Raw genomic sequence first — 143,648 nt, 5'->3', positions numbered from 1 at the left:
ACAGTCGCGGGAGAGAGAACAAGGCTCTTCCAGGAGAACAGCTGGGGCTGCAGATCCACTGAACTGATCTCCTGAGAAGATGCTGAAAGAGTGATGTCCCTTCCTCCAGTCAGTCTGCTCCCTCCAGCTAGCTCTTGTACTCCCTGAGCTTTCCCACCAGCAGATCAGCTTTCCAACACAGAAGAAAACGATGCCATGCATTTCTGCGGGATTAGCCTGCTGCCAGGCTGGTGGCTGAACGGGCTCATGGGGTGATCTGGCCTTCTCTAGGTAGAGATTCCCCTCACAGGGTGATAAGCCATACTTGGAACCACTGAGCATCTTCACAGAACTTTGTGCCTTATAGGGCATCACCATTAGTCAGCGTTACATGTATATATATGTGTACACACACACACACACACACACATATATACATACACAGGTATCTATCGACATGTATGTATGCCTGTTTAAATACTAACTATAGAGACCTACATACCCCTACATTTGCCCAAGAAGGGGTTACATAAATTTATAAAAACTATGTTGAGCAGCAGTTTGTTTAAAAAAGGGTTGCTATAGCTGCAGTGGCTTTTGTGTATGGTTATTTAAAAGTGGGCTTGTGCAGAATGAAGTGACAGATAGATGTGTATCTTTGTTTGGTCAGATTGCCACTGGCTGTTGGTTTGGCTCTGCTTGCTAGTTATGACAAAGGACAGCATCTCTCTGGTGTCCTGGGTGAACAAGTCTGGAGCTCACTACTCAGCCATCTTCAGGCAGCTGTGACTCCACCAGCCAGCCTGAAACTGTTTGCTTGCCTGAGAAAGGAGGTGGATGTGTGTCATTTCCTTGCATAGACACATAAACAATTTTCCTTTCTAGTTTTCTTTTTTTTTCCTGTTTTGTTTTCTTTGTTTGTTTTATGAGATGGCAAATCACTTGGGATCTACAATGCAGTGCAAGCTGCACAGAAAGGCCAAGGCTTCTGAGCATGAAAAGACTGAAGGATCTGAATTTTTTTAATGGGTCTTCATCTGAACTCCTAAAAAATCCAAGAGGCACCTGAAATGACAAGGCACTTAAAAATGTGCTTGGATTACACAGCAGGAAAGCAGTCAGTGAGCCCATCAAACGAGTCATGAAACTTAACTTGAGAGGCATGAAAAGGCGATGTGGCATGGAGTCTGGGGCTGAAGGGGCCACAGGAGAAGTGTTTTTAAGGAAGAGCAAATGAGCAGACATGAAAGGAATACTTGTTCATCCCTATGGAATAGTCCAGCTTCCCAGAAAGAAATATTTTGATGGTCTGATACTGGGGATTATTTTTGTCCTTCTTGTTTGTTGTCTTCCAGGGAATTAAATCAGTTAGTGGCATAATCATAGATTTGAACAGTATGATCCATATCCAATTTGCCATAAGAGTATTTCCATTGCTTTGTTGCTTTCCATTTTAATTTACCTTCTTAAAAAAGCACATGCAAGTAAAAAACAAAAATACAATGAGAAAAAAGACGGAGAGCAGCCATTCAGACTTCAAAGATCTTAACATAACTGATAAAGCCCCAAGTGTAAATACCAAAATGAGTATCATTCCTTTCTTCCCCCAGTCTTGAAAATGGTTATGAGAAATATGACGTTTTTCACTTGCTTGGAAAGCCCAAGTCCAAGGGCTGTGCCATTAGTGAGATGCGCGCAGTGCAGATCCCCTTACCATGTTAGCAGACATTAAAGGTGAAGTTTTGAGGCTCATGCCCTACATAGAATGCCAAAAGTTTTAATCTGTTTGGAGAATGAAGACTAAATAACAGGTCAGTCCCAAGCCACCCATCTTTGTGGGTCAGTAGTGATCTGATGCTCTGTACAGACCCTTGGCTTCCCCAGGAGTCAATGGGCAAACATTATGTGCAGCCAAAAGATCCTGTGAGATCCTCTCTGCTATTTCAAAGAAACTGCCAAAAGTTTGCAATTGTTTCCATAGTTGTGTCTTTATAATGGGGTTGTTAATCATCCTCCATGTTATTTATGAAACAATTCTAGTGATTTTCAGACTTGTCCTTTCTGTGCTGACATCTGTGCTCCAGATTGACCAGGGCCCTGATGCCTCATGAGCTCCACCTGGTCAGACTCCTGCTCAGGTGACCTCTCTGGAGATGCAGACCCTCCACTGAGCAATCACAATGGATCAGGGTCCAAGGGTTTTGCTTCCAGGAATTTCAGAGGTGAAACAGGCTAGAGCTGAACGGAGAGAATGCGAGGAGAGCTGCTCTTTGCTTGTGAAGTTAGGAGAAAATGAGTGGTCTTGATTTTATGGATGAAATCCTTGGAAGTAACTTGTATGGTGCATCCCTAGTGTGTATTATGTAAATACATATGCCACCATATGCATGGAATATATCATGCTATGATATGTTTAAGTGCTGACATTGAAATACTTGCACTAGCTTGAGGTGTTACATGTTTTTTTAGAGTTGCTTATCTTTATAATTACAACCAATAGTTGTATTTCCCATTCAAAACTTTGGAATAATGTTGATTCTTTTCACTTCCAGCCATGACATTATCTGTTGGACTCACCTGGGTTTTCCTCTCTGAGATGTGCCTCATCAGGATTTCAAGGAGCAAGGACTAGATGGAAGCACAAGTATGAATACATTGCTTAGCAACTCCTAACTTCAGAGGCAAGGACGGAGACATCAGAAAGATAGTACTTAGTTGGTGAGGGCTCAGACTGGTTTGGCTAGAAGGTACCTTTTTATCTGCAAGAACAATGCTGTCTGTCATCAAAGACTTTATAACCTGATATACCAATTATATTTGTGTGGGTGATACGCTGTGCTCATAGCTGTGCCAGCATTGGTATACCTGTTATTCACCATCAGATCTAAATACTAAAAAAATAATAATAAAAAACCCCTGTCAATCCTTATTTGGGAGGAAGTGCAGCAACAGAATATCTCCCACGGGATGCTGTTACACTGCGAAGTAAGCCCAGCACTTCTGTAAATAGATGTATGGGCCTCTGTAGTATAAGTTAAATGTTCATTTTCTGTGAGTAAATACGGCAGGACCTGGGTCTGAGCACTGCACATGATCATCCTCATCGCTGAGCTGCTGGTGGGTGCCATGGCATGGTTGTCTCCCTGTGTTCAGAGTTAGCGGGGTCAACGCTGCTCCTGCAGGCCTTTTGGTTAGTAGCCACCACAGCCAGGGCAATAAGAGAGGTGAGACGTATCAACACCAACTGTGGCATGCCACGACCAGGGAACAGCCTGTGCACCATTTCATCTTCTAGCCTGGATGCAGCCAAAAAAATCTAGTGCTCGAGCTGAGTAGTGTGGCCAGTGTTGGGTACCACCTGTATGACTGTGAAGGTAATCTCTGGAGGGTGAGGAATCCTGTAGTATAAACTTTATTACTGGATCTACTCATGCAGCCTATTTTCACATGAAGTACATGGATAGTACCAGGAACAGAGGTTGAAAGTCAGGCTGAAAGTCTGTGTGATTGTCCCAGCTACTAGTTGGAGACTGATACCAGGTGCCCCATGTCTGAAATGCTCTGAATGCTCCTCATGGAAGAGTATGCATACAACACCTTCCTCGGAATGATACTGTCTCCCACATTCTGAAGGAAAAGAGTGGATTTTATTCCTATGACAGAAAGTGCTGAGGTCCCTCTTTCGGTGGGGTGCAGAACATGGATCTCAAGTGGATGGGGGTCTAGGAAGGATCCTCATCACTGCATGTGGGTAGGGTTTATATAATCCTTTCTGCTATTTCCCCAGCAAACTGATGATCCTGGATTACACACTGAGGCCCTACTCCTTTTGTCCTGGCTTTCACCTAATCCAACTCCTCACTCAAAGCAGGGCCAACTACAGGCATCGCTCTGGGCCTCACCTAGGTTTTTACTGTCTTCTGGGATAGACATTGCCCATAGTCTGGGCAGCCTGCTGGTCCAGTGCTTGCCTGTCCTCACAGTGAATTTTCTTTTCTTTAGCAGGAGAGTTTCTCAGTCTTCTACTTGTGCCCATTGTTTTTTTGTCCTATTGCTGTGCATCTCCAGGAAGGGTCTGGCTGTATCTTCCAATACCCTCCCATAAAGTAGTTGAAGAGAGCAGTAAAATTTCCCTCAGCCTTCTCTTTTTAAGGCTGGACAAGCCCAGTTCTCAGTCCCTCCTTGTACACCATGTGCTCCAGACCCCCACCTATCCTATCTGTTAAATCCTCTCTTCTCTCAGACCTTTTTGAATCAAGGCTGGATCGGTGCGACTGAGAGGGACAGTGACCCACTGTCCGAGCTGTGCCCTAGTAGAGTGAGGAGCAACTGCATTGAGGTTACTGGGGCATTGCTGGAGCTATCTGGGCTCCAAAACATTCCCAAACCAGCAAGTTTTAAAATGCAGCAGTCTCTGGATCAAAAGTGCTCAGGAGGATTGCTGCCAAGGTAGTTCTAAATTTCTGTTCATTGCAGTTATTGCGACGAGAACATTGCTGGCTTAACATTTTCTCCTGGAGTCTTTTCTAGAGCACCTGCTTCGTTCACCATGTGTCAGGAGCCAGGACAGATGCTCAGGGAAAGAGCTGAAATCCCAAAGCTCACAGGGCTGACGCCTTTTATCAGAAAAGAGGCCACCCAAGTTCTTGATTTAAGGAGGGAGGCAGGAAAAAGTCTTTGGAAAAGTAGCAGCTTCCTCAAAGTGTTTAAGGAAACCCTTTCCAGAGACAATATTAAAAATGCATGGGTGGGGTGAGAGAGAAAGAATTCTTATTTATGTATAAAGTTACACATGGAGAAAATGTCCAAAAGCACTGAAAAAAAGAGTCTATGTGTCTCTGTTTTTCTGTGTTATGATAGCATGTGTTTAGTATTACGGCTAATCTGGTTTAGGAGCCAAAGTTAACATCTTCCAAAGCATAAGGGTGATTATTTTTTTTATTTTTTTTTAAAGCTCAGTGAGATTCTAGTTCTTCAAACCCACTTAAACATAGCAAAAAAATCTTTGGCAACTTTTTATTTAGTTTTCTGTCTTGAAACAATTATGTAATTGGATAAGCAATCAGGCCAGTTCAAATTGGTGCAATTTTGCATTACGGAGCAGAACAAATTATATTTGAACCTGGATAAAAAAGTCATATAAGAAATGTGTTGGATTTTTTTCCATTACAAAAGGACAGCTACATAGATCTAGTCTAAAAGGGTCTTATTGTAGCTTAAGGAATCAAATCTAAAGATTTCATGGGATGACATATCGTGCACATCCCACCGTGCAGAGCTGTCACAGGACAGTTGGATGCAATGAAAGGCAGCCAGACAGGGCATCTTTGGAGGCTTTGCACAGTTCTCACATCCCACCGTATGACATTGCAGTCGCTGAGGTAGTTGTCTGTGGTTTTTACGTGCTCAGCACGTTGAAATGAGCAGGCTCTGGGTGCAGTGAACTGCAAGGGGGAGGCAGCAGCAGTTTGTGCCTCTGTTTTCCGTCTTTTCAAGTGAGGCAGCCAACAGACTGACAAGATGGTAAGGCATGTGTGTGTTTCCCAAATGGCTTAAAGTCATTCGTCTTTAACTCAAACCTCTTTTTGTTTGTGGAATAAGGGATTTCACTTTGAACAATATCATTTCAAACAAAACTGCTGGGAGCTGGGAACGTGTATGTTTTGTTAGGGGCTTTCTGTGGAGTTGCGGGTAGCAACAGCATGAAAAGGACGGTTGTAGAACTGGTATGTCAGGAGGATTTCTTATGTAGGAGAGATCATAAAGCTCAAAGGCATGTTACTTTCCCCCAAAATCAGTTCTCCCACATCCTCTCCCCTCCAATGGCCTTCAGCTCTGAGCTGGCTGCAGTGACAGTGTCCTTGCTGTGGTGCCATGTCACCAAGAGCTGTGTGTGAAACACTGGGAGCAGCAGCACATGGGCAGGACAGGCTCGGTCTTCCTGGTGGATTCAGCCAGCACCAGGTCTTCTGCCATGGTCTTCAGCTCAGGACTAACAGAGCAGGATTCTTTTTTTCAGATATGAATTGCATAAGAAAATATAGTACTTGTATTTAGTGTTGACACTGGTGTTTTCTTTAATGATTTTCTTGTCTTAGGGACTTGAAGATGAGGGCTCAATGCAGCACTTCATAATGCATGGAGAAGGGGACCGCTGACAGCAAGAGCCACGGGCCCTTTCAGAAGTCAGCTCTGGCAGGACAAGGAAAACACAAAGCTGGTGGAGTTTCTGCACCTCACCCCTAGCTTGTCCAAGGACAGTTAATTCCATATGGTTTAAAGCAGGGAAATTAAACAAGGAGCAAATTATTTATTTTTTCAAAAATTTAATTTAATTATTTTAAGAAATTAATTGAAACCCGAGGGATTTGTATGGACTCAGTGCCACCCAGTGTCAGCCAGAGTTCCCATCCATCCAAGCTCAATTTCCTGCAATTTGTTTCATCTCACCAAAATAGTGTGTAACAAATCACCTTCTCAAGTAGCACGGGGAGATAAGCCATAATTCCACAACACAACACTTGCAAACAAAACATTATTGAGGTCTCCTTGGGCAAAAAGCAACCCAGGCAGTGAGACAATGACTTCTGGTGGTTTTCCTCATGAGCAGAGCAATTAGTTTATTTTCATTAATCTAGCGGAATGAGCAAAACACCGAACTGTGAACTTGATTGAGACTAGCACTGTCCAGGCTGCCAAACCTTTAGCAGCTGATAGCTGATTTGTACAGCTGCTTTCATCTGACTGATTCAGTAACTTTTCCAGAGTTTTAGGAGGGAACATGACCAGATCCAGTTTCTCTAATATCTTCAGAGAACTGACAGGAGAAACAAGCCAGATCAAACACGGGCATATCCTTTTTCTACACATAAGGTCAGGAGAGAGTGAAACACAGCAAACCCCATGAATTTCCAGTGTTTTTAGAACCGGATGGTTCATCTAATCTTCATCCAATGTGCCAAGGCAAAGAGAGGGGAGAAAATGTTTTGCTACAGATCACCACTACAACGGTGAAGACTTAATTCTGTGGGAGAAGAGCCACATTGCTGTGGTATTTTCTTGTCAAGCTTGGCCCCTGGGTTTTACCTGTTTACACCTTTCTTGCCATTCAGGTCTCTCAACCTCATTCTCTATCTGAAAATCAGAATTAAAAATTTTTCCACAGCTGAAGACTCATCTGCTCTGCAGGATTGTTTGTGTTCTGTACAATGTTAGAGGCTTGCTTGCTTCTGTGGTGATAATATTATTTACCCTGCACTTACCTGGCCACCATTCCCTGCTGTTATGTACTCATACTTTGCACTGGGGACTTGGATACACTTAGATGAAATTGCTTTAGGAAAATAAAAGCAGTGTTTTGTAATTCTTGCTGTTTCTCAAGCCCAGTTGTGAATCTCACCATTCCTCCCATGCAGGCAGAGATATTTTCAGACATAAAAGCTTTACAAGGAGTTATGGATTTGATTAGGTAGATTGAATAGATGCAAAGATGAAATTTGCAGTGATCTTCCTGAGAGGCTGGGTAGCGGACCCAAACAAGGACCTCCTTGCCAATTTGAGATTCAATCACCTTAACCCCTCTGTGGTTTAGAGGCCCAGCCAGCAGAGAGAGATGAGAGAAAACCTAAACTGTTCAAAACTGTTACAAGGGTTAGTGAGCACTCTGTCCAGTCTTCAGACGTTTCTGAGATCAATGGTGGGACATAGACTGCTAAAAGTCACAGCAAGGATTAGCCATGGTGTGAGGGACCCATATGAACTGCTAACAAGCTGGAGAGCAGAAACTTTGAAGGTCTTATCCAGGCTGCTTGTTGCCCTGCAAGGGACCAGTGCAGGCGTGGGAGCTGTTTACACCATCTACTGCTGGGTCTGTCAGACCATGGCTCTCCACCACCGAGATATCAACCCTGTATTTAGGTAGCCTATTATGAATAACTTCAGTGCCAAAATAGCATTTCTTTCCTTTACTCACCTCTTAGAAGAACACCAAACAGCAAAAATAGCTGGACCTACCTGGACGCTGGTCCTTGGCTGAGCGCTACCCTTCACCTTACAGTAAAACCACGAGTATGTGAAAAAAGGCAGTACCTGTGATTTTGCTCACAACCACCTATCACACAGCCTGCAAGCAAAGAAAATGAGTAATAGCATTCCCACACTCAGATGTGTAATTGGCCATCGATTTATTTCATCCAAGAGGCATGCACACACATCCTACACATGCAGCAGAACCCCTCAATGCAATCTTCCCCATAAGCATGTCATCAATACAACCACCGTTTGTTTCACAAATAAGTGTGTGTGGCAAAATATAAATGCCTGCTAAGTCAGAAACTCCATCTAGCGTGGTCTTCTCTCTGACAGTGACATGCAGCAGATTCCTGATGGAAGAGGTAGGAAGCACGGCAAGCATCAAGCTACTTATTCCCTGTTTATGCCATCCCAGCCTAGCTCCTTGCAACCAGGGCTTTAGGAACTGTGAGCTATAGGTGGCATCTGAACTATGTTATTTAATAGCTCTCAATGGACTTCTTTTCCCTGAGTCTAAACCTGTGTAGACTTTTGGCCCCCGCTACATCCTGCAGCAATGAGTCACCGTTCAGTTATGCATTGTGTGAACAAGTACTTCCCCTTGTTTATTTTGAAATAAATCTGGTACTTGCTTTTTTCGCTGGGCACCCTTCAGTTCTCATGTATAACAGATAGTGGCCTGTTGTTCCTCAGCCACCTTCTCCACACCATTTGTGACTGTAAACCCCTCTTTATTACCCTCCTTTAATCATTCCTCACATCCTTCCCATTTGCTGCTCTTCAGTCCCCCCAGTAGCAGGAATCCAACAAGATGAGTGTCCTCAAATGCAATCCATTATTTTCTGCAGTACCACAGGTCTGGTGTCACCTATAAATGCCAATGAGCTTGGACCTGGACAGTGGCAGATCAGGCAGTTACACCATGAGATACAAGCTTGCTTTCAGCGCTCATTGGGTATGGGCAGAACCGAGTTGAACGGAGGATTTGTTTGGCTCTTGACAGTGCCCTTGTTTGAACACAGCACCTCACATTTTTCTGCCCAGAAGGCTAAGACCTTGCCTGCTTTGTGAGCTTTCTGAGTGGACCCCAAGTGAGACCTGTAAGCTGTTCTTCCAGTTTTGTGCTTTCCAAGGAGCAGGTACAGATGCTTGAAACCAATAATGACCCTTATGATGCGATCGATTACTTTATGACCCAAAAGTAAAATTATTGTGAAAAGATGAAAAAAAAAGTCCCAAGCATGTCACCTCAGGATGGTGAAACACGCAGGAAGACATGCCTCATCTAGTACTAGATGCACCAGCTCTTGCACTCCGTTTTGCTACAGTAAGTTTAACCACAGCAAAACCGAGCCCAACAGGGCTAATCATCTGAACACCGTGGACAGAACTGTGTCCCCTGGCTAAAACAACCCACCTTGACTTTGTTTTGTTCAGTAATGAATCCTTGGACAAATCAGTCCAAAGCACAGCTCACAAAATCCAAAGGAGATGATTGATGCTCAGTTATCACCAACATGGTTCTGCTTTTCTTTGAGTCACATCAATGTAAGATTTTGGAAGTTTAAGGTGTGGAAATGCTATTGAAACTACTCATCCCTTTGGGTTGTAACTGGACCATCCTTTGGCTCAAGGGTTTGCTAAAAGAACAGAATGAACCTCAAACAACACCAGAAATTGTTTAGTTATAGAAAATTAGCTCATTATCCAACATGGGGCAAGATTTTGTTCATTAGAACAAGCAAATTCTTGTCATGTTTGTTGGCATCTTGTGACCAGCTAACAAGCTGTAAGGCTCCTCTTTCAAAACAGTTGGACAATGCAATTTGAGATGAGTATGAGTCATGGGGCTGACCCCATCAGACTGGTGTAAGAAAAGGTTATACCAAAGGAATCTGACAGAAGAGCAGAAAAACTGTCTGCCCACTGTGCCCACCGTGTGTGTGACCCTGTGAGGCAGCCACTTGAACACAGCTGGCATTTTTTTCTCACTTCCTGGGATCATATCTAGGCAGAGGAACGCACAAGTACAAAAATATGAAAATATTAAAAAGTTATAAATGCTGGTAGCTGTGGACAAGCCCTTAAAAGAGTGTCAGAGGTCAGACAGCATAAAGTAATCTCTTAACCCCAATGGCCATGAACTGACAGACTCCAGGCCTGAAGTTTGGTAAAGGAATTTATTCTCCAGAAGTGATGGATTGAGGTTACATTTCAGCAGCAAGGTCACAGCAGTGAGATAAGGAAATTCAAGAGAATCTGTTACTTATCATAGGTTTATCTCACTGGACCACAGTGTTGCTACTCCTAATTTGCACCAGTGCAAAGTTGAGCTGAAGGGGTTCACCACTGCGTGAGTTGTTGTGTCAGTACGATGTGGTGTGTTTCACCAGCCATGCTGACACTGGGCTCCTCTTCTGTCAGCCTGGGGAATCCCCATGGGGGAAGGTTGGGCACAAGGTTGGAAGGGATCTGTGGTGCCCAGACAGGTCTCCTGCTCCAAACAACGTGGTCTCTACGGTGACAATCTATGGCACAGCCCCTGTCCCAGAGTTCTGTCCTGGTCTCTGAGGAACCATCATCAAACCACCACTACAACCTGCTGGTGGTTTTTACCCGGGCTGGCAAGCCACTGATGAAATCTTCACTGGAGAGCTGTTCCTGGCTCCTGCAGCCAGTGGCATCTAATGACCCCATTCATGCCAGACTGGGTGCTTGGGCAAAGGTGGGATTTCCCCTGTGGCTTCCTGGAAGGGACTAAGTGAGTTCAGATGCTGTAGTGATGGGACAGCTAGAGATTCTCGGCAAAAAACACATGAAAACATCTCGCCTGGCTTCACTCAGAGGGAAGCAGAGTGACTTGGGGCAGAAAGGGGACCTAGAAGCAGAGTTCAGATGGTTTCTTCTGTAAGATGGTGAGACTGTCCCCAGAAGTGCATTGATTTCTGGACTTCTTCCTCTCCAGCCTTCTCAGTTTTTCTGAGCCTCTCTACACCTGTGGCTCTGCATGGGGGCAGGGAACTTTGATTTTCCAGAAAGCAAGCAGACCCTGCCCAGTGCTGAGAACTGAGGATACTGACCAGGATCCTGTTCCTGGTGAAGCTGGAGCGGAGTTAAGGCCCACAAGGTAAGGCATATCCAACAAAAGCAGGATAACTGAAATAGTCTCTGCTCTGGAACAAACTAGAAGTGGCAGAGACAAAAATTGTGGCTCCACAGCTTGAGCTGTGAAGCTGCCCGTGAGAAATCTGTGATGGACTTACAACTCCTGCTCTTCAGCAGTGGAGGAAGATGCCATGTTAACACTGTGCTTGCCAGAGAGAGATCCCTTATTTCCCTGCTTTGGCAAGCTGCTGCCAAACCACAAAACTACTGGGTTTTGTTGGGTTTGTGTGTTGCTTTCCCCCCCCCCTCTACTTTCTTTGGTGGAGAAAATAATTTTTCTCCTGGGTTTGGAAGTTTCTGGCCTTTGACCCCCATCTGCGCAGGGAACAGTTCAGGGCCAGCTCCTGGGTGAAGAAGGGGTCCAAAGCAGGGGATATCAGAAGGATGGCTCTGGAGAGCATCATTGCAAGCATTTTTGAAGGACACTGAAAAACTGTTCCCGCTGTGTCAGGTGTGGAGTCATTGCAGCCACTGAAGATAAGCTCTCCTGCTAGAGCAGAGGGCATGGCAGATAACTGCTCTATGGCTGTGAGCCCTTGGACTCTCAGGGAAGAAAAAAGAGCCTTTCCTTTTATTCCTGCTTTCTGCTCTCCTTGGCTGTCTCTCCTCATTTGCCAAGAGTACGTGCTAGAGAGAGGAGAGGGAGGGTGTAATGGGTTCGGCTGAGGTAGAGTTAATTTTCTTCATAGTAGCTTGTGTGCTTGCTGCCTGCCAGGTTGAACCACGACAGAGGGGAAAGCAGCAGTTCCTCTCGCCTCCCCCTGCGCTCCCACACCCCTTCCAGCTCCTCCGGGAGGTTCCGACATCTCTGTCTCACCTCCCCCTGGCAGCCCTGTGAGGTGGGATGAAGCACCCCATGCCTGCAGCCTGCTGGGGCTGAGGGCAGTCATGCGTGGGGAAGGCTTGGAGAGGCTTATTTTTAAGTCTCCTCTGGGACCCTCACTGCTCTCACCCAAATAAAGCAAACGCTGGCTGAAAGCCCTGTTCCACCTGGGAGTTGACACCCCGTGCTAGATGGGATGGAAAAGCCTCCATCAGCCTATACTAAGAGCATTTTCTTTGTGAAAAGTCAATGACCTGCGCAATCGTGATGATGGTGCTAGGGGAAGAAAAGCTCTCCAGGATGGGGGGAGAAACATTTGACAAACTGTCCCTGAGCAGTCAGCACAGGCTGCTGCTCAGCTGAAGAGTAGCCCAATAGGGGTTTTGGACACAGACACTCCCCACCCCACCCCTCACCCACCCCCAAGTACACAGACCCATCTGTAGTGTGGACAGTGGCATGGAGGGTGGTGACCAAGCAGCAGCAGTCCAGGAGGGATGTTTGGCTTTGTGGTCAGGCTTGGGTAGCATCTCCCAGGGGAGCATGGTTCTCCTTGTTCTCCCTCCCAGCGGCAGCTATACCCAAACCACCACGGGGCTGCACTGGCCAGGACTTAGATGCATCCTGGCTGCTCCGGGTATTACCAATAGTGCTGCCTGAATATTTTCTGCAGTTGCCAGGTGTGACTGAGAGCTTCACAGGGGGCTTCCTCAGACCACATGTGGTGAGGAGCTCTCTAGATGCATCAGCAGCAGAAGGACCAAGCATTAGGATTTTGCACACCTCTGTAACTGGCAATGTCAGGGGGATGGAGGGTTGCAGAGCTCGCCGCTGGGGCTGAGGTCTGTGGGGGACACCAGGGCGTGTATGCCCAGAGGACTTGGTACACATCCCCAGAGAGCACCTGCATCCAGGCTAGGCCAGGGAGAAGTAGGATCTGCCACACCTCCAGCCAGGTCTGTGCAGACAAGCTGGCCCCAGCAAGGAGCCCCACCACTACCCACACAAGTTGTGGTGCCTTCCCACAAGATCAGAATCAATCCCTTCAACCTTACTCTGTCATCTTGTTTGCTTGCTTAGCCTTTCCCGACAGGTCCCATAAACAGTGCAGGGAAACATGTTTTTTTTCTGGTATGGCCCTGCCCATGTGCATCTGAGTAAGCTGACATTCCCCCAGCCTGAGCTTTCGCCATTCTAATGGCTTCGGGTTTAATCATAAAGCTCTGTTATAAATAATGAATTGTGAGAGACGACGTCTTCCCGTAACTCCCGCTGTGTCTGCTTATGCCTGGATCACTGCATTATGCTAAAGTCAGCTGCTCAGAAGCTATTAATGTGGGGAGGCACAGAGTGGGTGAGGAGGGAGAAAGGGAGAGAGGCATTAATCCGCTTTGTTGGTGGATGATTAAGGGGCAGTGCTGGGGTGACTAGTTTGATGCTCACTGGCCTGACTCTGATCCATGACAAACCATGGGCAAAACCAAGGCTAAGTTCGGTAGGAGCTGGATCAGACAGTTGTGTGCTTGATTCACAGTGTAAGGGGGATTTAAATCATTCATGGACTCACTTGGGAACTCTGGCAAAGGGATCATTTGACTACCAGGTGAGGGACAGAATAACAACCAGGGAAGCAGGGAAATGGCAAGGAACTTCAGGGATAAAAGGATATCCCCTTCCACTTTTGCAATGAATCCACAGGGATTTCAGGTGGCATCTCCTAACCCCACAGTCAAAATGTTCATATTTTTTGTACAGCTGGAACACATCAGTCTTCAGGACTGGGGTACACAGGATCAGCAGTAGGAGCTTGTTCTTGCTAGGAGCTGTCTTATATTACAGTGACTTTTCTCTGAAAACTATGTCAAGGTTAGACAAGACCTGGATCAAATTAAACACCATTCAGAAAATATAGATGGGACTTAACATGGCCTCCTTTGAGCAGTAGCCTGAGTTTTGATGGATTTAACCTCAAAACTCCCCTGCAAAGTACATGCCCTACAGTTCCCAGTTTATTACTGAAGAGCTGAAACACAAGGAGCTCAGGCACTGCCCAGCTCAGCTTTGCATGACCTGCATGCTGCTGGTGACCAAGAGCAGACCCACCTGTGTGCCAGACCCTGTGCAGACACGCTGAATGAGCACAGGCTTTGCAGGCTATAGGATCAGAAGCCCTATAACCGGGCTGTAGCACTGCTGCACCCGAGGGGAGCACCTCTCAGCGTGGGTGGGCTGTGCAGCCCCGGCCAAACGCAGCGCGTGGCTCGGGGCTCCCTGCTCTGCTCTGCCCAGTGTGCGCTGTGCCGGATCATCCTACCAGCCCACCAGGCTCATTCGCATCTCACTGCACACAAATGCCCTTAATATCCTCTTCAAAAGTGGCTTGATGCAGATCCCCACCTCCAAAGGTTTGCTTTTATCACACCCCCGCACAGCTGGCCATGGATAATTAATGTCGATGCAAATAAAGGACTTCACAAGCCTACCCAGAAATGGACTGATTGGAAACTCCTGCTGCTCACCAACCTGCTTTAATGCAAGTAAACCACTCTCATGAAATATCGTGCTGTGAACAATCACACGCTGGCTCTGGACTGATCCAGCACAATTCCCAGGGTGCTCTCTGCCCTGTGTGGCCAAAGGCAGTAGCATCCCCGCCAGCCACACAGCCTTGCCTCTGGCTTGAGGTCCAGTTCATAGATGTTTTGTTTCTGGTGTGTGTACCCTTGGCCAGGGCATCCTGCCGCTCGGCCACTGCCACCAAGGGTCACTGTCCAGACTGGGGCTGGAGCCATGGGTAATGCTCCAGCCGTGCAAAGCAAGGAGCATCTTGTGTTTCCAGATATCCCATATCCCTTCTCCCTGACTTAGCCCACCCTCAACGATCTTACGTGTTACAGGAATCTGGATGGCAAATTTTGGCAAGAACCTGAAACATTGTCAGTGAACAGTGCTTTTGGAATAAGAGATGACTTTTTAAATAGCATGAGAGCTCTGGCTATTTATTTACTTGTTCAGCACTCTCAATTTTTAAGCAAACCTTTATTTAGTTTTGATGCAGAATGAAACATTTCCTGATGTTTCAAGATCATTCACATTTTTCATTCAGTTAGGGTTTGTGTGGCTGGTTCTCCTTCTCTGTTTTTCCACCCTGAATCCTTCCATCTGGCAATCATGGAACTTGGAGAAAAGGAGGAACAAACTGAAGAAAACCATTCCCTTTTTTGTGTTTTAAATCACATTAAGCTGAAATGAGAAACACGGGTTTTATTGCAGATTGAAAAAATTCCATTGGGGGGTGGGAAGAGAAACAAATTGTTCTTATCATCTTCTGACTAGGACTGCTCCCATTTCCACCAGCTCCCAGTTCCCAAAGCCCTCGCCAAGCAGGCAGTCCTGGTGCCTGCCCAGGGCTGCTGCAGAGGGCTTGGGTGCTTGTCTTACACTCCTGCCTGCATTTCAGCCTCCAGCCAAGACAGAGGGTACTGCAGACCCCAGCGTTTAACCTTTCAAAGGGCTCCTCTGTCTCGGAGACACACTGTGCAAATCTGCTCTGCTTAATGTGAGTGCCTGGCCCTGAAATATTGAGTGGTTATGGCAGAGAAAGAGTCTGTGATGGGTGATCAATTTAAGATGGTAAACAGGCTGTCAAGGACTGTTCCAGGAAATACTTTTTTTTTTTTTTTTTGAGTCATTCTTATGTGAGAACATGAGGAGGATAAGTAAAGAAGGCTAACAAGTGTATTCGCTTGGAATTAATAACATCTGAGTGAGATACACAGGCTTCCCATTAGCTAGCAGTAGCACAGAGAGATCCTGGAACCTAGATTTTAGGAATGGAGGAAGAATAACAAATGCAAATGACGTAACTACTGCAGAAAGTCAGATTTTTCAAGGCAGTGTTCACCTGTTAGGTGGGTCATCTCCTTCCCGTTCACCAAGGCACACTCCTGCTTGAGATGGCATTTTACTCCCGGGTCAAACCATGGTGGGCTCAGAGAAGCTGGAGCCTCAGCTGGTTCAAATCAGAAATATCCCTGTCAGCACCCAAAGCCAGGGGAGTTATGTCATTTACCCCTGTGGGGTCTTCCTCAGGAGATTTGCTGAATGGTCTTAGGGCAGGCAGAGAGCTGAGAAGGGGCTGGGCAACAGCAAAGAGTTTCTGACCTCCTGTCCTGACTCGGAAAGTTGCACCTAATTTAGGGAAAAACTGTGTTAATTTTGTTTTTATTTTTCTTTCTTTTTTCCAGACCTATGCAAACAGGGGCCCACAATGGGCCTCTGAGCCTCCCCCCACATCCCAGGGATATCTGTAGCTTTCCTCATCCAGTTTAATGGGACTAGCCCTTTCCTTAAGGCGCAGCCCATCTCCTTGGGTGCACCTCCTGTCCAGCCAGGGTCTCTCCGTTGCTTTTAAAAGTGCTTTCTGGTTTATCCTGGATGAAGGTTTAGTTCTTTAACTTCCATGGGAGTTGTGTGGCCCCTGGGTTATGTCTTAGAGCTCCTGGGCCTCTCTGGTCTTGCTGTGGATTTGCTCAGTGTGGGCAAGCTGGCAACACTACTCCTGTCACAGGCTTTAGCAAAATCCTGAAGAAGACCTAAACCAGATCCTAATGCCCCTCCCAGACTTGTTATCTTTGTTTCCCATGTTACTGCTCTTTCTTTTTGCTGTGGCTCAGTCTGGTGAGCCTGGGGTGAGAGCAGCATCTAACAGCAGTGATGAGTGGGACGGCACTGCTACCACTTCACCTGGTCCCAGGGGTGACGATAAAATTTTGCTTGGACCAAAGGCTGCCCAGAGCCCACTAACCCAGGGATGACTGCAAGTGAGAGTTGCCCCAGGTCTGCAAGCTGACATGGTCTTTATGGGCTACTTGTGTATCTGCCTGTGTTTAATAAGTTGAGGAGTTTGTTCAGTAATTGCTACCGTGAACGCAAGCCAGCAATAATGCAATGCAATGTTCAGACTTATTTAATTGTTTAATACTATCACAGGGAGATTTTCCCTTCTGTTTACCCCTGAACACTCTTGTTCTTATCCTGTCATGGTTCTTTGGTACCTGTCCCTGGATTCTTCTCTTGTCTTTAGATGATGTTCTCCCTTTAGTCCCACAATCCCTCGTATGTGCCCAAGCATACTGCTTATCTCCTTCACCCTCACCTTGTTTTGTGCCATCTTCCACACCCTTCCCTCTGCCAGGAACATCATCTCTGAGGTGTGCTGGTAGCTCTTCCATGCAACATCATCACAACAGACCCGCATACCATTCCTCGCTCCTCTTGCTGGTTTGTGCTGTGTTTCTCCTGTACCTTTCCCTCTCCGTTTCCTTTCCTGTACCCTTGGATGAGGTGAGTGCATAAGATGTCTTTGAACATTTCCCCACAATTAAGCAGTGACAGAGCTCCAGGGAGAAGGAAGCTCTGGACCTCTTTGGTGAGAACCAGGGTGCCCAAGGGTAGGAGCACAGGAAAAGCTGAGGGAGGTGCAGAGCAGTTCCTGGTTGGAGTGGGGCAGTGAGTGTGTAACGGGGAGCTTACTGCATAGGGTCTTGACTGCATAGTGTGCTTTACTCATCCTCCCACTTCCAGGCACTGGTCTTTGGCTGTAAAGTAGTTGTAATAATAGTCTGTTCTATTGCTATTCTGTGCTGTGCTATCCCTATCCTATCCTATCCCATCCTATCCACATCATGCTGCCACAGTTATAATGTAAAAGTACTCCTCTTGGATCAAAGCTTGCTGTCTGCTGGACATGACCCACCCATTGTACATACTCAGAAGTGCTAAAGAAAGGTAGTAAGAACATACATGTCTTTGTCCTCAGTGGATCTTGGAGTGGTCCATGAAGGATGCCTGGACAGTCTCCTCTGCATAAGGAGGAAGCTGAGGCTGTTAAGGGTCTTGTCCAAAGTCACCCAGCAAGCCAGGATTCAAATCTAGGGATCCTACACTTCAGTCCAATGCTCTGTGCCATAGGTCTTCAAACAAAATGTCAAAAAACACCTCTTCCCTCAATTCTCACCTTCCTGGAATAATGAAAATTACTTTGAAGTCCCAGGTCCTGCTTCGTACTTTGCTGGCTATGTCTGTATGCACCCTCCCCTCTGGACTGGGGCCAGGGGGATCGTTCCTGCAGCAGAAGGGGCTATTGCATGGACAAAAGCCCCTGGCATGGGCACACGATGGTTACTGCAGTTTCAAAAGCCACATGTGAGTTCTACTGGCACAATCTGGGCAGAAAATTTTACATACATGCCAAATTCCCTGTGTGACATCACCTCGCTCAGCAGTATATGCATGATTCATTCAGACATCTCTTTACACCATACTTTCCCAATTCCTTTTCAATCTATTTGAACTGTCCTCTTCTCTCTTCCAGAGCATGCACTGTCATTTCACCAGTGCAGAGAAAAAAAAGTGCATTTTTTAAAAAGTAAAGAAAGAAAAATCATGTTTCAATCTCTTTTGTGAGTATTTTGATGACAGAAATCATCACCAGCAACCCACAAGTCAGGAACATCAGTTACTGCCACAGTCAAACCCTTCACCTCTTATTTTTCTGTTTCTTTTTATATTGTCATTTATTCTTATAAATCCTTCTTTTTATAGCCTTCTTTTCTTTAGAAACACACCTTTTTTTATACCTTTTGGATCACATGGTGATTTAGGTACATATTTCTGCCTTCTTAAGGTCTGAAACTGTGTACAGTCTAACACTTGGTACGGAGTTCTGTCAGAGCTAGGGGGTTATTAGCAGCAAATTAAGCAAGGATTAATTCTTCACCCACACATTTCTTGCAGCAACCCAGATCTGCTTATCTGTTTGATATGATGATTTGGCAAAAAATCCTGTGAGCTCTTGGTGTGTCTGTCTGTATGGCTGAGCAGCAGCTGCAGCAAAACAGTGAGGAAAGATCACGGGAGGTGGTGGCTCAACAGCAAAAGGCTGGCAAGTGGGATGTTGGTTTGGACAAGTGAAGCCTCAAGAGGTCTAAAGAGGGTTAGTCACCTCAAAAGTGTTTTTTTAACAGCTAGAGAGGTGACTACAGGTGTATAAGCCTTCCATGACAACATCTTGTTTGACTGATTACTAACGATAGAAAGTTTTGGCACAATAATAATTAGCATGTACTGCCTAATGTGGTTTTTTTTGGAGGTGGGTAATGTCTAGGACATTGCAGGGGAGAAGCAGGGAGAAAAGGGTTTGGAATAAAATACAGCTCCCAAATACACAGCTTAGTTTATGCTGTCAGAGAGATGCCAGAGCATCCAGCCAGCGCTGGGGCCTGTGCGTGGAGCTGCATTCAGAGGGCTGAGGTGCAGTACCCGGTGCCAACCTTTGGCTGCCCTCTGTCCAGGCCAGCTCCTGACTCAGTTTCCCCATTTTCAAAACAGTGCTAATTATATATTTACTCCCTTTGTGAAATGCTTTGAAGCCTACTCATAGCAAATGTTACCTCCACGGCTGGTAATGGCTATTATAATTAAATTATAATCAAACTGTATACATACAATTTTGTATATAAATCCTAATTAAATTATAATTAACATTTGCTATTAAAATTTAATTTTTTAATGACCTGAGACAACATACACAACAGTTCCAGATCACAAGCTCTTTCAGTATGGGCCAAAACTGCCATTAATTTCAAGCTGGAGCTTTAGAGTAAGCAAACCAGCAAAGGGAAGTCCAAATTTAAGAAAAATATCAAGGGATGCCAGGATTGTTAGTATCAGTATTCTACTGAGCATTTAAGTTATTTAAGCAGAGGATTTTTTCAGCTTTGATTTGAAAAACACATAGTAGGAATAACAGAGTTCAGTCCTCTGCATCGAAAGTGAAGATCCCAGATCTGGTTTTGTCTGTATTTTTGGTCTAAGCTCAGAATCCCTGATTCATAATTCAGACAGATGTGTTGACCTTTTTGAAACTGGCAAAAGTTTTGATTGTTCCTTAATTTAAGTGGCTGTTGGCTGCCAGTCAGAAGGAACTTTACTCCTTCCCACTGGTTTGCAATGTAACAATAATTCAAGCTTTGCATTAATTTGAAAGCTCTCCTCTAAAACTCTTAACTTCCAGTAGTTGTTCAATTTAATAAAAAAAATTGAAATGTAAGCCACGTTGATTTATATATGACTCAAACTCCCTGGGAGCATGATCTCCAAAAAAGAAAGAGGAAAATATTGATATAATGCAACCAATGTCAGATGCAGGACAGAGTTCTCTAACCGAAGATGGAGTGACTTGCATTTCCAGTTTACCGACACATCAGTCACCATTGTTTCAGAAACTTTGTGACATTTAATGAGTTTTTCTTCTTAATGAGGCACTGGACACAGTACAGAGTTAGGGTTAAGCCAGAAATGCATTTAGCTGCCTAATGCCTAATTCCCATTAATTTCAGTAAGAGTGAGGTGCAAAAATACCGCTGTGGGGTCTCTTTGCATTTAGCTGTGATGCCATTCTGTGTTAGAGGAACAAGGAACAAAGTACAAGATTTTGCTTAAAGTGTTCAATTCCCCTTCTGTTGCATTGCTCTGGCAAATTCACCACACGCCAGCCCAAGCAGCCTCCTCGAGTGAGCGGCTTCCTTCCAGACCCCCTGTTACCCAGCTTCCCACCAAGCCTGTGAAGGGCAGGGATGAGGACCGTGGTCAGTACATAACAGATCATGGGACTCCCTTTCCAAGATCACTATCTAAACACCCCCCAGCAGTGGGCCTTGTTTACCCTCCCTAGCCAGACCGTACCAAGATGTTCCTCCAGCTTGCAAGCCTGGGATTCGTGCAGAAACTGGGCACAATGGGCAGGAGGAGGATGACCATTCTTTGGTCTCACCTTGATGTGAGAAGTCTGTAGTTTGTACCATGCACCACCCAGACCCCAGGGCTGAGCCCTTGCCCTCTGTTGGGTGTTACCTAAAGAATCTGGGCAGCAGGCACAGTGAACATGAAGCCTTCTCCAACAGCAGGCAGCTGAGAGAGCTCAGCTGGACTTGGCTGCAGCTCTCAGGAGCTATTTGCAACACACTTGGCATGTTTAGAAAGATGTCCTTGGCTTTCCTGCTTTCAAAAGCCTCTCGTTTCATGTACAAGTGGTGCTGTGAAATCACGCCAGTTCTCCTGGATTCTCAGTGATGTCAACATGGTTCCTACCATTGCAGCCCAAATGTTGCTCCTACTTCAGGAGAAACTCTTGACACGTTTATCTCTTTGTGCCGAGACATCTATCAACATGGCTGTGCTCTATGGCTACGTGATTAGATAAATTACTGCTTTGTGGAAACTACACCTGGCGCACACTTCTGGCTCAGTATCTAGAGGAAAACTAAGGCTTCATTTAGGTTATCTGCTGCAAGGAGATAAAGTGCTCCATGCACTTCTTGCTCAGACATGAAAGCTTTGCCACCATCTGTAGTTTATGGCTACTGTGTTGTGGTTGAAGATGTGTTAGAGCCCCAAACCCAAACTGGAACTCTCCTTTGGTGGATGCTGCAGAGGAGACAGGCTCTGCCATCCAGTCCCAACATACTGAAATCAGCAAGAAAGTCATCAGGAGACAGGGAGGGCTGTACAGGCTGGGCTCTGAGGCAGAGCTTGCCTGCTGCAGAGGTCCTCAGTGCATATGGACCTAACCTGTGGGGACTAGGGACCTGGGTGTTCGAGAGAAAGTTTAGTCTAAGGGACTTGTTGAAGGTCACACGGGGAACATGGGATACAGTTAAGAACTCAGTGAAAATGCCAAATTGTTGGTCAGTGCCTGGGCCACAAGGAAATTATCTGATAATGTTCTTTATTGTGCTTTTACTATAATTGCACAGCTGCCCAAGACAGGCAGAGGGCTCGGTCTGGCATAACTCAGCTCCTGCCAGTGAGAATTTACCCTTTTCTTTTTTTTTTTTTTTCCTCTGTGAGAATTTACCCTATAGGACCTATAGGCCTCCTTCTTTCTCTTATCTCTGTGGGTATCTTGGCAGCCACTAAGCCTGAGTAAGTGCTTCGAAGCTGTAATTTCTAGAAATACAGGTAATTATTTTTGCCTTGAGTTGCTTTCCTCAGCAACAGGTGCTGTTGGAGAGCTTTATAATGGCTCAGGTGGGAGAGGTTTCAATGGGGCAGAAGGCAAGGGGAGTCCTGGGAGATCCGAAGGGCCTCTGAGTTGAGCTAGGAGTTTTTGAAGAAGCAGACAAGACTTTTCCATAGGAAAAGAAGGAATAGTGTGAGCAGGGAGGCACCGTACTGCAGCAAGAGGTTGTGGGTAACAGCTGATAAATGTGCTCCCTTCTCTTGAAACCTGGTTTACTTTGCTGAAATCCAGCCAGTAGGAAACATCAGTTTGATTCTGAGTTTCTTGTCCTCCTGTACAACTCCAAGTGAGCCCTCCACAGTGCCACCAGCTCATTCAAGATGAATGCTTTCAAGGCTCTTGAATAGATCAGGTGTACCTTTAAAATGGAGAGAGGTTTTGTAAGAACTACATGAAATCAAGATTTCGCATGTGAGATAGAGGTGGAAGCTGCTTTAATTATAGATTCAGTGCACATTGCATTAAGGATTACTCAAGAATGAGATGACCACTCAGTCCCCATATAACCTCATTAAAGACTGATAAGCTTGTCTTTTAAACATTTGCTATTCACTGTGCCAGATCTTAAATGGTTCTCTCCCGGTAATGCAGCTGTACCTATTCAGCAGACAAAGCTTTTTTTAGGTTATTGAAGATGCATAAAAAAATGAATCTGCAATGCTTCAAATCTGGGATCTTAAATGCTGACTGCTTAGCCTCTCAGAGGGCCTGTGGAGCAGCTGCTGGACTTTTAAAGGTTAAATTCTGCAACCAAATTCCATTATGATTTTAGCAACATCATCTGAGTCTGGCTGGCTGAGTTGCTGGCCTGATGAGTGCTGCATTGGCAGCCCTGCATGGGCAAAGATTTGGATCACACCTCATGTCTATGTTCCCGTTTGCTCCCCTGCATCCACAAAGATCTACAGAATCTTTCTTGGTTGTTGTGAAAGGACCATGGGGGACGCAAATCCACCAGGACACTCCATGTCCACCAGGACACTCCACATAAAAACTCCAAGGGGTTGGAGGAAAAGTGTTGGAGACTCACCACCAAATAATACCGGAGTGTTTCTGGCTAACTCATCTTTAAATGAGCTTAGCTGGTTTCTTACAGGAGGAAAAAAGGCTTATGCATCTAAGACACTGTATCTGGAATCAATGCCAACTTTTGCTTAGATTATTCCTGTGACTTCAGAAAAGTAACTTACCTTTTCCTTGCACCATTGTCAGATAAAATAAAAATAACAGATTTTTGCCTTGATTTGTCCCCATTCAAAGCTGAGGTAAGTCAAGTGCATCTCAGCTGGAGTCAATGGATTTGCAAGGGTGTAAAACCAGGTGAAATAAACAGTGATTGGTTTCAAGTCTATTTAAAGTTAAGGTGTCCCTGGCTGTGTTTACACCTCACTGCGTGATGTGTATATAATACTTGGCACACTATGTCATGATCTCAGCTAGAGCCATTCGATGATGCTATCCTATAATTAATAAACATGGCTGCATTCACTGTTGTCTAAATATGACATGCAAAACTTCTAACAGCAAAGGAGTTTTCACTTGATAGTCTCAAAACACTCTCGGGACAATACTCCAATTTCTACTTCAAAAATCTGTGCTTTTCACTGGTTTTGTGGAAAGAAAACAGCCCTCCCCCTTGTGTCTCAGTCTAGAGAACAAAAGGGGGGAAAGCATTTATATGTCTTTGCATTCCTGCCAAAGTGATTATCAAAATCTTTAACATTTACAGCATTTTGAAGTGAATCAACAGCCTACGTTTCATCTGAGCATCTATTTTTTTCCCCATAATCTGCTTTTAGAGGGGCTTTTAACTGCACTACACTTTTCTTTCCCATTAAAATGCTGTCTGGATGATTGGAAAATAGAATAGCCAGTCCTCATTGCTTAGTTTCCATAGTGAATGTCTGGAGCAAAGGTCTGTGGGATTATTCAATTACTGCAATAATGGCCTTTGACCTGGTAAAAACAATCCAAAAGACAGAATTCATCTATTGGATTATTTTTAACATTAATCATATTCTATTTAGAAATCAGAGGAGAACAGCTAGGGTCCAAGACAGACTGCAAACTATTTGTATGTACTTTATTGAAGTGGCTTAAATTTTTATGTATGTAGCTACACAAATGACATCTTCAGGGATTTTTTCTCCCTCTCACATTTATATACTTTGCTAAATGTGCTTCAAACTGCAAAGCCTCCTCTCTCAGCAGCATATTACCAGCACCAAATACAATGAGCGGTGTGATCTGAGCACCCTGTGTCGATATTAAATTGCAGATAAACAAATGTTCTTGATCCTGAAACTGCAGAAGTGAGGGAAAGCAACAACACCTTGTGCTTGAGGCTGAACTGTTTGTTTCCACGGATTAAATGAAGAATGAACAGACTCACATAACTGTCCCCCGTTAACTTTGCCCCATGTCTACATGTCATAACCTTCTCCATGACTCCACTTTTGCAAGACATGACTTCAGAAAACAGTGAATCTCTGCTCAGAAAGGACTTGTCCCTGGACAGACTCCAGAGAAAGATTCCTGGGATCACCAACACATGCATCATCTAGACGTGCTGCCCTGGTGTTCTCTGAGCCACTGACTGCTGCTGCAGCAGAGCCACTCCCAACACACAGCGCTTGCCAACTTAGAGCCCAGGTCCTCCCAAGAAAGGAGGAAAGATCCAGGGCTAGCAAAGGAGGTCTGTGGGGCTGTAAATCATGATTAGATTTTAAGTTCAAGTAACAGTTGAAAAACACTTGCTGGTCTTGCAAATTAATATAGGACCAGATGCCTTTGCTGCAGTTTCTGGAGGGTTTTGCTGGCAATATGCTACACCCATAGCAAGGATGCATTAAGGACACTGGCAAAACAAATAAACGCTGAAAAAGGAATCCACACAGCAGTAATGCTGGCAACAAGCAGCTTCCCACCCAGCTGTTTTAGAAATTGCAAAACCCATCTGCTTGGAAACCTGGTGACTGTAAAGAAGATGCACCCCTGATCAGTGGCCCGCTTTAAACACCTTGATCCTATTGTGGAAAGAAGTAGATTTATGTTTTGGCATTGGAAGCAGTGGTACCATGGGCACCAAACTCTCTGTAAAGGCTCCCGTGGGGGGAAACCACCACCCGGCAGCCCACAGCAGGTTTGCTGGATGCCTGGTGGACTTGCTTGGTACCTCTCGCTGGTGGTATAACCATGCGGCAGCTGAAAAGACAGTGGTCCCACCGGGCTGACTGAGACGAAGGGATGAGAGCATCCATCCCTCTGGTGAGACCTCCCGCTTGCCCACCCACTCATCCAGCAACCTCCACTGGCCAAACGCTGCTGCGCCTGCTGCTCCCGCACCCCTGTGACCATCAGGAATCTGCATGTGCAGATGTGGGTGTTTCTGTTGTGTTGTCTTATGCCATTGTACTCATTTCCAGAGAAAACCTTCCCATCAGGAGGGAGACATGTTTACTGTCAGACAGACAGTAAAATGAACCTTTTTCTGGTACAAAGGGATAGAGGTCTGCCCTGGAGCTCCCGAAATACTCTGCGAGACAGATCCTGCAAATTACTTACTACAGTGCAGTTGTTACACTGTGATGTTGCGACTGCATGGCTGTGCTCTTACACAGGAGCCAGGTAGAGTCTAAATGGATTTAGATGCTTAGTCTGTCCCGGATCTGCTCCAGGGTTGGATGACTTTCAGAAGTCCCTTTCAGCCCTTATTGTCAATGATACTGTGATAAAATTTGACAGAATGAGGAAAAAAGTGTAACTTTTTCCCCCCGAATGAAAATGAGTGATTTCTTAACAGAGGCATACCCAATAAATCATTGGTGCTCACTCCAGCAGCAGGATATATGGCACCCTGTGACAGGTCAGTTATAAATGGCCTAGCAGAAGAATTTGTCTTATGCTGGATGAAATCAGAAATAATTCCGTCAGAGCAGTTGACATGGCTTTGCTGAGGGGAAAATCTGATGCTAGAAACATGCTACCTGGAGGAAGAGGCTAAACACAAAGGGGTTCCTAAAAGCCCAGTTCTTCTCTGAGAGCCCTCCTGGCCCCTTCCAGCTTGCTGGCAGCTTCACTGCTGCTTCTTGCTTAGTAGGAATGTGTGTGTGTGCCCACACACGTGTTTCTGTGTGTGTGGCCAGGATGCACATAACACAGCCCCCAGCAGCTTTGCCCTGGTTTATCAGTTAGCCTCACCGCTGAGGCAGGGAGTGAGCAGGGGCTCACAACACAGATGGCCAGCATTGCCAGGAGTACCACAGGCATACCTGCCGCCCCAAGAGCCCACAGTGCACAGGAGGTGCCCAGTGAGTGGCAGTCTCAAGGAGGCAGCGGATTTGTGTTGTCTAAGGGGATGCATGCATATAGCACAGCTTTGCAAAAGGTGTCTGTGTTTTACCCCCTTAAAACATAACAGGATGGAAAAAGCAAAGCAAATAAATCTGAAGCACACTGCCAAGCGCTGCAGGGACAAACTCCAGGGCAGAAAGGGTGAAAGTGAGCCTGCAACATCATGTCCCTACCTGAGGAAATGCCTAAGTGGTGTAAAAAGTGAGAAAAACAGCTGATACACAGCACCAGCAGAGTTGATACAAATGGAGTGCTGCTAGATCCTAGGCTGAGCATCCCCAGGATGAGCCCCTTGCTCATCTGGGGATGATCTTCAAATCCTGCCCCTGTACATGGGTTGTGTTGGTTGGTGCAAACCAGGGCTGTTCCCCAGCCCATGAGGTGCAGGCAACTCTCGCAAACTGGAGTCTTCCCGTCCCCCTAAAAAACTCTGGTCCCACTACAGCAGCCACATGCCCTCACTCCAGCCATAGGCTGCTTTCCAAACCCAGCACTGACAATGAAACTTCTGTCGCCGGATTGACACAAGCAGGGTCTGAGCTGCTGAGCACTGTCGGTTTCTGTTGGGTTCGGGGCTAACTGGATCTTTCCATTTAAAGTGATGGTAAGCCCAGTGGTCATGGGTAAAAACTCTTTATCTTGGGACTGGGAATTTCCAATGCCCTGTCTTGGAGCAATGACTGTGCAGCACCTCTGCCCAGTTACTCAGCATCACACCCAGCGCTTTTGGCCATCCAACTGTTCGAAGCAGTGTACAGGTAGCTGGAAAGAAGTCAACAGCTTCAAGACAGGGTATGTACAGACAGATTATAAAAAAACCAAGCAAGCACGCACTAGCACAGCCTCCTATAAAAGTGGTGAGAGCTAATACACCTCACTGTGTAAGCACTGCTTTTGATAGGGCTCTAATTGGGACTTTTTATTCAGTGTTGACTCTTTTTTATCAAGTCTGTGTCTGCACAAGGTTATTCTAGGCATGGTAAAATGAGATTCATATTACCACATTTCTGCTCCTCCAGGCATTTTCCCACTGCTTTCCCCCTCTGCAGATGAAAAGCAACATAGTAATAAGCGGCATTTCTGTAGAATATACTGCCTCCAGACACAAACTGCATTCACAATTACTTCTCCCTATGGGGAAAATAAGGCAACTGAAGATGCAATGATAACAGTGCCTTACCTTTGCTAGGCTGCTTTGACCCTGGAGGGTCTCACAGAGTTCCAGAAAATATGATCCTGAAGCAATAAGTCCTGTGAACTGGGCCCAGCATTTCCAGAATCATTTTTTTAAAATACAAACAACGGTCATACATGGACAAAGCCCAAGAGGTTCTTACTGCCACATGTCTCCAATGTCAGCTTTGCATAAAAAAGGGTGATAGGGGATGAAAAATACCCATGGGTTACCATACACCCAAACATTCTGCATGTTCCTTAAAAACTGACTCCATTACTTGCATTTCCTAAATCATGGCGATGTGCTGTTGCCTAGCGAGAGATGTGCAGGTGGGGAGTATGGCCATTGTAGGGTGCAGCTGTGATTCAAGCAGAGTAAGTGGGGTTAGGTTTAGCCCAGAGACCTGGAATATAACCAGTGGTTTCCTCTGTGGCTGCAAGGGGCTGGAGTTACACCCATCTAGCTGTGGGAGGACCTGAGTGCCCATCTCTGCTCCTGGAAAACCTTTATCCCAAGTATCCTATAGCCTGGAGGTTAGAGAACTACCCTGCTAGATAGAGATGTTTGCCTTGTATCATTTGGAGAAGGTCTTTGGGCATGTGTTTTCTATATCCATAAGTACAAGCTCTCTGGGAGCAACTGGAGCTCCGTCCCTCGAAGTTCTTGTTTTCAGCGCATGTGCAGTCCTGCACGAACTCAGGAAGAGAAACGCATGTGACAGCAGGGATCAGATTAGGCAAGAGCTGAATGTCAGTCACATTCAGAGTCTCCATTTCCTTTATTAACCTAGCTTAAAGACAGGTGATGTCAAACAGGTACTGTTGCATAACGTAACCTTTGTACCTGGGATACTCCCATCATAGTAGTTCTAGATGTAGTAATTCAGAAAACATCTTACCCTGAACGGCCCACCTGAGACACTGACCATGTCTAGCATTTTAAAGACTGAGCTGTAAAGCACAGTAGGGCGATTTAGGAAAAGCATTAGGGAGTCTGGCTTTCCTTACATACTAAAACAATCCCAGAAAGTCTGGTGTGAGCAATGTACTTCACACCCAATAGGAGCTTCTGGCCACTGATTGACTCATGAGAGGACACGCCAGCAGAGATGCTGCATGCAGGGCCATAAGTCCTAGAGCTTTCTTTGCTCTCACACTGTGTTGGTGACAAATTTTACTTACAGTGCCTAGCTCTCAGCCAGTTTTCTTTTCGACTTGGTTTTAAACAGCCTCACTAGACCATTACTTAGGTGGCTTCAGTTGGTGCAGCTTGGGTCCCTGAGCCAAACTGAAATGACAAGGGAAAAAAACCCAAAAAAGTAAGGCAGGATGTTTTTTCTTATCAGCTGCAAGTAGATGGTTTCACAGGCCTGACTAGGAAAGTCTTCCCAAAGTCTGCTTTCATAAGCTGTCCAATCTGCCCTCCACTGGCTGGCTCACAGATACTTTGCTGGCTCGGTAATGAGCTGTTATAAGTGAGACTCCTGTAAATCAGATGACTCTGTAGTCATTTGATGCTTATATTTGGCGTGCTGAGTCATAAGGACGGGGTTACATCATGTCAAGTTAACCATACAAACCGAATTACAGACGGAACAGCCGGCACCGGGGGTGCGCACTGGGAAGGTGCATTCGTGCTGCATGGGTGGCCCTGAGGTGCAGGACCATGGTAAGGGCCACGGTCCTGCCCTTAACCCATCCACACCTCACCATCAATGGGGTTTTGTCCCTCACCTTTACTGCTGGCACAACTCTTTTTCCACTGGTAAGAGTATCTCCTGCAAACAGTATCTACGACAGACTCCTACAAGTTCCGAGATAATGGCTGGTCACACACCCAGGTTCAGAGCAGGGTCAGACAGGGCGTCCCGGCACGCACTTACACAGAAGACACTGTATTTTTCTTTAAAACAAAAAAGACAAATTATGTTATTTTCCAGTGCAGTGTTCGCTCTTAACAGCCTGTCCCTGACCCCGCCTGTTGGCTGTACATTTCTCTCCTCGAGCTATGGCTTCATCCCTGTAATCCCTCCTCTTCTGCACCTTCTTGCTCCCTGCATCAGCCCCACCCTGGTGCCCTCCGTCTCCTTGTCTTCATACCCATGTGCTGACTCTAACTCTGTGATAAATGCTAGGCAACATTTAGACTTCCTAAAGACAACAACATTGAAGGGCTTAATGCAGTAGAGAAGCCATGGCAGCCTCTTTCAGCAACCCCTTCGGATAATTACAGTTGCTGTTAAATACTGCCCTGTGCTGCAGTTGGATGTACCCCCTTCTCGCACTGAGCTATGGGATCTCCTGGTGCCTTTGGTGGCTCAGAGTTCACAACAAAACCACATAGACAAGCAGAGTGGAAAACAGCCATATTATCACCTTTGCTGTTCATAGAGGTGGGGCAGCTTAGAAGAAAGAGCATTTTGCTCCGTTTTTCTTAGAATAGTCTAGCATCATAAAATAACTCAAAAGCCTGCAAGCTGAAACCAGGACAAAAATCCTATGAGCTCACTAAAAAGCAGTGTTTGGATAATGTTATTCTGCTATTCCCCTGTGAAACATTTTGCAGGTTGCCTCTGACAGGACGCTCTTAATTTTCAGTTTTTCCTTTGGATTGCAGAAGGCCAAGAAACCTCAGTGCATCTGCAGCAGCGGGAAAATGATGACTTTGATGGTTAAGTCAAGCCAGTCACCTAGGAGAAGGGGCACTTTCCTCCAGAAAACCATTTCCTTATTCTATCTGCTAAGTATTTAATGCAAAATGCACAACAAGGTTTGGCAGCCATCTGCATACTCTGACCACCAAGTCACAGTCATGTTTGCAGCGGAGCCCTCTCTATCTGGTCAGAGTTGAAGTTCTCTGGGGGACAGCAGACCTGTTTTCAGCAAGAGTGATGGGAAGTCCCACCAGCCCCCACTGGACTAACTGGTTAGCAAGCATGGATTTGAATGCCTTCACTCACCAAACCTGGCTCCCCCATTTCTTGGACCAAAGCTCCAGCATCTGTGTCATCACTGAAAAGAAGGAATGGGAATACACTTGGAAAGAAAAGCAGCAGCTCTGGTGAGGTCTGTGAAAGATGTTGTGTCTACACCGGCCTTTAGGAAAGGGTCCTGGGTGGTGGATCCCAGCAGGGTGTAGGTGTCTCTGTGCAGTCCTGAAAAGGATGCTGGTTCCACAGAGCGACAAGTTTTCAGGTATACCCTGTGCTGGATGGTTATACCCCTGTGGCAATGTCAGCCACTGACAGTGTGAACTAATGCTTTTAATGGGCTACTGAAGGTGGAAACCGGAAACTAATGCTTTTAATGGGCTACTGCAGGTGGAAACTGGGAGAAGGGCAGAGGCCAGGTGGCCAGCAGACACTTGCCGACTGCTGGAGAGGGCTTTGTTCAAGTACACAGTTACAGTGTCTGCTTGAATGCTCAGAATCTCTTCAAGGCACAACACTGTGCTGAGATGTCCTCACTTTCTGTAGTGCAGGAGGGGGTTACATTTTAGTGAGTGCCATTACCTCCGCTGGTACAGGAGCTACCTTCCCTCTCAGTGACTGCTTATGCATCCTCCAGCCATATACATATTTCAGTTATGTGACCACTTTTGTGTTTGGGATCTTCTACTGTTCACAAGCAAAGTATTTTCCTAGGGAGATTGGTACAAGAGCATCACGTGGTTGATTTTTGTCCCTATTCTCTGGAAAAGAGCACAGCCTGCCCAGCATGTCAGGCCCACCAAGGAGGAGAAAAGCCATCTCTGCGAGCCCTCAGCTGGCCTGTGGCCAGAGACAGTGCTGTGCACAACCGCGGCTCCTGTTACCAGCAGTGTGGGAACCGGTCCCAAACTGGTACAGCAGGCGATGAGCAGTGGCTGCAGCTGACGGTGTGTCCGTGTGTGCTGGTGGCGTGGCTGTCCCTCCCTGTGCTGCTGGCTGAAGCTGTAAATCCCTGCGGCACCAGCTGAGTCACTCTCATGCTTTCCCTTTGCAGAGGTATGGCACGTATGGATTAAATAAATAGCAGCAGCCCTGCTGAAAGGCTCCTGCCTTACTGGGGGCTGAGTTGAAACCCCAGCAGGCAGCAGGATCACCTTTTCTGTGCCTCTCCCACCTCTGAGCTTGCTCTCCCTGCTCTCTTCTGTGAGCAAAGAGGGGCAAAAATCTCACGGCCATGACTACTCCCCATCCTGGTGGGAAAGGGGATGCCTGGGCTTGGAGGGGCCAGCTCTCACTGCCAGGGAGCCATGCAAAGAGCAGAGTAAGGGCTGCATGAAACCTCCTTCAGGGCTTCAGGATTTGGCCTCTGTGCTTTTAAGCAGGAAGAAAAGCGCTCTTCCCTCATCCTGGGAGAGCCCCTGGGGTGGGAAGGGTTTTGCAAACACGCAAGATGTGGCAGCCCTACCCAGAGCCATCAGCAGCCCCAGCACCCACCTGACGTTGGTCTACAACACGAGCAAACAGAAAAGTGAAATCCCTTGCATGCAGAGAGCAGCCACAGCATTTGCTACAGACCGGACCCCGGCCTTCAGCAAGCTGAGAGCATGCCGTGCTCTGAATACCCCATCCCACGTGAGTCACGGCTCTCCCTGCTGCGATGCTGCCTGGTGAGCTCAACAGCAAACAGCTCAGTCAGATGCTACAGGGGGTGCAACACCGACATGACCCCGTGGCGCACCTCTGTATTGAGGTCTAATATCAGCCCCAAGCACGGACCCCCCCTCCCTCCCCCAGCAGAGCTACTGTGCAATATGAAAGCGCTCAGGTTTTTGGAGAAGAACACCATGCGCAACTTGATCTCCTGAGGATAAGTAATTATAACGTTGTCTGCTGGTGCCTGTGGGGACCGCAGTGCATTTCTTGGCAGCACTCGCATGTTGTTCAAGGCAGATTTCCTGCATAGATTCAGGCACTGGCTGTCAGCCACAAGTAGGACGGAGACGAATGCGCCCACTCAGGAAATGATAAAAGAACAGAGCGAATGCTTTTGTTTATGGAGCAGCACCATTTAGAGCACTGGGAGACCCCCTTCCAGAGGCAAAGGCAAAACATGGCAATCACCAGCAGCTCCTAACCACATGCCACATGTCGGGTCTCTCTGGGGAGCAGTGTGCATGAGCTGGTGGCTGCCACAGTGGTAGCATCCCAGAGCTGGCCATGGGGCAGAGCAGCCCCCTGCCCCTCTGCCCCTCCCACCCCTGCAAGGCGTCCCATCCTGGTCTGGCCACTGGTGGGGATTTGGTACCAGCACCATGAGCCACCCCCATGGAGTCCCAGAGGGACACCACTGCTGTGATGCTGGGTTCAGTGGGAAGGACTGTCTCCAGATGTGTATCGGTTGAGGTCCCCATACTGAGAGCTCTTGTCTCCTCAGCAGGGGAGCCCTGAGCACATTTCCTTCCCAGTACCTTAACTATTAGTTTTATCCTACCTTAGCACTCACCCTGGAAGCCATTGGCTTAAGCTGTAACGAATGCTGGAGGTGTTGGAGACATTTCTGTAATCCTCAGGTCACTAAGGATGGCTTCTGCTTGACTCAGATGTTAACTTTCATCAGTTTTTTGTTCATTAGTGCACTTTTATTCTAGCTTGTTGGGTGCTTCATGCCACCTGATAGGCACAGGCTGGGCATAAAGTGCGTGCACAGCAAAACAAACCTGTCAGCCTTCCCTGCCTGGCCACTGAGGAATTACCATGGTGCACAAACTGAGCATGCAGGGAGCCAGCACAAGAGCGTGGCAGTCAGCTAACACTCAAAGGACCTTAATGCATTGTCATCTCTTGAGTGGTCCTTTTGGGAATCCCACTGGTGGAGAAGGGAGATGGCCAGAAGGATCTACTTGTTATGAACTCCTCTCTGTAAAAGTAGATTTTTCTTTATAGAGCCAGCCTTGGGAAATCAGGGGAATGATCTTGGCATGGATGAAGCTGAGAGAAAGAGAGAGCAGGTACAACGAAGGCTAATGGAGTGGCAAGCATTACACAAGTGTCCCCTAAGTCTACAGCAGACAGAGAAGACCTACTAGCAAAGATGGACTGGACAGATTTCAGCACTGGAGGAACACATGAAACCCTGTGGTTAAAAGACGTTTTTCATGCGGGAGATTACTTTGCAGAGATTAGTCATTGATGAGCTTTACAAGTCAGGCATCCCCTAATCCAGCAAGCTCTGCAGCAGGGCCTCTGGTAGCACAGAAAGAAGAAGAGGTATCCACCAGCGTGTTCTCCCAGACATGCAAAATCCCAGTTCAAACACTTTCCCTGCTGGATAGAGGGATGTTTTCATGTAGGCCACAGTGCCTCTTTTCTACTGCAGCCATTCTTCATGGTGTAGCCAATGCTCACAAAAGATTCTTGTACAGTGAGGGGTCGCATTCAGGCACTCTTCTCCAGGAGATGGAGGGAAGTGCCCTTCAGCTTCTCATCTACCAGAAAAGTCCTCCAAACACTGACTTATTGCATGCAAAGGGAGATGGGCATCTCCCCAGCTATGTTCCGTGACAAAAGGGTAGCTTGGACGTGATTTCCAGAAACGAGTCCATGGTTAGAAATCTAAAGTGTGAGCAAGTACCTATACAGCTCAGAGCTAAGTGTTTATAGCTCTTTGCAGGTCCCTGCTACTCTCCTTGCCATCTTCTGCAAGCTAACTTAGGTGATTGCTTCTTGTTGGCTTTGGTGACCACCACTCGTATGTGTCCAGCTTTCCCAGGATCTGCACCACAGGACTCAAATCAGAGCTGGATAGGGAAACACATGAGGTAAAGCTCTGAAATACTCAGCACTGTAACACCTGAATCCTCTATTCCTATCCTCTATCCTAATCCACCTTCCCACCTCTATACTTACCTGGGTACTGCATGTCACTCAGGTGGCTAATAGATCATTACTCTTTGGTTGGTTAATGGGAGCACTGGGCTGACCACTCTGGAAGGAGAGGTCTTTCTGCACTTGTATTTTCTCTTCAGCTGGGAAAAGGAATTTGGGAAACAGCTGGAGAAAACTAGCAGGGTTTAGATAACCAGTGGGCATTTTTCCAAGCGCACAGGACCTCTTCATAGCCTGGAAAATAAAAATGACAAATGTCTCCTTGTGAAAGGGTATAAATTTCTGTAATTGATTTTCTGGGACCCAAATGGCTGAGACAGAGGAGAAAAATGAACTTTTCTCATAACTGGACAAGTCAGAATATGCAGATAGTTTCTTATAAAAATGAAAGCTTTGATATAGTTGAGGTTGATCTATTTCACTCAGAAACATCCAGATACATTTTAATGAAACTTGCAAAGATTTTTAATAGAACACTAACTGAAAGAGTCTTTCTGGGTGAAAAATTGAGATGTTACACCTGATTGTCTCAAAAAAGAATCCTGAAAGTGAATATATTTTACTAGGAATATCTATACTGCACTTTTGCATTACTATAGTTTAATGACAATGCAGGAGACTAAACCTGGAACAAGTCTTTTCCATGGTTTAAAGCAATGAAATCTCTTATGCCCAACCCTTGATCTCTGCCTAAAGGCATATCAGGAGGAAGCCAAAACAGAGAGTAGAGAGGCATCTCTTGTGAAAGGCACGAAGAGTAATTGTAGAAATTCTCAAAAAAAAAAAAAAAAAAAAAAGTTGAGGCACAGAGGACCCAATTATATCAGCAGCAAAAGCCAATGTCTTTACAAATAATAACCATGAAGGGGTCAGTATCTACAGGTCCTGCTGAGTCCTCTTTCAACCTGAGTCAGATGCTGAACTATATTGAGAAGTCCAGTATCCAGATGGTTTTGGACAGCTGCCCAGTGGAGCTTGGCCTAAGGAATGGCTGAGTCAGGAGATCAAAACATGACCCTACGGAGACTCAATGGACACTGCATATTTTCCTCTTCCCTTGCCCCATGGATATGCCAGTACATCGATACACTTGGCAGTCTTGGGTTAATGGTTGGATTTGATGATCTTAGAGGTCTTTTCCAATCTAAATGATTCTACGATTCTATGTTCAGCTGCATGCACCAAATACATACACAGAAAAACCCCAAGATCCTTGAAAATCAGGACCCATATTCTGGAGTCTCACTCAGTCCAGCAAAAGGGTGTGACCCCAAGTAACTAAGGAAAAGGTCTCAGGCTAGAGAGAAAACAGCAGTAAACACCTGCCCCAAATTTTCTTAGAAAAGGTCCATTTTTTTCCATGCATCTGGACTGTGCAGGCTAAAGGCCAGCACACCTGGGATTCTTCGGCATCAGAGAGCTGCAGCAGAAACCATGCAGTGTCTCACATGTTCACTTTGGATACTGCATGTGCACAGCTCCAGCAGCTAAGAAAATCACAGGCATATTTAAAAAGGAGAGATGGTGCAGGAAGAGAGAAGTTGAGAAGGTCTTTTATTGTTTCAGGCACAATATTTTAATGTTTCATACCTATTTTTTCCATGCACAATTTTTACCTTTGCTTGCCTGTAGGAACAGTTTCAGGCAACTCCTAAACTTGCTTCTAAGTTCTCTGTTCTGTTCTTGCAGTAGTGCTTGAAGCAGCAAGACATGACAGAAATGAATGACACACATTTGGCTCCAGTGAACTTTGTTGCCTTACTTTCACATTGCATTTGTGCCAGAAAAGGTGTGTGCATCTGAGAAAAGAGCAGCTCCCTAAGCAGATTTTTACCTTGGGGAAGTGACTAGCTAGATGTCGCCAGCAGAGAAGATTGTATAATTCAGCAGATACCAAATCACAGAAGTCAGGTGGGAAAAGTCACTGGAACTTTTCCATGCCACGTAGAATAAAACACCTGATCATACAGAAAGTTAAGTAAAACATAAAAAAAAGCACAGGGTCAGATACAACTAATAAGACAACAGGTAATTCAGGAGAAGCTGCAGGATCTTGCAGGATCTCAGATAGCTGAACTGGCCAGAGCACAAATCTAAGCAGAAGACATCTAGCAAATAAGGATGGGCACACTTCAGGAGGCCATCGAAGTGGGGTGGGGAGACTGAGGAGGGACTAGCTGGACCTTCTCTTGGACATGGCAGTGTGAACACGTTTCCGAGGGCAAAGCAGCTCCCCGCTGGCCCAAATACACCTCAGTGGAAAAACCTCCTGCAACCCATTTTCCATATTTGCCCATGCAGAGGCAGCACCATCTGACCAGTAATCAGCAACTGAGGATCAATGGTGAAGAATAGAGGGACACCAGCTATGAGAGTGAGGAAGAAGGGAAGGAGGAGAGAGGGATCAGGGCCTTTACAAGAGGAAGGATATTGATTTGGCTGCTAGAGTGCAAATGCAGAGACAAATGTAGGAATTGAGGCTGGAAGAAAGCTGTGCAACACGGGAAGTTAAAATGCAGAGTGACAGTGACATCCCAGCCCATGGAAACGAAGGAGCTTCTCGCACTTCAGAAATGTACCATTGCAGAGCAGCTGGGGAGCTACAGAAGACACTGCAAGTCTCATGCAGCCAGCCCTGCTGAGAACAGATGCCAGTGGCTGATCAGCCTTCCTCCAGCTCTAAGTTTCAAAGGCACTTGTGATGTTCCCCTTGTTTTGCCCATGTATTTGAGGATCAGGGAGGCATTCGGCCCCATTAACCTTTCAGTGGTATGAAAGCTGCAAAGCAAGAGGACAGCTGGAGTTCTTCCTCCCATACATACCGTTGCTGACCTATGGCAAAGTCATCTTAATGCACTGGTGTGTGGAGACATGGTGAGGGCTGACCCAGATGATGCCTGGAGAAATTGCTCAGGATACCTCCAGGAAGAGATTTCTAGCCCCTGCTCTCTGGCAGGATTTATATTTTTTGCAAGACTATGGTGGTGGTGGTCAAATAGAGCAGCTGGGGGAGGAGATCAGGTGTACCACAGCCAACACCAGGCAGTGGCCCATTTGTGCCCTGCTCTGGCCCTGCCATCATGCTCCTCCGCAGGCTGCCCTGCTCCAGCAATGTGGTGTGCTGGGCCAGAGCCATAAATCCTACTGGACTACTTACCCATGAAACAAACTAGATTACACATCCAGAGAAGGAAAGTTCTAACAAGAAGCCCAATTACCGTTGCTATCCAGTAAGCACGTACAGGGAGAACAGGAACAAAAACTCCCTTGTGGAGCCTTTTGCAGGTGCTTCAGTGTTTGGAAAACACTGTTGAACTGCAAGGGAAAGAGGAAATCAAACAAAAGAGGTAGGAATGAAGGTAGAAAAATAAATATGTGGCTCAGAACAATTATGGTCTACCCATTATTTGAATTGTCAAGATCCAGAACAGATGTGTTGACCCAGCTTTAACAACGTAAAATTGAAACCTGCTTGGTGAGGTTCAGTTGTCCAAACATCGGCAAGTGGCGCTCTCTGAGACGACCAGGGTGTCCTGCCTTTCCCTGGCTGTCCTCTCTGGAAGTCCAGAGACAGGTGTATCCTGGGTTCTGTGTCAGAACTGCCAGGTCCATGAAGATGTCTAGGGGCCTGAAGGTGTCTGTGATGTGCGCTATGTACCCGTGCACACACAAGGAAATGGAGAAGCTGGACTGAAACCATCCCCCAGGCTCCCTGCGCAGTGATGGAGGGGTGTGTGTCTTCAACAGCTGGTGATGGAGATGGGGGAGGAATCTCCCCTCAGAGGTGCATTTCTGTTTCCAGCTGCTGTAAAAAGATCCTTGAAAATCAACTTACACTGTACATGTCCCTTTTAGAAAACTAAAGACACTTCAGTTATTCCCTTCCTTAGTGATCCAAACATAGTCCCTCCCAATACCTCACTTTTGGGTCTTTGTAGACTCATGGGAAACAAAGGGTCCAGAAACACCACCCCACCAACCTTCTTCTGACAGGTAATGACTTTGCCTTGCTCTGGGACATTGCTCAGCCGGTAGCCTGGTCAGGCCTTGCAGCTCTGCCATACCATGGCCACCTCAGTCTGCTCTAGGAGACTAAAGTCATGACAAGCAGCAAAGGGACACAGAGCAGTGTGGTGGCACAGCAGGGGGAAAAAGCCCCCTGGCCAAGCAGTTTTCCCAAACCACAACCCACTGGGGCACTTGTACCAGGGGCTGCTTTTCCCCCGCCACAACCCTTCTGCGGTACAAAATGTCACGAGAAAGGTCTGGTATTGTCTTTTTTATCATATTCTTGTTCACGGCCCCTGAGGGAACGTAGCACATTGTGGTTGCTTTTCTCTTTTTTTGTCATCTGTTGATGTTTCCGTGACACACTTGCCCTGAGGCCATCAGACCCAGCTGCCAGCCCTGAGGACATATGCACCTGGCTAAACCTAAAGAGCAATGGAGAGAGGACATCTTCAGAGGATGCGGCATTTGGGTTTTACAGAGAAAGGGCATGCTCAGAAAACTGTAGTATTAGCTCTATTCACAGGTTGAAAACACTTACAGAGAGCAGCAGGAAGGCTGGGAAGAGCCTAGGGAGGCCAGGCTGAGCATTGGCCCTGCGGAGCTTGGCCAGCAATCTCTCTCTGTGGTTGTGCAGCTACAACAAACCAGCAGCCTGGCTCCGCGTAGCTGGCATGTGCAAACGAAACATGCTGGAGTCAACTAATTGCAGCTGTGGGCATGCTGTGCCATTTCCAAGTCTTGGTCCCTCAGACAACCCCAGGTTTCAGCAGCAACTGCTGCTGTGGTGTCATCTGGTCCAAGGGCAAGGAGCTGCTGATTTCTCATCATTTCCTTTATGAAGGGGCTGTCACTTGCCCTTCATCTGCAATTGGGAAGACTGTCGGATGGATTGGTTCAGCAAGCAGGAGGCACAGAGCTTTCATAATGGCCTTAAGCAAAAATGCTTTCCAGACCCTGTGCTTCTCTTTATTCATGTCTCTGGTTCTTCTGAGATAAGGAAGATGTGAATCCAAACCCTCACCCTTGCAAAACAGACTGAGAACTGAACCCGGACCATCAGCATGCCAGGAGAGAGCTCCATGGACTGGAGTGTTATGAGAGAAGTAGGTACTATCCTAAACCACTGCAGGTGGAGAAACCCAGACCTGCTAGTGTGGATAAAGTATGCTCCAAGGGCACCTAAGAAAACATCTCTGGAGATCCAGTGGCTCAGCAGGGTCAAGAGTCCAGGTAGACTGAGCTTCTCCCACAGGACAGCTGTGGGCACATGCAGGAGCAGATCCAATCTCTTGGGCAACAGATATGAGGTACCTCCGGAGCATATTTGTGTTTGGCATTGGCCATCAGCCCAAGCAGAGAGCTGGGGTGCTTGGCAGCACAGTGCTGGATTAATTTCTGCACACATCATGCTTCAAGCTCCAAAACCACATTTGAATCTAGTCCCCAACTATGGATCTCTTCCAGGTCCTGTCCTGCTGCTTCCTGGGCCAGATGGTGACATATTGGTGCATTCCTTATCCTGCACACTTTTTACAGGAATTCACTAGTGATATCAGAAGCAAAAATGAAGCTAAGAAAAGAAAGATCTGCTACAAGAAGTATTCTGGCTTTCTAGGTGCAAACACATGGATGAAATGAGTAAATAAGGGAAATCTTCCAGCTGAGCTGTTCTCCTGCGTGTGTGTCTGCATGTGCTTACATCTGCATTTTTACTCAAACTGTTGTCATCTTCACTAAATATTTTACTATGTTCAAAAGCATAATTTTTAAAGGGCTCTCAACAATAAGAAACAACACGTGGGGTTTTATTCCTCTGCTGTACTAACAATAATTCACTTGTCAGATGCCACATCGCTTTCCTGATCAGCTGGTTCCGCAAATACAGAGAAACCACATCCTATGCGCACAGAAAATCCCTGAGTCACCTCTCTGTCTTCTGATTCATCCACTCCATGTTTGAGCAGCGACACGCTGCGGGCCTTGGACTGGCTCTGCTCTTCAAGGATTTATGCCACCAGGCACAGGTAGTAGAATATAAAGCTTAGGAATATGACACTCTAGCAAAATGTTTATCAACTGCCACTACTGCTCCTGCCCAAGTGGTGCCTCAATAGATCATGCTGAGACGGTGAATGTCTTCTTCTCAAGTGCTGTGGAGGTCCAGGTGGGTGTAAGGGACTCACACAAGCAGAGCAGTTGCCAGCTTATGCTGCCATCCTGCAGTGAAGGCTATGTCTTTCCCAGGCACTGGCCCAGTGCTATGGCAGCTGGTTAATGTGAGCTCATTGATCATCTCTTGTATCTGCAGTACCTCATCACAGCGTCTGCAGTCCCACAGACACCTGCGGTGGCATTCCTCTCACCTGTCTGTAGGTAACAGAAATATAGGTCTTTACACCTCAGCTTGGTATCTGGGCTCCCAGGGCAGTTCAAGGGGTCAAGGGTCTACAGCTGTGGAGTCAAGACTGTAGGTTGCACGGTCCATGCAGACAGTGAAATCAAGAGCACAGTCTCTTAACAGCCACATATGGCTGGATGACTGTCGTCTTTTGACTACGATGGGGCACAGTGTAAGCTTTTATTCTATAGACATCGGAAGCCATGGGAGTGGGACCCTAGCCTCACAAGTCCACAGACCCTGTTTCTGGTGGGAGCTGGCTCTCCTATGCTCTTTGAGGCACCAGATCCCCAGCAGTCCTGGCTGGGCCCAGCTAACTAGTGTCATGGGGGTTATGCTCATTAAGATGAAATTAGGGCTAAGTATGATCTCAGCTCGATGCCAAAAGCAGTACAGCCACATGTGTTGCCTTCCTTGCCATAAATGCCAAGGAAACCAACTCTAGCATGAAGCCTTGAAGTCACTTCCTACCCTGTGCTCCTTACTGATACCACTGCAATACTTGCAATCAGAAAACTGGTGAATTCCCTGTCATTAGCAGCACTCATCTCCTGGCTCACCCTGGTTGGTGGCTCTCGTTTTCTCCTCAGCTCCCAGCAGAATCGGGGAAACTCATCCCATTGATCTCAGTGAGCACTGGATCAGACCTAATATGCATTCTTGCACAGCAGCGGGGTTTGGCCCCAGGCTGGTTGCACACAGAACAGGCAGCACGATTTCCATGTTTTATAAAAATTACTAATGAAAGGCATAGAGGGGCTTTGGGATTTCTTTGTCTGGTGCATTGCATAAGTGTCTGAGCTTTATCATAAGTACAACGTGGAAAATCTAGACATAATTTATATCTGGCTCTTTTTCATCCTTGATGGTGGGAAGTAGCTGGCCATGAATTGAAGTCCATTTCTAGGATGTGTCCCAAGCCCCCTCCTTTGTTGGGCGTCCAGGGTTTAAGTATGTGATTTTAAGCACTGACAGATGAGTGGGATCCCTTTTGCTGGCTTCAGTGGGATTTGGATAAGGCCCCATGTCACAGGGAAGGGAAAATCCTGGGGTCTGCTCCCCCTGCTTGCACGCCTCCCTGCGTTCCCCCAGGGCGACATGCAGAAACCTGCCTTGCCATATCTCCGTCCCACTCCCCCGGGGCTCTCCTGGCTCTCTCCATCATGGGAGGCTGCTGGCTCCCTGTCAGCTTGCCCTCTCCACTGGAGCTCGGGGAGCGCCGCAGCCAATCGGGCAGCCAGGCAGCCTGGGCATCCTTCATCCATCTCCCTAAGTGTCTCTGGGTTCTGCTAGGAACATTCACATCGCTCCTCTTCTCTCTCTGCAATGACCTGAAGCTCCAGCTCTGCACGCAGTGATCAGTCAGGCATAATGCAATGCAGGGCAGCCCGGAATAATCTGGTTGGCATCCAAGGACGTATATTCACCAGGAAGCTAAGGAGTGTGTCAGCATTTAATTTCAGTCTAGCTGCACTTTTCCTGCAGCACAGAATCACAAAGTCTCCGTCTCCTCCTCTGGATTGGGACTGATTCTGCACTGGGATCCTCTGAAAAGACAAAGTTTTCCTTTCTTGTTATTGCTGTACCACCATAATCTACCAAGATGTGTGACTGCTTTCATCTAGTTCTTCCTAACTGGCCAGGATCTCCAGCCAGTGGTGGGCTTACATTTTCTATACTTTTCTGTATTCTGCTTCTGCTTTTCTGTGCTCTGCTAGCTGCAAATCAACCTCCCAGGCAAACCCTGCAGCTTCCAGGGTGTGGCTGTCTCTGATGCTGCATGAATCAGATAGGGGAAAATAGAGTTAAGAAAAAGCCTGTCGTTACCTCCTCTAAACTTTCCTCAGTGCCTGCATTATGTTGAAGCTAAGCTTGAGGAAGCCTTTGACTTTGTAAACAAATTGAGTTGTGTCTAAATTAACTGTTTCGGGTTGCATGCCTTAATTCACATGCTTGCCCTTGATTTCTCATAGCGATTAGGAAGTGACTAGCAGGATACAGTGCATGATATAATCTACCTGGCATTTACAATAGCTACAAGCTGTGCTGTGTAGTGTATGTTTGCAAATTCAGCGTGTCCTGTGCTCTGTATTTGATCTGTTGGCTGAACAATACAGCACTCTGGAAGAAGGGCTTTTTTCCCTGTGTTTCCCTACTGCAGAGCAGAAGGAAGTTAGCAATGTAACCTTTTTTTAAAGGGGAAAATATACACATTTTCATATAAAATATTGCTGAAGTAAAACAGTGATGACTGAAGGAATGAGTCAAAAGAGTAATGAAACCGAGTTCTTAGCTGGCAGAGATGTATCAACAAATTACCAATCTGCTCTTTAGTTTATGCACAGATTAACCTGTTTTAAAATAAGCAACTAGTAGTCTTAAGGTTGTGTCTAGAAAAATGCCAAGGATCTGAAATTTCTGCAATATTTTTTTTCTCCTTAAAGTATACAAAATCTATGTTTATCTACAATCGACAATAAATTTCCTCAGTATTTATTCTGGTAGAAGAAGTTACAACCTACAAAACGCAGTTTGTAAACATTTTGATAGTGTAAAAATGGAGAGGAGCTGCTTTTTTTTTTTTTTTCAAAAAAAATATGCCTGATTATTTCTGCTTTTCTTTTGTAAATAGTTTAGGATTATATTTTCCATAACAACGGAAGGTCAGAAATTGCTTCTCAGACTCCCAGTCACACAAAGTAGCATCTTATTGCTTAAGTTGCCTTGTTGAAATCAAGGCGACTCAAGGAATAAGTCGTTTCTCTCCACCCAACAAAAAGATACAGTCCAACCCTCTGCTCATTACCTGGTGTTTAGATTAAATAATTGAATAGGTGTAAGTTTATAGCAAACGTTTTAGGATTATACCCAGGCAGTAATTTAATCTGATTTATTCAAAACATACTCATATGTTTTGAAGGAAAGATTTTCTTTCACAAATGTGATTTCTTCAATAGTATCGTTTTCTTAATGTTTCTCTGCCTGCACAGATTTACTTATTCAGCAAACGAACTACTTTTTTGGCTCTTAATATTTACCACATCACAGATGTTGTTGGAACTTCTGGGTTCTACCTAACAGAAACAAATAAAAACATAACACTAGCAGATCACTCCACTTCACTGCCCTTCAGGCTTCCCCCATGGAGAAGCAAAAAGGGTTGGGTTGTTTTTTTGTTTTTCTTTTTTTTTGTTTTAAGGAAACAAAATTCTCCTATGTCACGGACATGGGTTGTCATCTCTCTGGTACCAGTTTGCTGGTGGTGTGATGGGATGCTGCGGTGGGTCATGCACCAGGGGAGCATCTTCTGCACTGGGTGGTGCCATGGCAGCCGGGGTCCCAGTGCCTGGCCTGGGGAGGTGCAGGGCAGGAGCGGGACCATGGCACCGGCAACATGCTCGGTGCTGGGGAAGGATGCAGCAGGGCCAGCCGATCTCATGTGAAACTTGACAGACATCTGTTTGCCAAACAGTTATTGCTGATGTTTCTTGACAACGGGTTATCATCCTCGGGTCAGGGAGTGGCAGGGAAAAGCTGGTCTGTTTTTCTCAGGCAGGTAGGCTGGCTGGCTGCCCGGAGCATGTGATATGCATTTGAGGAAGCCTGCCAAGCGCAGGAGAAAGAAAGAAGGAATGTCAGCACGGTGATGAGGCAGGCTCGTCTGAACAAGGGTGGGGAAAACCACACCATGAATCCCACATCAAGAAGCTCATATTAAATCCCTTGTTTCCTCCACAGCATGGAAGGAAGGCTTGTTAAAAATAGGCTTGTTTCGTAAGCTGCTGTCTCTCCTGGCTATATTCATCTGCCCTTGGTTTAGCTGACTGTCATGATGACACAGGTGAGAAACAGATAAACAAAAATTGGCCAGTTTTCTTTATTAGCCAGGCAAGCACAAGCATGCACTCAGATCTGACATATGGAGGATGCCAGGAGCATTTTGCAGTTGTTGAACACAGAGACAATGATTTCAATAGATAATTTTTGAGTCTGAACAACAAATAAGTTTGCAGTGGCAAACTGTGGCAATTAGCCAAATCCCAAAATGTAAAGGTCTTTCTACCACAAATATTTTCTAAACCTATTTTTTACCTTGTTTGGGGTGTGAGCTAAACCCCCAGAAATTAATGGCAGTCTTTAAAAGACCCCATTCAGGAAGACACTTGAGCAAGCTTGTGTGGCCTCCTGATTGCCACAGGATTGGAGCACAAGGTCAAAACAAAACCTGTTTTAGGACTTTGCCAAATGGGCACTTCAACTGCAGTGTTGCTGCTTCTCAGCTGCCAGGTTCATCTTTGCACTGTGAGAAGAGCAGACAAGTGGGTTCCTGAGATCAGCCAGAGCTGTGGAAGTCCCTGGGCAGGGCTCCGTTGCAAGCTGCAACACCCAAACCCCACCAAAAGCACAGTGGCACCCCTTCTCCTCTGTTCTTATCTGCCATGCCAAAGGCACAGAGAGGGCTGGGTATCCATTCTGCCTTATAAGCTGCTGAATATGGCCCAAGAATTTTGAGGATCTAAACCAAAATGCCAGCTGAGCTGCACTTTTTCCTAGAAATATTTTTTCAAGATGTTTGTCTACAAGCTGCAACAGTGTCTATTCCAGCCCCATTACAAGACAGAGATAAACAAATCCTGTAGGAGCCAGACTCCCAGCTCAGGTGAGGAACACACTCATGGACTCTCAGGAAAGGCTCTGACCTGACACACCAGCGTATTTTATTTTCCCTCCTTTTATTTCTTTCAGTGAGCATAATGTTAAAATGACACAAGCTGTGTAAGCAGATGCTCACTGTCGTTCCAGTAACACTTCCCAAATACATACTTGTTCTACCATGGTGACACCAAAATAACTGTGGTGCCAACACAGACTGAAAGGGAATCTGATTCATCTGGCTCTGGCAGAGAATTCCCTCCCAGCACCATGAATCAGGTTCAGTAAATTGCATCCCTCCGGCTTCTCCCTGTTCTCCCTCCCTCCCTCCCTCCCTCCAGAGTCATCTCCTTCCCTCCAGAGTTTTTTTTTTGGTTATTAGTTTCGCACTTATATTTCCAACGGGTATGCATGCGCCTTTTGGTGACATATGAGCACCAAGTGGAAAAGAAACATTGGCGTGACAGTCCCATGGCCAACAAGGCTTTCTTTGTCCGTCCACTGTGCAATAAAGCGTACTGCTGTTCTCCATCTCACTGCGAGAAATGAGGATGGTATGTACCCGTTGGAGGCACAGCACAATGTGTTTGCCACAGTTTCTGATTCACAGGAGGAACGGACATACCCTAGGAGCAAATCAAAACCAGCTGAAAAATGCGGATTTGTCTTTACTGCTGCAGTTCGAAACTTGAAGGAGAAGGAAGAATTAATAGAGATCTCAAGCCAGCTTTGGTAGAGCGCTTCTCCCTGAGCAGTTTGGACTTGTGATGCTTTTGCACAGTGAGTTTTGCGCCATCTGCTCCTGTCCAAGGCACTCTGGCTGCAACAGGCTCTTTTTCAGGGCCCTCATCACTGTGCAAGAGGTGGAGGAATGCAAAGCAAAGGCCAGGGAGAGCCCCCGCCAGCGAGGGCCTCCGGGGCTGCTGCTATTGCTACTCGCTCTGGTGCAGGCTGCTGCTGCCGGAGATAAATGACACCCTTGGTTCGATGCAGGGACCCGCTGCCAAGACAAACAGTCAAACAAACAGCCAGGCTGGGCTTGTGCTTACAGAGGAGTGGCTGCAAAATAAGCCTAGGTCTGAGCTTGCAGCACACATGGTCACCCAGTGCTGGTGTCCTGGGCAGCCGGGCCCTGCATCCCCTGGGAGCACAGCGCTGTGCACCCTTGTCCCCAGCACAATCCCATGCCCAGCATGTCTATCCCATAGCATCTCCCAGCACGGCTGCCATGGGTAACCTGCGCCGGTGGGGTGCTCGGGGATGCATTATTTAGCAGCGGGATATCCCCATGGGTTTTGTTTGGCAGTGGAGTCACAGGAGTGTTATTGCCACCCTGGTCTGACTTAGAGCGCACCTTTGGGGATGACATGGCAGTGAGGAGGCGCAGGAGAGGGGATAGTGAGGAGCCCCTAAGGCTGGTGTTGCTGTGAAAGAACAGGCACGTGGAGCTGGTCTTCTGCACAAGGGAGCTTCCTCCACCCGCCAGCCTGTGCTAGAACTTCGTCCTAGGAATGAAGGTTACCAATCTATCAAACACCAAAGGAACAGCCAGCTCTCAAGGATACATCCCTGCCTGTATGTTAACATAGGCAATTACAGAATTCTATTCAGTCATGAGACAGATGAGTGTCAAAACGCCTACAAGATCCTGATTTTTCAAGTCTTAACCCTGTGTGCTTCCTCCAAGTAGATACTACTACTACATAGTAGTATCTATGTACAAAAACTTACTGGTGTAACATCTTCGTTTTGTGTCAAAGTATCTTTGGAGCCATAAGGGTTGCACAAGTGTAACCTTTCATTCCTGTTTCTCCATTACTTTGTTCCTCTAGTGACCCTGCTAGCCCACGTGCGTACACAGAGCCTTGCCAGGAGGATAGCAGCCACGTCTGAGGTTAGAGTGACTAGTCCTGGCTGGGCTTGCAGGGTTTTCTTTAGAGTACAATTGCACCATTAGATTTCTATCAGTGCGAGCTCCTCTGTCAAAAGAGGATGAAAAAACTCAGTCCAGTTATTAAAATCACTGTGGGAGAAAAATTAGTAAATTTATGCTGGTAAATTAATTGCAAGTTATAACAAGCGCCCTTTTACCTGCATTTAATGCTGCTTTCATGCACTACATAAGAGACAAGAAACAAAACTGCTTCATCTGTCCTTCACTGCCACAGGGCTTTCTATCTCATGTCAACACAAACTTTTTCTCATGAAATGCACAGCTGGGATGGACCAGCAGATCAGCCCAGTGTGAGAGCATGACACACAGCTATGCGCCAAGAAAAGAAGAGGAAACAACCCTATCACCGTCCCCCATTTTTTAAGGGCACAGAAGGCAGATGCACTGCGTAATCTGGGAAGTTTTCCAGACTTATTTCTCCATATTTTTTTTTTAAAGTTCATGACACACAGCATGAAGCAGAATGCTTTAAGCTACTGTGGCATCACACATTGTTTAGGAGAGGTGCTGTGAATGTGGATGAATACAGAACAGATCAGGTTCCCCACGGTTTTGTTTTTGAGGTCTGGCAGTACCAAAGCAGTGCTCAGCTTGGACTGATGATTAACATCAGAAAATCCCTTCAGGACTCAGCAGTAGTACAAAAGGGATAAATCCACCCCAGACTCCCAAGGGACCGGGAAGCCCTCTGCCATCGGCTGGGAGAAGAAATGCGATAGCCCCCGGTGAAGCCAAAGCTATATGGGGTGGTTTGTCCCAGACATTCCTATTCAAGTCCCCTCTGACACTACTTAATGAAACAACAAGAAAGCGTTCTTCCACCAGCCCCAAATTTGATACAACTGTGGCATGGAAAAGGCTCAGCACTTCTGTGGCATACGTTTTCCCAGCGGGATCAGTGCTCTGATAGGACAGGGACAAGGGATGGGGACTCTTCTGTTGACTCATGTTGCTGTGTGTGAGCTAATAAAATCAATGGGGGATTTCACCACAAAGACGGGTTGGACCCTTGATATGTGCCTTTGAGAACATTGCTGCCTGCCTAGTGCCTCACCCTGAAAATGATTACCCTTGTCTTTATTGGGCTCCTATATTTAATTAATGGCTGAAAAACATCTGGAGAAGGTTGAAGGAGGCAAATTATGCAACTTAACTGCAAGTCTGATGATTAGTATCACTGTTCCCAGACTACAGTCTCTCTTTGATATTGGGAACAGCAACAAGAAAGATGCTGATGATGGTGACATTGGTTTTGGCTCTAGCTGATGGAACGTACAATCATCTCATATCTTACAATCCAAATTACACCAGCAGATTTACTCTGGATTCACACTAGTGTAACTGGAAGAGGTAGTTGGACCACAAAAAACTGTAGTAAATGGGAGTTAAAGTAATGATTAGGAAAACAAAAAGGATTAAACCAGAAAGTATGGATAAAGATGAAAAAGGTGAGTCTTAGCAGCACAGTGTGAAGGAGCTGGATCTCAGGCTGTTGTGAAGTATAGAGCAATTAGTGATCTGGGCCAACAGTCAGGGGTTCTGAGCCTTCAACAGCTGTTCACTGCACTACGGAGAAGGGCCAACAGCCTGATGAGAAGAGAAAGTCAGGGCTGGTCTCCAGTCTCTACATAGATAAGGAGGAGCAGGAAAAAGTATGAGACTTGGAGAGCCACACAGATTCCACATCACTGGAAAGGCAGCAGTAGCATTAGAAGGAGGAGGAAGAAAACAGTCTAGGAAAGCTTTGCCATGAAAGATCATGAAACTATGTCAAGCAACCTATAAACAGTCCCAGGGAGAAACTAAATAACTTTTCTTGTCTCCCTCCCTTCCCCTTTATGTCTTCTCTTAATCTAGAGTGACTTTAGCAAAACAGCACAAGAATAGTTGGGCTCCACCTGATTCAGTCTAAGGATAACTTACCTCCTCCCTACCCTGTTTCCAGTTCTTTGCTCAACTTGTGCCATGCTTGTCTCTTACACTGTGATCTCTGTCCTGTGCCACAGCAGGAGCAAGAAGGGAAAGCAGAAATGTTAACCTTTTCCTTGAGAAGCAGAACTTATATGAGAACATATATTAGATTTCTATGAGAGGGAGCACAGTGTCTTTGCTGGGCCACTGGATTAGGCAATCAGAGGAAAAGCTGCCATTTGCATGTGCTATCCTGATTTCTAAAGAGAAAAAATTCATAAAGGATAATATGCCTCTCACCACCATCAATCCTGCAATTTAACTGAACTTTAGCAAAATATTTGCTGGGTTATGTAATAAAGATGGATTACAGCAGCCTGCCACATGGCTAAAAACTGCATTTTAACCCCTGGACAGACTGCCTCATGCTAGGTAAAGATAAGCAACACCATGAAGTTGTAAGAAGAGTTCAGCTCAGACAAACCTCTAAAATAAAGTTTAAGGGTCCATCTGATAGAACTGCTGCAAATACCTGAGGTCGCTTTTCTTCCTGATCTTCTTGGCTACGTCCAGCCTAGCCTTTCTGTCTTTCTCCTTACCTCCCCTCCCGAGCAGACCCTCCCAATCCCCAGGTGCCTCCATCCCAGGCTTCCCACCCTTTCTGGCTGCCGTAGACCCCTTAGAGATGTTCCCTGGCAGCCAATGAGTTCACAGCATCATCCCCTCTCTATGTCCCAGCCACCCCTCCTGCAACTGCAGGTGTTGTTAATTACCTCATTCTTATTAATTCAGTGATCTGTGCCAGGGCTAGAAGCAAAGCTGTGGTAGCTTTGGCTGCAGGGTACTGTAGAAACCAAGGCATGAACCCTGCTATGGCCATTAACCCCAAGCCACCATGTCTTCTCTGATGTGATGTGCATCAGCTGGATGAATCTGCTGTAGGCAGAGTAGCACCTTCACCTTCCAGCCCAGCTACAGCCTAGGTTTTACATCTCTCTACATCTGATCAACTATTATTTGGGCAGTGCTTAGAAACTGGAGAAGCTGTGTATTGTAGCTAATTAACTGAGCCAGAAAGACACAAAGAATGTTTGAAACAGAAGAGAAAACAAAGTCTTGGCGAGCGTTCAGAGGCAAGGCAAACTGGCTGCAATTTGCTGCTCGACATGCAGAGAAGATCACGAAGGCTCACAGAAAGATGGGCAAAGGGAGTTGCCTTTGGGATGACTGAGCTGTGAAGGTCTTGCATGATGCGAGGCGGGGTTTGGAGCTGAAGCCGCCCCATCTGCCCCACCCTGGGACCTGGGCCCATGAATGACCCAACGCACCTCATTCAGCGTGGTGGGGACAGTTGGCAGCCAGGAGACAGACCGAGACCTGCCCATGGCTTCCAGGTAGGAGCTTGTTTCTTGCAGCACATCTCTCGTTGCCTTGCCTCATGCTGCCTTGCAGTCGCTGCTGCAGACATGCAGGAGGAAAGGTGCCTGGTGCCCTCAAGAAGATGCAGTTTCTTGCCTCTCTGAGCACATACCACATCAAGAGCTTCTACCTGTGTATTAGATTTCTTTTCTCTCTTTTTTTCCCAGCTACTAGAGATTGAAAATCTTGCTGGATGCATGCTAAGGTGATAAACTGGTTTTATTTCCCTTTTCCTGGTATTGCTGTCATGATGGAGGAGAGTAGGATACCCCCTGTCCTGACAGAGCAACCTATGTGCTGCTGCGGCATGTATGTTTGCTATCTTTACAAATGTCTCCAAAAACAGAGAGTGGCAAGGAGCTTCTTGAAATGGTTATGAATCATTGAACTTAACTGGCACCCACCCAGGCCCCCAGATGGGAGAAGAGGAGCTTTTCCTAAGCCCTTCCCACATTCTTGTGCAAATAGAAGGGATGAATGATCACCATTCCCAATGCCAGACAGTTTTCTGGGCCAAATTCACACACGAGTCTAAGAAAGCCAAGGGGAACTGAAACTGGTGTAGCTCTCCCTTCCTTCCGCTTCTTGCAATGACTGTATTTCACATGTTCAAATCTTTCTGGGATTGCTTAGAGTGACTTTGTGTAATTATTTTCATCCTTGGATTAAACAGGCCAAATATGTAAGTTGAATTTCAGCTTGCTGAGATCTTATTTTACACCATATTTTGTCCCTCTGGCATATACATTACACAGCAGCAGACTGGCTTTAAGTAGTTTTTTCAGAATAAAAGTCTGTCTTTGCTTCAGGGTGTCAATTTTCTAGTAATTCTTCCTGCTCTGTCTTGTATGGATGCTTCAAAGGATCATGGAAAAGTCTTAAACCAGGCATCTACCCACGCTGGCTCTCAGTAAACACTGTCTGACACCTCTCCAGACTTAGAGCGTGCACAGATTTCTCAGCCTAGAGGTTAGAGGGAAGGTGTGACTTGGTGCAAAAACCTGTAACTACGACCTTATTCCTACCAACTATTCTTGTCCTTGTGATAAAATTACATTGTGATGTTGTTGCTTGTGATTACTGATGAGATGTGTAGGTTCATGCATGGGCCTAAATCTGGGGGATATCCCTATTTTCAGATTAAATAGAGAATGGTGCTGTCTGAAATTAAAGAGAAAAGGATACAAAGATGTGGGATCCCCAGGAAGGAGCAGTGACTTTGAAATCAGCTTTTAGTTGCCTTGTTAGATGCCAGTAGGTATAGGAGAAAGGGTGAACTTTCAGTGTATCACGCTATGGGAAATCCTGAGTCCGTCCTGCGTGGAGTGGTGCAGTATTTATGTGTTATGAAACATGGAATGTGTTCCAGGTTCTGCCACCAGGTCAGGGTCAACAGGTGCAGTCAAAATTAAAAACAATATTTTTTTTTATGTGCACCACCTTTCTTCCTGTTGGCAAAAAGCCACTTGAAGGTGTAAATCTTTCATGACTGAAAATTATTTGCTCTGCATCCAGAGATTTCCAGAGAAATAGCAATAGTTTTGAAAACTCCAGCTGTGGGTCCTCTGTATATTGATTTGTCTTAACTGTTGCTGTGAGTGTTTGGGGTCTAGAATGAGAATTGTGTTGTTTGGCTATCATGGAGACACCTTGGCTTGAGAAATCTTACTATCCAATTTCTACATCTACTACTACACGCTCAAAGCCTTCCTCTAGGGTCTTACCTATGATCCTCTGTGCTAGAGTATTTGTGAAATGCAGTTGTGATGTGCAAGAAAATGCATGAGAGGCAAATCCTACCTACACACCCGAGCAGACTGCTCTCACCAGACCCGCTTTTCCAAGACTCCCTTCCTCCTTGCTCCACATGATAAATTCCAGCTGCTTCTGCACTGTTGGCTTCTGTCTACAACAGCTCAGGAGGTTTTCACCATGCTTCTTGTTCAGTCCGGGTGAAGATGTGCTCTCCTTGGCCAAGCCTTGACCAGGTCCCACTTGTGTCTGAGCCTAATCCCTCCAGCAGGTATTGCAGTAATGCCTGACATAGTTTTTGTCAGCTGTCTCCTCTTTTCAGCTCTGCAGTCTGCAGGAGCTGATGTGCTGCCAACCCCTCTTGCCCCAAGAGATGGGTGTTCCTGATAAGTACATGTTCTGTCCAGATACAGAGAAGTTTTAAGGGGGAACAGCCAGGACCACTGAGCTAAGTTAGGTATCTAAGAAAATCTTGCAGTGGTTGGGAAGGAAGGGCTGCTTCATGCTCCTCTCTCTTATTGGCTTTATCAGGAGCACATACCTAATGACCTCACCATCCTGCCTCTGGTACTGTTTTCTCCTTCTGCCTGGTCAGTCTGGTCTTCATAAAGTGACTGTTTCTTAAAATTAATGGGTGGCCTTGCTGGTAAGGCTCTAGGTGACATCTGGCAGGATGACTTTTTCTATTTTTGCAGATTACTGGATGATGACTGTGGGCCTTGAGCTGTTGATTCCCAAACCTGTTCTTGTTCATAGGCGCCCCAAGGGCTGTTCTGCATTGCTGCTCTGTTGTAACTTGTTCCCGTCTTAAAAGTCAAAAGCTCCCCCAGATTAAAAAAGTGTAAATTAAGAAAAGGAAAGATTAATGCTGTACTTGAAACTAATCTCTTTTCCAAGCTGTCTTTTAAGGTCTCACTAAGGCTGCTTTTCTGTGCAGTTACCAGGACCAATTCATCCTGCCCTTGCTCCTCTGTCTCACAACACTTGGTCATCCTCTCTCCAAGTTCACTGGAAAGTTAGGTGGGTGCTACAGAGTGCAAATAAATCTTCAAAGCTGTTGCTGGCATTTGCACTCTCCCTCCTTCATCCAAATCAGTACAGGGAGTTAGCTTTGTAGTTTGGTTGAGTTATAGGCATTTGTGAGGCTGTAAATAAAATATTGTTCAAACTTGTCTGTGATATCCATGGTTGTCTGGATTTGCTCATTTTGCACTAGGACCACACTGCTGTTTAAAAGTGAATTGACTGCCGTCTGTCATCTCTTCCTGGATAGCATAACTCACATTAAAAACTCATCAGGAGGTTTCTAACATAATTTCATCATGGGGTGTGCACATACAACATCTTTTTGATGGTCTCAAAGTTTGTGAGATATGGCTAGATTTTCACAGAGACCACACATGATATGATAATAAAATCGATAATTGGGCATTTGGGATGTTTTACTCCTTCATTCCTTTGCCAGTTTAAAGTTTCAGGTTGTTGCCTGGGGACTTCCCACCGCCTCCAAGGGCTTCTGGTTTTCTGTGGTGCATGATCGGTTTGGAACTGGAGATGGTCAACGGGTCCTTCATTTCTCACTGAAGGATCTTTGAGGAAGGAATAAAGTTCAAAACTCAGGAGGGGAAATTCATTATTTCCCCCAGAGAAAAAAAAAAAACAACAAACATTTCTTTTTGTGCTGAGACTTCTCTATCTGAATATAAACCACTTTTCGTTTGCTTTTCCCTGATGAAATTTTGCTGTTCAGCAGAGGGATGAGAACCTTTTCAGCAGGGAGTGAGAGGATACTTGGGAAAGAAAATCTACAGGATTTCAGCTGTGCTTCCTTGGCAAAATAGACTATAGGAATAGTCTAAAGCAGGGAAAGAACTGTCCTAGAAGTAGTCCTAGAACTCCAATGAAAAGGACTGAGAAAAGAGTGCATGAGAAACCCTCTGAACCCAACGTAACTGAAGATGAGACGAGGAGGGAACACAAGACAGATCAAATCTGGTTAATTGTTGTTATGTTGCTGTTTTTACATGCTGAGCAAAATCTGCTCTGCCATCTTATCCCCGTGTTCGCAGGGGTGTAGGACACAATTGTACCTCCCCCCACCATCAGCAAGAGCTGAGGGGCACCTAGGGAAACAGATCTGGTGAACAAATTCTCACCCAGGGTGCACGTGCCGTTTTTACCCATGCATTTTTCAGGACTGAAAGACAAATATTGTTGTTAATGAGCTAAATTATTAACCCCTGTAGTTATACTTAAATTCTACAGAACTACAGACCTACACCCGGTGAAGCCCATTTTCCACCCAGCATGATTCACTTGCTTGTTTTTTGTGCTTACTAGTTTCACATTTTAATTTTCCATTCCTCTGGCTTCCCTCATGCAGATGAATAATGGACCATTTATAATGCATCAACAATATCAGAGCATACGGTTATGCCTTCAGTCCGCGTAATCCCTTCAGACAGTCCGCAGAGCACGAATGCCTGTCGTGCAAAGCCACATCCTATTTCCACAGAGAAAACAGAAGGGGATGCCAGCCTGGCAGCTTCTCCCCGCTGCCACTAGAAATAGCTCTCAGGAGCTGAGTCATAAAGTAGAGCCCAGAATAACGGGCGATTCCTTTAACCCAGGGACAATAATCAGCTGTGCGAACAATTACAGATGGAAACAGGCTTCAGGCAGTAGTTTAGCTTAAGACATGCTGAGCCTTTCTCTTGCTGTAAATAAATGCCTGGGTAAACTTACTTCAAATCCAGATAAATAAGGCTGGTAATCAACCTTTATTCTGTTGCGTTGGGGGCTGAGCCTGCTCCTGCTGCATGGAGCTGTGACGACTCCTGTGGGTTGTCATGCAGAGGCAGTGCAGCCCTAAGCACTGAGCCCATGCTGTTTGCCCATGGCCCTGTGCTGGGGGCTGGCACCTCAGCATCCTTACCTTCCGTGGATACTGCTTTAAGGATAACATGCTTCTCTTCACGCATCCAAAGACCTTCATGAAGGACCAACAGATCAGAGTTAAGTGTGTGGCAAATGCTAATTGCAGTTCTGCTCTTCCATTCCCTTATCACACCTTTTCCTCTGCCATGTATTTGTTGAACATTCGGAGAAGGACCAGTTTCCTAAAGCCAGGCTTTTGAGTTTGGAGATCTGTAGGGTCAGTGCTGCTTAACCGAATCACTCTGTACACAGGATACAGTCAGCAGAAGGTGGTGATGAATCATGTGTCAGTTCAGTGTGAAATGGGTGGCCTTCCCAGAGCTGCTTGTGAGCTGTCACATGTGTTTGTTGCCTGAGTCACTGACACTACTCAGAAGCATAGTCTGGGATGCAGCTTGTAGCTCTGCTGGGGTAGCAGCCTGGTCCATGCAGGATCCTGCAACTGCCAGTGGGGCTTGGAGGGAGCTCGGACCGTGTCAGCAGGATGAATCACCATAAGGAGCAGTACAGGCATCCGTTTTAGTCCCCTGAGCAAGAACATAGCAGTAGCTAAAAATACATTTTAAAATTCCCAATAACTTGTCTTACCCATTTATCCATAGAAATACTCATTTTAAACAAGAAACTCTTACAGACAGTTTTTGCCATTTTCTAAAAAGAAATGTGTTTAAACAAAGCTAACATATAATTAAGCTGACCAAGCATGAAGTAGGAAACAGCAAAGCTACAAACCCTCTCCCTTCTTTTTGGCTCTTGTATTTTTTTCGCTGGTCAGTCTAGGTGGTACTTGGTATTTTTTTAATTAATAACATTATTTTAGATAAATTCCTATCTAAAAAAGATAAAGCTAAACTATCAGTACTTCTTAATTTGGCTTTCCAAAACTTTAGTGAACATTGTGGAAAAATCTTTAAAACTCAGTTTTCTTCCTACTCCTCAAATACTTCCAAACCCCCCTTTTTTAGGAAAAGGAAAACTAAAATATTTCTCTTTACAAGCAAAGAAAGACTGAAAACACAAGCACTATGTAAGATAACAGATTATGGAAGAATAGGACTCATTGCTGAGTGTTCAGTTTGCTGTGCTCCCAGGGAAGTGCCCTTCCCTGTCTCTGACCCCCCAACCGTTTCAGGCTCTGCAGTCTTCCTTCTCAGCCTGCGTTCACAGAGTTTCCATCAGAAACTGAGAGCACTTCTGCTGTCAAATCTCCACAATATATATCATATCTCCTCTTAAAAAAATGTGAGTCATTCACTCTCATTTCATTTGTTCTTATCTATAGGCCAAATGCAAGCAGAACCAATATAGCATGGTGTCCTGTGCAAGACCAAACAGCAACTTTGTTTACCATGAGCATTAGTATCAAATAAGGAGGAATTAATTATTACACTTCCTTTTTGTTTGTTTGACCAAGTGGTTGGCAGCTAAACTCAAAGACACAAGTGCAGTAGTGGGGATTTTTTTTTTTTTAGTGTATCACTAGCACCAGGGCTTGCTCTTTCACTTAACGCACAAATGCTACCTTGCTACTGACCACTTCAGAACCTGAAAAAATCCTATTCATACTGATCAATCTCTTTTTTTTTTTTTTTTTTTTCTCTCCCAGCAGCATCAAACACAGTTTAGATTCAGCTTCTGGGTGTGTATCGAGGAGTCGGGCAGCTTCAGTGCTAACCATAACTGTCTGTAATATTTTACTCTTCACTGGCATCACCTTGCTGAAAGGCAACAAGAAGTTTTCTTGCCCCTGACTGAGGCTGATTCTTGTTGTTCCCCCTCCTATTTGGAGGGACCAAACTAGGAATGAAGCATTACAGAGCTCAGCTTTGCTCCCAGTAAAGTTGAAGGCAAAACTCCTGCTGATTTCAGCAACAGCAAACTGGGGATGAAAAGGCCTGAACCTACAGAGCACCAAGGTGCTAAGGTGCACATGCCAAGACCCTTAAAGCCCAAAGATTTAACGGTGCTGGGAACTGCACAGGATGGAGCCAGCATTGCACCACAAATGCATGGCAGAAGGAGCAGTGTTTTTTACTCCCTCTGAGCTGCTGTTTCTCATAGGTTTCCTTTCTGGGGCACCAGTAAGCCAGTTCAGCTGAGTAAGCTGAAGGGCAGAAGTCAATAACTGCGTAGATCATCTGATTTTATTTATGCTGTACTTCTGGCTTTTCCCTTTCCAAGGGAAGGCTGATGTGTAATGGGGATGCAGGGTTCTGAGGTGAATTTCTTGTTGGAAAATCAGTCTGAGCTCTGTAAGAAAGCAGGAGACCTCACAGCCCCAGGTGGAATTAACCAAATGTATTTCCATCTCTCACAAATGTTGTTTACACAGCACAAGCCAGTCCAGAGTGGTGAACGGTATATTCAAAACAAGGTCCTCTAACATTTGGATCCACCCCATCGCTCGACTTAACAGATACTTGATACTGATCAAGTGACTCACTTCGTTAAGAAATAAACCCTGCTGTGTTGTCGACCTCTGACAGCAAACAGTGAGCCCCATTGTCATCTGCTGAGTCCTCTCTCTGTCCCAGCCCACACGCCCTAAAGATGCACACCAAGTCATGGGCTCTGACATGGTTTTTCCACAGTGGTGTGTGCCAGCCACGGCCGCACAGCAAACCCCGTGTGTGTGAAACACCCTCATTTAATCCCTGGACTCCCTGCCTGCCCCTGCAAAGGAGGAGCAAAATGGGATGATCCTCCGTGATCTAGAGGTAGATGGTTTGTTTTATTAGCAAGGCAGGAGCTGGTGCTCCCTTGTTCTCAGTCTGAGGGAGCTCCTCCTGTTTTTCCTGTTCACCTGGGCTTCTTGCTTGTGCTTGACAGCATCACTTGCCAGCTCCTGCCCGCGGAGCGTGACACGATATTAGCCGCAAGTAATCCGGTGGCAGGTGGTATTCAAGATGCGTGCAAGGCCCTTGGTTAAAACAATCTCAAAAAGAAGTAACTGTAAGACACGTCCCCCCGTGCCCAGAGCCACTGCCATTAGGCAGCCCTTTGCTGAGCGAGGCTGTGTGTGTACAGCCAGGTCCCCAGGTGAGTGTCTACACCCCTTCCACCAAGGGCAGCTTTCGCTGGGACCCCAGAGCCAGAGGAGAGGGATTATTTCAGTGCAGTTACCAGTTACTCCGTCATCTGCTCCACTTCAACAAATGTACTAATCGCTGGCGGGTCACTAAATGCCATGGAAACCCCAGGGCACATAGTGAGATCATCTGCCAGTACTTCTTTATTTTGAGATTTTTGTTTAAGGATGGTTCTTAAGGCTTTGGGAAAAATAAACAAAGGAGGGTTCACTGAGAATCATTTCCACAGCTGGAAATGGACTTTGTTATAAGCCTTGACCATACAAGCCCCCACAAAAAACCAAGAATTTATATCTTTCTATATAGTGACTGGTAAAAAGGAAAAGAGCCAACAAGATAGCATAGTGAAGGAACCAAAATCTGTTTTAACAACTGAAAATGCTTTTTCCAACGGCATCTGAGGTACTACATGAAATGTTTGTAGTTGCTTGCTATCAGTGTCTGCTTTTCATATGAGATCTAGAAACATCAGTGGCAACACCCTTTAACTTTCAGTTTGATAGAAAAAAGTGTCTCAGTGAAACACAACAAATGTCCCACAAAGATTCTTGAAAGTACTGTTCTGTTCAGAAATACACAACTCTGTCGACAGTTGCTCAAAACTGCAGAGTTTGTGAATCTTGTATTTGTAGTTTGGCAAGCTTTAGTTGTTTTTTTCCCCCCTGTATTTCCAAACTGAATAAAAATGACCAACTTGGTGATAACTAGAAGCACTAAAACTGTGGCAAGAAAAGGGCTTAAGGCAACATAATGACAGTGAAGGAAGAGAAATAATTCAGTGCAAGTAATGAATTTTTCAGATACTTGAGCACTATCCACCTAGTACAATCAGGTTATTCATTAGTAATTAGCACCTATCTTTTCAGCTTGAAAAGATGCTTTTGTTCTCACCATGTTGGCTGTTTGTCGCTAATATTCACATTTCAGGGAGGAGCCTGGTTCTGCTTTCTGTCCAATATCAGGTTTTGAAATAGTAAAATAATAAAGGATCAGAGTTAGCCAGCTCTGAACTCCAGTTGAGCAGGGACTTAAAACCAGCAAAGAGAAGGGATTGAAATGCCGAGGGGGGGAACATGGAGGAAATTGTGACTTTTGACTCAAGCCCTCCACAGCGCGCAGTCTAGAGACAGATCTCCAGCAGCAGAGGAGGGGGTGGTGCTGGTTAGGTGACCTGTCAGCCAGAGCGTGCGAGGTGTTCTGCAGGCGATGGCTCTGCTCTGAATGAGCTCATGCAGACAGACCCGATGGGGCAGGAAGGCAGCAACTCCACCAGGACCTAGTTTTCTGCAATTCCTGTACGGCCCTTGCTAATTATAGCAGTTTTCCCCCAGGTCCGTGGCCATCCCTGTATTGCCCCTCGGTCTGGCTGGCTTCTTTTTTCTGGTTCATGCTGTCCGGGCTATTTTGGCTGCAGAAGGTCAATGCCAGCACTGTCAGGGCTAGTGGAAACACATTTTGGGGTACAAAGGGAGGTGGAGCATATGCCCCGGGACAAAGTAAAAAAAGAACTGTCCATAGTGAATTAGTTTCCTTTTCCTTCTTACTCCTGTCAGTGAAAGGATTGGTCTTGGAAATGTCTCGTCGTTTCATTTCTAAATAATGCTTTCTCTGTTATTGATGGGGATTTTTATTTATGCTGGTTGTAGATCAGCATTTTTAGCTCCTTTTTTTTTTTTTTTTATCAGCGAGAATATTAACCACTAAAGTGAAAAAGATATGTATTTAGGAATCCCGGAAGAGAAAATTTGACTTTCTCAAAATACAGATCTCTTCCCTGGTTTTGTTTGGGCTATTTTCCCTTGAGTTTGGCTTTTACTACTCCATCCCTGGATACTGTGGAGTTGACATTTGTTTATCTTTGGTAAGGAGGAGCCTATTACTACATGAAATGCTAGCAGCTGCAGCTTGCTGTCAGTGCAGCATGCAGGTAGTGTTGGTAGAACCTACCAAAAGCAGGTAGGCACTGGAGCCTCTTTTGAGTAAAGTCTCAGATGAAAATCTTGTAAAGAACACAAGACTAATCTATTTGGAGGACAGATTCCAGTTAGGTTACAAGATACGTGAATGATACCTATTCAATTTTTTTATTTTTTTTTGGGCGGGGGAGGGGGTTGGAATTCATATGAATTGACTAACTTTAGAATGAGGTCTTTGAGTCCAACACTGAAGCTTCTGAAAAGAGGGCAGTGATGAAACCTCATTTCCATATCTGGCTCTCTCTCTGTTTATGAGGTTGTATGCCTACCTGTAGCTGGAAGAGTTTTATGCAAAAAAATTTTGAAGCAAATCAATCAAATTAGTGGTTTATGTATTGCAAAAGAGAAGAAATTCGGAGGAAGTTTGTGTGGCTGGCTGACATACCTTTTGGGTTCAAACTAAGTGACTGTAAAATATGTAAATATATACATTTCTATGTCTCAACACAATGTGGAGTCATGGGATACATAGCATAGGAGATGTCTGTACATTGGTGATTAACGTTCTATTTATCTTCCTCCGGGCTTGATCTGAGAGTTGGTGGCCAGATCCCACCACAGCCAGATACTCATTCCTCTCATTGCTAGTCTGACACTCAGTTCCATCTAGTCCTCTGCATCTTCTATTCACACCAATCTTGGCTTATCCTTCCTTTTTCTTTCTTCTGTGGTCCCTCGTCTTGGCAGCCCATTTCTCTTTAAGCTGGAGGTCTTTGATTTTTTTAACTCATTTCTGAATTGTGTTGACAAGTTCACTTTCTGTTGCTGGTCTTCTCTGCTACCCAGTCTTGTCTGCATGTGGAAATCTGTGGCCTCATATTTTTCCCCCAAATGTCTAAAGATTCACAAATGCTAAAAAGGAAAGAGAATAGAAATGATCACCCTTGCATCCTCCACAAGAAACTACAGGAAATTCTGTTTCAGAGCACGCTCTACTATAATCTCAGTGAACATTCTCTCTCTCTCTGGACCAAAGTAAACACAATAAAATTCCCATTGCATTTCATCTCATTTCTCAATTACTAGTAAAGCAGCACACCCTTATGTGCAGCCCCTGCATCCCTCCATTCACAGGTCAGGGAGTGAATAGCACTAATAAAAGAAAGCTGGTGTCATTTGATTGTGCAGTCTCAGCCTCACCTGTGAACTGAGTAAAGAAAACAAAGTTGTAATACAGGGAGTTGGGAAATGGGGTTAGAGGCGAGACGGAGAAATGTGAGTGACAATGGTACTCCCTGTCAAAGCAATAGGGCAGAGAGGAGCTTTCAGTATTGCCTCAGTGTAATTCAAAGAGTTTCTCTTTTAATATTTAGATGTCTATCAAGAAGAGTAAACACAAGAGCTATTTGGAGTACGCCTATTGAATAAGCTGTCTCATTCTGAGAACTGGAAATTATCAGCTTGGTAGTGTTTTTTTAATAGCTGAGTAGACGAACAGTTGATTCAATAAATATTTCAAAATAAACCAAGTAAGAATTATGCATTCATGTCAGTCAAATAATTGGATAGTTGCAGAACTTCACCATATCAGTTGACAAGAGGAAATATTTTAGGCTTGAAGTTATGTGGGGGATAAATGCCCAACATAGGAGTTGCATTCACTGGGTGTTACAGCAGCAGGGCACTGCTCAGACGTTAGGGCTTACACGTTCAGTTCTGAGATGAAACTGGAAAAAAGTCAGTGACAATGAATGTAGATTTCCCAATACCTTGAAAAAGGATAGAGTAATTTCTTCCAGGTTTACGGAAAAACAATTGGCTTCTCTCAACTTAGCCAGGGTTTTGTCTCATGTGGGCTTTAAACGTTCTTAAAAGATCAAAACAACGCCCATCGATATATTCAGCAAAGACAGTTGAAATAAAGCGTTGAATGGAGCTTGAGCACACTGCTGCTGTTACGCCGTGGTCTGTGCCCTGCTGAAGTGAAGGGCTGCTGCTGGCTCTGGAGGTAGGAGCCAGATCTGCATCCAAATGAGCTGTCTCTGCATCAAACCATGGTGTCAGGTTGGGCTTCTTGTTTTGCGTGTTTCTAAAAATACATGTCGCTTGTTAGGATGATGTTGAAAGATGATTCAGAAAGGCTGGACCTCGGTATAGGTTCAAGGACTGAGCACAGCACTAGGGATGGCAGCACAGCAAACCAAAAAATAGCTATTAGAGAGGTCTTGCTCCCTTTCCCAGCCATCACAGTTTACTTTGTTGCTGCTGACCACACTTCAGGAGGCCTTTATTGCTTCTGGTTGCCTCCGTCCTTAAGGCAGCTGTGCTAGGTCTTGTTTGAAACACGCCACCTTGAAGAGTCTTGCATCCCCTGTGCTGATGTGAACCCATCGCCTCGTCTCCCTCCTTTGCTGCCATACCTCCCTGCATTGGCTACAGCCAATGTGTTTGCTCTTTCTTGATATGGATGCCACACTCACAAGAAGACAGAGGTTGTGTATGAACTGAGTAGTGCTTCACATAATATTTATATTGATTATATATGGTTATATATATAGGCTATAATCACACATTATTATATATTGTGTTTTATAGATATACACCATATAATCATGTAATAAAAAGACACATTTTTAGAGGCACTCTTCAGTTCATATGCAGACAAACTGTGTATATTAATTAGCTAAAATTACATATGGCATTTCTATATAAACCTATATATGTGATCTTATATAATGTATAACTAGATAAAACAGTATACATTAATTACACAACAATTATGACAGAATTGGCTTTAATATAAATACCATAGTTCTGCTAAGACCTAGTTTTCACAAAATGCCTGTGTTAAGTATCCACGTAGGATGGAAGCAGAGCTATACGCTTTTCACTGTCAGATTTTCACATGCCCCCTGTAGAACCCATCTGCACCCATTCTAAACTTGAGTCCAGAAATCAGCCATCTACAGAATTTCAGGTACTGAAAGAGCCAACAGCATAAGAAACCCCAGTACATCATCTGCCCTGATGTGAATTGAGGTGCTCTGTAAATGCAGGGTTTTTCGTTTGGCTGGGGTGTTTTTTACCTGTACACATCCTGCTCTGGTGTGTTGGCAAAGCAGTTGGAGCGATTGCAGGACGCTCCCAGGGCTGCTATGTTGTTTGCATTTTGCACTCTTTCTCACCTCGAGCCTATTTGACAGCATGCAAACGAGCAGCCAAATACTTCAGTGAAACAAGGAAGCCTGGGCTGAAATCTGTTGCTGTGATTTTTTTTAAAGCTTCAGGGAGGAGGAATCAGATCAGTGGAATTCCTCAGAGAGGGAGGAATCAGCTGTATGACAAATTTCTTTCTTTTGCAGGGGGTGGAGAAATAGAAACAGGTGAGAGGAGGGGTTGAGAATTTTATTAAATCTATTTCTGCTGGCGCCGAGCAGCTTTCTTCATGTGTTGGTATCAGGACACACTGCAAGGCAGCACTAAGCACACTGGCACTCCCATGCTGCGAGCCACGATAATGCTTCACTTGGTGTAAGGTCTGTCAGCTCAGCATTCAGCGTTTTTTTGGAAAAAATTAAACAGCTGACTAAAATGACAAGGGAATTTGAACTTGAGGACACTAGAACAGCCTTGAAACCCATTTGAACCACACTGTTGTGGCAGTGTCCTGTGTGCACACATGCTTGCATGAGAATTTACAGATACGTATAATGTTAATTACCCACGTATGTCCTGAGGCAAGGCTGGGCATGAATTTCAGGAAAAGAGATGTTTGTTTTGTGCAGGCGCCCACATCCCATATACTTTCATTCCCGAGGAAATTGCCCTGTATCTCCACCCTGTGTATGCTCCTGCCTGTAGCTGTAGGCAGCAAGCCGGGAGAAGACACGGAGCTTACGGAGACCTGGGTACCCCCGTATCTCTGCGTCCCCCAGCATGGAAAGCCTGACCAGCAACAAGCCCAGGGTCTATCGGCTGCTCCCGCCTCGGCTGAAGCTGTACAGCTGTTGCCTTAGTAGAGAAAGGGATTGGATTTCAGAGGCTGTGTAATCTGCGACAGCGCTCTTTGGCTTGGGGATAGCAACAAGCCTCACCCAGGCTTAGCCATCCCCCTTCTGCCCGTAGAGGAACGCCCCGGTCGACATAGAAGGAAAATTGTTTGCTGAATTTCTGCACAGCCCTCCTTCCAACTGCTGAAGAGAGAGGGGGAGTGAGAGAGAGAGAGAGAGAGTTTAAGGCAGACTCTGCACTCGTGTTCTGGGCTATTTCAACTTCAGGGCAACTTTAGAGAACTTCAGTTATTTTTGGTAAGTTCTTTTTTAAAAAAACAAACCCTCCTCTCTCTTTTTCTTTCTTTTTAACCTCTAATGCAGATTGTACAAGTTTGCAGTAGATGATGGGCTTTTTAAATTGCAAAGAGATAGGGGCATGTGTATTTTGTGTCCTTTGATACAGAAACTGGACATTCTGATTATGAAGACATAAAGTTCCCAGCTGCTGTACTTGATAAGCAAAACCTGAAGATGCTGTGCGTTAAGTGATACCACTGGGGAAAAGTATGGCCAGAGCTTCAGCCAAGGTGCATCCCACCTGGCATAAAGCTTTGTCTCTTCTGTGTAGGAAGAAGTGAGATCAGAGATGAATGAATGCATTCAGCCTGCTGAAAAGTTTCTGATCCACGTTTCTGATGCTGGGTTTCAAGCTGGTGCACTAAACCTCCCAAAGCTTTCAGAGGGATGTTGATTCTCAGACTTATACACACCCCTTCATTCAGTAATCTCTATTCCAGATCATGTGCGTTGTTTTTCTTACTTCCTCTGTCTGTATACTTAACCCATCATATGGTTTCAAAGATAGTAAAACTCTCTTTTGGAGTACAAAGAGCTGGTCCCAGTTGTGGCAATGAATTGCAAGGTGCAAATGGCAATTTACTTGCACTGAAGCGGGTTTCTGATGAATGTGAGGTTTCTGTTACTTGTTTTCCCCATAGATATGTTTGGATTTTTATAGTGTCTCTCCTTCTACAAGAGGAATTCTGTGTGGATATTATGTCTCAACAGATACCATCTGCAATATATATACATGTATAAAAAATAATACACTGCCTTGGCACTATGATCTGTCTATGTTAGTGGTATTTGAGACTAAGATTAACCTTGAAGCATTTAAAAAAACCAGATCCATAACCTTGTCAGTAGAAGCGGGTTCCTGTGATGTTCACTGCGGGGCTGCTGAGGCTAGTTTGCAAAGTGCTAGGAAACATGCTGGGTAAAATTATTCTGTCCCCTGTCTAGGTTCTTTGCTTTATCCATGTACCTTAATGTGTTTCTGAACACATTACTTAGTTTATGATCACCTGTTGCATGCATGAGCTAAAACTCCTAAGTATTGTCTTGCTATATCTCTTACGATAATAAAGAATAACTGTAAGGGACTTTGCAGATCCAAGCAAATTAGGTGAAAAGCAGTTCACGACAGCCAATTTACTTCCAAAATCTATCCTAACATAGGTCAAAAATCCAGCGTTAAAAAGTTTCAGATGTTTAACAGCACAGGAAGACATAGAACGTCTGAGAATTCATTGGGTTTTATTAGGTACGTTTAAAAATTATAACTGTGACTGGAACTTCTAATTGCAGTAACTCTATAACAATGGAGTTAACAATAACTCTTCAGCAATAAAATGAAAACTATAAATCTGTGCAAGGCACTCGGCAGTGCTGACATGTTCCATGATGGCTGTAGCTTTTCTGTGGAAGCACGTAGATTTGTTAGCTAAAATCGCGTTTTACTATCTTTGGTGTGGCACTCTTGTAAAGTAAACTCTACTATTAGATTACGAGGCTTGTGTAAATCTCTAACTGAAGTCAGTTTGACTCTAGTCAGTGCTCGTAAGCAGTCCATTGAGGATGGCTGCCTTCCAACCTCATCTAAAGCGGGTGTTAACATATTTTCAGTCGGACGGGGCAGCGTTAACATCTCACACTGATTCACCAGGGGTTTGGAGATGGCACATATTTTCTGCTTTTAATTGTCTTGGACAGTGATTCACAACTATGAGGTCAACGTGCCTCTATTCACTTTTGGCTGTACTTGAAGCTCCTCACAGAAACAAAATCCAACAATTTGCAATACACGCTCAGGGGAACAGCCATGAGCTGAATTAACCTCCTGTTGGCTTCAGTGGGTTTGGTGCCCCGTGCCCAGAGGCACCCTTCTCCAGGAGGCCACCCTAGGAACTTCACTGGCACTTCACTGAATCTTGTCACTGTGGGTGGAGGCAGGAGGGTGTACAGCATCAAGGTCTTACCGAAGTGATACGTCTTGTATGAAGCCACAGGAATGTATATTCCCTTGGCTGAACCTCTAAAGATGCATAAAGCTTTGCATTGGTTTTCCTCGGGTTTTCTTCTAGGGCAAAGAAGTCAGTTCATCCTATGCAAATGTAAAACGCTGTGGGATTTATGTAAGATTTTTTCCAGGATTCTTCACATCCAGAGACCTAAATAATCAGAATATAAGGCAGTGTATCTGAAAGGCATGAAAGTTACTGGCTTACATTCTGAGTAAATATTTGAATAAATAGATTCAATCTATTTTTTACATCCATTTATTTTTACATTCCATAATGTCACTCAGATCAGGAAGCAGGAAAACATGCACTGGCAAAATCAAGGTTTCCACCTCTGGAATAACATCTCACTGTGTTTCTGGGATCCACATTGCAGGTTCAGTCCAAACCAGCAAGGCTGCAAAAGACCTCAGCATTAGCCCTGCTCTGAGCGAGGGGGTACCTGACCCTCTGTGCCAGCACAGGCAGCCCAGGCAAGGGCGAGCTTTTGCTTTCAGGCAGTTTGCCATTGCCCCTGAGCCCTAGTGCGCTGAAAACCTGTTTTCCTAACAACATCATCTAACAGCTACTGCCTTTCCTGCTTCCCTTAGCTGTAACTTCCAACCTGTCTAGCAGGCTTTTCCCTCCGAAGCCAAGTGGTGGAGCAACGCTGAGCAATGTAGAGGATTCAGCTCCTGATGGAGCTAAGGGTAAACCCTACCAAGACTAGGTTGCCATCTCCACACATGTGACAGAGATCAAGACAACACACTGGTAGCAAGAAAGATTCTTTGGATGACCTGCAGCTGTGCCTAGTCCCAGTGCAGGAGGATTACGGCTACACCTAGGGAAACTTGCTAAACCCACACATTTGCTCATCTCATTCTGGATTTTAAAGTCAGGGCTGGAATTCAGTATTTTATATAGGAAAACAAAAGTTCAGGCTAGAGGAGGACCTTTCAGATGCTAAATATTTCCTATAAACATGTTTACTTCCTGAAAGGAGGCTATAGGTAGCCAAATACGTGGAAGTAACTGCTGACTCATTGCAGAGCATGGGTCTACAATTTTCTATCAGAGAAGGGGAACCCATGTGTTCACCATCCAAATCTGACCAAACGTGTAGTCCAGAGTAGCTGGAACAAGCCAAAATATCTTAAAGTTATAGCATGTAAGCAATAAATAAGCCAAGGTAACTGACAGGGGACCCATCAGACCCATCATAGGGGAAGCAGCTCTGCAGGGAGCGAGTCTCAGGCCACAGGAACAGCCCACATCCCACATCCCAGCAAAATTCCACAGAGCAGGAATGCGAGTGCCTGAAGAAGAGCAGGCACCAAGCCCACTTCATCTGCCCAATAAAGATAGCAGTGTCTTCAGAGGGCAAAGTTATCTGTTTCTCAAAAACACAAACAAGGAGATAAGGTTTATATGATTTTCAAGCCTGCTGATAAATGCTCGAGACTCCAGAGACGTAGTAACTGTTCTTCACTGTTGGGCAAATGTTATTTCTTCTCTGTAGTTAAGAGAACAAACACCACTTGACTTTGATAGCGGTGGGCTGTGCCTGACATTCGCAGAGTCAGGGGAGCAGCTGTTATCCATGCAGCCATCTGAATTTAAATACCTTTCTACCTGCAAACTGACCTCTCTGCTCTCCCCCCTTAAAGATTGGTATGTTTGTGGCCTCAGTCAACCAGCACTGAAAAGCAAAGATTTCAAGCTGCACTTATTTTTTCCCATTTCTACAAGTCCTAGCTGAATAGTCTAATAAAATACTATAGATATAAAATGTTCCACCTTGCAGTGACTCCTGAAAGTTTACACATTTTATTAGTCCAGCCATCCCTGTTTTCCCTAGTATCCCATACTCTTGTACCATCCCTAAAAAGCTCGTGTCATTCAGCTTTCCACTGGCCACCTCTTCATTTACGTGCTGTGTGATTTGCCCCAGCACCCAGCCGTTTGACTGTCAGCCACGCACAATGCTCTACTTGGCCCTCAAAATAAGTATATGCAGTCACTTCCCCTTGCCTCATGTCATTCTCATTGAAATCCAAAGAACCAGAACCAGTCTTTGAAGAATTATTTGGAGGAGTGAATTCCAAAATGGAAATTTTAGCATGAAGAGGAAACTCAAAGGACATGCATGCAGGAACAAAAGTTAGACTTTGGTAGCGAATGGGATAATAACTTTTCTATACAGCAAGAACCGCTTTAACTGACGTTTGCATTATTTCTGCATAAAAATATCTAAGTGGCATTAGGCATCGTTATTTTTAAAAATAGAAATCAGCTTTTGGTGAACATCAGACAGGTTAGCAGCTCTCCATCAGATCAGATAAACATTCAAAAGGTTGGGTGGTGAGTATTTTGTTTGAAATGTGTGTGGGTTTATTGGAAGGTATATGAGCTGAAGATCTGTGAAACTATCACGGGAAAGCTAGTGGGTTTGATGGCTGCTGTTTTCTCATGTGAGCTGAACTTTTCCTATTCCTGCTTCTAAAATCAGTCAAAAGCAAATAATTTACAAGAACACAAAAATGTCATTAAACATTCCCCAAATATTTTCATATAGGGCAGAGCTCATCTGATTTATGCTTTACTGAAAAGTTGCATTGGTTTTCATATGAACTGTGTCCTCACACTCCTTAAGGTTGACTTTTTCACATAATGGGTGTGATTATGAGAAAAAAATTATTTGCGCAATGAATAGCTCAGACAACTCCGTGCCTAATTAAAGTAACCAGTTAGAGCCCATTTTCGAGGCAAACTGGGCATTTTCACATGAGAATGACTACATGCAGCATTTGTACTCACGGTGATGGATGGCTACAGAGGCAACGATGCGTGCAGTTGTGATGCTAATTTATTAATCAGGCTTCCTATGAACAGACAGCGCTAGAGTGGTTGTGAAGGGTAATACGTTCTTAGGCTTTGCTATCGTTCTCTTGGAGCATTTGTTGACTAGAAAATTATTGACTGTGTAAGTGGTGTAAAGCAGACTTTTGAAAGTTATTTAACACACAGTTATTTATAAGAGGACCTTTCAGTGATTTACAGAGCTGGATAGAGGCAGGACCCCCACAAAACTGTTATGTAAGGCATACATTTAGTAATGGCACGGTGATCTTACATCTATGTTTGGATTGTATGTCCACAGTGGATTTAACAACTGCTTCAGTCAGTCTAACAGGAATCTGTGAATGAAATAGTTTGGCGCCGGAGAAATCATATTTTTCTTTTTAAAATTATCCTTCCTCAGAGATTAAAAAGAAGCTTTTGGATAACTGGACAGGGTTATGCCAGGAAAGCTCATCACAGAGACTAGAGCATTAATTACATAATTATAATGTATACATTGCATGCTTCACCAACCAAATGTATAAACCTTATTTATTCTAAATAAATCTTAAAGCCTAGAGAATAAGCCTAGTGCTTGCAGATAAACTCACGAATTAATGTAATCTTTCCTAAATATACCAGCTTGTTTCTTAGAAAGAAAACAGGGTGCTTAGTGCATGTGGCAGCAAGTCATCCCTGGGTCTCGTTGGCGAGGGGATCGGAACAGCCATCAGGAGTCTCCAAGGAGCCCAAGCAAACTGTCCACAGCCCATGTTTCAGGAGCTCTGCCCTGTGCTTCCCCCTCCTTCTCTCCCTGTATCCCTTTTCCTGCTTTGCTACCATGGATAACCAGTCCTGGTCCTGCAGAACTGCTCACACCCCTTGGGGCTCCTCCTGAAGACCTGGACCATCATTCCCCTTTTGCTGCTGCTGAGTACAGCAGGACTGGGAGCGTGGGCTGGTACGGACACATGGGGTATGGCATTCAGAGGCCAGGCTGTTCAGAGAGTATTAGAAAATACAACGTCCTAGAGCGGCAGGATCTCAGGAGCTGTAGGTAGGAGGAATCAGGTAGCACAAATGTGGTTTGGAGGGCAGCAGTATGTTGTCATTTTGGGGCCAGCACACATAGCTACATGTGTCAGCAGCTTCTATGGTACATCCAGTCAGTGTCTGGCAAGATGACATCCCAGTCGACCTACAGGCTCTGGAGCATGTTGCCATTCAAAGGCAGAACGTCTCTCTCTCTCTCTATTTAAAAACATGACGCCCCCCCCCCCCCTCCCTCTTTCAGCACAGGACCATGGCTTGCCCAGAAAACAACTGCAAGTGCAGCAGCACGGGCGGCTGTGGCAGACAGGTGGCAGCGGAGATGGGTTGGTGGTTCAGCAGGGGGGTGTTTGCATGCAGGCAGATGGTGCTCAGCCCTGCACCGCAATGCTGGCAGGGGACATCAGGGCAGTCATCAACGGAGGGACGCAAGGTGCTCCGAAAGCAGATGAAGCGGCTTGGTCAGATTAAATTGCTGGATGTGGACCACAGCTGATGGCAAGGCTTAGGTAGGAAAACCTGTGGAAAAAGTCTGATTTCCTATATTCAGTTTCTGGAGGTTGGTTTTTTTTTTTTTCTGAAGAAAAGTTTAAATTCATACAGCACCCCTGAGGTAAGCTTTGACAGGCCCACTTTGAAGCCCTTTGCAGGCTGGTGTCTCTGGGATCAGTCTGGGATCAGAGGCAGTGCTGAGAGAAGATACACTGGGACAAAGACAGGTTTGGGAGCTGCCTAAAGGTGCCTGCAAATCCTCGTGGTGCAGGGACAGAGTCAAAGACAACCCCAGAGCAGGGACAGAAGCAAATGGCAGGGAAAGAAACCCAATGATTTTGGTTTATTTCTCAAGGGCACTGTGAGAGCAATGGGCAGGGCCACACGCACACACATCCAGCCACAAAACAGTGAAAACCAGTGTAGGTGAGACAACTCTAAGGAGCAAACCCTCCTCCCTACCCCTGTGGGCTACCACAGCCTTTCCAGCCCAGGGAAAACACCTTGTAGGTGTGTCACACCCAGGTGCCACGGAGCTGTAGTGACACGTAAGCAGTGAGGCACACAGCGGCCAGGGTAGTTGGGGTGGTTTTGCTGACTGCTGTCCCTGCCATTCTCAACTGTGTTTATTAATTTATTTGCACTCCTTTGTGTTTGGGGCTCGTTGCTGGTTCACCTTCAGTCTCTGCCCTGCTTTGAAAATTGAGGATTGGCATCAGAGATCTTCACCTGCCTGTGATAGAGAAGCAGCACTTTTGCAACGCTCTACCAAGTTGTGACATGCAAAACTGGTCTTCTGCCAGCAGTGCTCTGTGTGGGGAACTGCAGCTACACGCAGGTGCTGCGTGAGCACCTCTGCCCTGTCACGCTGCCATTTCATGGTCTGGGCTGACAAAAGTCAAGCCCTGGCCCATGAGCCTGGGCCTGGGGCTTTCATTTGCACCAGAGCAGAGGGAGGGCAAAAGAGACATAAAAAGCCATGAGCGTTTTCTTTTTCCCACAAATCCTTCTCTTTTAAATGCCCGATAAGGGGTGGAGAGGGAGGGAAAACCATCATCCTCTAATCCAAAACAGGAGCTGGCTGTCACACCAGCACAAACAGACCATGCTAATTCCTCCACTAGCTCTGCTCTTGTGAGGAGACAATGATGGACTGTGATAAGGTTTTGGCTCTCAGACACAGTTGAAACTACGTGCAAGGTTAGTGAGAGCCTGTGTGCTCAGGGGAACGGAGCTGGGACTCTCTAAGTTGGCACTGACAAATTGCAGCCAGGAGCAATGTCCTTGACCTGGCTGCAATAGCTTTGAGGAGGAGCAAGAGTTTCCTGCTTTGCAGAGACTTTGCAGAAGGCAATGACTGCCATGAGAGCAGACACAAATCTGGCAGGCTTACTATTGTTCCACAAAAATGGCACAATCCAGCCATGTTCCTCAAGGCTGATTCTTGTTGTTTATTGCTGCTGCAGCCTGATGGCAGGGTAAGGTCCCCACCACGCTGATATGTAGCCACCTACCTGGATGTGCCTTGGAAAACTGACAAGCTTTGTGCCAAGCAAGTTGAGCAAAACAGTGGTGGCAGTGATGTGGAAATAGTGGAAACAGTTTTACAGAGAAAGAAGGCAGGCTTTTTTGGGTTGCATTTTGGTTTGTTTCATTGTCTAGAAGATCTCAGAAATTCTCAGTCATAATAAATCCCTGCTGGCTGGAGCAAAGAAGTGGATGCGGTTATCCAGCGTGTGGGTTTGTGCAGAGTGCTCATGGTGGAGACTCATAGTACATCTGAGCATGAGCACTGTGATCTTGCCGGGTGTGGGATCTCCTGCTGCTGTCCTGTGGAGGGGCAGAGATCTTTGCTTGGAGACCTGAATGCAAAATCTTGTGTACATTTGTTTTCTAGTCCAGAAAAATGAGGGAGTTCTGCAAAAAGGTATTAAGTATTTTAGGTAACCTGCAGCTGCTAAAGATTCTGTTCCCACTGTCATGTCCCTTAGGTGTTTGGGGGGGAAGAAGAATACAATGTGCAATGCTGCATTTCTTTTTGACTTGTGTCCAGCTCCCCTGAAAGGACCCTTCGGTAGCCAGAGCAACACAATGGCAGTGGAGTTCCAGCAACAGCAGCATGACACCTACAACTCCCAGCTAGATTTTTATGGTGACAGGCAGGAAAAATGGAGTGGCTTTCACCTTGAGGGTGAAAAAAAAAAAAGCAAGTAAGAGTGTGTTCAACCGCTTGAGACATGGACTCACCTTGGGCTGACAGCAGTAAGGATATTTTGCTGACTGGACACGATGTATTCCCATGGAAATTAGATTTACATTGCTTTTAGAAAACACATGGATGTGGCCTTCCACACAAACACCACAGATCACTTAAGTATTTGGATATTCTGTTCACAAAATAATGGAAAATTAACATTAATTAGCTATCAATCTTTAATCAGACCTAAGTGCATTCAATGAAAGAACCATCCTGACAGACCTTCCTACCTTTCAACAAAGTAAAAAGGTATAAAGGCTTGTTTTAAATCTATACTTACAAAAATCATGATGCAGTATTCTATTTATTTTTTTTTTTTCAATAGTAGTAGGTCAGTCTATTCACTGCTCGTTTGAGTTGCTGTTGAGGTTTAACCCCAGGCAGCAACTAATCACCACACAGTTGCTCACTCCCTTCCTCCCAATGGGATGGGGGAGAGAATTAAGCAGGGGGAAAAAAAAGTAAAACTTGTGGGTAGAGATAAAAGCAGCTTAATAGGTAAATTAAAATCCACACACACAAGCAAAGAAAAGCAAAACAAGGAATTCATTCACCATTTCCCATGGGCAGGCAGGTGTTCAGCCATCCCCAGGAAAGCCAGGCTCCATCATGCGTATGGTTACTTGGGAAGACAAATGCTCTGACTCTGAATATCCCCTCCTCCCTTCTTCCCCCAGCTCTATATGCTGAGCATGATGTCATATGGTGTGGAACATCCCTTTGGTCAGTTGGGGTCAGCTGTCCCAGCTGTGCCCCCTCCCAGCTTCTAGTGCACCCCCAGCCTGCTCACTGGTGGGGTGGGGTGAGGAGCAGGAAAGGCTTGACTCTGTGTAAACACTGCTCAGCAATAACTAAAACATCCCTAAATTATCAACACTGTTTCCAGCACAATTCCAAAACATAGCCCCATACTAGCTACTATGAAGAAAATTAACTCCACCCCAGCCAAAACCAGCACAGTTGCAAAAATAGTATTTTTGTAATCAGTGGTTCTTTGCAAAGTCATGAAATTATATATATATATATAATGCATATCTTTATAGAAGTAGTACAAGTTTTGCACTGATAAGTTAGCTGGCAAAGGAATTACTTTTAGTTGTCCGTTAGGGCTGAATGTAATAGAAATATTGGCTGACTGCACTGCAAGCCTTGGAAACCGTCGAAGTATTCAAGGCTTAGGCAGTCAGATGCCTGCTTTAATTTCTATTGACAAAGGAAAAGGACGGATGAGTAAATGTAAAACATTTCCTTCCAGCGTTGAGCTAAGAGAGGCAGCATGGTGCAGGGAGGAGGTGGAATCCAGGACATCTGGGTTGTATTTATTGCTGGCTCTGCTGCCAACTCGCTTTGTGACTTTGAGCAAGTAATATTTTTCTTGCTTTGCTACCTTACTTTCTGTGAGTCAGGGAAAGCTCACCTGCTTTCTCATGATGCTCTGGGCAGGTGCAGGGATTTTATTGGTGACCATCACCAAATGCTGCAGTTGCCAAGCTGGCATATTCATATGTGCCAGGTAGGGCTGTCTGGGTGATCGATACCCCAGAGGGTGCAAGGGGTAGCTATGCCCTTTGGGACCCCAAAGAGAAAGATGCTCATTAAGTAGCACTGCACCTGCATTAATATGTATCCATAAGTACTAGTGCTCAGTGCTTTTTGCTACTACAGATCAGAAAGTCATTCAGAGCAGGAGTTGGGTTGGAAACCTCTTTCACCTATACTTAGGATCTCTTTATTTACTACACGACTCCCAGGGAAGTGTTACTTTTGGGGTAAATCACAGGGATTGAAGTAGCTATTTTGAAATGGTCTCTGTATGGTGCTTCCAGTACCCAAAGCTGTTTTCAGATTCTCAGTGTGGAGATAAGAAGCCTGGCATCTCTTTTTTTTTTTTCTTTCTTTCTTTCTTTCTTTTTCTGTAAGATGCACTTTCTGCCAAATGTGAAGAATCAAAAAAGTGTATGAAAGCAAAGAGAGACTCATATATGGCCTTCTGCATGTCATCAGCAATTGCTCTGTAGTCCAGAACTGATATTTAGGCTATAGCTGGAAAACATCTGCCTATATCTTATTTTCCTTTGTTTTCCACTTCATACAGATGTTCTCAATGCTACTTGCTGTACACATCAGTTAAATTCATGGCTATTCCACAAAATGCTTGCATTTTTTTCCTAAAAGTTTTTACTCTTACAAGGATGCTGACCTGATTACTGTGTGCGGTGCTGTATGCTATGCTGAGTTTTACAAGATGGAATCGAAGCTGATCTGAGCCCACATCACAGTCTGAATTACAAGATGAATGCGATGTAGCATGCCGTATATCAGTTCTATTAAGGCCAACGGATGTCTTGTTTGAGTAAGCACAGCATGAAATCTCAATACTTCAAGGTTTGATCCTGTGGCACTAAATGACCAGCAGGTATCACCAGAGTCCTACAGATTTTTGTAAGCTTCCATTTATGGCACTGCCATGTTTATCCTACTGACAGGTCAAGATGTCTTTCACAAACACCAGCTTGGAAATACCTAGAACATTAGAGCCTGGCAGACCTACTCCTCCACAAAGCTGTAGGTGATCTCAACTCTCTGCTGAGTGTTGGGATAGATGATGTAAGAACTCACCATGAATTGTGATAATCGTGTGCCTTTATGCACAGTACAAATCTGTGAATAAAGGCGCAATATCCAGTCTAGAGCCAGAGTAATTGATATCAACAGGAAGCACAGAGAGAAACTGGTCTGTTATCTATAGGCTATACAGTAATGCTCCCCTTTATTTTGTTTAATCCCTGAAGGAAAGGGGTAATTAAGAATAACAGGACCACACTAGTATAGATTTTGCCTGACATACTATAGCTTTGTTGTAAGCTATCCTAGTTTAGAAATCACTGTAGCTGTGTTGATTTTCCTTCCTCTGCAGGGCACATAGTGTATTCTTCTTCCCGCCATAACCCATTTGGCAACCTGAATCAGTCAACTGGAGTGCGAGACCCCTGGGTTCAACCTCTGATTTGGTAGACAATGCAGCCACATCACCTCTCCGTCTGCCTCCCACCCTCCCTCTGTCCGTCCTCCTCTCCCTTTGGCTCTCCAGGGCCGGCATTGCTCTCCATTCTGTGTCTGTACAGCGTAATGAGGTGTCAGTCTTGGGACAGGCTTTTGGGAACTACCAAAGTATAAATTGTAACAGGAATTAATTAAGTGAATACTTAGATATTAGTCAGGACAGAGTGTAAAAATGGTCTCACATGAAGTGATCTGGATGTTTGAAAGTATGATCCAAAGCTTCTCTAGACTTCAGAGGCTTAAATCCATCCCTTAACACACAGCCAGGGCTTCCTGCGACGTACCTTAGTCCTGCACACACAACTTTGCGATGTGACGCGAAAGCCGTAGTCGAATCATTGTGGGTTAAAACTGGCTATTCCCACAGCTCCCATTTCCTAATGTTTTTCCACTCATGATGTTCTTCTCTTTTAATGTTCATAGTAACTTGTGCCAAAAAAGGTGTTTCCTATCATATTCTCCTCACATTGTGTATCGTGGTGCTTTGTTGTTTTTTGTGGGGGTTTTTTATTCCATATTTTCAATCCCTGGAGAGCTAAGGTTAGTCATAAACATGCTTTTGGCTATCAGATTCATGTGTGGTTTGCTATAGCAACAAACAAAAGCATTAGTCAGAAACTGGCATGAAGCTATAAACACATATTTTTTTGTGATATTACCCAGAGTTAGCTTAGTTTATGCAGTACATCGTTGCCACACAACTGCATCGTAGTTAGACTACTATGCATGTTGAACAGGAACTTCATAGAAAACCCAGAGAGTATAGTGCGAAGAAATAAGCAAGTATGTTAACTGCTGTTGTCATCTGAAGATCACAAGCCAAATTCTGCTATTGCACTGGTATAAATCCAGCTGAGCTCCTTCAGGATACATGCTTAGGTCAGGGGACAAAATCTGAATCTGTATCTACTGAATAAGAGCAAAACTGTCATCAAGGAAATAAACGCTCACTTTGCCTTTGCTGTTTTCACCTCCATAATTTTGCTCAGCAAAATGATTAGAGGTAAGCATTATCAGATTGCAGTAGATGGTTTAAGTTGGCTGCCAACACGCTTGGAAAACATCTGCAGCATGGCAGGGAGAGCGAGGCTTGGTTCAAGATAGTCCCTCTCGGGTTGTGCCTACGCCGTACTGGGAAGGTGCAGTTCGTGCAGAGCCATTGCCTATCCAGCCGGCCTGGGGACAGGTAGGGGTGGTTTGTGCAGCAAGTACTGATGTCCTGGGGGGGCTGGCTGGGTTTGTACAGTGGTCACTGAAATCCCACAGCTAAACAGCCTCTAGTCCCTGAACCAGCTGGTTTAGAGGTTGCCTTGAAGGCTCCATCGAAGCGGTGATTTTTGCCTAGGCAGGATAGGCGCATTCCTGTTAATGCTTTATTCCAACCATTTGTCTTCTCTTCACTGCACCTTTTCAGGAACACGAGCCCTCCTCTTTTTTGACAGCTGCATTTAATAAAAAGCACATGCATGAAAAATGTGTTTTCCAGTATCCCCTGAGCTGGCACTGTTCAGCAAGGAGAGCTTAAACTTCCCTAGAAATTGTTCAGATACATTTTCAGACCCCTCTCTTGAGACATCTAGCTGCGAAGTGTTCGTGACCTTCCCTGCTGCAGAGGTGTGCAGAGTAACATAAGTAGTATCCACATGTGTCCAAGCGATAAAAGCAGCAAAACCCTCAAAACCTTCTTTGTATCTACCAGTCCAGAAGTTTTTGACTGGGTCAGTTGTTCCAGCTGCAGAGGATAATCCCACAGCAACATATAGTTTGCACATGTGTGCAGAGGCCCTCTGAGAATTGCCTCTCAAAGTCCAGGGATCAAGAACAAGACCTAGCACCAAGGATTTGTCAAGCTGTGTTCCAAAACCAAAGAGCTCTTATTCCCAACCACACACAAAAGCACAAGAACATGGCCCAGGAGATCCTACATTTCAGCCCTGGCCCTATTCACTGTGCTTTGCTTAGTGTTATTGGTTCTGGTCCTACACACCTGAGACCCTGGCGTCTTTTCAAAGCTTTTTAAAATAATCTTACTATGGTAGGTTTACCTGGTGTAGAAGTGTAAAAGGACCTGTTTTTCAGTTAGCAGCTCCTGAAGTAGGACTCACTCTGGGCTACATGTGGGTTGTCTTTACCCTTTTCCCATCTGCACCCAGTTACATCAAGCCCTGCACTGAAAGATGTCACACACTTTATTTCTCTGAAAACAAGAGAGCTCTGGCTGTCTGTCTTCTTTGCAAAGATCATCTCAGTGTTTTTCTCTTTCCTTTACTCCCTTTTGGTCAAATGGGGACAGAACTTCCCAATAAATGCAAAGTGTGATTAAGTAGCATTCAAAGTACTTGCAATGAAGAAAAAACAAATTCTGCCCTTGGTGTAGTTGCAGAATGCTGTCAAAACTGACCCAAACAGCAGTATATAAAGCAAATATTTCAGTCATTGCTGAAATGTTTTTGACATCTCAGTTCATGGTGGACTTTGGGACTCCACTATTTAAACCTGTTGCAGTAAGATGATGGAGCTTTTTGTTTGTTGATGGTAAAATGACAATTATTCCATCTTGTAAACAGTAGACAGGATAATTTTACAGTAGCAGTCATTCTCCTTTTCTGGTTTTATTGACTGTGAGCTATGTATGGTGGTGGGGCAAGGAACACAAACACACCTTCCTTAGGAGAAAGCAACAGTCTCTCTGCTGCACGTGATAAACCACAGCTCACAGACAGAAAGCAGAGTCCTCACTGGGGCCATTGGATGAGGCAGCATCTAAGAGAGCATAAGTAGTAAAACGCCATTAGTTTTAAAATACTCTTTGCAAGGATGTGCAGGCGAACCTACAGATGGACAAGGAGCATCTCCAGGTGTCTCCCATTCTATCCTCTTGCACTCAAACTCTCCATAGCTCCACATATCAAGGTGGTCATTGCCCTTCTTCAAAGCAGGGGCAAGTCACTGGATCACCCTCCTGTTGCACAGATTTAAATCACTCTGAATGAGCCACCCGAGAGAAGAATCAGATCCACCTACTTGCAGTAGATCTCTCAGGCTGTAACTGAAGCCCTGGGGTCTTCCCTTTCCTTATACTAGTTTTGTATTGGTACAAGGCTGTTGATTTCAGTAGATTCAGTAGATAAGATCTAGCTAAAGGGAAAAATGTAATTTTCTCTCCCTTATACATTAGCCTGAATCTAGCAGAACTGTTCATTGAGAAAAATGTTACCATGTGCCTTCAGAAAGAATGCATCCCAATTTAGCGGGGTTAAAAAATATTTAACCTGTGTGTGAATAGACCATTATGATAAAGTTAATTATTTCCATAAGATATTGTTATTATCTTATTGCAGAGAGGCTGCGAATATTTGGAAATGTGCATCAGCCTTAGGGTTGATAACCAAATCCAAGAAATAGTCCTCTTAGTGCATTCAAACAACTCCACCCATCTCAATTCATTCACCAGTTACGACATGGATGAACTGCAGTGTAGGTAATTTCTTGCTATTTGAGTTTTTAACAAAAAAGAAATCCAGAACTACAATAATGACTCTTTAAAAAAATGGCTTCTCCCCATCATTTATACTAGCCTCCGTGAAAAACTGAAATCCATTTCCTTAACCAAACTGTGTTTTCCTCTATTAGGCAAGCATGCTGGTTTGTTATTTTTGGGTGCCTCAGTACTGGCTAGAAAGCACAGAGAGGGAAAATGAGCACTGAATCATTTAAAAACCACATGCAAAGATTTAAGTGATTTTTTTTTTTTTTTCAAAAACATAACACGATGAAAGTTTGTCATCTTCAGTTTTCCCTTCTATAACTTAACGTACACTTAAAATTTCAATGCTTTTCAGTCTTATATCTAATTATTTCTGATATCAAACAATAAAGATTAAGTTCACAGATTTAATTTGTAAAAGATGACACTTCTCAAATGGCAAGTTTGGAAAATGCTGGGGCAAGGTATACATCTGCTAGGGAAAAAACTTCAAAAAAGAGGTTAAACCAAATTAATTGAAATAAGGAGACAACATCTTTTAAAAGAACTTTGTAGGTCACCTGTTGAATTCTTTTGAAATCTGACCTATTTTGGACTGAAAGACAAGTTTTAAGTTAATTTATTCAGATTTGAATTACACTGATGTGAACAGAACTATACTAATTAATTTATTTATCTGACTCAATGGATCAATTTATCTGTAAATGAGATTTTGTGTTTTTTGTAAACCCACAGTCTGCATCCAGAAATTCTCTCTAATTTTAAAGGCACTCTCCTACACCACACAAAACCAAGAGTAAGTGAGCTGTGCCAAATACTGTTTTGCTACCATCACTGTTTGTTGACAGAAGAGATTTTTATCTTAACAAAGCAAGGGAACTGCTAACTTTATCTTTGATGTAAAACATTTTCCCATAATAATTTTCTGTCACCTTTATCCCATATCTCTTGTATTACATATACATTAAGGAATTTAAAAGCTTAAATGATATTTGCTTCTGTGATGATTTACATCCAAACAAGTTGCCTGGGGAATTTTCCCTCAAACTGAAAACCTGTGACCAAGGGCAGATATTTATATAAACCCCCCCATAAAAGGTTGTGGAAAAACTACAAGGTTTTTGTTGCATTCCTGTTTTGAGAGGGGCTATGCCCAGCATACCAGAGCGACAGCCAAAGTAGCATCACTCCATTAATATTCCTGCATCTAGACACTTAATTTTGCACTGAATTTTATCAGTGAAGTAAGTCTTCCTAGACCATAAGGATCTTTAATGTGAACTCTCTCTCTCCATGTATGTATATATATGTTTATATATAAATAGAATTTTTTTTACTGTGCATTGATTCTGGTGAGGAAATTTTATAAGCAGTGGTTCTGAAGAGCAGTTTGAGCTGAAAAATCTGTTTCTAATTTGGAGCAGTAAGTGCCCTTTATATAAAGCCTGTATCAGTTGTGTTGGGCTTTTTGTGTGGTGTTAATAGATCCTTTATTCTTATTCTCATCTTAAGACCTATCCTTAGCAGGCAAATGTGCTCTTTATGAAAACCACCAAGAATTAGCATCCTCCTTTAATGCATCAGAGAAAGGACAAAGGGTAGTCAAGGTCCCTTGCTACCTCTCTGGGGCAGTACTGGGCTACCTTAAGAGAGAGCTGGGGGCTGTGGCCACTGCTTCTGGAGCAATACTGACCCTGTGCCCAGAGAAACTGAGTGTCCAGGGCTGCCAATCAAGCCTACATGGGCAGGATGATCATTTTTAATACATGTATTCATTTGATTAATTTCTAAATCTGAGCAGGGCTGCGCTTTGGCAGTGGAACAGGCAGTCTGCTCTGGGAGAAGCTTGGATTCTTGGGGATGTGAATCAGCAAGGAGGAGGAATGTGGGAAAGTTAATTTGTGTAAGCTTTATGGGTCTTATCTGCAATAGGCACCCACCTGCCTCTGCTTCTAGGCAGGTCGTGATAAGAGCTGAGTTCACAGCTATCTGACAGGGAGGACAGTAGGAATCAACTGCCCCTTGCTCTAAGAGGAAGGCAGCTTGGTGTTCGCTTTCCAAGGCTAGTTTGTTGTATCAGTGAAGGGGTTTCTTTCCAAGGGAAAAAAGCTGCAACATGTCTAATCAATATACAGATACTGAAATAACGCAGAGTAGTTCCTACTAGGATTTCTGAAGCTGGTATGGTGGTGAACAAGTGAGAGTACTTCACTTGCAACATGTCCCTGCAGCCCTTCTTGAAATCCGGACCATCCAGATGAACAGTGACACCCTGGGTGATTTTAGCTGGGTATTCGTGCAACTGTTTACAGCACTGGTAGAGACTCAATCACAAGTAAATGCAGTATATCCCAAGAGATAAAATTGTTGAGAGTCCCAGGAGATAAAACTGTTGAGGATCACAGTGGGTTAGACAAGTCTTTATTGCTTTATTTGGCTGTGAATCTCCAGCTGACTTTTGCACTGTCCAATTCTGGTTCAGTCCCGGGGTTAGGACATAAGTAATAATTGCTAAAAGGTGATTCTTTTCTACTGACTTTGTGAGAATAGATACCCTGCAGTCTAGGAAAATTCATAATTGATAATTATCAGAGAGGGTCCTAATGTCACACCATCATCACAATAATTATACACCAGAACGCCACGGGAATTCATGCAGGAAGTAAAACACACGTTTGAAACTCATTCTGTCACGTAAAACCTGAGAGAGAGGAAAATTCCTGCCTGAAACAAGCAAACCCACAGACGAAGGGCAGGACACTGCACCTAGCCTCTAGGCAATTAGACTAATTTTAGTCAGACTAAAACTACAGAGATAATGCAGAACTTGTACTTCTGAGACAGAACCATTGGGTAGGGGAAACAGCAGCAAACCTCTGCTCGTCTGGTGGGTGCCATGAGCATTTCTCCAGCTGCCTTTTTCGCTCTGCCACTTGCAGCTGCATTTTAGCTAGCGAGGGGAGGGATGGACCAGGAGGAGAAATCCGGGTATCAGCCATGGCTTCCTGCTTTTCCTGTCTCTTTTGGACATCATCCTAGTCATGTTCTCACCACAAACTTTGGTTGAGAGCTTATTTTCAAACACTATGTTACTTCTATGAAACATTATTCTTTTTTAGCAACAGGTGAAATATTGGACTAATAAAATACTTTAGTAAATATTTTATTTTTGTACCAGAAGAGTTATCTGGATCTGGCCAAATTGTATTTCAGATATAGCCAAGTAACCAAAAAAATGGTGATAGCTGGATGAAACTCATTAACCTAGGATCTGGGAAATTTCAATTTGACAGTTGTAAAAAAAAAAGAAAAAAAAAAAAAGGCTCCTGTGCTTTTTATGTTTCAATAGGACTCAAGCTGAGAAAGTCTGTGCAGAGACCCACCAGAGTGATTTGTTTTCGTGCTCTGGAATGTCCTATGAATTCTGTTAAGGTTATCTCTACCACCAGAGGAAAGATGGACTACTGTAAGAATAAAGAGCTCCTTTCTGATCAGTCTCACTAAAGGTTTTGCTCCTAATGTGAAGTGTGAGCAGGCATGTTTTTAATAGTTTTAAATCTGTGAGCAGAGCTTATCAATAAAGACCCACTCATGGGAAAGCCATTCCCTCTCCTTTTTGTCTGGGGGTTGCTAGTTTCTCTTTTTATGGTAGTGTTTGTATCTGTTCCTCATTGCCAGTGCTCTTCCACTTCGTCCCTGGTATTAGCCAACCTGTAGAAAATGCTCTATAAAATCCTGCAGAGCTCAGTATGGTCTGTAAGAAACCTTAGTTCCCTAGACTTTTCTCTACTTGGATGTACTTTGCAGAGCAGAGTGCTGTTCCTTTTGATAAAAGTAGGAGCTAACTTCACGAACAGGTCTCCAGCCAGGCAAGGAGATTGAGGATTGTCACATATATTTTCTGGTTTTGGAAGGTTTTGAGATGAGATGATTTGAAAGCTTTTAATGAAGTACTCTAACTGCCGACAAGGGCAGCTTAACATACCAAGGCACTGAATCAAAACATCTTGTTCATGCCTTGAATGGAAGGAAACTACTCACACGCTGGTTATTTGGGAGTAGCTGCTCCTTTGGCTTTGCTGTGGTACAAGCCCCTGCTTTTGGCTCCAAAGTCTGAGCTACATCCATCACCGTACAGGTATGCAGCGACAGAATGCAGCCGGGGGGCATTACCAAACCAAATACAAAACAAAGGCAGGAGTATAGCTTCAACACAGGACTAACTGGTCCTGATAGCATCCTGCAGATAATAAGGCCTGTTAAACCCCTTTGGCAGCAAAATCTTATCTCGATTCCACAGATTAGCCCTTTGTCTTCGTCCCACAGAAACAGTTAGGGACATCATGATTTCAAGGCTTGGTGCAGAGGTCCTATTCCCCAGCACCAGGCAGAGGGGAAACACTAAAGGGGAGATGCTATTCCTCACTTTGTCACTTTTTCTGAGGCAGAGCAGCTGCTCTTTCCACTGTGGCAATCGTTCATTTCTGAGTTGACAAGCTGGTTTGTCAAGGTGGAGCTACCCGGGTGCCCCTGCTGCCTTGCTGGCAGTGGTTCAAGTGAAGTGACATTACATTCCTTCGATGGAGGGCTGGGAGAGGCAGCCTTCTCTGTGACATTGCATCCATATCTCCCCATTGCCATGTATCCTGCCTGGATAAAGTGACAGCCACGGCATTCCCATTGCGGTCCTGCCATGCCCCAGAGCCCTGCCCAGCAGTTGTAACTCAGTCCTGGGATCTTGCAGGACAATGGAATGAATCTAGGTCTCTGGAATGTGCTAGGAAATCTCTGTGGAAGATGAACGTCTTGGTTTTTTTGCTGTTTTTTTCCCCAGCATAGCTGGAGCTGCTTACTGGGAATGCCATGGGCCCCCTGGAGCTCATGGTCAAGGCCACACAGACTGTGCAAGAGCCCGTGCCATGAGCTATGCTTTAAAGCCTGTGGCAGCTCCCTCAAGGAATACCATGCGTGCATAAAAGAGTTCCTTTGACATGTTCAGATTCTTATCTTTGCCAGCTGATGCTTGCAGGATCATTTTCCTCCAGCATTGCTTGCTTGGAAGAACATGACTCCTCCACCAAATTGCATAGGAGGATTTGGGTGGTGGGGGTGATTGCTCTGAACTACCGCAGCCAAGCCCCCCGCACTGAGCAGCCCCGCTACACTCCTGTGTTCCTGATTGTCCTTGGTCATGGTCTTTACACTTAACACTGACATTTACTCTTAAGCTAATTCACAGCAGGACCCGAGGTGCCGTGTTAGAGAAGATGCTCTTTGCCACGTAGCCTAGAGACAAGGAATCTGCCTGCCATGGTTTGCTTCGTTTTGACAGCAGAGCTTGAAGCATGACAGCATCACTAGGCTTTCAGTCCTCTTTAAGGTAGTGCTAGGTTACTACTTCCATTTGTGACTGGAGCTGAAAAAAAAAACTCGGGGGGAAACATAGTGAAACATTTCAGGCCACTGCTGATACTGAGGAACTATTTTTGGGCTTGCACATGTCATTTGCACAACATTTTTAGCGCAAGGATTGGCAAATCCTGGTTTGCCAAGCCGATTGATGCAGTTAGCAGAACACAAAGATTTGCTTGTGGGTTCAGAGATCTTTAGCACAGTTGATTTTGGAAAGTGCTGAAAACAGTTATTTTAAAGTGCCAAAATCTCATGTTTATATCCAGAAAATGGTAGCTGAGATGGAAAAGGTGGTTCTTTTGCTGTCATTGTAACACTTTCTGGGAGGGCTTTTAAAGAAAATCTGGTTTAAGCCATTTTTCAGTTACGGGAGCTTTAAGGAAACGAAACCATGAATGGAATAGCTTATATGCTTGATGACACTGTCTAGCTGAAGTGGCTTTTTAATTAGCTCATTGAGCTACATTTATCCATCAGTCACTAGCCTTCTGGGATATCCTGGAAAACACAAAGAATACACTGCAAGGTGCGTTAATCTAATAACTTACCAAAATAGTAGAGGCAGTGGATTGGGATGGGTATAAAAAAGAAGATAACCTGGAAACTGGAGCACTGAGGTTGCCAAAGAAAAAGTAGAGTGTTCAAATTGTTGCCCTTTTGCCCACAACCCTGAAGTGAAAAATTTCTCTTAATAAACTACGGTCAGGTGAACTTACCTATCTGAAAGAGTGCTCTTGAGAGGCTGAGATGAATGCCAGGCATGTGCATAGCGTTCCTGTTACCAAGTGCTTTCCTGAACTGGAACCCACGATTTTAAATATTCTAACTATTCTAGATATTCCTTATTTCAAATATAAGAAGTGAATCAGAAACAGCGGTGGGGCTTTGCAGCAGCACTGCTCAGGCGGCTGTGAGAGCTCTGAGGGAAGAAAAGGAATCCCAGTAATTGCGATACCTGCCAGAGAAGGAGAACAAGCTGTGCGAAAAAAACCCCAGGCACACTACCCACTTTGAGAAAGGGATTTAATTTTAAAAATAAGGAGGAATTCTGAAGTGATGCATTAGCAGTATCTAGCCGTGCATGTGTGAGAAGTGACAGACCCAGGACAGGGTGCCTGAGGGCACAGGGGCAGGCAATTTGGCAGGTACAAGAACTGATGGTCACAGGAGGAGAGGTCTGATACAGGAGGTAGCTGAAGGTGTCCATGACAACAGCAGTGCACAACCTTATTTACAACAAGAAGAAAAGCAGATGAGGGAGCACTGTGGAAACTGCTGACCTACATGTATGAATTCTTTGCTGGGTCAAACACAGTGCTAACAATGACAATAATATTAAATTGTTATTATTGTTGTTGTTTGTCTTGCTCCTCCTTCTCCTTCTCAATAATACAAATTGGGTTATGTGCCCGGAGTGAGCTTTGCACTGTCAGAAAAGTCCCGATCTAAAGATGTCTCAGCCTTCCTCACATGTCAAGGGATGAGTCTCCTAGCTGGCTGTGGACTCAAAGCTATCGATTTCCACAACACTGCACAATCACAGCAAATTTCTGATCACAGCTTTTCCGCACACATCATTTCTACACAATCAGATTTCTGATCACAGCTAAGAAATGGCAACTAGTAAATGACAAAATCCTAGTAAAGGCACAGGTTGTGACTTTCATATATTAATGAATAATAATAATAGAGTGAGAAAATCATACAAGTTTTCACCTGTGAACAAAGGTTTACCACAGACCAGGTTTCTGCCTTTTAAGAGAAATTATTTGTTGAAATTAAGTTAGATAACTCATACCAGTCAGTACATGGCAAGAAGGAACCTCTTCTCCTGGTGAAGATATTGCTTGAGAATGAGCAATATTTAACCTGCATCTTTGTAAGAAATACGTGCATTGCAACTCTTGTCAGTTTTAACTGATCTAAATTGAAATCCCAGGGGAAACAATACAACAAGAGCATTCTAATTCTCTCTGGCAAAAAACAGATTAAAATTAAATAAAATAGAAAAAAAACCCAACCCAAACAAAAAACAAAACAAGCCACTTCTAGCAGGAAAGATAATGCCTGAGAAGTTGATGCAAGGAAAAGTTATATCCTTAAAGTCACTACATTGGTATGCAAACATTAGTATAAAATCTTAAAAAGCAGAACACTCAAATCCAAGAATTGCAGAGAAAGGGATATAATTTGGAAGCAAGGAAGCTAAAATGATCAGCAAAGAATGTTATTGTTTGTTGGTTTTATTCTTTAATAACATCTCCAGTATTCTTATTTGCTGTTTTATTTGATTTTAAAGTATATGGATTATGGTGATTTTATACACCAGTGTCCCAATTAAAGCTAGGTTTCTCTTCATTTTATACAATACATTAAAGCACAACTGATTTGAATCCAATGACATTGTCATACTTGAAATTGATTATAATGTCTCAAATATGGTTTTGGAGACTGTTACCCACTGAATGTGGATCCCAAAAAAATAACCTGGTTTTACATTTTTGTGGTGTTACCTAAAACAGTCCAGCTGGGTTTCTAGATTAGAGATAAAATAATGTTTTTTTAAATTGCATTTAAAAAAGCAAATACACTTTTCAGTCATATGATGTGAAAATATTCTGGCCTATGTAACTCCTACTGCCTACGTTCGAAAAATTCCCTTGTTCTGAAGTCAGTTCAGTGGCTATTAGAAGTAGTCACTGATGTAAATTCCATCTTGTTTGTGAAAATATTTTGAACAAAGCATTGATTGTCCAGGGTTTATAAAAAAAGTTAAAACCTATAAAATGTTGGCATTGCTACTATTTGGGGCATGAGAATGACATGCATATAAATCATAGTTCATTGGCACAGTCTTTTATACACAGAAAGAAGCCATTGCTGAAAAAGGAATTCATCAACGTGCTGTAATTCCTCTCTTTTATAGATTGGTTTTATGAAGTATTCTGAACTGGGAAAAAATCTGAAGCAAATCTTAGCCTACAGTGGGAATCAGGGGCACAAGAAGTCTTTCATGCCATGAATTAGCTATGGTAGAGGGGCACAGTAAGCAGACTTGGGGGAAACAAGGGCGGACGGAAAGGCCTCAGTGTGAAGTTTCGGGAGGGAAGGTCATTTGTGTAGCTGATGTCCCTTCATGCCATCTCAGCCACAGCTCTATTAGCTCTGGCAACAGTAATCTGTTCCTCCCTTTTGTAGGAAAGATTTCCTACAAACATATCACCATTTAGGAGAGGTAACAGTTTACTAAGGCTGTCACAGGACTGTGTCCCTTCCTACCCATCATGAGGTGGGTGAAAGAGGCCGTTTATGCTGACAGGTTTTCTTCTTAACAGCAAGGGATTTTTCTGGCAACATTTTGGCAAACCTTGATCTGCAGCCCCTCCAGCAAGGACAGGGAGAGCAATCGCCTGCCAATACTTGGCCAAGCATGTGAAGCCACCCTTGTGCCTCATACACCACTGCTTTGCTTGATCAGCAGCTGATGAAAAATAAGAAAATTCTCTTCTGGCCCCAGGCCCAGATGAGATGTCTTCCAGGGCAGATCTACCTTTCTACAGCCGTGCTGAACAAGAATCAGCAGTGTCATCTGCTGCTTTAAAATGGCATCCTGATGGGAAATAAGTGTTCAGGTCTCACTGCAGGAAGTGATCTAATTCTCTTGGATTTTATGAGTAGCCTGGTCTTAGCAACGGGAAGATTTTGAAGGTGTTGGTCACCTAATCATTCTAAGAATCCTTTGTTTAAAACATCTGGTTTTAAAATTTTCACCTCTGTCAAACCTGTAGGGTAGCTGCAGTACCCTAGACTCGAAGGGTATGCCCCACTAGATGGTGAAAAATCAACAGCACAAACTACACAGGACCACGCAGATCCTGAGAAAGGAGTACCCATACTTGCATTGCTCCAGTTTTAGACAACTAAGATGTCACTGAAGTTACACCAGAATAAAGCAAGAGAAGCAGCAGTGAACTTGACCCAAGAATTCTCCCCCCAAATTCTTTTTCTTTTCCACTAGCAAAACTATTGGCAGCCACCAGGGATCAATGCTGTAATTACCCTTGAAGTGCTGCAGTGAAGAGCAAACATTCTAGCAATCCAAGCAATATTTTGTTCAGTCATTCTGTTGGACTGCAGCACTTGTGGGTGGGATTCTTGCAAGTGAAAAATACAGCAGTGCCACAAGGCTAAGTCCTTGCCATTTCTTGGAATTTTAGTAATAGCCATAAAATTTGCTGTTGGCGTCTGAATCTTTAGAAGCCATAAGCAAATTAAACAATCAAGCTTCAGTCCTGCAGTTCTTCTCATACGATGCTTATTAAAATACATGTGGTGAAGAGCTTCATGAAGGTATTCCAGAATTTTCAAGCCAAAATGTCTAAAGTCAGGTTCTTAAATCCACATCTAAATTTTTAAACAAAGTTATGTTTATTTTCCTATTTTCTTGAGCTTCTGAAAATTGCAAATGCTAGAGCTTTTGAAAAAAAAAGCCATTTTACACAGTTCTTTAATCTGAATTAAGCGGTGTGCATTAAGACCACTTTCTAGAATTGTCCATTGTAGGCATCAGAACTAGTCCTCTGAAGGTGTGGTCTGCAGCCCTAATGTGTTCTGAGTCGATCCTAGTTCTCTGAAGCTAAAATACCACAGGAGAACTGATTAAGATGATGTACCTATGCCTGTGTACCTATGATGTACCTATGAGGATGCCTTCTATTCTGTCGAATTTGGAAACTTGGCCCACAGACTGAGATGGGATATTCTCACTGGAAGCATGCTATTTCCATTCACATTGAGAAAGCGGTCCATCACTGATAACATGGCATAACCCTTTCAAAATCCTGCCTGTACTAAATAATTTCATTTTCAAAAAAGCCAAGGAAAAAATAAATGTAAGAAATTAGAAAACTACGAGGAAAGGCTAGCAAAATCACAGCGACTTTAACAAGAGCTTGGCAACTTGTGCAAGTTAATGACTGCATTAATGCATTAAGTTGTGCCAGCTTGCCTGAACACACAGCATGCAATATCCATATCCAGAAATGTTGTGTTCCAGGCAAGGATTCTTCATTTAAAGTAGGCAATGAAGGAGTTGTACAGTTCTGCTTGTGGTTCTATTCTTTAGCATTCAAGCATATCTTAAAGCCAGAGGATCTGTTTAGGAGAGCCAAACCTATGTATACTACTGACAGTTGCAGAACTGGGTGTGAGAGAGCTAGACAGCCTGATGGCTTGAAAAAAATATGGAGCATGAAGACAGGAAAGAGACACAGTTGTCAGGACAAGAATTTGTGTGTGTATTAGAATAGCCTGTGCATCAGGGAATGTGTCATTCAGCCACACTGTCCTCTAGTGGCTAATCTTGGATCTCTGAAAATGATAATCTATTCATACTTCCACTCTTCAGTACCTGATTTCGGGCATTTCAACAGTATCAAACTTTCAAACAACCCATCTCCTTCACCTCATCTCTCTCTGCCCTCATGCTTTTAAACCCCAAGAAAACAGAGTCTTTACGACTATCAAAGCTTCATGATGTAGACTCTCGGGCTCCTGTCTTAAGACCTCTGTCAGAAGCAAGGAAGAGTTTCAGGATAGGGTATTTAAATCAATTTAATGTATTGTCAGTTAAAGAACTTTTAGTTACTGAGGCAGATATTTTTAAAAAAGTAAAACCACTTAGGGAAAAACACCTCAGCGCCCCTCTGTACACCTCTCCTCCCCTCTTTCTGGTCTCCAGTCCCCTCACTGTGGGCTACACTCAATCCCCTTGGGGATGTGAGGGCTGCGGCAGGAGATGGGGGTCAGCAGATGCTGGCTGCTTTTCTTTTTCCACTCTTTACTTTGTGCTCAGTTGCCCCAATGTGGGTTCCTCCACTAGCTGCTGGACCACCAGAGTTGAGCCTTCTCCTTTCTGCCCTTGCTCAGGCAGCTTTTCTTCCTTTGGCCCCTGATTGAGATCCTATTTTGCTCCAGCAACTTTCCTGCTCTGCCATCTCTCCTCTATCCTCCTGCTCTCGTGTGGTCTTCTCTGTCTTTCTCTTTCTCCTTTAGTGGTGGTGTCTCTTTTCCTCAGCATTTACCACTCTTTCTTACATGCATTTTCACAGAGGTGCTAGAAACCCCTCTGATCGGTTCAGCATTGTAGGCGGAGCTGGCTGCAAGAGTCTGTATCCAGTGCAGGGTGGTCCATGACCTCTTCCCACAGAGACCACCCCACAGGCACACCATGGCCAAAACCCTGCCAACTGTGCCCAATACACACCTCAATCCCTCCTTGGTAATTAAAATATATATATACATACACATAAAAAATCTGGCCAATTCTAGTTTTGTTTTCTCCAATCTGGGAACTTTCATCCTTTACAGTTGTCTTTACATTTCTGAATATGAATATTTCTGGTATCTTTGGAAAGACTGGCCTGATGAGTTCTGAGATAAGGAGGATGGTGAGGCACTGGCACAGGCTACCCAGAGAAGCTGTGGATGCCCCATGCCTGGAAGTGCTCAAGGCCAGGCTGGATGGGGCTGGGAGCAACCTGGTCTGGTGGAAGGTGTCCCTGCCCATGGCAGGGGGGTGGAACTAGATGATTTTTAAGGTCCCTTCCAACCCAAACCGTTCTGTGATTCTATGAATCTAAAGGAAAACAGGCCTTTCTGTAGCTGGCCCATGCACGTCCCTCAGGTGTGCTGTGGCAGAGAGCTTCGGCTGGCAAGCTGACTGTCCTGTGCTCTGTGTGGCTCCTGCAGACACCAACAACCTCAATGCTGCTTTCAGGTTCTGGACGACAGCTGAGACCGGCTGAGCCTCCAGGAGATGCTGATGCTGAAGCAGATAGAGAAGACGAAGATTCTGTGAGTTTTTTTAATTGGGTTTCTTTGGGATGGAGGTTTGGCAGCTGACTTGTTAAAATGGGATCTGAAATATTTTATTTATAGCTGGGCCTTGCTGGTGAATTTTCTCCCCATTAAAAATGTATTTCTGCTCGAGATTCTCCTGCCAGCTCAAAAGCCAGAATGATGCTTCAATATAAAGTGATCTGCTCTTTGCCATGATACACCAGCATAAGTTTAATACCAAGACTTAGCAAAATGCTACATGGCTGTTGGCTACAGTAACTTACAGCTTTGGCAAGTTTATGTTCCCTATCATTTGGCTCCAGAAGGAAGCATGCTAATTCCTGGTCAGCAGAAATTCCTGCTGGGACTCTTTCATAGTTTGCTTGTCCATAGAGGACAATAAAGTTTGATGCAGGATGCAAAGATTAGATGTGCAAATAAAGCAGAGGAGGGAATATTTATTGCCTTTTTTAATTATTACCAACTGATCTGTCAGTATTTTCAGTCTGTTCAGCCCACAGATGCATACAATACATAAAAAACCCAAAAATCAGCATACCATTGCTTTTGTCTCTCAGGTATCTGTTCTTGAGTAACATCCTTAAATGGGAGCAGTATTTGTTCTTGACCTAAGGAAAGAGTTGCTGGTTATTCTACATCCACCATTACTGATGAAAGATTTGTTTACAGAAGGAGACTAATACCTAAGTAGAGAAACTCTCCTAAAAAAACCCTCATCCACTGTTTAGTGGTGCACGTTCCTTTCCCACCACTCATTTCTTTTCCACAGGTTAATGAAGTGGCAGTAGAAGACATACGTCCAAGGCCACAAGGATCCTCCCCAGTTTATGAATATTCCATAGAAGAAGAATATTTAAAGGCAAGACACTGAGTTTTCATGCAGGCATGGCTTTAGCAAGCTGATTCAAGATGCCTTAGCTCCTACAGCTAGCTGAGGCTCATGTTGTGTAAGAGGATGTTGTTGCAGCCATATTGTCTTCCTGTCCCCACCAAAATCAGGGCCATGTTCATTCATGGCTTTATATTGTACTGGACTTGTTGTTGGCCATGTTCTTGTTTCTTGGCAAAAAATACATTTTATTTCATTCCTTAAAGGACCTGGGGCAGAAAGTGTCGAGAAATCACAGTGCTTTTCCTATTAGAATATTTATGCTGGCTTGAATCTAATATGTATTTTGAAATTACCTCTTGGCTATTCAGTGTTAAAGATTTAATTAGTACAGTCATGTTAAGGTAAGTAGGCAGTTTGAAATTCATGCTGAAGTCGAATAAATAAAACATATGCTCACAAAGATGAAAGCAAGAGAAATGTGCTACATGAGTAACACACAGAAAAGCTCCCAATGTCGTAATACAGTTGGTCTCTGGTTCATTTCATGCAAATTTTGGTACAATACAGGGAGGCCTTGGCATCTAATTTACTACAGAGAAAAATATAGTTAAATCATTCACATTGTACATTGCACTTTTAGATCCTAATTTGGCTCTGTTGCCATTAAAGCCAACTGCAGTTCTTAGTCTAAACCAGGGATTTTAACTGATGTAGGACTTTTGTTATACTTTGCAACAGCATGATTTCCGAACACTAAATAATTGCAAATTATTTTTCAGCTTCAAGAAGAAAACAAAAAATATTCTACAGACAAAGCAAAACAGAGTCATCCACAGGTTGGTATAAAAGCACTCTGTAGTTTCTAAGCATGTGGCTTGCAAAATAGTAAGGTCTATTACAACACACAGACATGGATTTGCAGATGGAGGGAAGGACAAATGGGCAAAGAGTCACTTTAGACTTGTTTTGACCAGAAACTTCATAAATAGCCTATCTGTGTCACAGGCATGAACACTTACTTGCCCTGTGTGGGGTCTTTGCATAATTTTTTCAGCATTCTTTAGCCTTCCCTGATTTGAGTACAGTACAGCATTAGCTATTAATCTGACTTTTCCGGACCATTGACTCTAACTCATGTACTTAACATCTTAACAGAAAATACAGTCTTTCAGCCCTAAAAGTTTCCATATATTTCACATTCTAAAATTATAACCTATTTTCCCCAAAACCTTGATTCAGCATAACCATAATACATGTGCTGAATTCTAATTTAGAACAGAATCAAACCCATGCTGAACAAGTACATTTTCTGTTTCAGATAATCTTTCTTGAGCTACTGAAAATATACCTGAGGAGAGTCAACTTTTATTGTATAATAATGTAGAACACTTTGACACAAATAAAAATTATAATTTCATACCTTTTTCTGTATCTAGGAGACAATGGAAGTGACCCTGAAAACAGAAGTGGAAGCTGGTGCTAGTGGTTTTAGTGTGATGGGTGGAGGAAATGAAGGAATATTTATTAAAAAAGTACTTAAGGAATCTCCTGCTTCAAAAATATTTAGTCTGAGAGAAGGTACAGTCTGATTTTCTGTTTTGTTTTGGGGTTTTTTTATAGCTTGAAATAACAGGTATGTAGCTGTGTATGCATATAGATACCTAATTGATCTGTCATCTCTTTAGGTAATAGAAATAACAGATCCTAAACCAACCAATGTTATATGTGACCTTAACCTTTGCATATTAATAATTTTAAAGATCAGTTTCTTGAACAATAATGAAATGTGATTTTTTTTGTATACCATTAAAAAAAAATATCTAATTTTCATTGGAACAGTGAAAAAGATATGTAGAAAGTGGTATATACACAATTAAAATTAAAAAATCCCTGACTCATAACATTTATTAAGAACCTGCCTTTGTTTCTTTTGCAAAATAGTATGCCACAAAACTACAATAAAAAATGATTTAAACAAGAACAAAACCCCAAAGCCTAAATACTGAAAGATGTAAGAAAAATCTTTGTTACTGTAAGGGTGGTCAGACACTAGAATATAATAAATAACCAATATATAATGGAATGAAAAATAATAGTTGATAAATTTTCCAGAGAAGTTACGGAGTCATGATCCTTGAAAATCTTCAAAACCTGACTGCACACAGACCTCGACAACTGAATGTAGCTGACCCTTCTCTGAGCAGGGTGGTTGGACTAGATAATCTCCAAAGGTCCTTTCCAGCCTTAACTACTCTGTGATTCTATTATGTGAACATAATTTCATATTTTAAATAAATAGGATGTGATAAGGTGATTGGGGGTTTTTGTGGGCATTATTTCAGCAGAGTTTGAAAAACTGCAAGAAAACACAAACCAATTAAAATTATTTCTGATTCTACTTCCAGGTGATCAGCTTCTAAGTGCTACAATATTTTTTGATAATATCAAATATGAAGACGCACTCAAGATTCTCCAATATTCTGAGCCATACAGAGTCCAATTCAGCCTCAAAAGAAAAATTGCTGGGAAAGAAGAGCTAGAACATATTCACTCTACAGTCCAGTACAAGAAGGAAAGAGTAAGTCAGGTAGATATTTGATTAGTTTACAAAATCTGGATAACATTGTATTGTGTTGTGTGGAGATACACCAGAAAATATGCATTTGAGTCTTCTTAAGGCTCATATGTTTCAACTTACTAGCATGAATATCCGTGACAGGGGAAAAAAATCCACGTTATATTTGCAGATTTTTAAACAACCTTGGCAAGACCATAAATTTTGAATAAAGCTACAGTCTCGTGTTAGGGTAGAAAAATATTCTCTAGTGAGTCTGCTTTGTTTTGTTTTGTAAGTATTCACTGATAGAACAGGCTCAGATGAGCCTTTTCAGTACTTATATTCAATATTTTCCAAAATGTAAAGTATCTGTAAATATTTTTCTCAAAAGCTCATCAATGAAAGTTTCTCTTAAAAACATGTGTTTAATCACTGATATCATCACAGACATGATCTGCTCATAGGTCTCCATCACATTCAGAATTATTTTTCTCTTCAAATACATATATATTTCTTAATATAGATATCCTTTATATATATCCAGGCATATATAGGGAGAGACATACATATAGAAACCTCTATTTACTGCAATGTTTTGCAAAGAATGCAGACCTTCAGAAATTCAGATATTACAGTCATACAACCCATTTGTTTTATGTAATTTCTGCCTGAATTATATACACCATTTTGAGGAATTTTTTATATAACAAGTTGATACTGTGAATAAAAGCACTTTTTTCTGCATATTTTATAGTATGCATTTTATTTTGTTTTGCACCTCTATTTAGTTTATTTTTAATTTTCTGACTACTATTTGTTCTTTCAGGAAAAAGAACTCAGTGACAGCATTCCTGAAGAAACACTGCATTACTCAGGAAAAACCATTTCAGAAGAAGACAGGGAAACATTAATTGTAAGTCAAAGGGTAGGAAGAAGCAAGAGACCTAAAAAAGATAGATTATCATGGCCAAAATTCCAGTCAATCAAAAATAAAAAGATACTGGGCCACAGAAGATCTCATAGTACATCAGATGCATATGAGCCTGCTATACAGGATATTTCCCCTACAAGCACAGACACAGAGTCTCAATTTCAACAAGAAGTTCATATCAAAGAAAAAAAAGGAAGCCAAAAGAAACTGAAGTTCCCTAGCATTGGATTCAAAATGCACAGATCCAAACCTGAACCACAAGACAAGCAAAAAAAAGAAATAAAAACTACACTGTTACCTGAAAAAGAGAAAATACGTAAAGAAGATATCAGCCTGGAAAATCCTGAAATCCTGACTGTTGAATATACCACATCTCCTGCTTATGAAATTAGAACAGGGGAGGTACATGAAACGTTAACAAAAGACTTAAAAGATATAAAAAATGGCATTCCATCTCATACCAAAAAATGCCCTGAAGTTGAAATAAGAATTAAAAAAGAAAAAGACAAGGAATCAACATCAAAAATTACTGTATCTGACATACCAGCTATAACAGCAAAGGTATCGAAGCCCAGTATGGAAACAACTGACCTGAAAGAAAGCCCAACTAAACAAATGCCAACAGTCTCATCAAAATCCCGAAAAAAGAAACAGAAAGGAACAGCAGATAAAACAGAAGGGGAAAGTGGAATTAACATAGATATGACAGGTCACACAGCTCAAGGACATATACAGGTAAAAGGTCTAGAAATTGGCACTGCTAAAGCAGAGTTACATACAACATCTGACACACTGGAAACAGGGGAAAAACAAACCAAAGAAGATACACAAATACTAACAATTCAGAAAACAAAATTCGGGATTTCAGTGCCCAAAAGAAAAGAGCCAGAGACTGAACACACCAAAATGGAAAGTCATGTTCCACATTCAGTACCAGAAAAAACAGCTGATATGAGTTCAGAGGATGGCAGGAATTTGGACCTGAATCCTAACATGCCTGATGAAGAATCAGAAGTATCTACTTGGAAAATACAAATGCCAAAATTCAAAATGGACAAAACACCTAAAGCTGAACTGAAAATATTGAGAGAGGAAAGCACAGCTGAATCTGTAGATATTGTAAAAAAGGCACAGATAGAAGAAGACAGTATGTCCACAAGTGATAAAACCTTTAAGATGAACATTGGCATAAAGACAGGAGAAAAGGATATGGAGGGAACAGAAAGCAAATTCAGACTTCCAAAGTTTAAATTACCTACATTTACTTGGGCAACAACAAAGGATCAGACAGGGCAAACTGAAGATCAGGAAAGTGATAGGGAAGGAGAAGTTCCAGCACTAGAAGCAAGTGCAAAACAAGAAAGGAGTGTATTACCAGAAGAAATGAAGGTTACAAATGAGGAAATTGAAATAGGGATCTCGAAAGGAAAAATAAATGCAGAAGATATAGCACAAATATCTCAAGGCCAGATGCCAAGCCAAAAAACTCTAACTATAAAACCGTGCAAAACGGAGAATATTTTGGAAGAGACAGGAGAAGAAATGCTAATTAGAAAAAGTAATGTAAACATAACAAAGGGAGATATCAGTATAGTACCACATAAAAAAAAAGAAATATCTCAATATACCAAGGCTGACATCAAAGCTCCCAAGGTGGACATCAGCCTCCCGTCCGTCGACGTCACCCTTCCAAAGGCCAGCGTCGACGTGCAGGCACCCGAGGCGGCCCTCACCCTCGAAGGGGAAGCCAAAGCCCCGGAGAAGGAGGCCGCGAAGACCAAGGACGGCAAGTTCAAGATGCCCAAGTTCGGCATGCCTTCCTTTGGCTGGTCCAGCAGCAGAGAGGCCAAGGGCACTGTGGCCGCTGATGTGGACGCCAGCCTCAAGGAGCCCCAAGTGACAGTGCCATCGGGAGCTGCCGAAGTCGATGTGACCCTGCCCGGGGCCGACATCCAAGCGCCCGGCGTGGAGGTGGCCCTGGAGACAGCCGCCGCAGGAGACGGCGAGAAAGGTCGATTCAAGATGCCCAGCGTCAAGCTGCCCGACATCAAGCTGCCCAAAGTCAAAGGTCCCCATGTGCAGGTCAGCCTGCCAAAGGCCGAGGTCACGCTGCCCGAAGCCCAGGCCGAAGTCCAGGGGGGCGAAGTCGCCCTGCAGGGCCCCGACGTCGAAGGCGGCCTGGAGGTGGCTGCCGGCAAAGTTGAGGGCGGCGGCATGAAAATGCACATGCCGAAAGTCAAGGTGCCCAGCGTGGCCTTCTCCAAGCCGACCGTCAAGGCTCCCAAACTGGATGCAGAGGTCAGCCTGCACAAAGTCGACGCCAGCCTCCCGGAGGCAGACCTCAAGGCCGGCACTGGCGACATCAGCATCGCGGCCCCCGACATCAAGCTGCCCTCCGTCGAAGGCTCCCTCGAGCTCCAGGCGCCCGAGATAGACCTCAAAGGGCCTACAGCCGAAGGCTCCCTCGACGGGGCCGAGCTGGAAGCCACGGGCCTGAAAGGGAAGTTTAAGATGCCCAAGTTCGACAAGCCCAAATTTGGAGTGTCGCTCCCCAAGGCGGAAGGGCCCGAAGGCGAGATCAGCCTGCCCACCGCACAGGTCGACCTTCCCTCTGCCACCGTGACGGCTGCAGCGGAGGGCCCCACGCTGGGCCTCAAAGCCGACATCCCCGGCGCCAAAACCGAAGGGGCTGGCTGGAAGCTGGAGAAGCCCTCCCTCAAAATGCCCAAAGCTGACATCAAAGCTCCCAAGGTGGACATCAGCCTCCCGTCCGTCGACGTCACCCTTCCAAAGGCCAGCGTCGACGTGCAGGCACCCGAGGCAGCCCTCACCCTCGAAGGGGAAGCCAAAGCCTCGGAGAAGGAGGCCGCGAAGACCAAGGACGGCAAGTTCAAGATGCCCAAGTTCGGCATGCCTTCCTTTGGCTGGTCCAGCAGCAGAGAGGCCAAGGGCACTGTGGCCGCTGATGTGGACGCCAGCCTCAAGGAGCCCCAAGTGACAGTGCCATCGGGAGCTGCCGAAGTCGATGTGACCCTGCCCGGGGCCGACATCCAAGCGCCCGGCGTGGAGGTGGCCTTGGAGACAGCCGCCGCAGGAGACGGCGAGAAAGGTCGATTCAAGATGCCCAGCGTCAAGCTGCCCAAAGTCAAAGGTCCCCACGTGCAGGTCAGCCTACCAAAGGCCGAGGTCGCGCTGCCCCAAGCCCAGGCCGAAGTCCAGGGGGGCGAAGTCGCCCTGCAGGGCCCTGACGTCGAAGGCGGCCTGGAGGTGGCTGCCGGCAAAGTTGAGGGCGGCGGCATGAAAATACACATGCCGAAAGTCAAGGTGCCCAGCGTGGCCTTCTCCAAGCCGACCGTCAAGGCTCCCAAACTGGATGCAGAGGTCAGCCTGCACAAAGTCGACGCCAGCCTCCCGGAGGCAGACCTCAAGGCCGGCACTGGCGACATCAGCATCACGGCCCCCGACATCAAGCTGCCCTCCGTCGAAGGCTCCCTCGAGCTCCAGGCGCCCGAGATAGACCTCAAAGGGCCTACAGCCGAAGGCTCCCTCGACGGGGCCGAGCTGGAAGCCACGGGCCTGAAAGGGAAGATTAAGATGCCCAAGTTCGACAAGCCCAAATTTGGAGTGTCGCTCCCCAAGGCGGAAGGGCCCGAAGGCGAGATCAGCCTGCCCACCGCACAGGTCGACCTTCCCTCTGCCACCGTGACGGCTGCAGCGGAGGGCCCCACGCTGGGCCTCAAAGCCGAAGGGGCTGGCTGGAAGCTGGAGAAGCCCTCCCTCAAAATGCCCAAAGCTGACATCAAAGCTCCCAAGGTGGACATCAGCCTCCCGTCCGTCGACGTCACCCTTCCAAAGGCCAGCGTCGACGTGCAGGCACCCGAGGCGGCCCTCACCCTCGAAGGGGAAGCCAAAGCCCCGGAGAAGGAGGCCGCGAAGACCAAGGACGGCAAGTTCAAGATGCCCAAGTTCGGCATGCCTTCCTTTGGCTGGTCCAGCAGCAGAGAGGCCAAGGGCACTGTGGCCGCTGATGTGGACGCCAGCCTCAAGGAGCCCCAAGTGACAGTGCCATCGGGAGCTGCCGAAGTCGATGTGACCCTGCCCGGGGCCGACATCCAAGCGCCCGGCGTGGAGGTGGCCCTGGAGACAGCCGCCGCAGGAGACGGCGAGAAAGGTCGATTCAAGATGCCCAGCGTCAAGCTGCCCGACGTCAAGCTGCCCAAAGTCAAAGGTCCCCACGTGCAGGTCAGCCTGCCAAAGGCCGAGGTCGCGCTGCCCCAAGCCCAAGCCGAAGTCCAGGGGGGCGAAGTCGCCCTGCAGGGCCCCGACGTCGAAGGCGGCCTGGAGGTGGCTGCCGGCAAAGTTGAGGGCGGCGGCATGAAAATACACATGCCGAAAGTCAAGGTGCCCAGCGTGGCCTTCTCCAAGCCGACCGTCAAGGCTCCCAAACTGGATGCAGAGGTCAGCCTGCACAAAGTCGACGCCAGCCTCCCGGAGGCAGACCTCAAGGCTGGCACTGGCGACATCAGCATCGCGGCCCCCGACATCAAGCTGCCCTCCGTCGAAGGCTCCCTCGAGCTCCAGGCGCCCGAGATAGACCTCAAAGGGGCTACAGCCGAAGGCTCCCTCGACGGGGCCGAGCTGGAAGCCACGGGCCTGAAAGGGAAGTTTAAGATGCCCAAGTTCGACAAGCCCAAATTTGGAGTGTCGCTCCCCAAGGCGGAAGGGCCCGAAGGCGAGATCAGCCTGCCCACCGCACAGGTCGACCTTCCCTCTGCCACCGTGACGGCTGCAGCGGAGGGCCCCACGCTGGGCCTCAAAGCCGACGTCCCCGGCGCCAAAACCGAAGGGGCTGGCTGGAAGCTGGAGAAGCCCTCCCTCAAAATGCCCAAAGCTGACATCAAAGCTCCCAAGGTGGACATCAGCCTCCCGTCCGTCGACGTCACCCTTCCAAAGGCCAGCGTCGACGTGCAGGCACCCGAGGCGGCCCTCACCCTCGAAGGGGAAGCCAAAGCCCCGGAGAAGGAGGCCGCGAAGACCAAGGACGGCAAGTTCAAGATGCCCAAGTTCGGCATGCCTTCCTTTGGCTGGTCCAGCAGCAGAGAGGCCAAGGGCACTGTGGCCGCTGATGTGGACGTCAGCCTCAAGGAGCCCCAAGTGACAGTGCCATCGGGAGCTGCCGAAGTCGATGTGACCCTGCCCGGGGACGACATCCAAGCGCCTGGCGTGGAGGTGGCCCTGGAGACAGCCGCCGCAGGAGACGGCGAGAAAGGTCGATTCAAGATGCCCAGCGTCAAGCTGCCCAAAGTCAAAGGTCCCCACGTGCAGGTCAGCCTGCCAAAGGCCGAGGTCGCGCTGCCCCAAGCCCAGGCCGAAGTCCAGGGGGGCGAAGTCGCCCTGCAGGGCCCCGACGTCGAAGGCGGCCTGGAGGTGGCTGCCGGCAAAGTTGAGGGCGGCGGCATGAAAATACACATGCCGAAAGTCAAGGTGCCCAGCGTGGCCTTCTCCAAGCCGACCGTCAAGGCTCCCAAACTGGATGCAGAGGTCAGCCTGCACAAAGTCGACGCCAGCCTCCCGGAGGCAGACCTCAAGGCCGGCACTGGCGACATCAGCATCGCGGCCCCCGACATCAAGCTGCCCTCCGTCGAAGGCTCCCTCGAGCTCCAGGCGCCCGAGATAGACCTCAAAGGGCCTACAGCCGAAGGCTCCCTCGACGGGGCCGAGCTGGAAGCCACGGGCCTGAAAGGGAAGTTTAAGATGCCCAAGTTCGACAAGCCCAAATTTGGAGTGTCGCTCCCCAAGGCGGAAGGGCCCGAAGGCGAGATCAGCCTGCCCACCGCACAGGTCGACCTTCCCTCTGCCACCGTGACGGCTGCAGCGGAGGGCCCCACGCTGGGCCTCAAAGCCGACATCCCCGGCGCCAAAACCGAAGGGGCTGGCTGGAAGCTGGAGAAGCCCTCCCTCAAAATGCCCAAAGCTGACATCAAAGCTCCCAAGGTGGACATCAGCCTCCCGTCCGTCGACGTCACCCTTCCAAAGGCCAGCGTCGACGTGCAGGCACCCGAGGCAGCCCTCACCCTCGAAGGGGAAGCCAAAGCCTCGGAGAAGGAGGCCGCGAAGACCAAGGACGGCAAGTTCAAGATGCCCAAGTTCGGCATGCCTTCCTTTGGCTGGTCCAGCAGCAGAGAGGCCAAGGGCACTGTGGCCGCTGATGTGGACGCCAGCCTCAAGGAGCCCCAAGTGACAGTGCCATCGGGAGCTGCCGAAGTCGATGTGACCCTGCCCGGGGCCGACATCCAAGCGCCCGGCGTGGAGGTGGCCTTGGAGACAGCCGCCGCAGGAGACGGCGAGAAAGGTCGATTCAAGATGCCCAGCGTCAAGCTGCCCAAAGTCAAAGGTCCCCACGTGCAGGTCAGCCTACCAAAGGCCGAGGTCGCGCTGCCCCAAGCCCAGGCCGAAGTCCAGGGGGGCGAAGTCGCCCTGCAGGGCCCTGACGTCGAAGGCGGCCTGGAGGTGGCTGCCGGCAAAGTTGAGGGCGGCGGCATGAAAATACACATGCCGAAAGTCAAGGTGCCCAGCGTGGCCTTCTCCAAGCCGACCGTCAAGGCTCCCAAACTGGATGCAGAGGTCAGCCTGCACAAAGTCGACGCCAGCCTCCCGGAGGCAGACCTCAAGGCCGGCACTGGCGACATCAGCATCACGGCCCCCGACATCAAGCTGCCCTCCGTCGAAGGCTCCCTCGAGCTCCAGGCGCCCGAGATAGACCTCAAAGGGCCTACAGCCGAAGGCTCCCTCGACGGGGCCGAGCTGGAAGCCACGGGCCTGAAAGGGAAGATTAAGATGCCCAAGTTCGACAAGCCCAAATTTGGAGTGTCGCTCCCCAAGGCGGAAGGGCCCGAAGGCGAGATCAGCCTGCCCACCGCACAGGTCGACCTTCCCTCTGCCACCGTGACGGCTGCAGCGGAGGGCCCCACGCTGGGCCTCAAAGCCGAAGGGGCTGGCTGGAAGCTGGAGAAGCCCTCCCTCAAAATGCCCAAAGCTGACATCAAAGCTCCCAAGGTGGACATCAGCCTCCCGTCCGTCGACGTCACCCTTCCAAAGGCCAGCGTCGACGTGCAGGCACCCGAGGCGGCCCTCACCCTCGAAGGGGAAGCCAAAGCCCCGGAGAAGGAGGCCGCGAAGACCAAGGACGGCAAGTTCAAGATGCCCAAGTTCGGCATGCCTTCCTTTGGCTGGTCCAGCAGCAGAGAGGCCAAGGGCACTGTGGCCGCTGATGTGGACGCCAGCCTCAAGGAGCCCCAAGTGACAGTGCCATCGGGAGCTGCCGAAGTCGATGTGACCCTGCCCGGGGCCGACATCCAAGCGCCCGGCGTGGAGGTGGCCCTGGAGACAGCCGCCGCAGGAGACGGCGAGAAAGGTCGATTCAAGATGCCCAGCGTCAAGCTGCCCGACGTCAAGCTGCCCAAAGTCAAAGGTCCCCACGTGCAGGTCAGCCTGCCAAAGGCCGAGGTCGCGCTGCCCCAAGCCCAAGCCGAAGTCCAGGGGGGCGAAGTCGCCCTGCAGGGCCCCGACGTCGAAGGCGGCCTGGAGGTGGCTGCCGGCAAAGTTGAGGGCGGCGGCATGAAAATACACATGCCGAAAGTCAAGGTGCCCAGCGTGGCCTTCTCCAAGCCGACCGTCAAGGCTCCCAAACTGGATGCAGAGGTCAGCCTGCACAAAGTCGACGCCAGCCTCCCGGAGGCAGACCTCAAGGCTGGCACTGGCGACATCAGCATCGCGGCCCCCGACATCAAGCTGCCCTCCGTCGAAGGCTCCCTCGAGCTCCAGGCGCCCGAGATAGACCTCAAAGGGGCTACAGCCGAAGGCTCCCTCGACGGGGCCGAGCTGGAAGCCACGGGCCTGAAAGGGAAGTTTAAGATGCCCAAGTTCGACAAGCCCAAATTTGGAGTGTCGCTCCCCAAGGCGGAAGGGCCCGAAGGTGAGATCAGCCTGCCCACCGCACAGGTCGACCTTCCCTCTGCCACCGTGACGGCTGCAGTGGAGGGCCCCACGCTGGGCCTCAAAGCCGACGTCCCCGGCGCCAAAACCGAAGGGGCTGGCTGGAAGCTGGAGAAGCCCTCCCTCAAAATGCCCAAAGCTGACATCAAAGCTCCCAAGGTGGACATCAGCCTCCCGTCCGTCGACGTCACCCTTCCAAAGGCCAGCGTCGACGTGCAGGCACCCGAGGCGGCCCTCACCCTCGAAGGGGAAGCCAAAGCCCCGGAGAAGGAGGCCGCGAAGACCAAGGACGGCAAGTTCAAGATGCCCAAGTTCGGCATGCCTTCCTTTGGCTGGTCCAGCAGCAGAGAGGCCAAGGGCACTGTGGCCGCTGATGTGGACGTCAGCCTCAAGGAGCCCCAAGTGACAGTGCCATCGGGAGCTGCCGAAGTCGATGTGACCCTGCCCGGGGCCGACATCCAAGCGCCCGGCGTGGAGGTGGCCCTGGAGACAGCCGCCGCAGGAGACGGCGAGAAAGGTCGATTCAAGATGCCCAGCGTCAAGCTGCCCAAAGTCAAAGGTCCCCACGTGCAGGTCAGCCTGCCAAAGGCCGAGGTCGCGCTGCCCCAAGCCCAGGCCGAAGTCCAGGGGGGCGAAGTCGCCCTGCAGGGCCCCGACGTCGAAGGCGGCCTGGAGGTGGCTGCCGGCAAAGTTGAGGGCGGCGGCATGAAAATACACATGCCGAAAGTCAAGGTGCCCAGCGTGGCCTTCTCCAAGCCGACCGTCAAGGCTCCCAAACTGGATGCAGAGGTCAGCCTGCACAAAGTCGACGCCAGCCTCCCGGAGGCAGACCTCAAGGCCGGCACTGGCGACATCAGCATCGCGGCCCCCGACATCAAGCTGCCCTCCGTCGAAGGCTCCCTCGAGCTCCAGGCGCCCGAGATAGACCTCAAAGGGCCTACAGCCGAAGGCTCCCTCGACGGGGCCGAGCTGGAAGCCACGGGCCTGAAAGGGAAGTTTAAGATGCCCAAGTTCGACAAGCCCAAATTTGGAGTGTCGCTCCCCAAGGCGGAAGGGCCCGAAGGCGAGATCAGCCTGCCCACCGCACAGGTCGACCTTCCCTCTGCCACCGTGACGGCTGCAGCGGAGGGCCCCACGCTGGGCCTCAAAGCCGACGTCCCCGGCGCCAAAACCGAAGGGGCTGGCTGGAAGCTGGAGAAGCCCTCCCTCAAAATGCCCAAAGCTGACATCAAAGCTCCCAAGGTGGACATCAGCCTCCCGTCCGTCGACGTCACCCTTCCAAAGGCCAGCGTCGACGTGCAGGCACCCGAGGCGGCCCTCACCCTCGAAGGGGAAGCCAAAGCCCCGGAGAAGGAGGCCGCGAAGACCAAGGACGGCAAGTTCAAGATGCCCAAGTTCGGCATGCCTTCCTTTGGCTGGTCCAGCAGCAGAGAGGCCAAGGGCACTGTGGCCGCTGATGTGGACGTCAGCCTCAAGGAGCCCCAAGTGACAGTGCCATCGGGAGCTGCCGAAGTCGATGTGACCCTGCCCGGGGCCGACACCCAAGCGCCTGGCGTGGAGGTGGCCCTGGAGACAGCCGCCGCAGGAGACGGCGAGAAAGGTCGATTCAAGATGCCCAGCGTCAAGCTGCCCGACGTCAAGCTGCCCAAAGTCAAAGGTCCCCACGTGCAGGTCAGCCTGCCAAAGGCCGAGGTCGTGCTGCCCGAAGCCCAGGCCGAAGTCCAGGGGGGCGAAGTCGCCCTGCAGGGCCCCGACGTCGAAGGTGGCCTGGAGGTGGCTGCCGGCAAAGTTGAGGGCGGCGGCATGAAAATACACATGTCGAAAGTCAAGGTGCCCAGCGTGGCCTTCTCCAAGCCGACCGTCAAGGCTCCCAAACTGGATGCAGAGGTCAGCCTGCACAAAGTCGACGCCAGCCTCCCGGAGGCAGACCTCAAGGCCGGCACTGGCGACATCAGCATCGCGGCCCCCGACATCAAGCTGCCCTCCGTCGAAGGCTCCCTCGAGCTCCAGGCGCCCGAGATAGACCTCAAAGGGCCTACAGCCGAAGGCTCCCTCGACGGGGCCGAGCTGGAAGCCACGGGCCTGAAAGGGAAGTTTAAGATGCCCAAGTTCGACAAGCCCAAATTTGGAGTGTCGCTCCCCAAGGCGGAAGGGCCCGAAGGCGAGATCAGCCTGCCCACCGCACAGGTCGACCTTCCCTCTGCCACCGTGACGGCTGCAGCGGAGGGCCCCACGCTGGGCCTCAAAGCCGACGTCCCCGGCGCCAAAACCGAAGGGGCTGGCTGGAAGCTGGAGAAGCCCTCCCTCAAAATGCCCAAAGCTGACATCAAAGCTCCCAAGGTGGACATCAGCCTCCCGTCCGTCGACGTCACCCTTCCAAAGGCCAGCGTCGACGTGCAGGCACCCGAGGCGGCCCTCACCCTCGAAGGGGAAGCCAAAGCCCCGGAGAAGGAGGCCGCGAAGACCAAGGACGGCAAGTTCAAGATGCCCAAGTTCGGCATGCCTTCCTTTGGCTGGTCCAGCAGCAGAGAGGCCAAGGGCACTGTGGCCGCTGATGTGGACGTCAGCCTCAAGGAGCCCCAAGTGACAGTGCCATCGGGAGCTGCCGAAGTCGATGTGACCCTGCCCGGGGCCGACACCCAAGCGCCTGGCGTGGAGGTGGCCCTGGAGACAGCCGCCGCAGGAGGCGGCGAGAAAGGTCGATTCAAGATGCCCAGCGTCAAGCTGCCCGACGTCAAGCTGCCCAAAGTCAAAGGTCCCCACGTGCAGGTCAGCCTGCCAAAGGCCGAGGTCGTGCTGCCCGAAGCCCAGGCCGAAGTCCAGGGGGGCGAAGTCGCCCTGCAGGGCCCCGACGTCGAAGGTGGCCTGGAGGTGGCTGCCGGCAAAGTTGAGGGCGGCGGCATGAAAATACACATGCCGAAAGTCAAGGTGCCCAGCGTGGCCTTCTCCAAGCCGACCGTCAAGGCTCCCAAACTGGATGCAGAGGTCAGCCTGCACAAAGTCGACGCCAGCCTCCCGGAGGCAGACCTCAAGGCCGGCACTGGCGACATCAGCATCGCGGCCCCCGACATCAAGCTGCCCTCCGTCGAAGGCTCCCTCGAGCTCCAGGCGCCCGAGATAGACCTCAAAGGGCCTACAGCCGAAGGCTCCCTCGACGGGGCCGAGCTGGAAGCCACGGGCCTGAAAGGGAAGTTTAAGATGCCCAAGTTCGACAAGCCCAAATTTGGAGTGTCGCTCCCCAAGGCGGAAGGGCCCGAAGGCGAGATCAGCCTGCCCACCGCACAGGTCGACCTTCCCTCTGCCACCGTGACGGCTGCAGCGGAGGGCCCCACGCTGGGCCTCAAAGCCGACGTCCCCGGCGCCAAAACCGAAGGGGCTGGCTGGAAGCTGGAGAAGCCCTCCCTCAAAATGCCCAAAGCTGACATCAAAGCTCCCAAGGTGGACATCAGCCTCCCGTCCGTCGACGTCACCCTTCCAAAGGCCAGCGTCGACGTGCAGGCACCCGAGGCGGCCCTCACCCTCGAAGGGGAAGCCAAAGCCCCGGAGAAGGAGGCCGCGAAGACCAAGGACGGCAAGTTCAAGATGCCCAAGTTCGGCATGCCTTCCTTTGGCTGGTCCAGCAGCAGAGAGGCCAAGGGCACTGTGGCCGCTGATGTGGACGTCAGCCTCAAGGAGCCCCAAGTGACAGTGCCATCGGGAGCTGCCGAAGTCGATGTGACCCTGCCCGGGGCCGACACCCAAGCGCCCGGCGTGGAGGTGGCCCTGGAGACAGCCGCCGCAGGAGGCGGCGAGAAAGGTCGATTCAAGATGCCCAGCGTCAAGCTGCCCGACGTCAAGCTGCCCAAAGTCAAAGGTCCCCACGTGCAGGTCAGCCTGCCAAAGGCCGAGGTCGCGCTGCCCGAAGCCCAGGCCGAAGTCCAGGGGGGCGAAGTCGCCCTGCAGGGCCCCGACGTCGAAGGCGGCCTGGAGGTGGCTGCCGGCAAAGTTGAGGGCGGCGGCATGAAAATACACATGCCGAAAGTCAAGGTGCCCAGCGTGGCCTTCTCCAAGCCGACCGTCAAGGCTCCCAAACTGGATGCAGAGGTCAGCCTGCACAAAGTCGACGCCAGCCTCCCGGAGGCAGACCTCAAGGCCGGCACTGGCGACATCAGCATCGCGGCCCCCGACATCAAGCTGCCCTCCGTCGAAGGCTCCCTCGAGCTCCAGGCGCCCGAGATAGACCTCAAAGGGCCTACAGCTGAAGGCTCCCTCGACGGGGCCGAGCTGGAAGCCACGGGCCTGAAAGGGAAGTTTAAGATGCCCAAGTTCGACAAGCCCAAATTTGGAGTGTCGCTCCCCAAGGCGGAAGGGCCCGAAGGCGAGATCAGCCTGCCCACCGCACAGGTCGACCTTCCCTCTGCCACCGTGACGGCTGCAGCGGAGGGCCCCACGCTGGGCCTCAAAGCCGACGTCCCCGGCGCCAAAACCGAAGGGGCTGGCTGGAAGCTGGAGAAGCCCTCCCTCAAAATGCCCAAAGCTGACATCAAAGCTCCCAAGGTGGACATCAGCCTCCCGTCCGTCGACGTCACCCTTCCAAAGGCCAGCGTCGACGTGCAGGCACCCGAGGCGGCCCTCACCCTCGAAGGGGAAGCCAAAGCCCCGGAGAAGGAGGCCGCGAAGACCAAGGACGGCAAGTTCAAGATGCCCAAGTTCGGCATGCCTTCCTTTGGCTGGTCCAGCAGCAGAGAGGCCAAGGGCACTGTGGCCGCTGATGTGGACGTCAGCCTCAAGGAGCCCCAAGTGACAGTGCCATCGGGAGCTGCCGAAGTCGATGTGACCCTGCCCGGGGCCGACATCCAAGCGCCTGGCGTGGAGGTGGCCCTGGAGACAGCCGCCGCAGGAGACGGCGAGAAAGGTCGATTCAAGATGCCCAGCGTCAAGCTGCCCAAAGTCAAAGGTCCCCACGTGCAGGTCAGCCTACCAAAGGCCGAGGTCGCGCTGCCCCAAGCCCAGGCCGAAGTCCAGGGGGGCGAAGTCGCCCTGCAGGGCCCCGACGTCGAAGGCGGCCTGGAGGTGGCTGCCGGCAAAGTTGAGGGCGGCGGCATGAAAATACACATGCCGAAAGTCAAGGTGCCCAGCGTGGCCTTCTCCAAGCCGACCGTCAAGGCTCCCAAACTGGATGCAGAGGTCAGCCTGCACAAAGTCGACGCCAGCCTCCCGGAGGCAGACCTCAAGGCCGGCACTGGCGACATCAGCATCGCGGCCCCCGACATCAAGCTGCCCTCCGTCGAAGGCTCCCTCGAGCTCCAGGCGCCCGAGATAGACCTCAAAGGGCCTACAGCCGAAGGCTCCCTCGACGGGGCCGAGCTGGAAGCCACGGGCCTGAAAGGGAAGTTTAAGATGCCCAAGTTCGACAAGCCCAAATTTGGAGTGTCGCTCCCCAAGGCGGAAGGGCCCGAAGGCGAGATCAGCCTGCCCACCGCACAGGTCGACCTTCCCTCTGCCACCGTGACGGCTGCAGCGGAGGGCCCCACGCTGGGCCTCAAAGCCGACGTCCCCGGCGCCAAAACCGAAGGGGCTGGCTGGAAGCTGGAGAAGCCCTCCCTCAAAATGCCCAAAGCTGACATCAAAGCTCCCAAGGTGGACATCAGCCTCCCGTCCGTCGACGTCACCCTTCCAAAGGCCAGCGTCGACGTGCAGGCACCCGAGGCAGCCCTCACCCTCGAAGGGGAAGCCAAAGCCTCGGAGAAGGAGGCCGCGAAGACCAAGGACGGCAAGTTCAAGATGCCCAAGTTCGGCATGCCTTCCTTTGGCTGGTCCAGCAGCAGAGAGGCCAAGGGCACTGTGGCCGCTGATGTGGACGCCAGCCTCAAGGAGCCCCAAGTGACAGTGCCATCGGGAGCTGCCGAAGTCGATGTGACCCTGCCCGGGGCCGACATCCAAGCGCCCGGCGTGGAGGTGGCCTTGGAGACAGCCGCCGCAGGAGACGGCGAGAAAGGTCGATTCAAGATGCCCAGCGTCAAGCTGCCCAAAGTCAAAGGTCCCCACGTGCAGGTCAGCCTACCAAAGGCCGAGGTCGCGCTGCCCCAAGCCCAGGCCGAAGTCCAGGGGGGCGAAGTCGCCCTGCAGGGCCCTGACGTCGAAGGCGGCCTGGAGGTGGCTGCCGGCAAAGTTGAGGGCGGCGGCATGAAAATACACATGCCGAAAGTCAAGGTGCCCAGCGTGGCCTTCTCCAAGCCGACCGTCAAGGCTCCCAAACTGGATGCAGAGGTCAGCCTGCACAAAGTCGACGCCAGCCTCCCGGAGGCAGACCTCAAGGCCGGCACTGGCGACATCAGCATCACGGCCCCCGACATCAAGCTGCCCTCCGTCGAAGGCTCCCTCGAGCTCCAGGCGCCCGAGATAGACCTCAAAGGGCCTACAGCCGAAGGCTCCCTCGACGGGGCCGAGCTGGAAGCCACGGGCCTGAAAGGGAAGATTAAGATGCCCAAGTTCGACAAGCCCAAATTTGGAGTGTCGCTCCCCAAGGCGGAAGGGCCCGAAGGCGAGATCAGCCTGCCCACCGCACAGGTCGACCTTCCCTCTGCCACCGTGACGGCTGCAGCGGAGGGCCCCACGCTGGGCCTCAAAGCCGAAGGGGCTGGCTGGAAGCTGGAGAAGCCCTCCCTCAAAATGCCCAAAGCTGACATCAAAGCTCCCAAGGTGGACATCAGCCTCCCGTCCGTCGACGTCACCCTTCCAAAGGCCAGCGTCGACGTGCAGGCACCCGAGGCGGCCCTCACCCTCGAAGGGGAAGCCAAAGCCCCGGAGAAGGAGGCCGCGAAGACCAAGGACGGCAAGTTCAAGATGCCCAAGTTCGGCATGCCTTCCTTTGGCTGGTCCAGCAGCAGAGAGGCCAAGGGCACTGTGGCCGCTGATGTGGACGCCAGCCTCAAGGAGCCCCAAGTGACAGTGCCATCGGGAGCTGCCGAAGTCGATGTGACCCTGCCCGGGGCCGACATCCAAGCGCCCGGCGTGGAGGTGGCCCTGGAGACAGCCGCCGCAGGAGACGGCGAGAAAGGTCGATTCAAGATGCCCAGCGTCAAGCTGCCCGACGTCAAGCTGCCCAAAGTCAAAGGTCCCCACGTGCAGGTCAGCCTGCCAAAGGCCGAGGTCGCGCTGCCCCAAGCCCAAGCCGAAGTCCAGGGGGGCGAAGTCGCCCTGCAGGGCCCCGACGTCGAAGGCGGCCTGGAGGTGGCTGCCGGCAAAGTTGAGGGCGGCGGCATGAAAATACACATGCCGAAAGTCAAGGTGCCCAGCGTGGCCTTCTCCAAGCCGACCGTCAAGGCTCCCAAACTGGATGCAGAGGTCAGCCTGCACAAAGTCGACGCCAGCCTCCCGGAGGCAGACCTCAAGGCCGGCACTGGCGACATCAGCATCGCGGCCCCCGACATCAAGCTGCCCTCCGTCGAAGGCTCCCTCGAGCTCCAGGCGCCCGAGATAGACCTCAAAGGGCCTACAGCCGAAGGCTCCCTCGACGGGGCCGAGCTGGAAGCCACGGGCCTGAAAGGGAAGTTTAAGATGCCCAAGTTCGACAAGCCCAAATTTGGAGTGTCGCTCCCCAAGGCGGAAGGGCCCGAAGGCGAGATCAGCCTGCCCACCGCACAGGTCGACCTTCCCTCTGCCACCGTGACGGCTGCAGCGGAGGGCCCCACGCTGGGCCTCAAAGCCGACGTCCCCGGCGCCAAAACCGAAGGGGCTGGCTGGAAGCTGGAGAAGCCCTCCCTCAAAATGCCCAAAGCTGACATCAAAGCTCCCAAGGTGGACATCAGCCTCCCGTCCGTCGACGTCACCCTTCCAAAGGCCAGCGTCGACGTGCAGGCACCCGAGGCGGCCCTCACCCTCGAAGGGGAAGCCAAAGCCCCGGAGAAGGAGGCCGCGAAGACCAAGGACGGCAAGTTCAAGATGCCCAAGTTCGGCATGCCTTCCTTTGGCTGGTCCAGCAGCAGAGAGGCCAAGGGCACTGTGGCCGCTGATGTGGACGTCAGCCTCAAGGAGCCCCAAGTGACAGTGCCATCGGGAGCTGCCGAAGTCGATGTGACCCTGCCCGGGGCCGACACCCAAGCGCCTGGCGTGGAGGTGGCCCTGGAGACAGCCGCCGCAGGAGGCGGCGAGAAAGGTCGATTCAAGATGCCCAGCGTCAAGCTGCCCGACGTCAAAGGTCCCCACGTGCAGGTCAGCCTGCCAAAGGCCGAGGTCGTGCTGCCCGAAGCCCAGGCCGAAGTCCAGGGGAGCGAAGTCGCCCTGCAGGGCCCCGACGTCGAAGGCGGCCTGGAGGTGGCTGCCGGCAAAGTTGAGGGCGGCGGCATGAAAATACACATGCCGAAAGTCAAGGTGCCCAGCGTGGCCTTCTCCAAGCCGACCGTCAAGGCTCCCAAACTGGATGCAGAGGTCAGCCTGCACAAAGTCGACGCCAGCCTCCCGGAGGCAGACCTCAAGGCCGGCACTGGCGACATCAGCATCGCGGCCCCCGACATCAAGCTGCCCTCCGTCGAAGGCTCCCTCGAGCTCCAGGCGCCCGAGATAGACCTCAAAGGGCCTACAGCCAAAGGCTCCCTCGACGGGGCCGAGCTGGAAGCCACGGGCCTGAAAGGGAAGTTTAAGATGCCCAAGTTCGACAAGCCCAAATTTGGAGTGTCGCTCCCCAAGGCGGAAGGGCCTGAAGGCGAGATCAGCCTGCCCACCGCACAGGTCGACCTTCCCTCTGCCACCGTGACGGCTGCAGTGGAGGGCCCCACGCTGGGCCTCAAAACCGAAGGGGCTGGCTGGAAGCTGGAGAAGCCCTCCCTCAAAATGCCCAAAGCTGACATCAAAGCTCCCAAGGTGGACATCAGCCTCCCGTCCGTCGACGTCACCCTTCCAAAGGCCAGCGTCGACGTGCAGGCACCCGAGGCGGCCCTCACCCTCGAAGGGGAAGCCAAAGCCTCGGAGAAGGAGGCCGCGAAGACCAAGGACGGCAAGTTCAAGATGCCCAAGTTCGGCATGCCTTCCTTTGGCTGGTCCAGCAGCAGAGAGGCCAAGGGCACTGTGGCCGCTGATGTGGACGTCAGCCTCAAGGAGCCCCAAGTGACAGTGCCATCGGGAGCTGCCGAAGTTGATGTGACCCTGCCCGGGGCCGACATCCAAACATCTGCTGTTGAAGTTGGAATTGATTCCTCACCTTTAAAAGAGGATGAAATTGGTAAATCTAAAAGTTCCCTATTTAAAATGCCTAAGGTTTCTCTTTCTAAAAGTTTTAAACCTCACGGACAGGGTAAATCTGGAGGTGAATTTTCTGTAGCAGAAGCTCTTTGTTATTCTGTAACAGAGGAAACCCCTGCTGTTCTTACAGGCAGCGCTGGATCTAAAATTCTTCCTGATAGTAAGGGGGATAGTGTCTCTAAAAATACTAAATTCCGAATTCCTAGCCTTGGTTTCTCTAAAGTTGATATTGTTTCTTCTAAAAGTGAACAGGATTCCTCTTTACCAAAGCGGGACATTACTCTTACTAAATACCAAATTAATATAGCAGAATCTGAATCAAAAATATCATCTATTGCTGATGAAAATCTTCCAGGAACAGATTTTCAGTTTTTAAATGAAGATGGTTCTTTGGAGCAAGGCAGTCTGAAGCCTGGAGGGAAAACAACAGCTGCGGAAACGTCTGTGGGTGACACAGTCTTTACAGTTAAAATTCCTAAATTCAGAAAACCAAAATTTGGAATTACTAGGTCTAAGGGAAAACCATCAGAAAGTGACATTGGTTCCAAATCTGAATCTGAAATTTCTAAGGGAAGGATAACATCTGATATGACTGATGCTGATGCTGAAATACCGACTAAGGTCTCTGATGCTGAAGTTGTTGTAGATGCACCAACGCTGGATGTCAGTCTCCCATCAATGACATTGAAATCAGCTGCTGCTAATGCTAGCCTCTCCACCTCAGATATCAAGATGATAACTGAAGGCTCCCTTGAGGTGAAGAGTCCTGACACAACTGTTGAAAGAACGTCAAGTGAAATTGCTGTGGGCGATGTAGAAATAAAAATTGAAGGTCCTGAAGTTAAAACAAAAATGTCCAAATTCCAAATGCCAAAATTTGGAATTGCACATTCTAAAGGGAAAGTGTCAGAAAAAGTCAGCCAATCCAAATCAGAAGTCAAGTCTCCCCAGTTAAAAGCAACAGTAGAAATAGCTGATATTGCTATTGAAGCCCCGAATTTGGATATGGAATGTGGTACAGGAAAAGAAACTTACAGCTCTGAAGTCAAAATGATCAAAGCTGACAATAAGGCATCAGAGGCTGATGTTCACCTCCCATCAGCTGACATTTCTATTCCAAAATCAGACAGCAATATTCATGATTCAGATGCAGCACTAAAAATCAAAGGGGAAATAAAGCAAGATGGAGATGGAGAAGAGAAAGAAGGACATTTCAAAATGCCAAAATTCAAACTTCCATCCTTCAGTTGGTCACCAAAGAAGGAAGCAAGTGTTAAACTGGATTCCGTAGCAAGTTTGGAAGATCAGAAACTTGCTGTAATGTCAAGCAGAACAGACACAGAAGTGAGAGGAACTGCAACTGATGATCAAGGTACTGGGCCAGCCCTTGATCTGGAAATATCTGCAGGAAAAGTTGAACAAAAAAGCCCAATTAAAAAACCTCAATTTGTCATGCCTAAAATTTCACTTTCCAAGATCAAGGTTCCCAAATCTCAGACCCATTCAGCAAAAGTTGAAGCTGATGCTACTATTCCTAAAACAGAAGGAAAGGGTGATGATTCAATACAGATACCTGATATAGAAAGAAGTCATTCCGAAAGGACAGAAGAAGGGGCACAAATAAGCATAAAACTGGCAGATGTTAAGATCCCCACTCTGGGGTTTTCTAAAATAGAAACTGGAGCCTCCCAAACTGAAACAGGAGTCAGCTCAGCAAAGACTGATGCTGCTCTGCCTCCCTCAGAGGGGAGTTTTCAACAGGTTGTCCTAAAATCAAGTTCTGCCGATGAAGATACCATACAAAAAACAAGTATTAGGTTCCCCAAAGGAGAACCTTCAGTTGAACTGAGGAGCCCTGAAACAGTAACAGAAAAAACATCAGCTGTGGATGGAAGAAACATGAAATTGGAAGGTCCTGAAGGGAAAATCAAAATGCCTGAATTCCAGAAGCCAAAATTTGGAATCTCCCTAACAAAAGGGAAAGGCCCAGAGACAGAGATTACCTCTCCAAAAATAGAAGCTGAGCTACCCCAGCTAAAAATGACAAATGAATTTGCTGACATTGCTGTGGGAGTTCCAGCATCAGAACTTACACCTGATATGTCAGATCCTGGAGTAGGTGTTTGTAAGATAAAAACACCCCAAGTTCTGACAGCTGATATTGAAACTCCAAAGGTAGACATAAGCCCCCAGTCAGTGTATAAAACAGTGACAGAGGGAGCTATTGAAAGCCTTGAAGAGAAAGAAAGCAAATTGAAAGAACATGAAATAAAAGCTGAAGAAGTTCCAACTGAAGAACATCAGGGATGGTTTAAAATGCCAAAATTCAGAATACCTGCATTTGGCAGGGCATCCTTAAAGGAAAAAAAAGGTGATGCTGACACTGAAAGAAGTACGGAAAAAGCTCAAGCAGGCATTTCCTCTGCCAAAGTACAAACTGAATTAAGTGTTGCTGAAAATACCTTCTCATTACCACACCCAGCTGCTGAAATTACTATTGGAAAAGAAGGGATTCAAAAATTAGGAGATTCTGTGAAGAGTTCTGATGTTAGCTTGACAAAGATGGAAGGAGATATTTTATTATCCACAGAAGGATCAGACAGTAGAGTGAATATTCCAAAAACTGAAACTTACGCAGACATAGTTAGGCACGGTGCTGAAGGACACAAAATGCATACTTCAGAATTCACAGTGTCTTCAACAGAATTGTCTAAATCATACTTAAGTGCTTCAGAAATTGTCAAAGGCGACAGTTCAACAACTAGGTTTCCTACAGGTACTGTGACACTTCAAGAGCATAAAGTCAAATCACAGGATATAGAATTCCCAAAGGTAGAAAGTTCCACTAAGTTGGAGACTTCAGGAGTAGGATTGAAACCACCATCAGCTGAAATTACTCTGGATGCACTACAGGAGAAAATAGATGTTAGTCTTCCAAAGGAAGAGCTAGATATTCAGAACCAAGAGGCAGTAATTAAAAAAGAAAAGATAAAGGGTGAGATTAAGATTATGGGAAAAGACAGTGAAGGGAGCAAATTAAAAAGGGCTACGTATGCATGGTCTACAACAAAGGGATCAGAAGATGGTGCTTATGTTATAGCTAAGCTGGAAGATCTAAAAGTAGAAGTTCCAAGAGTGAAGATGGATGTGAAAATTACTAGACTAGATCCAGAAATGAAATTTCAAGTGAAAAGTGTTGAAAAGGACATGTCTGCAGGGGTGGAAGTGCAAGTAGAAGACAGAGCAGAAACAAGTAAAATTAAACCATACAAGCTTGAGATTCCAAAGTTTGGATTGTTGTGTTCAGAAATCCAGGGGTTTGAAGACGGTATCAATTTGCCAAAGTCAGAAGCTGATTCAGCATCTAAAACTGAAACAGGCACAGCAGAAATGCAGTTTCAAAAAACAGCAGGATCTATTGGCCTAGATCATATGGAAGAATCTACCAGAACAGTGGAAACAATGGAAAAATCACAAGGTGGCCCAGAAGTCAATCTTAAAATTCCTAAACTAAAAATACCAAAATTCACTTTCAAAGCTCTTCCAACTGAAGCTGATATTTCAGTGTCAAAAGTGGTAATGGATCCAAAGGGATCTAGTACTGACATTGAAGTAGTGCAACTGCAAGCAAGCTCTGCTATCCCTGAAGAAACACCAGTGGCTCTAGAGGGTAGTATTCAAAAAGCAAAAAGCAAAATTCTAACACTGACTGAACCTGACATTAAAACAGCACAGATGACTACTACCATAGAGTCTGTCCTTTCAGATGCGGGGCAAGACATTCATTGGTCATATGTAGAGGGCCAAGAAGTGAGTGAGAAAGTAGAACCTGAACATGTTGCTATTGAAAGGTGTGAGATTTACACTACTGAAATACTGAAAGAATCAGAGATTCTCTCATCAGAAGTCAAAACTCCTACTTTAGGATTCTCATTGCTCAAGGTGAAGTTGCCTGAATCACACAGTAACTTAGAAGTGCTAGTCCAGGAGCCATCTTTTACAGAAAGTGAATCAGTGAGCAAACCTAAATGTGCTGATGAAAGCTTTGGAGTAGCACCACAGAGGACTGGCACTATTGAGCTTAAATTATCTGACAAACCACACAGTGAGACTGAAGAACCTAGTGGAGAAGTAAGATTGCCAAAGGTAAAAACATTTGCTGTTGAAGTAAAGCCTTCCAGTAAATTTGAAGAGGGTCTTCCTGATAAGTCACCAGAAGAAGTAACTGCGGGTCCTCTCCCTAAAAAGGAGGGTGTAGCTGAAGCACTAGAAGATGAAGAAAAAGACATAACCAATGAAAAAGAAAAAACTGATAGTAAAAGATCTCCTGGAAGATTCAAATTTTGGCTTCCAAGTATTGGCTTTTCATCTTCTGGTGATGAAGCAAGCACAGATTCAAAAACAGAAGTAAAAAAATCACTTCCAGAAGATGTAAAACCTGCTGATGCATCAGATATTGATTCTTCTAAGCAAGCTGAAAAAACTGGATGGTTTAGATTTCCCAAGCTTGGTTTCACATCTCCTTCCAAAAAGGCTAAGACTGTTGACAAAGAAGAGATGGGTCATAAAGAGGGAAGAATCTCAGATGAAGACAGCCCATCAGATAAACCTGATGTATTTTTTGATGCACAAGAAAGCTTATCACCTAAAGAAACAACAGAGGGTGGAAAAGTTGAAATTGATGGGGCCTCATCAAATGTTCCAGTTTCTAAAACTATTGTGACGTCTTCAGCAAGAACTGAACTAATCTTACTGGAGAAAGAAAAAGATAGTCAATCTAATATTCCCAGGGAGACAACCAAATGAAGATTGTCTTTTCTCAACCCTCAATGAAAATGAAATAATCTACATGTACAGAAAATAATGTTTTCTTAATTTTTCCAGTAACTGAAAATTAAACAAACCCCAAAATATTCATGAAAACAGTTTAACAGAATTTACTACATTTAAATTTTCAAGTACATGGATGTGCTATAACGTGCACTGATAAAAACACTGATTTCTTCAGATCTGCCCCAAAGACAACAATTACTACAGGCACAGAGGAGCCCATCCATGAAAACAAACCATTGAAAGGCTCAACAACAGCAAAAAGACTTGTTAGATATGCTTCTCAAAACACACTGATTATGTTTAATTATAGATTATTTCCAGAATGGAGTATAAACTAGTACTATGAGAACTATACTTACCTGTTTAGATTTTGGACCTTTCTGACCTACTTTTGCTTTCTTATTAAAGTATTTTTCTTTATTTCAGCTAAAGTAATATGTATATTCCACAAACATTTTAAAATGCAAAATAAAACCAAAATACTAGTGTAGAAAGACTAGCACTTTACCTCTTCCTCTCTTCTCATTTTTTTATTATTGTGGTGGGTCATATTTAGCTTTAAAAGGATTTTAAAAAAATCAACAGAATAAATTCAATACCAAAACCCATATAACTAATTCACATTTTTAAGATACCCAAATGAAACATGCTGACAAAGAATAATTATTAAAATGTGGATAAATAGATTTTAATGTATATATTTACCAAATAGTTAAATGCACAGAATGATCTGCCACAGTGGCAGAATTGCTTCAAAGATTTTCTGGGAAAGGAGATGTATATAATTATTTGCTTCTTTGTTTATATTAATGCTTCTCTCCAGTGCACAATGAAAACCAGAGTGCATATGTGACAGCCTTCACATATATCATTAAAACACTGTCTGTATCTTAATTCACAATAAACTCACCATATGAATAATAACTTGAGTAGTGTGAGTTACTGATAGTAGTGTTAGCATTTTCTGATTCTGAAAAATCCCAGCTTAAATTTGAAAAAGGTTTGAGTATACCCCACTGCCTGTTGAAATGGCTGCTTAATGACATCACAGTTTCTCAATAGGGTAATTCAGGTAATTCAGACTTTTCACTCATTACAATCCCAAGTTCTATCGATTTACATGTACAGACACACCTCCTTATGGTAGTTTTCTCATTCTTTATTTTCTTTCTCTATATTCTACTTAGTACAGGCAAAGCAGACACAACAAAACATTTAGAAACTGGATCGTAAAGGAAGTGTACTTGGTTGTCTAACCATCTGTAGCTTGAGATGTTCTTCATTTCTGTATCTTTGTGGTAGGCTTAAATATTCTAAAAAGAATTGCTGACAGTTATTCCAAAGAGAACTCTATCTCTGAAGAGAATGTTCATGTAAGTGTTAGGCATGTATCATTTATTTGGATCATGCAACAATTCCCTAAGTATAAAAATCACTGTTCAATAGACCCAAAATTACTACATCAGATGCAACAGCGTATATCAGGACTGAGGAAAACATAGTGATCAAGACAGAAAAACTGAGTCCAGAAAAAGGTAACTTATATAGTAAAGGACATCCCCTTCTAACAGCAGCTTGCATCTGCCTGCAAAACAGCCTTCACATAAAATGTTTCTTGGGTAACATTCATTTACTTAGGCCCACAAATAGGAATCCACCTAGACAGCACTAGATGTAAGAATCTGTTGCAAAGGTGAGAGAATCAAGTCAACTAAAATTGAACTCTGAGACAGCAATGACTGCAGAGCAATAATCACTATGATGTTTCTAAAAGATGAATGACATTGTTAAGGGAAGAGGAGAAAAGAAGCAGCAATAAAACCTTCATCCAAATAGACTACTGTCAGCTTTGGGAAAGGTGAAGATCAGCAAAAAAGCAACCGGGTTAACAAGGTATGACCCAAGGGTCTGACCTTAGGAGTAGCTAAGAGCAGAGCTCAAAAGGATGCAAGGCGTACAGACACAGACCTGCAGAACACAGACATTTTATCAGCAGGCTGATTCTGACCCTACCTGCACACCTAGTTTGAGATGCTCAGGCTGTTCTTTTAACTGTGGTAGGTTTCCTTGATTACTGCTCCTTATTTTTTAACATCTTAACATTTTAACATGAAAAAGTGGGCTGCTCAGCTAAACATCTTCGTAGTCTCCAGACAAACAAACCTACACCTGTGATTTGACATGCAAAAGGAAGTATAAATGCATTAAAAAAAGACACTCCCACCCCTGTAATTTCTTGCATTGTTAATTCATTAATACCTCTCTATTGGTTGGCTATTTTGTTGTTATATGTGAAGCAGGACCTCTCACTTATCCCAAAGGTGAGACAGACACATTTAATCCTGAATGAGATAATAAATATGAAGAAGGGGGGGTGGGGGTGGGGAATGGGGGGGGGGGGGAGGGGCCGGTAGGGGCGGAGAGGAATACTTCACTTAGAAGGGACCTACAACATCATCAAATCAACTGCCTGACCACTTCAGGGCTGACCAAAAGTGAAAGGATGTTATTAAGGGCATTGTCCAAATGCCTCTTAACACTGACAGGCTTGGGGCATCAACCACTTTTGAAGCCTGTTCCAGTGTTTGACCCTCTTGGTAAAGAAATGCTTCCTAACGTCCAGTCTCAACCTCCTCTGGTGCAACTTTGAACCATCGCCACTCATTCCATCACTGGATACCAAGGGAGAAGAGGTCAACACCTCCCTATCCACCTCCTCAGGAAGCTGCAGAGAGCAGAGGTTTGTGAGTCAATGTCCATGACGGAAGATCTGTCTTCCATGGATTGTGGAGATATTAATGACTCTCAAAAAAATTAAGTGTACATTGATATAGCATACACAGTAGATGAAAAGTTTTCTCGGTACCTGAGTGAAAGCAACAGAAGTATGATTTATTTGGAACAACTGGGAAAGGAAAATCCTGGGTAAGGGAGGAAAACATTGAAAACAGGTAATACTAAAACTTTTGGAAGAATACTAAAACATCAAGCCAGGTGACTTTGTAGTCCTGTCAGAGCTCATAAACCTATGGAGCCAGCTAGGTGCTGTCTTCTGTCACCTGCATTGCTGGCAGCAGTGCTGGAGCTGCAGGGCACTGCACCAAAGCAGGTGTCCTCAGGGGTGAGGCTGCTGGGAGAACAGCGCAGCAGCTCTGCACAAAAGCCACTCTGGTAAAGCAGGTCAGAAGAGAGCATCCACGCTGAAGATCCAATCCAACAACTTTTTCTAGACATGTATAAACTAATACTGAGGAAAATCTGAACTGCCTGCAACCATGCTAGAAAATCCATCCAAAGATAATTAAGAGATGCTAATGAATGCTAACTGGAGGCCCCACCTTACACTTGGTACAGTCCTTAACTTGAAGAAATCATAATCTAAATGAAAGAGAAAAGCAACATGTGGATGGATAAGGGCTATTATTAACCCTGTTTCATAAATGGAAAAGTACTAAGAAATTCAAAGCCTGGTTACGATTTAAACCATTTCTACCTTTGTAATAGAGAAAGAGTAAATTAGAATCAAGGTATGAAGGGGCCTAAAAAGTCTCACAAGAAACAAGGGAAATAATCTCAAGTTCCTCTTAGATCCAGTTCTCTGTCTGAGTCAAACCCCTCCTTCATATGTGGAAGAAAACCAACACACATGATGCCAGCAAAGAAAATAAAAGCACTCTCATAAGCATCAATTTTTCCCAGCAGAAAAGTGTCCCAGCTTGCCCGGAAACTCTGTCCCACTGAACAGCTTCTCCAGCACTGTCAGATTTGTGCTCACCAGCAGAGGAGAAAGTAGTTTTCTTATTGCTTTAGTATCTATCCGCCTCAGAACAGTGAAAGCATAGCTTCGAGTGCCATCTAGGGGAGCGCACCCCTCTGCAGAAAATAGTTTTGTTGGTTGAAGATTCAACTTCTCAAAAGATTTTCAAACTGACCCCACCGTTCACGTGTGCTCATTGCGCTGGGCAAAACCTGTCTGCTGTCGTTCTTGCGTGCAAGTAGTAATACAGAGCGTGGAGCTAGTGGAAAGCAGCTGGGGAAGTTCTACTTCACCAGAAATTTTAACTAGTGAATGGATATCTCAGAATATTAAGCAGCTTCTAGAAAGGAAATAGGGGAAGAGAGTGCTGAAAACACCTGCGTCTTCCTCAATATGTTTGCACATATGTGAATACTCACAAAATCTCAGTGTTATTCGTAAATATAACTACATGTCTTGAAAATCTGCCTTAATAACAACAAGGATTGATTTGTAATGATGGATAAAACATTGCAAGGAATCTTGGGAATGTCTGGAAGAGATAGCTAAGGAGCAGCCTGGAAACCAAAAAATGGAAAATTGGTGGGATCATTTATATGGAAATTTGTGTATATTCATAAAGATGTAAATCAGTCCACATATAGATGATCACAGCAGGTCCCTTCGCCATTCTCAGCACAAAGCAGGGATTCAAAAGCACCAAAACATTTCCTCTGGAGGGTGGGGAGGTTGCGCCACGATGGGGAAGCCTGTACCCCTGCTACCCAGTGCTGGCTGTGGCGAGAGAGATGGCCTCAGAGCCAAGGCTCTGCCAGCACATGAGTGAAGCCACGAGCTGCCACACACCATCCAGAGCTGGAGAGGTTGACAGCTCAGAGATGGAGTGCCAGGGCAGGGGGTTCACCCAGCCATTCTTGGAGCCATGCTCTTGGCTTTCACCTTGGGCTCCCTCACCTCCGCTGTACATCAGTCCCAAAGCAAAATGCTCACTTTGCAACTCCACTTCCCGTGTCAGGCAAAGGTGCACAACCTCGGCGAGGTTCACAGAACCCCAGCCCAGCGTCACATTGCTCCACGGCTGGAGCACATGCCCTGTTTTCCATGCCTGTCACTTCTGAGTCACCCAGGGTAGAGCTGCCATGCAGTGGTGAATACGGACACAAGGCTCAGGTTTATGGTCTGCGGTGACTGCCGAAGAACAGGCAGCCCAGAGACACAACACTGGTCAAGCCCAGCACCAGAACAGCTCTAAAAGAGCAAGGACGCTCATCCAAGCACTGCCCACAGTGCAGGTAAGATGCCTTTGCCACACCAGCACTCCTGAAGCAACTTCATCCTATTCCTCCCATCCTATTTGCTCCATGAGGCCAACACACAGACATCCAAACACCCCCAGACACTCAGGGTCCAGGGCAGCTGAGCTGAAAGCTGGCCCCAAGATTTAAATCCCAGGCATTTAACCCTGACAACTAGACTCAGCATTTAAATACAGGTATTCCCCTGTACCTCTAATTCTTAAATGCTTTTTAAAATCTGCCCTTGCTATTGTAGGAGATTACTTACATGGCTCAAATCTTAAAGTAGCTAGAAGTTTATTAAAAGTATGCTTAAACACATGTAAAGTAAACTCTGTTAATGGAATATTAACATTGAAATATATAGCTTCCTAAGATAAAATACCATGGCAATAATGATCTGCATCACTGATACATTGAGATCTGGTTGTACCTTCCATGTTTGCTTTAATATCAGCTTGTCATATAACACTATGCATTTCATTAATTCTAGGATGAGGTAATCACACAAAAAAAGGAATCTCACACCCTGCCTATTGGTTTTGCAGGCAGAGTCAACTGTGAGAAGTTCTCACGTCATCAAACAATGTGGACACCGCAAAGAAGCAATTTCTCTGACAAAAGCATAAAGAAGAAAGCTCCTTGTTTTGCACAGGGAACAAGATTCAAACATATTCTTTGTTTCTATTTTAAATGTGTATTTCAATGCATTCAGAGTCTGCCTCTCCAGTTACAGTCTTTCTGCCCCTGAATATTCTCTAGATTCACTGCATATTTGGAATTCCAGTCTCGCTCAAAAAGGTTTTTTAATTGTTCCTGGATGGGCAGTTGCTTTCTTTGCAGGTTGGTCAAGTTCTGTTTGACAATTAGTCCCACGCCAGCTGTATTAATGAAGTAGTCTTCTGACCAATTGGAAGTCCCTATGCAATGGAAAAATAGCTAATTAGAAACCATTAATTCCCCAGTGTTCTGTTTGATCTCCATACTTAAGTGCACATCGCCTGGCATTGCTTGTTTGTTGTACAACTACAGATCTCATTTGGACCAATGCAGCAGCAAAAATCAGGTCACCTCCTTACTCCAGACCTCAAGTTTCAGAAAGTCAGTATTAACTGCAACCCTGAAGCTTCATAACATTCTGATTCCTTACAGCCTGTGACAGAGATACACAAATCTACTCATAGATATGGGAACAGAATGCAACATTTAGGTATTAAGAGCAGTAAAAGCCAGCATTTTATATGGGTTTCTGTGTTTAAAGAAAAAAAATTAATTCTCTTTGGTTGTTAAAGGAAAACAAGAGGAGAAACTGGATCCTTGATCAATAAATCCTCAGGAGCCGTTCTGAGCTCAGCATGCAATGCCCACTTCTAAACCAGGCAAAGCTGGAAATCCAGCTGTAGACATTGCCTAGGGCTCTCTCCAAAGCTACCACAATTCAGAAAATCAAACACTGTGAAAAAATACACATTATCACTTAGCACTTGTCCTGGTGTTCACCTTAGCCAGAAAAATCTACTGTCAATTCCAGAAGGTGCTTAGGCATGAAAACAAACTATCTGCATATCTGCCTTCAAAAGACAACTCCGTATCATACAAATTCTATTAAAGGCAGTTGGAGCTGCAAGTCCTCAGCCCGTTGGAAGACTGGGCTATTTGCTGGTTTGCATTGCTCAGAGGATGAGCTGGCTGAGGTGACAGAGCCCTTTCACATTCCTGTTTTGAGGGATTCTAACAAAAGAGCAAAAAACAAACACCATCCTGACTTTCAGGAATGGAGCAGCAATTGACATTACCGTATTCCCATTTCCTTTCCTAGAGTTCTGTTCAACAAACAGTGCGTGGAATTAATTCCTCCCAGCAATTTCTTTTTATTAAAGCACGATAATGTTTTATACTAGACTATCAGCTATCAGTGCATCATTCTGAGCACACAGTCTGCGAAATCCCTACTGTGCTTGTCACAGCCTATGCACTCAGACTTGTCATGCTCTGTTCTTAATGGTTCACAATCATATGAAATCATCTCTTACTGAACTTGACCTACATTATTGTCTCTCCTTCACATCTCTACTTCTTTACCCAGGGCAGACTGCTTCACATAGCAAAATAAGGGTTTTTTGATACTGCAGCCCATTCTATCTCAGTCTCAGTCCTATAGATCTGAAGATGCTGTAAGTATTTGGAATAATTAAATACATACCAATATAGGCTACTTTATCAGTGACCATATATTTGTTGTGATTCACTCTCCCATGAGGAATATTTGTGTGATTCAGAACCGGAACAATGAAGAGTTTCTGGAGGGAGAGAAATTAAGTATATAAATAGAAACACCAGAGTGAGAAGCAGATTGCATAATTGGACAACACAGATTTTCTATATTTTCAAAGAATGGAATAGTACAGAAAGAACAGAAGAGAATATTCCACACACTGTTATTAAATATACCATAAAAGAGATGTTACTCTTATCCAAGAAAACTAACAAATACTACTTCCACTATACATAAAATTGGATAAGCAATTGAGATCAGATAAGGATAGTGTTTGCTTCACAATGTTCCATTAGTGGCACAGCTATTATCATTACAGGGCAGACAATTAAATGCAGTTTTAGGCAGCTGTTTAATAGATCTGCATTTACCACTGATTGCTGCTCTTATTTTGTGCTAGAATGGGCTGATCACAGACACAAGGAGTACTACAGGCAACAACAATGCCTAACTTTTTGTGTTAACTCCTAAAATCTAAATTTCTGTTCCCCTCTCTCTCTCTTCCTCCCTCCCACCCCACCCCCCTCAAAACCATTCCTCCTTACTTCTGTGACTCTCCTCTGTTGTGATAACTGCATTGCGTTGGCAGCTTCCACACCATCCCCTTGGCACATTCCAGCCTAGTGCCTATAGCCTGTATGCAATATTTAGTGTTCAAAAATGGGTCCATTTGTATAGACAGTCAGCAGAGCTCTCAATTCTAAAAAACTGAGTAATCAGACCCATTTAAGATACTCTATACAGAAAAAGGTCTGTGAGAAGAGCACTAAGTTGTCATATAAACCGTTATTGTCATGGTGCTCAGCAAATGCAACTACTCAGATAATGTCATAAGCGCTGCGGATAGGCACATCCCTTGATATTACTCGTAGCTTGCAATAGCTGGTTCCTCAATGATCACCTCTTGGGCCTTATTTTCTTAAGGACCTGAAACAGTCACTGCAACATTGGACAATCTGCTTCGCCAAAACCTGCTACTTGCACATGCAACTGGCGACTCAGACTCAAAGATCCGTGTAGGGCCCATGCCCTCAAGCTGTCTTTCCAAAACCAGATTTCTTATACGCACCACGTCAACACTGATGTGGGCATGTGGGTTGTTGAGAGCACGCAGGGACCTCAGATAGTAAAACATGGCTGGGTCAGAGTGGGTCCAGCAGCTGGCCAGAAGCCGGATTTGTACTCTGTAGTTGAAAGCTGCACGTCTCAGGGCGTTGTCAATGGCTGGCCAGTATCTAGAGAAAAGTAGGTGGGTGGAAAAAGGGATATTTTTGAAACGGGTCCGTAGAAAGTTGTGACAATAAACTGAGAATACAGGGGATGCTGTGCACAGATGGGATCTCTGATGTCTGGCAAGAGGAGCACTTGTGCCTTCACTGGAGTTATAAATAAAATTTCTGTCTTCTAACCAGCCAGTTCTTTTCACAGTGTTTTGAGACCTGCAGTCTCTGCCAAGTAGGGTTGAAATTGTTCAAAAAGTTTAAAGTTTAGTAAAGTGAATGTACACAGATACACACACAGCATGGTGCCATCATGCTCATTTCCATAGGAAACTAAAAATAATGATAGCAACTCCAATGTAAAGCCAGATCATACAGCACGGAGCCCAGAGGAAAGGCTAAAAGCCATTTTGCAGAACATGGCCATTTCAGGATCCTGAAGGTTGTTTCTAGTGCACTAGAAATGCTAGTCTGCAGTGGTCCTGTGCCGTCAGCTGGTGTGGACAGGCTCTATTCCCTCCCCATCCCTCCGTGCCCCTCTTTAGTAAGCCCCGTGCCCCCGAGGTAACAAACACATCCGTGCTCTTGTGAACACTTATGTTGGAAGTAGCCTAGGGGAAAATTTTTAACATCCTTCACCCAACTACACAGCACAAAGAGCTGGACGATGTACATCCCAGGACTAGTAACTCCAAACACCCCTGTAGCATTTTAATTCTGTAGCTCCTAACAAGCGCTGCATGGAGGATGACAAGCATCTTTAGTACAGATTGGAGGACGGATACAGACAGAGGTCCAGCACTCACTCACAGTCCCATGCGCAATGATGGATTAATTTGCCTAAGTTATTCCTTTCTGTCTTATGTACAAAAGCCTGAATTCTCTAATCCTCCCCTGCACATTGCCCTATCCCAATCAATGGACTGGCCACATGCTTTCAGGCTCAGGCTGACTTGTAGATCCTGAAAAACTCCCCCCCCCCCAAAAAAAAGCTACTTAGAAATGCTATTTTTGAACAGTTTCCATTTTTAAAATATATCAGTTTCTAGTTGATTAACACTCAGGCATTAAGTCAGCAGCTTTGTTCCCTCTGCCTCAGCTGCTGGAGGAACCTAACCTGAACTAATCAGCCTCAATTCATGGGGCTGCAGCTGGTTGCTGTGGAGATAGCCCGAGGCCCTGCACCGCTTTCCCTAGGCCTTTCAAACTCTTGTCTGCATCTGATCAGACCCTAGATGTCACAAATCGTGGATTAAGGCTTCAGATGAAGAATGAGGAGTATTTACACACTCATTCCTAAGGGGGAAAAGGGAGTTTCTGTGAACCTATTAGTTAAAATGAGGAGATGAGCAACCCAGAGATTCGACCATACAACACAGAAACCAAAAATCCTCTAAGCGATTTGATTTATGAAAAAATATCCTCCGAGTGGAAGCTTTTCTTTGAGATTTTGTTTCAAGGCCAGTGGAATTATCTCTGTCTATCTATTATCCTATATCCTTCCTGCTAACACACCCATACCCAGCTGAACAACAGAGGCTTCACGCAGTCATGCCGCAGGACATGATGCACGGCATAATTCTGGCTAAATGGCAACCCAGAGCTCACCCTATTCTTTACAAGCCATGTTGTATGTAATTATTTTGCTTGAACTTCTTTCTCAGTCAGATTATTTAGATGACTGGAAAACTCAGAAACGTTACAAGCAAATAATACTCAGAGCACTTGGTTGCATGTAAACATCCTAATTCAAGCATATCTAAGAGGATTTGGAGTCTTAGTGGTTGCCCCATGACTGACTCACTTTCTGTGTTACTCAGATCTGAGCTGATGTGCAGAGTCTGCATAATTCTGCTGTGACCTTGGGCAGCCCACTGGGACCATGGCAGTGATCCACCACACACAATTTGATCGCTCCAGATCACTACCACCACCACCTCCCTGAGAGCTGCTGCCGCTGCATGCGTCCAGCACGCTTCAGGGACTTGGCTGTCCTCCGATGGAATTATAAAAAAGGGAAAATGGAAGCCTAAAAATTCCTTCTAGAGGCTTTCATCTATCATTGCAGATGTCAGCAAGGACAGTTAAGAATCACCCTCTAAACTATAGGTGAAGAACATCAAACAGGCAGCAAAGCCAGTTGTGAAGAGTCTTCAGAAATGAAGAACAGAGAGAAACAGGAGCAGAAGAGGGGGGGGGAGCAAACAACATTTTCTCTGAAAAGTCTGATGTCAAATATATTTCTGCTGTTCCCATTCCTCTCTCTAGTCCTAAAGCTGCTCTGTCATATTTTGAAGGGAGCTGTACCTGACTGTCCCTAGTCTGGCACTTCACAGTTTTCTTGCTGCATGAAGAGCACAGGAGGCTGCTTTAAAATGCTAGTGAAGCACATGTGCAATACTAGATGCCATCCCTTCTGTAGCATCAGTGTTTGCACAGTTCACCAGGAGGTCACGAATGTAGAGCAAAGCCTCAGTTCTCTCCACTCTGAATATTTTCATTGCAGAAAGGGGTGAATAGTGTATCTTTCCTTTAAAGAGTGCAGTCAACTGGTTTGCTCAGGATTAGAATTGTACCTCTCTGGATGAATGAAACGGCTGGTAGGGAAATAGTCCATAACAGAAATATAGACAAATTTCTGTGCCTCATTGATAATACTGATTATAGCAAAGAGGTCATGGGTGCGACCCTCTGGACAAAATGCTGGAGGAGAAGCCTGTAAAGGAGAAAACATGCAGGTCAGTGATTTCATCCTTTTTTCTGTCAGACTGACCAATTTATATTCAGATCTGTCCAGTTTTCATTACAATAGCACAAAGCACTCGAGGCGGACCACTGTTGTTCCTCATGCCTTCCATGTCCTCATGGGTGAGATACTCACTGATATGTTGAGCCCACAGGTGATTAAAGGAGACCTGCACCCTGGTCTTGCCATACTACCTGACAGCCAAAGCTGGGTCAACCCTTACTCCTTGAGTAGTTCCAGAGAAACCTGTTGAATGAATTAATTTCCAGCTGGAACACAAGTAACTGAGGACTGCTGAAGAAACTTTTCTGGCCAAGGTTTAAACATAGTTTACAGTCTATCTTGTCATTTTAAAACATACTTACGGAAAAATAGGCTTTGGTCAAGATTCCATTAAATTCTACTTCCAGAGGCTGATGCTTGTTAATGTGGGTAGAATAATTAAGAGGCCAAGGGAATGGGATGGTGGCATTGGCACGTCCAAGATCCCAGTAAGTACTAAACGTTTTCCAGAGGTCTTTGGCTAAGCAGCTGCAGTTGTATATCACAGCACCAAACTCTTTCACCTGCAAAGAGAGCAAGCTGTGTCACAGCCCCAGCAAGAGCCACCTCCATCTCCAGGAGTTTCTTTGCCGTTTCTCCCACTCAGTCAATATTCTACATCATTATGATTTTTCTCTGCTGTTAGAACATGTGTTTCCCCCCAGATTTCTGAGTATGCAGCAGCAGAGCTTACCTGAGATAAAGATCGCCAGTCCATATTTGCACTACCAATATATATGTGTTTCATGTCTACTATCCAGAACTTGCTATGCAACACTCCTCCTGTCAAATATCCAAAATCAATCTTTTTTACATGAGCCCCTGAAGGAAGATGAGGAGGGGAAAGAAAGAGTTTAGATACAGCATGGAGATGGCAAACTACACTGCTCCCTTGACTGCCAGAACCTGTCTGGATGTCTAATGCTTGCAGCCAGTAATAACTACCAAAATTCACAAGTACTCGTTCCTGGGACTACAGTCACTTGCAAAAATATACAAAATGTCAACTTCCAGAAAAATCCTTAAGGGCATGACAACACACACAGAAATCAAACCAGTGAACTCATAGTGCTTGTCCTGTGAACACATGTAAGCACCGTGCCAGAACAGGCCTTGGAGCCCAGTTTCTCTCAGATGCCTTTTTCGCAGTACTGAAATTTGGAGCGCATCAATAAGGGAGATAATTACCTTTTTCCTCTAAAAGCTCAAGGTCAGTTGAATTTGTAGCCAAAGTTGGCATACTTGCTGCAACATACACAGAAACGTTCTCTGCAAGTAACGTCTCAAACCTCTTCAGAATATCTTCACCCTGCATGGTACATTGGTTGTTACTTTTTATATGTTGTTATAGAACATTTATAAGATACGTGCAAGTACAGCCTTACTAATGAATGCCTCCTTTGAAGAACCCCAACATAAGGAAGGTCAGGAATGTCACCTATTTCAGGAGTGTTTCATGAAGATCCTGATGTAATATACGAATCAAAGTTTATTTTCTGTCATTTAATACTATTAGATATAAAGTTTAAAAAGATGACCACAGCCATCCCAGACTTCAAAGGTGAATGCCCCAGCAAAGGTCAGCTGCTGAACGCTCAACAGATGCATTGTGTCATTCCTCCCTGAAGATAAAAGACACTGTCCTACACTGAGCTGTCCCTTTACAACTGTCACTTCTACTTTTTCTCCTGTAGAGAAGATGAGTCATCTTACAACACCAGAGCCACCTGGGGAGGAAGACAAGGACAGCAGTCCCAGAGAGCCCAGGAGGACAATGAGGAAGGTGTGCCAGAGGCTCAGCCCACAATAATAAACAAGCCAGCATCTGGTCAACGAGCAAACAGCACAATTCTCCCAACACTTGACTAACACCGTACCTGCCTGAAATAAGGTGGGCTTGTCCCATCTGCTTTTCAGAAGAGTCCCCCAGACCCTGCTCAGGATTGCCTGGGAGGTTGCTAGCTGCCACAGGCCAGAAGAGAGCCAAGGGACAATTAAACATGATGGAAGGTCACAAGGTGAGCCTGTGCCGTGGCTTCTGTCACTCACTTTTGCTGATGGAGCCAGAGAGGCCCCATAGGAAGCCTGGCTGCACAGGGTACCCAGGAGGACAGCCCAGCAAAGGAGAATGAATGTCTTAAGCTGCCATCCAATGGCATTGTTCTGGGACACCTGCAAAATGGGCAAATGCAGACACTTGTGTCTGTACGCGGTGGAAAAGCAGCCTCTGAAGCATCCAAAAGTCCAACAGAATTTGCTTCCTGATTCTTCCAGCTAGCCAGTGGGAACTGGCACGTTCACTTGTGTACGTGGGATCCTGTAGGCCTTTCAGCCATGCCTCTGGCTGCCCCTCCCACAGGCTGACCACCTGCAGGGTAAGCAAGGGTTGTTTTGAGGTTGGCCCCTGGTTGCTCTTAAAACACAGCATGGAAATATTCAGAGACATGGATGTTGTCCACATGGGATCTAACTTAACTGGAGGAGGAAAGCTGGCGGGCTGCTTCAGACCAGCATGGAAAACCTTTCTGAGTTTGCAGGAAGAGTCAAAGCAATGTCTCTGGGAGACAGACCACGCAGTCGATCTGTCATCTGCCAAGCGTACATGAGACGTACAACCATAGTTGTGCTTGTCATTGATTTTCTCCTACCTGCTTGGAAGATGAATCATTGACATTGATATCCTTCCCCGTAAGAGACCAATAGTAAGAAGCCACATGAATTTTTTCCTGGGCTATATCGAGGAGTCTCATCCAGGCTTGGTACAAGGGTTTGGCTGCAGTGCTATTTATCTCAAAAGGTAAGTCATAAGGAATGTTTTCCACAAGTTCAAAGCTGCAACGGCAATTGTATATGGTGAAGCAAGCAACTGTGACCCAAACAGGAAACCAAGCACCTGTCAGGCTGTACAGTTGGCCATTTTGGACATCAACCTCACAACCAAACAAGCTGAGCTGGACAAACAAGCTGGGAGTACTCTCAAGTTTTGTAGCCAAGCATGTATTGGACGTTGTCCTCCCAAACCCAGCAGGATGGGTTCTAAGCTTTTTATGTTACCGTATTAAAGATGAGGAGAAAAGTAACCCCCTAGGGCTAGATGTTGCTTTGGTACACTTTCCACCCCCCACCAGAAGAAACCTTCACTGCCCACTCCAGCCTCTGAAAGCAGGAGAGCTCAGCAAAGGCTGCTTTGCCCTCTAGTCACTCTGCTGCCTCCCACCGCTGCCACAAAGGGAGGGTGGCTGGAGGTGGTGGAGTAGCAACAGAGCAGTGCTGCACATAGGCCAACAGGACCAGTAGTGGGGCAGTGATACTGCCCCTGCTGCCCCCCATAATGGGCAACTACTGATGACCCAATGCCTAAACAACACCCCCACTCTTCCCAAATTAGTGATACTTTACCACTTATTATACAATGGGAAGAGAAAAAAACCCATGCTGATATTGTCAGCACTGTAAACATTTCTCCACCTGGTGATTACTTCATGTGCCATCAGGCCTGGCTTACCTGCAGGAGTCATTGGATCTACTGGTGTCCTTCTCAACTATTGTGGCTCCTATGAGATCTCCGTAGAGTCCTTCTTCCTCCAGCCCTTTGTAAATGCTGACAATTGCTTCTTCTCTGTTAGGATTAACTGTGCTGTCCGCTCTCATGAAGTAAACAGCCATCAGGGCAACAAGACCAAGCATCAAAATTCCCCCTAAGATTTGAAACTAGAAGAGAATCCAAACAGGTGAAGATTTAAGGAGTCACCAAGTCACTGATACACCAGCTGATGGATGACTACCTGTTGCAGGTGAGTAAATCACGATCTCTGCATAGTAGTTCTGCTTTCAGCTACTGGAATACAGTATTTTTAGATAAACTACTGAAAGTGAGGACCACAAGACACATGGGGGTTGGTTTATGTGAGGACCATCTTTTTAGTTTTGGTTTAATTTTTCCTGTGACAACATATCAAAAACCTGTTTTTTTCCCAAACTTTAATGATTAGTTTGATGTTGATTAGCTTTATTTTAGCACAAGACAAATGGGTGTTCAAAAACCCATTTAAAAAAAAAATTCCACCAAAATCAAAACAGGAAAATTCATAACACAAGATTAGATGTGGGATCAAGATGAACACTACCATAAAGAGGAAGCTCATGAAGTCAGGGGAGAAAAAACAGGCCTGAAAACATCAGAAGAAGAAAGACATTTTGTGGTTTCTGAACACAGTCTGGTTTTATTTTCTAACTTAAACCTCACTTAAGTGAAACTACACAAATCTCGTTTATCCATGTGGCAAGTATTTCCTTGTTCTAGTGTAGTGAGTTAGCCTCATTTCTCTTTTTCTGTGCTTCCTTTTTCCCCCTGAACATAGATGGAAAAAAAAAAAAAAAAAAGTAGCCTGGCCACCTGGTACATGCAGATCTGCATGTAAGTCCAGCCAGCCGCATGCTGAAATGTGTCCCACCAGGCTCTCTGTGTTGCCCTATACCGAGGAGGAAAAACCAGCCACCAGTGCAGACCCACTTGTCCCAACAACTATCGTGTCTGGCTCCCCATGGCAGTTCCTGGGAGCTGGGACCATCCGCCACCCTGTGATAGGCAATGTGCACTTCAGAGAGGAGCTCCTGAACCTCCAGGCAGGAGAACCATGTCTAGGAGTGGTCGTGAGGCTGTAGCTATGAATGTGTGTTCCTGGAAGGGTACATATGAAAATTTGTGCTAGTCGAAGAAACCAGTTGCTTCTGAAAGTATCTATTTCAGTTTCTATGTGGATAAAGTTTCTTATTTTTCATTTTCTCTGCTTTTCTTGAGATCTACAGTGCTGCCATCAATTTCAGGCAGTGATTTAAATTAAAAATGTTTTTAAATTGATTATCGACTTAAATTTTTTCCCTCTGGTTTGTTGTCCCTCTTGTGGAGGGCAATAAAAAAAAAATCCCAGCAATTTTCAAGAGTTCTGCATTTCATCCTGTGAACACATTGGCAAGACTTAAACATCACACGGGTTTTAGAAGACATTTCTTGGGTAAGAGATATATTTTGAAGTTACGTGTTGACTGTCACCATGCTGTACACTGCGATGTCCAGGTACTCTAGGCACGGTGAATAAATAAACTAACTCTGGGCTGATGGTGGAAGTCAGGCTATTTGTATGAGCAAGGTTTGCTGTCCTGAGTTAGGGCTGCAGGATTAGGCTCCACGTCACTCTCAGCAAGGTTTGATCAGCCCGCCGGATAAATCAGTGAGGGTTTTGCCACTCACTTGGTTTACAAATAGGATTGAAACCTCCATGGATTTCTAAAATGAGCAATAAAATCATTCTTCTTAATCTGTTATTTCTTCTCAGATATGTCAGTGTGATCTCAGCTATTGTAAGCAAATGTAGTGTATCTCAATAATTACCGTTTTGACGTCTTTTTGATTGTTCACGCTTAATTTCATGTTGGAGGACTCATTAAACATCAGGGATGTTTTTAATGTTTTTTTCACGATCTGAAAAACAGAAATGTATGCAGGGGGAAAAATAAAGCTTTATGGCAACATTTGTATAAAGCTGGTTACAGACTAAAAATGCAGGTTACTGCGATTGCTCTGTCTAGTGCTTGGAGATTTAAGCACACACCTGTGCAACGTCATCACTGTATTATGGGTCTTGAGTGACGTTAACGTTATGAAGTGAGAGGGAGACAGGTCCCTGCAGTTTGTCCCTGCTGCTGTTTGCATTGCAGTAATTAATGCATAAACAACTGCATTGCTGCCTCTTCAAGTTATCCTTCAACACCCACTTTTGCCCTGTTGCAAGCTAACACATTGCCAACAAGCAATAATTAAGCAGAGAAGTCACGGGTGATAGCGTACAGCATCGATGTCACCCTGCATGTGGTTCTGTCAGGCTCCTGCTCTGCTCTCTTCCTATGCCTGTGAGTTGCCTTCAGTGCTGGCGGTGTCTCTTCCAGAATGGACTCTGTTAAGGTGACAGAGACCAGGCTGAAATATAAACTCTGCTCCTCCCCTGTTGCAACCATGACCCTAGAAAATAACTTAACTTCTTTTCTCCCTCTGACAGTATTGCTCCAATCTTGTGTTATCACCAGCAGAGGCCACCACAAGAGCAAATACCCAAATATACCAAAACTGAGAGCAGATGGTAGGGCAGGGGTAGCTGGCCGCTTGCCTCTCTTGCCTTCCCAAAAGGTCAAATCAAAACCTTCTCACATGTCCAACCACCCCTGCATCGCCAGAGGTGAATTCACCCCATAAGAGGCAGCTGTTGTTTTTCATGCTCAGAAGCAAGCAGTACATCCTGGGGTGCTGCAGATTTCAGCAAGTGCTACCAGATGATATCGCCACCTGTCCAGTCCCCAGACCACTGCTTTCTATCCCTGAGCCACTGGGCACTGTACCCTGGTGGACCAACGTGCTGTACTGGTTTCAGATATGCAGTTGCTCTGTGGGTGGCCACACTCAAATTTAAGTTTCAGATAGGAAGGATCCTGCCAGCCTTGTCCCATCCATCTTGCCATACGTTCACAGCTAGTGTCACCTGAACTGGGTGGTGTCTGCCCTCCCACATCAAGGCCAGATATATCCATGCTGTGGGCAACCCCTGCCCACCCCACCTTTCTGTACGGATGCCGTGACCACGTGGAACAGGAGGGAGTTAGACACAGCATGGACATACTCCAAAGGCTTCTCGTGGGACCCAGCTCACAAGAACTAGCGGGGCTGAACCAAGGAGATGGAGGATGTCTTGGAAGACAAGGGAGGTGGGTCTGAAACAGTGACTTGGGGAATGTGGAGAGGGATGTGAAAAGAGAGGACCTAAGGTAAAAGACCAGACAAGGGAGAATGAGAAAGGTGAAGAGGGAAGAAAGGGTATGAACAGTCACGCCTGAGAGCATACTAGAGCTGCAGAAGTGAGAGCTAAGTGTCCATTTCCAGGTCTGCTTGTTGGTAGTACCAGCTGTAATCGCTGCCACAGTGCCGTGACGTTCAAACTTTCCAAGGCAGTTTTACTCCCACTTTACCGGCACTCACTTCCTTTTGGTGCCCCCAGATGCACAGGCAAGCTTTTACACTAGGTACACACATAAGTGCTGGCAGGTGAACACCCATTCTCCCAGCCCTGGAGAAACTGAGGTGCTGCTAGCAGTGAAGGCCGGCTGGCCGTTCCCCAGCGAACATCAGGTCAGCATGGCCCCGAAATCCCCGTTCATGTTTTAAGCACAGTACAAAGATGTCTTACCCCAAAGAGCTTGCAGCCCAAGCAGGGGCAGGGGGTATAACAACCATGCAGAGAAAGCTGTGTGAGCGCAACACACGTCATTGCCCCAACCTTGAGAGAAGTGGTCAAACACCGACCCAGAAATCTTAGTGGGAAGGAAGAGAGAGCAAGAGAAAAGATGCTAAGAATTTTGGGAGGAAACTGAGCCAAAGAGATTTTAAAGCAGGAGAAAGGCAGCTGAAAAACACCAGCAGCAGCCCTCCAGCCTGGGCCAGGAGAACCCATGAGGCTGCAGGTCCCACCACAGCTCACTGCTTTGGTGGCAGCTGCCCCAGCCAGCTGGGCTACCCCAGTAACAAACAGCCCCCCGGCTGCCCCGGGGGGTTCTCAGCACAGAACCCGAGCTTGAGAGGTGTCATCTTCTCCCTCTGCCCCCCAAAGCCAAAGTGCTCCCCACGACACGTTCGGTGACACAGGCTGTGTCTCGGTAAGGAACTGCAGCTGTAGGTGCACCTACAGCCATGTGATGACTTCAGAAGGATGGAGCTTACCAAACAATTAGTTTCAGTTCTCCTTCGCAGCAACAGTCACAAAATGGCTTCAAAAAGCAGCATTTATTTTAAAATACAAGAGCTAACAGGTCTCCTACATGCCATAATGGAGTCATCTACCATGTAGTTCAAACAAAGTTCTTGATATCTTTGGCTGGTGATGGGTTGGATTCCCAACTGCTATACAGAAGCCATGAGAACTGCACTAAAATATGCAGTTTAATTTTCTAGAAAGAAAACATCAGAGACGCAACCAGAATTCTGAAAAACAATATTGTAGCCAGTCAGTAATTAACTATGGCTCCCTCAAAGCTTTCAGGGCTTTTCCAGCTGCCAATTTCCATGAATAAAGTCCAACCAAGAGCAATAAATACCAGCGCTACTTAGCATTGCTTCACAGGCTGGAACACAAGCTAATACTACAATCTGCTGAGCACATGCAGGAGACTCTTGTTTATAACGTTAAGGCTGCTTTCTCCCTGCCCCCAAAATAACTCTTGGTACTGCTTCTCTCCATCAGCACCAAACTGTTTCAGATTTTGGATTTTGAACACACGGATGAGATTTTTCACCATACAAAACCCTACCAGGAAGCTGTTTGAAGCTCCTCAGATGAACAAAGCACGCTCTCCTCGACCACCCCGCAGCACTCTCAAGGTGACAGCAGATGTACTTACCATCCTGGAAGACCTTCTCCTGTGTGGATGTCCTGCTGTAGTCTGATGTTACTCCCAACTCTACTTAAAAGGGGCAGCGCACATACTTTTCACCAGGGGCTTTGTTTCAGGTTCTTCTGTCTTTTTCCTCCTGCTGCTGAAGATTACTTCCTCTTAAACGCAGTTTCACAACATGCACTGACAGAGTCCCAAGTGATCATCTGGTTGTTACAGCCCGGTTCTTAGACTCCGGGTCCTGATCTTCACCTGTTTGGCATAACTTTCTACAGTGCCTGACCTGGTTCGAGCTGTTGAACAGCTAAGTTCCCCCTGCCCTCAGGGGCGTAAGATCAGAGTCTAGATCAGCACTAGACTAGCTAACAACACAGAAGACACCAGTTGAAAGGACTGCTCAGTTTCAGTGCAGTTTGCATCGCAGACGTGGCAGTATTCTCACTGCTTCATTCTTAACCCACCAGCAGCTTCATTCTAAACAGACAAAACCTCCAAAACCTCCTCTCCACCCAGTCCCTCTCCCAAGAACTCTCCTGCTCAATCATCCTTGGACAAACCTAAGGGAACAAACTAGCTCCTTTGAAATAATACAGCTTTCACCTTAAACACACGGTATTTAGAATTTGCAGTGACACTGTCGAGGGAGAAGGTTACATGCAATGTTGAGTTTGATATAATTAAGCTATAAAGAATCACTAACAGGCTGAAACGAAAGTAATGATTAAACCGACCTATTGAATAAGCTCACCAAGATGTAGCAAGCTTTCTGGGACACCAGGGATGTAACAATAGACAAGAGAAGTGGGGTAATGGGGCACTGCAGCCAACACATAGCACAGAGGACAGGTGAAGTTGTGAGCAAGTCACGTACATGTTCCCCAAGAAAGTTCAGCTGAAGTTCACCAACTTGTCGACGACCATGGGTCTCAAAAGACCCCCCCAGGGCCTTATGCATATGTAACTCATTTTGGGAAAGTAGTTATAATACGTACAGATTTTGGGGAAATGCGACGAATATGTATACTGTTACAATAAAATGAGGAACTCTGGTCAAATAGGCGTGCATTTGGGATGCTAATCTCCACGTGCCCATTGCTGCAATGAAGAGTGCCTGCCTTCTAGGCTTACAAAATGAACTCTAGAGGGTTTTCTTCTTGCTGGTTTTTCAGTTCCAAGTTTGAGGCAACTTCTAAGAAATTATGTCTTCTGTAAAAACCCAAAGGCTGCACCCTCAGCTGACGCTGCTGTTATTCTCCAGGCAGTCCCTCGATCCTATTGAACGGAAGGATGCAGTCCAGTGCCTAAGGAAGGCTGCTATGGGGCCGGGGGGGGGGGGGGGGGGGGGGGGGACGACGACACGACACACAGGGGACACGACACACAACAAAGGGGAGACAAATGAGGCTAACAAGGCTTTATCATAACTTGTATTAAGCTGATGATGATGATGGGAAAGCTCAGAGGAGCCAGAAGATACATCAGTTATGGCAGAAAGAGGCCTTCCTCAAGGAGGCTGTAGATGTCATAAATCCTCTCCTTCCCCTGGGACCAAGAGACAAGCAGTAACTCACAGAGAGCCAGGAGTGAAAGATGGTGGAGCAGATGGGACACTTGTCTGACCAGCTAGTGCTCTCCTGAATTTACTGCTGCGCACAGATGACCTGCTACTGGGGCCACCCCAAATCTCTACTAAATACAGGACTGAGAAACAACACAGAGGCTACCACCACCCCTTCAGACCAGGTTACCAGAAAGCTGAAGACAGGATCCTGCTTGACTGAAGCTTCACCTGCAGTCAGGGAAAAGAGGCAGCTCCAGTGAAGCAATATGCTGAAGGTCCAGACAGCCCTGGGACGTGTCCCTGTCCCTCTGCTGACTTCAGAGGCTCAACATCTAGATTGAGTATTTCAGCCAAGCGCCTCATCAGTTCACGCTGGCATGCGTGCTGTACACATCAGCAAGCTTAGACACAAGCCACCGAGCTCAGTTTACGTGCAGACTGAAATCCTGGCGTGACCTACACCAACATAACTCACAAAAGCTCCCACTGACCTCAGTGGGTTCAGGATCACACCACACAAGCAGCAGCACATTCATATGGCATTCAGGACTTAATCATTTATTGCCCCAATATAACCGGTTTAGTTTAAACTGGGAGAGGCTGGGTTATATCAGGGGGAAGAGCAGCTTCCAGAAAAAGTACCCGTATTTCTCCTCCTCCTTGGCAGCTCTCTAACCACTTACAGCACTGATTAATCCCATCATCATCCTCCTCTCCAGCTTGCAAAAGCCTACTTTCCTTCTGCTTACCTGACCTCACGTATCAGCCTAACATCAATTATGCATTTCTGATCTTACTAGCAGCGTTGTAGCTCTGACATTTTATGGATGGAAGTGGGTTTGTGGGGAAAACATGATTTATTTGACCAACGGATGCAATCGGAGGGAGGAAAGAGACTGGCAAGTTTCAAGGCAAACAAGCAATCTTTTTTTATTCCTCCTCCTTCCCCATCTCTCAGACAAGGTACCTTCTACCGGTTGCTCTGGTTGACTTGCCACAATCCCCCACACTGAGTAAATACATCTCTCACTGTACAGTTGAATGTCACACCATGGTTAACGTACACCCTCCAAAAAGCAGGCTTGGCCTCCAGTTTGTTAGAAGGGCGCACTGGAAGATACAGTGAAAGATCTTCTAACGCCTGTGCGGGAGGTTCGCTAAGAAACTGCCAGTTTAACACGTTCTCATCTCTGAGAGCTAATAATAGACATAAACATTGCCACTGCTGCAGAGATTACTACAAAACTACGTTTCCCATTTCACAAGGACTAGGCGGCTGGGCTCCAAACACCAACAGTCGACAGAAGGATGGGAGGCAGGAACAGCCAGGGTCCTCACACTTGCAAAGAAAAATGCTCTATTTATACTTTGTGCCAAAAGATTGTATACTCAAATGAGCTGGGAGGCGGGAAGAGAAAAAGTCATTTCAGGTCAAGAATTGGGAAGTGATTCAGCTGTTAAGCCTAGAGAAAATTTGAAAGTCTAAATAAAATTGTGATTATTTTGTTTGGAAATACTTTTAAAGGTTTACTCAAATTCCATTAACAAACTCCCCAAAACAAAACCACCAACCAATAAATTCACTAAAATACCTAACCATGGACTTGAAACATCTGACACTTATTCGGAATAACTTTGTTCAACCTAAAATTATATGATTCTCAGATGCATTTTGTTTGCAAAAATATTTTAACTGGGGGGGGGAACAACCAAAAAAACCCCCCAAACCCAGCGATTTGCATAGCCCAAGTAATTGCAGAGTCCTTTGTTGTCCCAGTCTCGTCACTCCTGTGTGGCACTCACCCTCCAGTCGCACCTAGGAAGGGCGACAACAGGTGTTAGGGAAATCTTCAGCAGGTGCTGTCTGCCTTGACCACCTCCAGCGCTGTACTACAAAAGTTACACTCCTCCTGTTCGATTTGCAAAGTACCTGGCAACCCAAGACACCGCTGGCCCGATGCAACTGCTGTCCTCATATCCTCCTGAGGATAAAGAACATTTTTCTTGCTTACACAGAGGTTGCTTTGCCTGCGGTGAAGGTGTGTTATGGGCTGTGGTATAGCCCATCCTCTTCCAGCCTGCCCAGCTGTCAGTAGCTAGGAGGAAAATCCATTCCCTGGGAGACACGTACCACCCAAAGCAGTGACCTGCTATCTATGGTTAGTGCTCTGCTCAAGCCTCTTACTGAAACCAAATTTCACCTGTGCCTCTGGATCTTTCCTTGTCTATGAAGTGCCCCCGGGTGTCAGGGGGATTGCCACGTTTTGGGTTTGTGGCTTTTTTTTTATTATTATTTCCTATGGTTCCTCCAAGGTGGATGTTGACAAAGGCAGAAGTGTTGCTGTTGAATAAGCCTTGTCTGGCACCAATTGTTTTGGCAAGTACAGTATTTGCAGTAATTTCTGTTCAGAGAAGGAAAAAAACCCAAAACTTCAACAGGGTAGAGTCCTAGTGAGCACTGTTTTCTTGCATTGGTTTTTCTTAGCTTCCCTTGTTCAACCCACATCATTCAGAGACTTAAGCAGCCAATCTGTTAAAATAAGCCACTTCTTGATAACTGCATCAGGTGTGCTCCTGCACACAGGTGCCCTAAGGCTCTACAGGGCTGCGTCCAAATGGTTCTGCCTCTTCTAAGGAAAGGAGCCCACCCCACAGCCTAACCACCCACTGGTGTCCCACTCCAATCCCGTCTTACCAGGAAAAGCTGAGACCAGCAGGGCTTTGCTCTTGAGCTGTCCACAAATGCCCCTGTTGAAAAAGGCATGGTCCTCTTGCACCATCATGTGGGCAGGACCCAGTAGATGGTGTCTATTGATAGATCTTCACACGACATCAAAAGATGACAACGTGTCTCTCCAATGACTTAAAAGTTTTGCTCTAAGGAAAGATCCTGCAAACCCTGCTGAAGGCAACGCTTTCTGGTGTTCCCTTCTACACCCATGTGGAGAGCCAGACTATTTTCCAAGGCAGATGAGGACGCTAAAGAGCAGGCAGGATTGCAGCTGAACACTCAGCAGGAAGACACACACAGGAGATCACTACTTTTGCCATCTATCCTTTAGTTTTACATTCTGCCAGATAGCAGCTTTCATTCCACTGCAAATAGTTTTGGCCACAGTTCCACTACCTCTTCTGTTTATTCAGTCAGACTGTTAAAAATTAATGAAGTGGGTGTACTACTGATTTCAAAAGGGCACTTGGCATAGCATCCCAACTCAAATACCACTCAGTACTGCTGGGGAAGCCTGCGGAGAGGCAATTCAGAGTGTAACCCAGCCCTGTACACAGAAACCCTTCTCTGCAGACATCGCACACGCAAACTAAGCATAAGGAAGCCTCCTTAAGAAAGGCAGAAGAATTTTTAAAGTTTAAATTATTTTCAACACAAAATCCCTCCCTAAAACTTTAAGCATAAAAGGTCTCATGTTCAAAGATGTAATGCAAATGTCACCAGAGGACGGGAAGTCCCCCACTGATCCTGGTTAGGTACTAATATCTCCCTCCCCCTCCTTGACGTTTGAGTTACTGCTGGCAATCAATGCAATGTTTTTGTCAGCTATGCACGTTCTACTTCCTATGGAAGCTGTGCTAATGCAGTGGGTACGGAGGCAGAATCCCACGTGGCACTGAACCGGCTGGGGGAGGCTGGAGGCACCTGAAGGCTGCGCAGAGGGGAAGGAGGAATT

General features: G+C 46.2%; 2 protein-coding genes and 1 long non-coding RNA gene across 4 annotated transcripts; 1 reads left to right on the top strand and 2 right to left on the bottom strand.

The window, feature by feature from the left end:
• Window positions 1–87,056: 87,056 nt before the first annotated feature.
• On the bottom strand, window positions 87,057–94,532 carry LOC129736460 (uncharacterized). Its single transcript, XR_008733102.1, has 2 exons — window positions 92,802–94,532; window positions 87,057–92,228 (listed from the first exon to the last, which is right to left on the bottom strand). It is a non-coding gene; the product is annotated as an uncharacterized LOC129736460 (long non-coding RNA).
• Window positions 92,158–118,603, top strand: AHNAK2 (AHNAK nucleoprotein 2). Its single transcript, XM_055715709.1, has 9 exons — window positions 92,158–92,257; window positions 93,033–93,122; window positions 93,875–93,931; window positions 94,532–94,673; window positions 95,501–95,682; window positions 96,479–97,918; window positions 98,849–112,675; window position 113,232; window positions 113,739–118,603. The coding sequence occupies exons 1-9, from the start codon at window positions 92,168–92,170 to the stop codon at window positions 118,601–118,603; spliced, it is 20,694 nt and encodes a 6,897-aa protein (XP_055571684.1). The 5' UTR covers window positions 92,158–92,167.
• A 5,359-nt stretch (window positions 118,604–123,962) lies between these two features.
• Window positions 123,963–138,559, bottom strand: PLD4 (phospholipase D family member 4). 2 transcript variants are annotated; one of them, XM_005440811.4, is made up of 11 exons: window positions 138,408–138,556; window positions 135,358–135,447; window positions 133,471–133,676; window positions 132,614–132,797; window positions 131,154–131,274; window positions 130,660–130,787; window positions 130,289–130,489; window positions 129,754–129,893; window positions 127,027–127,192; window positions 125,886–125,982; window positions 123,963–124,602 (listed from the first exon to the last, which is right to left on the bottom strand). In XM_005440811.4, the coding sequence occupies exons 1-11, from the start codon at window positions 138,408–138,410 to the stop codon at window positions 124,394–124,396; spliced, it is 1,545 nt and encodes a 514-aa protein (XP_005440868.2). In that variant the 5' UTR covers window positions 138,411–138,556; the 3' UTR covers window positions 123,963–124,393. The 2 variants fall into 2 exon arrangements, with proteins under 2 accessions (XP_005440868.2, XP_055571683.1); XM_055715708.1 differs by lacking the exon at window positions 135,358–135,447 and having other exon boundaries at window positions 138,408–138,559.
• Window positions 138,560–143,648: the final 5,089 nt, after the last annotated feature.

This window comes from Falco cherrug, chromosome 7, assembly GCF_023634085.1.
Source record: "Falco cherrug isolate bFalChe1 chromosome 7, bFalChe1.pri, whole genome shotgun sequence".
NCBI classification, from domain to species: domain Eukaryota; kingdom Metazoa; phylum Chordata; class Aves; order Falconiformes; family Falconidae; genus Falco; species Falco cherrug.
The sequence above is the reverse complement of the archived record's forward strand: the minus strand, read 5'-3'. Positions and strand labels throughout refer to the sequence as shown.

Excerpts from the sequence above, each read along its gene's own strand:
- AHNAK2 (XM_055715709.1), top strand. The coding sequence starts at position 92,168 with ATGCTGCTTTCAGGTTCTGGACGACAGCTGAGACCGGCTGAGCCTCCA. Across the intron at positions 93,932-94,531 it reads CAAAACAGAGTCATCCACAG|GAGACAATGGAAGTGACCCT; the intron begins GTTGGTATAAAA and ends TTCTGTATCTAG. Across the intron at positions 97,919-98,848 it reads ATAGGGAAGGAGAAGTTCCA|CCGACCGTCAAGGCTCCCAA; the intron begins GCACTAGAAGCA and ends GCCTTCTCCAAG.
- PLD4 (XM_005440811.4), bottom strand. Across the intron at positions 129,894-130,288 it reads TGACCAAAGCCTATTTTTCC|GCTTCTCCTCCAGCATTTTG; the intron begins GTAAGTATGTTT and ends TCTCCTTTACAG. Across the intron at positions 125,983-127,026 it reads CCCACATCAGTGTTGACGTG|AAACTCTTCATTGTTCCGGT; the intron begins GTGCGTATAAGA and ends CTCTCCCTCCAG.